Source organism: Brachyhypopomus gauderio, chromosome 2 (assembly GCF_052324685.1).
Source record: "Brachyhypopomus gauderio isolate BG-103 chromosome 2, BGAUD_0.2, whole genome shotgun sequence".
Lineage (NCBI taxonomy): Eukaryota > Metazoa > Chordata > Actinopteri > Gymnotiformes > Hypopomidae > Brachyhypopomus > Brachyhypopomus gauderio.
The window spans coordinates 4,621,428-4,752,078 of NC_135212.1; the positions used below are offsets into that span (position 1 = coordinate 4,621,428).

At 42.5% G+C, this 130,651-nt stretch overlaps 6 protein-coding genes and 2 long non-coding RNA genes across 15 annotated transcripts in view; 3 read left to right on the forward strand and 5 right to left on the reverse strand.

Moving 5' to 3' along the window:
• Positions 1 to 22,922: 22,922 nt before the first annotated feature.
• Positions 22,923 to 24,658, reverse strand: LOC143508745 (uncharacterized). Its single transcript, XR_013129447.1, has 3 exons — positions 24,050 to 24,658; positions 23,823 to 23,920; positions 22,923 to 23,669 (listed from the first exon to the last, which is right to left on the reverse strand). It is a non-coding gene; the product is annotated as an uncharacterized LOC143508745 (long non-coding RNA).
• A 13,407-nt stretch (positions 24,659 to 38,065) lies between these two features.
• LOC143484453 (uncharacterized) lies at positions 38,066 to 100,276 on the reverse strand. Of its 5 annotated transcripts, none has more exons than XM_076983183.1 (4): positions 100,144 to 100,271; positions 96,162 to 96,317; positions 93,939 to 93,980; positions 88,627 to 92,858 (listed from the first exon to the last, which is right to left on the reverse strand). In XM_076983183.1, exon 4 carries the CDS (start codon positions 92,791 to 92,793, stop codon positions 90,586 to 90,588), a length of 2,208 nt encoding a protein of 735 aa, XP_076839298.1. In that variant the 5' UTR covers positions 92,794 to 92,858; positions 93,939 to 93,980; positions 96,162 to 96,317; positions 100,144 to 100,271; the 3' UTR covers positions 88,627 to 90,585. The 5 variants fall into 5 exon arrangements, with proteins under 5 accessions (XP_076839323.1, XP_076839316.1, XP_076839298.1 ...); XM_076983192.1 differs by having other exon boundaries at positions 96,162 to 96,338; positions 100,144 to 100,211; XM_076983208.1 differs by lacking the exons at positions 88,627 to 92,858; positions 93,939 to 93,980; positions 96,162 to 96,317 and adding exons at positions 38,066 to 42,321; positions 49,828 to 49,870 and having other exon boundaries at positions 100,144 to 100,234.
• LOC143484480 (uncharacterized) lies at positions 67,266 to 71,805 on the forward strand. The gene is made up of 2 exons (XR_013122647.1): positions 67,266 to 67,387; positions 68,779 to 71,805. It is a non-coding gene; the product is annotated as an uncharacterized LOC143484480 (long non-coding RNA).
• An 8,371-nt stretch (positions 100,277 to 108,647) lies between the features above and the next one.
• LOC143484486 (beta-galactoside-binding lectin-like) lies at positions 108,648 to 112,122 on the reverse strand. 2 transcript variants are annotated; one of them, XM_076983227.1, is made up of 4 exons: positions 111,966 to 112,122; positions 110,136 to 110,215; positions 109,859 to 110,030; positions 108,648 to 109,213 (listed from the first exon to the last, which is right to left on the reverse strand). In XM_076983227.1, the coding sequence occupies exons 1-4, from the start codon at positions 111,969 to 111,971 to the stop codon at positions 109,067 to 109,069; spliced, it is 405 nt and encodes a 134-aa protein (XP_076839342.1). In that variant the 5' UTR covers positions 111,972 to 112,122; the 3' UTR covers positions 108,648 to 109,066. The 2 variants fall into 2 exon arrangements, with proteins under 2 accessions (XP_076839342.1, XP_076839352.1); XM_076983237.1 differs by lacking the exon at positions 111,966 to 112,122 and adding an exon at positions 110,917 to 111,135.
• A 1,247-nt stretch (positions 112,123 to 113,369) lies between these two features.
• On the forward strand, positions 113,370 to 115,809 carry eef2kmt (eukaryotic elongation factor 2 lysine methyltransferase). Its single transcript, XM_076983261.1, has 8 exons — positions 113,370 to 113,590; positions 113,679 to 113,738; positions 113,834 to 113,914; positions 114,267 to 114,368; positions 114,539 to 114,672; positions 115,047 to 115,297; positions 115,402 to 115,551; positions 115,669 to 115,809. The coding sequence occupies exons 1-8, from the start codon at positions 113,462 to 113,464 to the stop codon at positions 115,767 to 115,769; spliced, it is 1,008 nt and encodes a 335-aa protein (XP_076839376.1). The 5' UTR covers positions 113,370 to 113,461; the 3' UTR covers positions 115,770 to 115,809.
• alg1 (ALG1 chitobiosyldiphosphodolichol beta-mannosyltransferase) lies at positions 115,784 to 121,431 on the reverse strand. Its single transcript, XM_076983248.1, has 13 exons — positions 121,129 to 121,431; positions 120,768 to 120,845; positions 120,549 to 120,652; positions 120,313 to 120,461; positions 120,144 to 120,233; positions 119,854 to 119,964; positions 119,498 to 119,619; positions 119,372 to 119,410; positions 119,156 to 119,215; positions 118,916 to 119,026; positions 117,907 to 118,021; positions 116,389 to 116,464; positions 115,784 to 116,126 (listed from the first exon to the last, which is right to left on the reverse strand). Exons 1-13 carry the CDS (start codon positions 121,400 to 121,402, stop codon positions 115,989 to 115,991), a joined length of 1,467 nt encoding a protein of 488 aa, XP_076839363.1. The 5' UTR covers positions 121,403 to 121,431; the 3' UTR covers positions 115,784 to 115,988.
• Positions 121,432 to 122,229: 798 nt separating this feature from the next.
• c2h16orf89 (chromosome 2 C16orf89 homolog) lies at positions 122,230 to 124,714 on the forward strand. Of its 2 annotated transcripts, XM_076983300.1 has the most exons (8): positions 122,230 to 122,558; positions 122,815 to 122,967; positions 123,407 to 123,557; positions 123,633 to 123,750; positions 123,856 to 124,018; positions 124,114 to 124,218; positions 124,347 to 124,424; positions 124,530 to 124,714. In XM_076983300.1, the coding sequence occupies exons 1-8, from the start codon at positions 122,390 to 122,392 to the stop codon at positions 124,631 to 124,633; spliced, it is 1,041 nt and encodes a 346-aa protein (XP_076839415.1). In that variant the 5' UTR covers positions 122,230 to 122,389; the 3' UTR covers positions 124,634 to 124,714. The 2 variants fall into 2 exon arrangements, with proteins under 2 accessions (XP_076839415.1, XP_076839422.1); XM_076983307.1 differs by lacking the exon at positions 124,347 to 124,424.
• A 549-nt stretch (positions 124,715 to 125,263) lies between these two features.
• ift70 (intraflagellar transport 70) overlaps positions 125,264 to 130,651 on the reverse strand; it is a 10,658-nt gene continuing 5,270 nt past the window's right edge. The window contains exons 8-19 of one of the 2 annotated variants that reach the window (XM_076983287.1): positions 130,590 to 130,639; positions 129,371 to 129,523; positions 129,169 to 129,234; positions 128,797 to 128,850; positions 128,268 to 128,321; positions 127,871 to 127,947; positions 127,556 to 127,766; positions 127,054 to 127,125; positions 126,855 to 126,958; positions 126,664 to 126,742; positions 125,782 to 125,911; positions 125,264 to 125,401 (exon numbers count right to left, since the gene is read on the reverse strand). In XM_076983287.1, coding sequence (XP_076839402.1) covers positions 125,265 to 125,401; positions 125,782 to 125,911; positions 126,664 to 126,742; positions 126,855 to 126,958; positions 127,054 to 127,125; positions 127,556 to 127,766; positions 127,871 to 127,947; positions 128,268 to 128,321; positions 128,797 to 128,850; positions 129,169 to 129,234; positions 129,371 to 129,523; positions 130,590 to 130,639 — 1,187 coding nt within the window. In that variant the 3' untranslated portion in view covers position 125,264. Of the gene's footprint in view, positions 125,402 to 125,781; positions 125,912 to 126,663; positions 126,743 to 126,854; positions 126,959 to 127,053; positions 127,126 to 127,555; positions 127,767 to 127,870; positions 127,948 to 128,255; positions 128,322 to 128,796; positions 128,851 to 129,168; positions 129,235 to 129,370; positions 129,524 to 130,589; positions 130,640 to 130,651 lie in introns of both variants that reach the window. The other variant, XM_076983277.1, reaches the window with a different exon arrangement.

The window sequence follows — 130,651 nt, forward strand, 5'->3', positions numbered from 1 at the left end:
GCGTTTTTAGATGATATCAGTGTCTATTTCACTTCTGTGATGCTACATTTGTGGCCACAAAGTTGCCGTGCTGTTGTGGTCTTTACCCCCAGATCAGGAATAGTGTTTCTTCCTCATATGAATATACACATAACTGTGTTTGTGTATATGCATATGTATGTGTGAGTGAGAGTGTGTGTGCTTGTGAGAGTTTGAAAGAGAGGATGTGGTTTTTGAGCCACACTTAGCCTTTTCTCTGAACCCTCCACTTTATTTTTGTTTCTCTTTACGTTAAACTGTATTTAAACCATAGATTAAGATGAAGAGAACAAAACAGGTGTACTAAGGTGTACTGAGTGATTTACGAATTCTTCAGTGAATCAACTTCATAAAATGAACATATTGAAATACTGTCATGCCTTACTTTAATCATCCAGCAGAAAATCACTCTCAGTTAAAATGTCCATGTCTTTTCTGCAATGGTTGGCTCGAGAATCTGCAGAACTACAAGAATCTCACTGCTGCAGCACCCCAGCTCCAACTTCCACAGGGCTCAGGGTGTGAAGAAGCAGATTGACTGGAAGTTTTGAGTGAGTGCCAGGTGGAGCATCTTAACCCAGGTCAAGTGTCTTAATCCAGGTGGGGTATCTTTACCCAGGTCAAGTGTCCTAACCAGAGGTGGGTAGAGTATTCAACAATTTTACTCAAGTAAAAGTACTGTTACTTGAACCAAATGTTACTCAAGTAAAAGTAAAAGTATGCATCCAAACAATTTACTTGAGTAAAAGTAAAAAAGTACTTTGATTAAAAGCTACTCAAGTAGTGAGTAAATGCATGAGTACTGTCTCGTGTCAATAAATTACATCATGGGAAATTTAATTACTGGAAACAATGACTTTTAATGATAACTAAAATAATTTATTATAAATAAATATAATATATAAAAATTATTATAAATAATATGTATTTTTGTTTGTTCCTAATTATTAGGCCTGTGAAACTTTAATGTGTTCCACAAAGGCACTATGAGACTGTCAGCCAATACGTGTAGCTATAATGACGCCAACTGAATCAATTCATAGCAAACTTAATCATCATATATTGCTAGTGTGTACACTCGGAGTGTGAACTAGTTTTTAGTATTGCACTGCATTACATTTAATAATTACATCATACAAACGTTATGCCTCTGATATATAGCATTACACAAAATTATACATACAGCAAACTTATCGCATCGTGTTTCCTCAAATTTGATGTCGAGTTCTTATAGGCTGAAACGTCCACACGTTTGGCAGACACAACTGACAGCGCATTATATAACTGTCTTCAGTGCTTAATTTGTAAATCAAACGATGCCGGAACACAAAGAGCGGCATGAGACAAGGGGTCACTGAGGCCAACAATGTCACCGGATCGCACACAAAACGCAACAAGGCGCACAAATGTCAAACAAGCCAATTCGTTTATATAAATTACTTTTAAATGATTTATGTGTGTTTTATGTGCACCCTTCAAAATGAAAGAGTTCCTGGATCCTGTTCCGGCAGGATCCGGCTCAAATTAAGCCCTGACTGTCCTTTTTACACGTTTGTAATAAACATTGGCTGTATGTGAGGTCAGGGATGCTCGGTAGCACTGTTGCCAACTCCTCAGTAAGGAAAGTCACTATTGGTTGTCCTAAAAGTCGCTAGAAGTTGCTAAATGACATCATCACCTAATTTGCATAATACGTTTTTGAAGCTGTAAAAGAATAACGTTGGGAGAGATAAAAAATGAGTAAAAACACCCTAAATATGTTAGAACTACAAATGAACAACATCTGTTGCCTTTGAAATAGGCAGTCACTTCTCAAAAGAACTACATGACTTTAATGCTTTGTATAAATAATTTTTACGTAAATTACATAAATAGTTTTTTTTGCTGTGTTGTTAAATGTTAGTATCTGAGTAGCAGTTAGCAGGAACTAGTTGGCATAGAAATCAACCTTACAATACAGGCAATATGCCCATATATTATCTCCAGTACAAAACCCAAAACCAGAAAAGTTGGCACGTTGTGTAAATCGTAAATAAAAACAGAATACAATGACTTGCAAATCATTTTCAACCTATATGCAATTGAACACACTGCAAAGACCACATACTTAACGTTCGAACTGGTAAACTTTGTTATTTTTTGCAATTATTAGCTCATTTGGAATTTGATGCCTGCAACATGTTTCAAAAAAGCTGGCACAAGTGACAAAGAAGACAGAGAAATTTGAGGAATGCTCATCAAACACTTATTTGGAATATCCCACAGGTGAACATGCTAATTGGGAACAGGTGGGTGCCATGATTGGGTATAAAAGCAGCTTCCTTGACATGCTCAGTCATTCACATAGAAGGATGGGGAGAGGGTCACCACTTTGTGAACAAATGCGTGGGCAAATTTTCGAACAGTTCAAGAACAACTTTTCTCAACGAGCTATTGCAAGGAATTTAGGAATTTCACCATCTATGGTCCGTAATATCAAAAGGTTCCGAGGATCTGGAGAAATCACTACACGTAAGGGGCAAGGCCGAAAACCAACATTGAATGCCCGTGACCTTCGATCCCTCAGGCGGTACTGCATCAAAAACCAACATCAGTGTGTAAAGGATATCACCACATGGGCTCAGGAATACTTCAGAAAACCACTGTCAGTAACTACAGTTCGTCGCTACATCTGTAAGTGCAAGTTAAAGCTCTACTATGCAAAGCAAAAGCCATTTATCAACAAGATCCAGAAACGCCGCCGGCTTTGCTGGGCCCGAGCTCATCTGAGATGGACTGATGCAAAGTGGAAAAGTGTTCTGTGGTCTGATGAGTCCACATTTCAAATAGTCTTTGGAAACTGTGGACGTCGTGTCTTACGGACCAAAGAGAAAAAGAACCATCCGAACTGTTATAGGCGCAAAGTTCAAAAGCCAGCATCTGTGATGGTATGGGGGTGCATTAGTGACCAAGGCATGGGTAACTTACACATCTGTGAAGGCACCATTAATGCTGAAAGGTACATACAGGTTTTGGAGCAACATATGCTGCCATCCAAGCGACGTCTTTTTCATGGACGCCCCTGCTTATTTCAGCAAGACAATGCCAAGCCACATTCTGCACGTGTTACAACAGCGTGGCTTCGTAGCAAAAGAGTGCGGGTCCTCCCCTGGCCTGCCTGCAGTCCAGACCTGTCCCCCATTGAAAATGTGTGGCGCATTATGAAGCGTAAAATACGACAACGGAGACCCCGGACTGTTGAACAACTTAAGCTGTACATCAAGCAAGAATGGGGAAGAATTCCACCTGAAAAGCTTCAAAAATTGGTCTCCTCAGTTCCCAAACGTTTACTGAGTGTTGTTAAAAGGAAAGGCGATGTAACACAGTGGTAAAAATGTCCCTGTGCCAACTTTTTTGCAATGTGTTGCTGCCATTGAATTCTAAGTTAATGGTTATTTGCGAAACAAAATAAAGTTTCTCCGTTCGAACATTAAATATATTGTCTTTGCATTCTATTCAGCTGAATATGGATTGAAAAAGATTTGCAAGTCATTGTATTCTGTTTTTATTTACGATTTACACAACATGCCAACTTTTCTGGTTTTGGGGTTGTACATTGCTTCAGCCAGCCTTTAAATTCAGGATTTGATTCCCACTCTTTCCTGTATTTTTGAGAATAGAGTTTAGAGTGAGACATGATGAGCAAGTTAGCTAGATGTTAAGGTTTCACAGAGACGCACTGTGGACGAGTCGAGTGACCGGCTACGTGGTGAATGAGGTCAAGAATGACTGAGACTGTGTGAGTTAAATTCAGTGATTTCTTTTCGTGTCTCACATATTTACATCCCCCGTCAGTGGCAGCTTTGGGCATGCGCAGTTCATTTGCAGTGTGGACGTGGAGCGGTGAGGGTCTGCTCTGAGTGTTGTGGGCGGGGCTCACGGCCCAGAGGACAGCAACTAAAGAGCTTGTTTGTTCAGAGTCGCCAAAAGTCTCCAATAGCACTACAAAAAGTCGCTAGATTTGTCGCCAGGTGGAGTACCCTAATCCCGGGTGGAGTATCTTACTCCAGGTGTAGTATCTTAATCCAGGTTAAGTATCCTACCCCAGGGACAGAAGGCAGTGTGTCCAGTACTGGTGTTCCCTAAGGGGCAAGAGAAGGTCTCTTCTGCCCTGAGTGTCTTGTCCTGTTATGATTTGGATAGAAACACTGCCATCTCCTGGCAGCAACTGCTTTTTAAGTGCACTGTGCTTTGAGTATTCCATTACATCTTATTATTCATCTTTAAATCTTTAATATCTCAAAATAGTTGATTTATTTTGCATTTAGGAGTGTGTCCTACTCATTGATCTATACTACAGGACAAGACTGCTAATGATGTAGCAATCAGAAATCACTGACCGACAATATCTATATAGCCCAACAATTAATAATAACAGAAGTGAGTTACTGTGTAGACATATTGTCACGCTACAGCCCCAAACACCTTCCTTCCCTTTCACACGGTGCTTGTTAGGTTACGTGTATATCGTGTGTGTGTGTATCGTTTGGTGCTCGTCTTTAATGTGATCTGTGTGGTAATGTTACTGATTGATGTTAGCGAAACACGCCGTGAACGTGTCCTGTCAAAGTTGGGTTTGACTGCTGTTCCAGCACGCTGTGAGCATGTCCTGTGTCCAGCTCAATAAACTTAGCCTTTGTTTGAACGCACCTCGTCTTTTTATCCTCGACTCCCTCGCGCCTGTTACAGAAAGACGAGCCGTAAGGATGCCAGGATTCCATCAGGAAAAAGGTCAAGTAAGCATGGGACAAAGAGGGGGAAGCACCAATGTGCTCCCTCTCCCAGGTCCCATCGCACGCCCTCATCCGGCGCGCATTGCGAAGTTCCGCAGACTAGCGGACGAAGCCTGGTCGAACTGTGCCTGTCAGTTGGCGAGGGACTCCTCCCCCCTGGCAAGAGAGGTGCACATAGGCACGGAACGAGACGTAATGCTCGCCACTGGAGAGGTGGTGCTTGCGCCGTCAGAGGTCGAGTTCGGGGATGAAGACTCCGAGGAGAAGGACTATTCTCCCTCAGTGTGCTCGGAAAGCACCGTTTATTACGAGGGGGATGACGTCAGCCCCCCTCCGTCGGAGTACACAGCTGACCCAGAGGAGTATGGTGAGAGTGTCAGCCCTCCTCCGTCAGAGTACGAGGAAGCCAGTTTCCCTTGGCCAGAAGGCTCGGAGGAAGGAGCGAGCTCTGGAGAGGAGGTGGAGAGTCGGCCCCCTTCAAAGTGCTCTGAGGTGACGGTGTAGTCATGGGGGAGGGGCCACCGGGCCAAGGATGCTCCGCGGTCTTCCTCAGAGGAGAAGAGTGTCCGGAGGGCAGCACACCTGAGGCCACCAGCATGAGGAGCTGCTACTCCTCAGAGGAGGAGATGGAGTTTGAGGAAGGAAGGCGAGAGAGAGTCGCTGCATAAATCTCCCCCTCCAGGAGCGTGGCTCGGGTATGACCCTGCAGAGCGCCCTCACGAGGCGTTTCACAGGACCCCCAGTACTCCTAGGCAGCCTCGCATCGAAAAGCGCCCTCTAGTGTCTGCCAGAGTGACCACACACTGTCCCAGGGCCTGAAATTGATTTTTCAAAATGAGTGGGAATTCCCCCCTTAAATGTGTCACATAAGGGGGATTTCTACATTTTGGGGGGGGATACTACTGGTGAACCTAAATACAGGTCTTACTGTGCTTCAACAAGATATACATTGATATATATATATACATATATACACTGCTCAAAAAAATAAAGGGAACACTCAAATAACACATCCTAGATCTGAATGAATGAAATATTCTCATTGAATACTTTGTTCTGTACAAAGTGGAATGTGCCAACAACAAAATCACACAAAAATCATCAATGGAAATCAAATTTATTAACCAATGGAGGCCTGGATTTGGAGCCACACAAAATTAAAGTGGAAAAACACACTACAGGCTGATCCAACTTCATGTAATGATGTAATGTCCTTAAAACAAGTCAAAATGAGGCTCAGTATTGTGTGTGGCCTCACCGTGCCTGTATGACCTCCCTACAATGCCTGGGCATGCTCCTGATGAGGTGGCGGATGGTCTCCTGAGGGATCTCCTCCCAGACCTGGACTAAAGCATCCGCCAACTCCTGGACAGTCTGTGGTGCAACGTGACGTTGGTGGATGGAGCGAGACATGAGGTCCCAGATGTGCTCAATCGGATTCAGGTCTGGGGAATGGGCGGGCCAATCCATAGCTTCAATGCATCTTGCAGGAACTGCTGACACACTCCAGCCACATGAGGTCTAGCATTGTCCAGCATTGTCCTGCATTAGGAGGAACCCAGGGGCAACCGCGCACCAGTCCCACAAGGGGTCTTAGGATCTCATCTCGGTACCTAATGGCAGTCAGGCTATCTCTGGTGAGCACATGGAGGGCTGTGCGGCCCTCCAAAGAAATGCCACCCCACACCATTACTGACCCACTGCCAAACCGCTCATGCTGAAGGATGTTGCAGGCAGCAGATCGCTCTCCATGGTGTCTCCAGACTCTGTCACGTCTGTCACGTGCTCAGTGTGAACCTGCTTTCATCTGTGAAGAGCACAAGGCGCCAGTGGCTAATTTGCCAATCCTGGTGTTCTCTGGCAAATGCCAAGCATCCTGCACGGTGTTGGGCTGTGAGCACAACCCCCATCTGTGGACGTCGGGCCCTCATACCATCCTCATGGAGTCGGTTTCTAACCGTTTGTGCAAACACGTGCACATTTGTGGCCTGCTGGAGGTCATTTTGCAGGGCTCTGGCAGTGCTCCTCCTGTTCCTTCTTGCACAAAGGCGGAGGTAGCGGTCCTGCTGCTGGGTTGTTGCCCTTCTACGGCCTCCTCCACATCTCTTGGTGTACTGGCCTGTCTCCTGGTAGCACCTCCAGCCTCTGGACACTACACTGACAGACACAGCAAACCTTCTTGCCACAGCTCACATTGATGTGCCATCCTGGATGAGCTGCACTGCCTGAGCCACTTGTGTGGGTTGTAGAGTCCGTCTCATGCTACCAAGAGTGTGAAAGGACCACCAACATTCAAAAGTGACCAAAACATCAGCCAGAAAGCATAGGTACTGAGAAGTGGTCTGTGGTCCCCACCTGCAGAACCACTCCTTTATAGGGGAGGTCTTGCTAATTGCCTCTCATTTCTACCTGTTGTCTATTCCATTTGCACAACAGTAGGTGAAATTGATTAACAATAAGTGTTGCTTCCTAACTGAACAGGTTGGTTTCACAGAAGTATGGTTGACTTGGAGTTATATTGTGTTGTTTAAGTGTTCCCTTTATTTTTTTGAACAGTGTATATACACATTATATACATACATTATACCACTCAAGTGTTGCTTTAGCAATATGCTTTGGGTCATTGTCCTGTTAGAAGGTAAATCTCCGCCCTAGTCTCAAATCACTGACAGACGTGAACAGGTTTGGCTCAAGAATATCCCTGTATTTAGCACCATCCATCTTCCCCTCGACTCGGACCAGTTTTCCAGTCCCTGCTGCTGAAAAACATCCCCACAGCATGATGCTTCCACCACCATGTTTCACTGTGGGGATGGTGTTCTTGGGGTGATGAGATGTGTTGGGTTTGCGCCAGACATAGCGTTTTCCTTGGTGGCCAAAAAGTTCAATTTTGGTCTCATCTGACCACAGTACCTTCCTCCATACAGTTTGGGAGTCTCCCACATGCCTTTTTGCAAACTCGAAACGAGCCTTCCTATTTTTGCCTGTAAGTAAAGGTAAAGCCCATAAAGCCCAGCTCTATGGAGTGTACGGCTTATTGTGGTCATATGGACAGATACTCCAGTCTCTGCTTGGGAACTCTGCAGCTCCTTCAGGGTTACCTTTGGTCTCTGTGCTGCCTCTCTGATTAATGTCCTCCTTGACCGGGCTGAGAGTTTTGGTGGGTGGCCCTCTCTTGGCAGGTTTGTTGTGGTACCATGTTCTTTCCATTTGATGATGATGGATTTGATGGTGCTCCGGGGGATCATCAGAGATTTGGATATTTTTTTATAACCCAACCCTGACTTATACTTCTCTACAACTTTATCCCTGACTTGCTTGGAGAGCTCCTTGGTCTTCATGGTGTTGTTTGGTTAGCTTAATGGTGTTGCAGCCTCTGGGGCCTTTCAGAAAAGGTGTGTATATACTGACAGATCATGTGACACTTAGATTGCACACAGGTGGCCTTCATTTCACTAAGCATGTGACTTCTGAAGGTAATTGGTTGCACCAGAACTGTTTTGGGGCTTCATAACAAAGGGGGTGAATACATATGCACATGCCAATTTTCAGTTTTTTATTTTCATAATCTTTATATACATATATTTTTTTCTCATTTCACTTCTAAAACATAGACCAGTGGTTCCCAAAGTGGGGGGTGCATCCCCTAGGTGGGGCATGGAGCTATTGCAGGGGGTGCGCGGAGCTTGGAAGTAAAACGTTAAGCCTGGTTTATACATTCGCGAGTGACCGTAGTGTGTGACTCCCTGCACAAACGGTGGAAACATTTATACTTTCGCGAGCTTCACTGCAGTGTTCTCCGAAACTATAGGTGGCAGGGGAGAATTAAAAAACCCTGCAAAGCCGGTGAAAGAACATTTTTAGTATAAAGAAACACCCCTCAAAAACAGGGGAATGAACATTTACCTGCCGAATTTTAATGTTGCTTTGTGTTTCAGGTTTGAAAAGTGCTGGAATTTAGGCTAAAGTACTTTCAAATGTTGAAATTGTAACTACTTCGTTTCACAACAAATATCTGTCTGACTGAACAGTTCTCTTGTATTACGTTAACAAATACGAGCCTGAGAGAACATGAGAGAACGTGAAGACGTTAAGATTGAGCGTTTTGAAAATAAACCAACATTAAATAATGTGATTAAAAGTGAATTATTTTGAATCATTTCGAGTATATGTATTAATATTTAACTTAATTAAGTTTATCGTGCTGGGAAATATTGCACTGGACCTTGAAAGTGACGTACAAGTGCTTTAATTCCACCTTGTAAAGGTGTATAAACCCTGCAAACATAACTTTGTTCATTGCGCTGCGGCGCAGCACACGCAAAGTTACAAAATTCGAGAGGCGCACGACCTCGCGAATCGACAGCCATGCGGAGCCACCGCGATTACGTCATTTTCGCTGTGCGGACCCTCGCGCCGCTCGCGACACGTCAAGTATAAAGCCTGGTTTATACTTTCGCGAGCGACCGTAGCGCGCGACTCCGCCCACCTCGCGCGAGCGGTGTAGGCGTTTATACTTTCGCGAGCGTCGCTGCAGTGTTCTCCGAAACGATAGGTGGCAATAGGTGGCAGTGGAGAATAAAAAACCTCTGCAAAACTGGGGAAAGAACATTTTACCTGACCAGAGACCGTATATATACACCAGGCATCAAACATAAATATGGCTTTGCAATGTTGTCCGAAATGATATGTGGTAGTATAAAGAAACACCCCTCAAAAAAAGGGGAATGAACATTTACCTGACGCATTTTGATGTTGCTTTGTGTTTCAGGTTTGAAAAGTGCTGGAATTTAGGCTAAAGTACATTAAAATGTTGAAATTACGTTAACAAATACGAGCCTCTTGTAATTCCAGGAGGAAACATGAGAGAACGTGAAGACGTTAAGATTGGGCGTTTTGAAAATAAACAACCATTAAATAATGTGATAAAAAGCGAATTATTTCGAATTATTTCGAATTATTTCGAGTATATGTATTAATATTTAACTTAATTATGTTTATCATGCTGTAAAATATTGAAATGGACCTTGAAAGTGCCGTACAAGTACTTTAATTCCACCTTGTAAAGGTGTATGAACCCTGCAAACATGACTTTGTTCATTGCGCGCGGTTACAAAATTCGAGAGGTGCACGACCTCGCACAGCGACAGCGCGCGAGGCCCTCGCGCACGGGCGGAGCCTCAGTGATTACGTCATTTTCGCCGCGCGGTCAAGTATAAACCAGGCTTTAACCAGGCTTTAGGTGAGGGCGCGCGCATACAACCACGTAGAATGCGGCGGTACGCGAACGCTAATACACGACGGAGGTTGAACTAAACCCAAACGCCAAAACAAAAACCACAAAACTGAAACCTCCGCCAAAACGTTTGCGGGAAAAGAGAAAAAGAAAACGTCTTCGTGAAAGGCAGCACGAAGGAAAAGACAACAGAAGAAAGACCAAAACAAGGACGCGGAATATACTCAACGCGAAGAACAGTAGCTGGCAAAACACAGCGCGCAAAATAAAGAAAAAGGAGAAAGCAACGCGGGGTAAGTAGGCTACCCAAAAACACAGCGTGCAAAATGAAAGAACACGGAATTACCTCAACGCGAAAAAGGAAATAAACAAAACGGTAACGAAAACCGCCGGAGGAAGGACTGGCTACCCAAAACTGGAAGGCAAAAAATAAAACACTTCCCAAAAACAATAAGAGAAAGATCAGAGAAAATACAGCGGGGGGAAAACTGGAGATGGACCCAAAGGGCGCAGAAGCATAAACACTTGAAAAACACAGCTCGAGAGAGAGAGGCAAAAGACAACGGGAGAATACCAAGGGAAAATGTTACCGGCTGGCTGCTCGAGAAAGAACAAACAACACAGCAAAGATGAGAAGTCAAGGGCCTCCCTAAGTAGGGTGCGAATCAGCTGATTCTCATCTTCGCTGATCACATCTGATAGACGTAGACCTTGAGCGCCCTCTGGTGGTCATAGGCGGGGCAGTGCTGGGGCCTGCCCTGACATAAAACATGTGCACATCAGTAGCGAACCGTGACCATTAAACCTCTGTAAACGAACAGCGGGCATCACAGTCCTGATAGGGGGAGACACAGGCTCACAGGCTTCCACTTAACCCCTCACCTTCCAACACAGATTGAATAGACATGGGTGAATAATTTATTTGCTTATATTTCTGTAATTGTTTAGATGTCGATTGTCAAACTGTAAGTAGATAAAAAAATTTTAATAAATTATATATATTTATATTTTAAGAATATTTTAGGCCCTCTGAGAGGGCGTAGAGGGCCCTGACGGTTCCCCACTGGTGCACATGTGTCAATATGGGGGGGCGTGTGTAGGGGGGGGCGCAAAAATATTCTCATCTACTAAAGGGGAGCAAGGCAGAAAAAGTTTGGGAACCACTGACGTAGACTATTTTGTGCAGATGCATCACATTCAATTCAGATTAAAAAAAAAACATACAGGTTGTAATGTAGTAAAATAGGGAAAAATCCAAGGGGGTGAATACTTTTGCAAGGCACTGTAGCTCAAGAAGCCAGCACCAAACGAAACGCATATTGTCGGCGGGGTGGGCTTGGTGTTTATAGGACTCAACTGAGACCAAACATCGATTAAATTGCCCCACAAACACAGGCTCCACTGTTCAGCTCTCACATAACCCTAGAGTTATGATTACACTGTGCCACTGAAGTAAGTGCTTAGTTTCCCCTCAGTTTCCATAGATCAGGGATGCACAACTTGAAGGAGGAGCCGGGCCAAAAATAAATGTAAAGCTGCTTGAAGGGCACGAGTTTAAATTAAATTGTCGAGTGGGGGGTGGGTCTGGGGAGTTTATATTGTTGAGGTGGGGGGGGGTGGGTGGCGAGTAGTGTAAAATGGAGACAAATTATGTCGCGATCAATTCTTAATGTTTATTTACTCCCGTGGGAGCCCAACTAAAAAGTAGCCCAAAAAACAACACTGTTGGTTCGTCGTTCAAATTCAGCCACAAACCCAGAAGGTGGGCCAAATTATTTATCAACCGGCGGGCCACAACGGAGGTGCCCGCGGGCCGTATGTTGTGCACCCCTGCCATAGATTGTACTGATGCAATGAGCACGGAATCAGCATGGACACGAAACCCTGCAGCTAAACAGCAAATGTGTAATTTTCTTCCTGGGGTTCTAAATGGAAAATAAAATTGGAGCTTGAATTATGAGTGAAATCTGATCTCCAGGTCCACCGCACGACTACACGTGAGCGGCAAAGCACCAGGGCCGACCTCCACGCTGCACATGTGGCACTGTTGATCTGCTAGGAACATCTGAGCACACACAGAGTGTCTCCCAACAGCCTATGTGAGGGGGCTGATAGAAACTGCTCATGGGAGGAGTCACAATGAGCAAAGGTGGCATATGGACATGCACTAGCATGCACCACAAATAACCACGCTCACCCAAAATTTAAAACCATACTCACACAAAATTTTTGTTTACGATGTTTAGTATGTGCACAAAATACAGGGAGATAACAAAACGAGACATGCACCCGGAGGACTTTCTAAACTGACTCAGGAAACAGGACTATACTGGGTGAAATGCGTGTCTCTGGTATTGTGGCAGAGCCGCACTCGCCCCCAGACATGCACAGGCTTATCAGCCTTTGAGATAGTGTTTGAACGGCCTCCAAACACGGGAGTGGGGCCATCTAAATGGGACACACACTTCGTGAAGGAGCCACTGCTGCAGTAATATGATTATCCTGCACACGTCTCTCTGTTGTGTCTGAACAGGTCAAGGCAGTGTTGCCTGAGGTGTCCGAGAATCAACTGCACGGATTCCAACCTGGAGACAGGGTTGTGCCACACGGCTCAAACATAAAGAGAAACATAAATTCGGGGGGTTGGAGAGGAAGTGTACCATATTTTGAATATTTAATAATTAATCTTTAAATCAATTAATAATAAATAAGTCAGGTATCATTACCTATCATTTATTCATTACTGTTAGTAAATTATAGGATACCAGACAACTCAAAGAAATTATGCAAATAAAGTTTAAAAGAATTACAAGTATTATGATTATAGTTAGTTTTAATATATAAAATATTTAATAAATATTTTGTGTTGGATTATTAGGACATACATTTTGTGCTTTTGTTCATGTATTACACCTTACGCCGTAAGGCGGCCATGATGAACCAGATCGTCTGACCACCTGTACCGGCTCAAAAAAAAAAACACTTTCTTATATTTCTGATAAAAAATAAACTTCATCAGAATAAAGATAAAATACTGAATTTATCTTGTATCTACCTCTGAAGCTCTTCCAATGTCTGAAATACAGTTGGTCCCCGGGTTATGACGTCGATCCGTCGTAAATCGATTTTCGGTGTAAATCGGAACATACACACATACTGTACGTAAATAACGTACTATACCCAGTTATCCTATCCTAAAGCTAGCCTTTTGGCAAATACCTTTATCCATAGCTGCGTTTAACTAAGGATAAAGGCCTATCCTGACGCCACGCACACTAAACACCAAATTCCGTTTACGACGCAGAACCACTTAGGTCCAAACAAGGCTTAATACAGTAAATGGGAGATGTGTCAAACCACGAAAAATCGTAACTCGGGAACCTCGTAACCCGGGGACCGCCTGTATGATGTTTATGTCGATTGAATCGGAGTATTAATGTCTTCAGCACGACCAATCAAGTTGAAAACATTAACTGACCAAAACAAACTGGACTTAAGGCAGGAGGGAGGTAGCTTTTTACGTAATGTCCGAAACCGCAAGTCAATCAAGTGACATCGCAGTCATCCATCCAGCACTGATGATCCAGTGAGAGGATCATATTTAAGTCTCAAAACAGATAGCACGCGTGCGAGTGTGGTTTATTATAATGATTTGACGGTTTTTTCCCCCCAAAAAATTCAAATGACGGAAATCCGTCGTGGTGACGGAGAACTTTAAACTTTAACCCATGCATTAGGCGAACATTTTTTTCCTCGCGGACACGTCGGTACGCCGGAATTCCGGCGTGGCGCCTGAAAACTATCAGGCCTGCGATCTTCAAAAGTTGGCAACCCTGTTTCTTGCCTCTCGTGCCTGTGAGACATTTATCTAACGTGTTTGAAATTTTCTGGCATGCGAGGCCATTACTGCGTCTTCATGCATGTGGCACAAAGCCACGGCTCACTCACTGAAGGTGCCTAAGTGAGTCTTCGAGATTCTGCCTAGGATTCGAGTCTGTTTTCTTGGTTTTCTTGTGCAAGATGGCTGTATCTCAGTTAAAGGCTCAGCATGGGGGGCTGTAGAAGCTGCCCGGGTATAGTAACAAGCTACAAGCTCCGGTAAAGACACCTTGGAAAAAAACGTTTTCTAACTTTGCCAAAGCTGTCGTCCAGAAGGACATATCGGGTAAGATCCGAACAACAACACAGTCTTTCTGTGACCACGCTACAAAGTCACAAAACTGTGACCCAGTCACAAATATCTGTGTTTGTACTTGGCAGTAGTACTGGTGTGTCTGCTTCAGGTTTAATTTCCCATCAATTATCTGGAGACTAAAAATGCTGTCACATGCACAGGCCTCCAAAATGAAATTGTTCTGGTACTTAAATGTGCATTTGATTTCCAGACACCCTTTCCCCACAACATCTGCAGTTGATGAACCCATCAGGAGAAGCCCCAACTTCTGGAAAGGATGGCTTTATTATAAACCCACATTTGGGTTTTTTTCATGCTGGGTTGCTGCCAGCTTGACCTAGGCTTGCCTTGCTTCTTCCTCATGATCTACTCCCCATTTTATGGCAGCTGTGGTTGCTGTTTTTTGGGGGTAGCACACGTTTCTCACAATCGACATGGCTTGTCTGATGACACTGGTAGAGATAACAGCTTTGAAATTTGAAGCTGTTAATCTTCCTGCTCTTGATGTGTAGCAGACAGGGGATCAATGCTGCTGTTTTGTCTGAACTTCCACCGCCGCTGCCTGAGCCTCTGTTAGCGCTACCAGATTTGTAAGATTCTCACAGTGCTGCTGCAGAACAGACAATTCACATCCACCCTTTACGTGGTCACGAAGATGCAATAATGACTTCGGCACTACCACTGGCTTTACAGGGTCTGCATAATGATGGCAGTAGTCCTCCATCCCAGAAAGACAAACAACTTTGCTATGAGTGTGCAAAAGCTGAAGCAAGGGAGACCAGTCAGAGAGTGTGGGTTTATGCTCACACAGATTTCTGGAACCGACACGAGTACGTATACCCGGCTTAATTTTCTCTCCTCTGATGCACTTGTCAAGTGCCTTCCTCTTAGCTGCACCAGTGGAGAAGTCAATCTTGTGAGCCACCTCTGCTTGAACCTTGTCAACAGTAGCAGGCATCATCCAGTAGGCTGGAACATCTGTGACCGTTTTGGTCACCCGTATCCGCTGCTACTGCTACTTCAATTTTTCAACTTCAACACTTCAACACTTCAACACTGCACATGCATGGCGATGCCAGCCATGCATGTGCAGTGTGCGCAGTCCACCTGGGCACTAGGACTGATGATCACCCATGGTTTGAGCGGAGGTTCCCTGAGGCGCTGAGAGTGCAAAAAATACTACTACTACTATAAGAATACATATATTCACTCTGAAAATCTGAAGGTCCTGCACCCATCCATTTGTGAACTGTAGATGAGCTTCCAGAGATTTATAATTTTTGAACTGCTCAAACATGTAGGCATTCACGTCACAAATGAGGTAGCTAAACACGTCTGGAAACGTTAATTGTGGAAGCTCATTGTAATAATTTGTCCATACTACATGTTCATATGGATCAAGCCCATTAATGCACATTATTTTGTCAATATACCGTTTTTTTGATTCTGTATTTAACTTGTCGCGGTAAGTGATATCGCCACAGAAGACAGGACAATGTGGCAGTGATGACAGTGGATTCCTCAAGGGGGGCAAACAGAACTGGAATGGGGCATAAAAAAAAAAAACCAACCTGCACACACACGTGCAAAGCGACAAAGTTAAATTTTAAAATCTCAGCACTTTATCCATTGTTACAGTCAAGTAATCTTTCATATATATATATATATATAATATTAGTATATTATATTATATTATATAGTATAATATATTAGCTATTTTAAATATTGTACAAGCTTTCTGTGCTTCGCTATGTGTCATTAGCAAGCCAAAGTGCGCTAAGCGCTCCACAGCTGGGAAGTGGACGTAGAATTCAGTGCAGCAGTGGTACTGTCCAAGCAGATCCAGATAATTTATTAACCCATAACAAAATGCTTTTACTCAGACACAGCAGGAGAGACAGCAGCACCAGGTTAAGGAGATGGAGAAGGAGGATGTGGCCAGGGAGCTGCTCCCAAAATGCAGAGACCAACTCCACCTGGAGGACATGAAGGAATCGCATTCATCACTGAGTAGCACCGGATCCTCTGTAGTGCTGACTTCCACTGCAGTGTCTAATGAGTAAGTGGTTTAGTAATTCCAAAATGTTGGCAGATTCATATAATGAAAGTGCTATGTCAGAGTCAAAGGTGACAGATATGGGTATGCTGTGCTTTCCTGTTTTAGGAGTACAAGTTTGTCAACCGAGGGTGCTGACAGTTCTGTGGTGAGTTTTCTCATCCCATTTATGACTCTATGACAGCGACACATCAGCATATTCAGTAATCATCACAGCTTTAAAATACATTATTCTAGATGTTGTCATTCTAATATTAAATATCATTAATATTAAATATATCATTGGAGTATCGAAGCAATTAAAATTCAGTTTGTCCATTATAGCTTATTGGTTTAAAATCCTGCTTTAACTGTTTTATTGATTTACCCTTCACAATTCCCTGACTTGTGCAGATGTCAGTTCAAAATGTTGGTTACATTAGTGGAGTTTCCACTGTGGCTGAACAAATAAGGACTGTCCAGTTCCTGTCCTGGTGGCGACCAGGTTTGACAAATATACTTCACTGCCCAGCAGCACAGAGAACTACAGTGACAAGAGCTCGGATGTAAGGAGTTCTCACATTGCCAGCCTTGACAGCAAACTGGAGGAGACAGTTTTTGACCTTCCTAGTCTCCAGTGCTCTGCAACAGTAATCAGCAAGGAAGTACAAGACAATCCAGTTCTTGTCCTGATGGAGAAGGTGTACCATCTCTCACTATCCAGCAGTACAGAGCTTTCAAGTTATTTCCTCACACTGTGTTCATCATCATGTGAAGATATGGTATAGACAACTGGAGAGCTCATCATCAAAGTGCTGTACTGTGTAGACACTCCTGTCATCTTCAGCACATCCAGTGAAGTGTCCTTCATTATTGTTGACTTTGCTCTGGCAAGATCAGGGTCACCCATGTCACCTACAGAGCATTCATCAGATGACTCAGTTGACTCTTACTCCCCAGATTCTGAGTCAGATATTGAGAGCCTTGATTGGTCACTCTATGTGGCCCATAGGTGTGAGTGCGTGCGTGTGTGTTGGCCATGCGGTGGACTGGCAACCTGCCCGTGGTGTACCCTGCCTTCGCCCGGAGATGCTGGGATTGGCTCCAGCCCCCCCCCCCCCCCCCCCCCCGTGATCCCGGCTAACGAGATTAAGCGGTTCGGATAATAGATGGATGGATATTGAGAGCCCACGCTGTAGGTCTGATCCAAATGGGAGTCAGAATAAACCAGACTCCTCTTGTAAGCTTGTTGGAGGGTACAGTGGAAAGACGTCAGTAGAACTGGAGGCATTCATGGATGAGGTGAATGAGTCAGTGGTTCACTTACTCACAGAGAATGGACGTCTCACTCCATGTCCAAGCTCACACTCCATACGAGAGCAGAGCTCAGAAGCAAAGAAGGTCCTCAGCCAAACCCTAACAGGAAACCTGGGGAAAGTATCAGGTGGGAGCATCTCATCTTCATGATGGAACTGCTAAGTGACAAATGCACATTAATGCATCTCCAAGCTTGGGCTCCAACAAGCCTGAGTCATCCTCTGATGAGAGTCTAGTTCACCAGTTTGAAAGGTTTACAGCACTGGATCCCAATTGTGTTATATCACTGCACAATTATTAAGTATTAAACACAACATACATACAGGAGGAACAAAACTGTGGTTCTTTGGACCACAGAGTCTATAAAATGTGCAGACAGTCCTGTGTAAACATAGCTTTCCATTAATTAAGAACACACAGCAGGCTGTGATCAATGTGCAGTTTAAATATTTTTTTATTTATGTTTTAATAATGTACAATTATATATTGTATTTTTATTGCTTTAAAAAAACAATTTGTAAATACAACAGAGGATATGACAGATAATAATAATAATAATAATAATAATCTTTATTTGTATAGCACCTTTCATACATACATGCAACTCAAAGTGCTTTACAGTATAAATAAAATAAACATTAAAAGGAGATAAGACAATAAGAAAATGTTAAAAGAAATTAAAGATAAAAATATTAAAATAACATAAAAATTAAAAAAGTAAAGTAAATAGATAATAAAAAATAAAGTAAATAAGATAAAACTATTAAGATAATTGGATTTAGAAAATAATAGACAACATAATGTAATAAAGTAAATAAGATTGAGAATTTCTTAACTAAAAGCGGATCTAAACAGGAATGTTTTGAGACTGTTCTTAAAACTATGCAGGGATGAAATGCCTCTGAGCTCTTCAGGAAGAGAATTCCAGAGCTTTGGGCCATAGTGGCTAAAAGCACCCTCGCCAATCTTTAATCGGCTTTTAGGAATCACCAGTAGATTACTGTTTGCAGATCTGAGAGACCTGACTGGAACATATCTAACCATCATTTCACTGAGGTAAAGAGGGGCAAGACCATGAAGACATTTAAAAACCATGACTAGAACCTTAAAAACTATTCTAAAGCTGACAGGTAACCAGTGCAGTGAGTGGAGTGCTTAGATGATAACTAATACCATGTTTATTAATGATGTGTGGTAACGGAAGCATATATAGGTTGAATAGTAACGGCCCAAGAATTGATCCTTGGGGGACGCCACAAGTTATTTTTTGACGTGTGGAGGAAGAGGTACCTAATGCTACATAGTAATCACGCCCAGTTAGGTATGATCTAAACCAGTCTAAGACTAAGCCACTAAGGCCTACCCAGCTCTGTAGTCGATCAAGAAGTATTTCATGATCAACGGTGTCAAAAGCGGCGCTTAAATCTAGCAGACAAAGGACTGAGAGTTTGCCTGCATCCTTATTCAATCTCAAGTCATTTACTACCTTAACTATGTGGAGAGCTCTGAAACCAGATTGAAAAGTGTCATTTATTTGATTTACTTTGACTGGATTGACACTACTTTTTCAATTATTTTGCTAAGAAAGGAAAGGTTAGATATAGGTCGATAATTATTAGATGACAGTGTTGAGGAGCAGTCCTGCAAATCCTGTCAGTACTCTCAAAGGAGCAAAGTCAGAGATGTCACCAGGGCTGCAGAGACCACAGACACTCGTACGAAGAGGCATCAGAAGTCGAACACATACCAGCTGGTGAGTAACAGCCAAGTACCACATTAGTAACTAGTGTTGACATGCATACATTACATGTATACCATTTCATAAATCCTACTTTTATTTCCAAATATAAAGGCTCAACACCACAGAAGATGAAGAGAGTTCGGGCCTTCTTCAGACGAGCTTGGCAGGCTGTTAAAAGGACTCTATGTATTGGAGTGTTGAGCTCAATCTTCACAGATACTGAGCCTCACTTATTTAAAGATCAATATACAATAAAGCCTAAGTCACAACCAAACGGCTCTCACTCATTTTTGTGAATAGTTCACGATGTACCGTTTGTCCAGGGATGCTGGAGGAGGGTACTTAGGCTGATTCCAAAGGCCTTTTGTTACGCGTTGGTATGCGAACCCGCACACAACGCGTGGAATGTTGAACCGGGAAAACCCAAATGCCAATCACAAAATTAAACAGTGAACTGAAACCTCCGCCAAAAGCAATGCAGGAAAAGCTCCAAAAGAACAAACCTCCGTGAAAGGGAATTATGAAGGAAACCCAAAACAGAAAGAGAAACCAAAAGATCGTGGAATACTCAACGCGAGAAAACCAAAACAAAACAAACAAACTGAAGACGCCAAGGGAAGTAGCTGGCTATCAAACCACAATGGGGAGCAAACAAAAAAACCCTTCCCAAAATAACAAACAAAACTGGATAGAGAAATAACAGGGCTGGAAAACTTGAGAAGGGCCAGAAGTGGCGAAGAGGTGAGCGAACTCAGAAAATGACAGAGAAAACAGCGAATAAGGTAAGTACAACGAGGAAACATGGAATGCAAGAAGAGGCTGGCTGAAAGCGCGTAAGTAAGTAAGTAAAATTTTATTTATATAGCACATTTAAAACAAAGTGCTGCACAATAGAAAAAGACATTCCCACCCCCTAATCACCCTGTCTGACATCACCCAGCGACGCCAGTGGAGATCTGCTAATCCAAGGAAAATGAACAAAACAAGAAAATGGGTGAACGCTGTGATGGCTAACTTTGTGTCAGAAGTTGAGGGGATTATAGTACATCATCCTCACATTTTATTCAACAGTCCTGGACTCTTTTTAAATTATGAAGTTCATCTGACCCCTATGGGAACTGATATATTTTTTTATGCATTTGCTTACTGTTTGATTGCCTTAATTCAGACAAATGTCTAGCTATTTTAGTGTAAATTTCAAATTGGGGTGTTTTTATTATACTATTTTTTTTATTCATTCATTAGTTTCTTATCCTCTTAATTACTTGGTTATGATGATTCATTTTAATTACTTTCATTGATTGTTGCATACCACACTTTTATCATTATCAAAATTGTCAGATACGAATCATACTAGAAATTGGATACTGTGACGCCGGGGGCGTCAAGACAGAGGCAGCCGGAGGCGCAGGTTGAAGTAAAGGGAGTTTATTCTCCATGATAACGGAAATTAAAACAGACAACAAAAACTGGATTTAGCGAAAAAACAATGGACATTGGTAGCTTGCAGTGCAGAGCTCGAGAGATCCAGAGTGGCTTCCAGAGGCAATGTGCAGCACTGGACCGAATGACCTGCGGGCTTTAAAAAAGAGCAACATAATTGTGTACAGGTGTTATTACTCGGGTGAAAGGGATGGTGGGAGTGGTTGCGTGCTCAGGGGTGTGTGCTGGGATCGGCTGCTGGCCGGGACATGCGCCCTCCGGTGGCGACCCGGCCCCCTCTCCGTGACAGATTCGATACATTAAAGTTAGTAGTCTTGCTTTCACTGACTTGAGTCTTATTTTATTTTCAGTATTTCTACATGTGCATTTTAAAACTTGCTTATAATCCTCCCATCACTTTTGATGTTACTGTTATTTGTAACAAACCTTAACACTTATCAGTTTTGCAATAACTGGCCCGGCTTAGTTCAAAGCCCACTCACGTCAAGGTGCAGGCCAAGAGTGGGGCACAAGACAAGACATACTTCAACACACACCAGAGGTGGTTAGCAACTACTCACTGCCCCCACCTCTGACAATCCAATGCCACACACACACATATATCAACAGAGATAGCAAGACCCACAGACATACACTACCGTTCAAAAGTTTGGGGTCACCTAGACAATTTTGTGTTTTCCCTGAAGTCTCATACTTTTATTTATCAAATGAGTTGCAAAATGAATAGAAATATAGTCCAGACATTGACAAGGTAGAAATTTTTTTTAAATTTTTTTTATAATTTTCTACTTTGCTTTCGTCAAAGAATGCTCCCTTAGCAGCAATTACAGCATTGCAGACCTTTGGCATTCTAGCTGTTAATTTGTTGAGGTAATCTGGAGAAATTTCACCCCATGCTTCCAGAAGCCGCTCCCACAAGTTTGATTGGGTTGATGGGCACTTTTTTCGTACCATACGTTCAAGCTGCTCCCACAACAGCTCAATGGGGTTGAGATCTGGTGACTGCGCTGGCCGCTCAATGGGGTTGAGATCTGGTGACTGCGTTGGCCACTCCATTACCGATAAAACACCAGCTGCTTGCTTCTTCTCTAAATAGTTTGTGCATATTTTGGAGGTGTGCTTTGGGTCATTGTCCTGTTGCAGGATGAAATTGGCTCCAATCAAGCGCTGTCCACAGGGTATGGCATGGTGCTACAAAATGAAGTGATAGCCTTCCTTATTCAAAATCCCTTTTACCTTGTACAAATCTCCCACTTTACCAGCACCAACGCAACCCTAGACCATCACATTACCGCCACCATGTTTGACAGATGGTGTCAGGCACTCATCCAGCATCTTTTCAGTTGTTCTGCGTCTCACAAATGTTCGTCTGTGTGATCCAAACACCTCAAACTTTGATTCGTCTGTCCATAACACTTTTTTCCAATCTTGCTCTGTCCAATGTCCGTGTTCTTTTGCCCATATTAATCTTTTTCTTTTATTAGCCAGTCTCAGATATGGCTTTTTCTTTGCCACTCTACTCTGGTTAGAGCCTGTCTGTGCTCTCCTCTGAAGGGAGTAGTACACACCATTGTAGGACATCTTCAGTTTCTTGGCAATGTCTCGCATGGAATAGCCTTAATTTCTCAGAACAAGAATAGACTGTCGAGTTTCAGTTGAAAGTTGTCTTTTTCTGGCCATTTTGTGAGTTTAATCGAACCAACAATTGTAATGCTCCAGATTCTCGACTAGCTTAAAGGAAGGTCAGTTTTATAGCTTCTCTAATCAGCAAAACTGTTTTCAGCTGTGCTAACCTACTTGCACAATGGTTTTCAAGGGTTTTCTAAATATCCAATAGCCTTCTTACACAGTTAGCAAACACAATGTACCATTAGAACACTGGAGGGATGGTTGTTGGAAATGGGTCTCCATACATCTATAGTCATTTACCACATTGATAATATATAGAGTGTATTTTTGATGCATTTAATGTTAGCTAAATTGAAAAAAAAACCGCTTTTCTTTCAAAAATAAGAACATTTCTAAGTGACCCCAAACTTTTGGACGGTAGTGTATATATATATTGCATGACATGTAAAGTGTAATAACATAAAAAAAAAAAAAACATATTTTTTAATATACAGATTTTTAATATAAAGATATATTAAAAAGCAAGATATTAAAGATATATTAAAAAGCAAGGTAAACAGGTTTTTGATTAATTCAACAGTAACATTTTAAAGTAACAATAACAGTAACAGTTTAATGTTGAAAATCCTGAGGTAAAGTGGAACTATTAAACATTTTCAGAATCACAAGACTTGCAGGCACATACAAGTTTCGCAGGAGGAAATGACATGTACAGACATCTTTTCTCAAGTCATGCTCCATTTAGGTGTGTTTTAAATAGACATCTGCAATGGACTACAATCAGTACCAAACAGCCTACCTGGTGACTAAGGTTGTAACTAACCCCACTGGCACCGTTAATGCATGCTCAGTGCCACTGGTTCTGTATTGGTTTTCTCAAAACTCAATAAAATCAAATGATGTCTACTTAAAACCACCTTATATACCCACACATCACATGGCACAGACATCCACACGACTGTCCATAAAAATGTATCAGCTTACTCAGTTGTCTGCGAACCCTCTTGCTATTTTTAACCATTTCAGTTTCTCTTCTTGCGAAAAGACTAAATCTGATTTACAAAACCACGAAGATGCCATGTTCTATCCACTTCTGGGAGGTCAGGAATTGTATATTCAAGCAAATTCAATTCTATAGGCTGCACTTCTGTTCTTCATGCTATGTTGATAACTGCAGGTGTGGAGTCAAGAACATCAGTGTGGTGTCGAAGGAGACAATTGCCTGTGCCTGTTCTCACTTGGAGGTTGTTGAGTGATTGAATGTACTCCCACTTAATTTTCTTTCCATCTTCTGTCTCAAATATCTTAGAAGAAGCAAAGGCATTACGAATCTCTGTCATTTGCAGCAGAGATCACATTGGCATCGATGCTCTCTGTACATCCATATTAAACTCATTTCCTCCTGGTGCACTGTATGCAGAAAGTGAGGAATCACTTATCTCTGCATCACTACTTACCAGAGTCCTGCACTTTTCTAGTGGTTTCTCACACAGCCTCACAAAACAATCCGGAAAGAAACTGTTGGTATTGCTGTGCTTTTCAATCGACGGTTACCCTTATAAATGAACCCCAATGGGGAGTAAGAGGGAGATCTTTTAATATTTTATATATATAAAAAACAATTAATTAATTACAATTAATTATTAATTTATTAATTAATTACTATGCAAACTCCCATGATTACCTTGGAATCAGTGGTGAAGGAGTGCTCTTCAAAGTGAAGTCTGCAAAGACAGGATGTGGATGTGGGTTTCCAGTTGTGCCTTCTCATGTTCACCAACCACTGCTTAAGTCTCACTTGATCCTGGTCACCTAAAGGAAAGCTATATATGGAAATGTAAGTAAATATAAGAAAATACTATGATATATATTATAATTCAGCTACATGTCTACAAACTAGTTTGCTAATATCAGATAATGTATCATTAGCAGCTAGCCAAATATCAAAATAAGGCACTTGGCTGGGTTAGTCAAGTTACAGAACAAAATCCAAACTCAACCAGATGGTCTGTTAGAAATAAGCCACCTAGTGTTCACCTACTGAACAAAGATATTGTTTCACTTAAAAAATGTAAAAGTGAAAAAAGCTATTGGCTAACAGAGCCAAACATAAAAAGCACGGTTCGTTTGATGAGGTTTAATGTGAATGACTTCAACTATATATACATAATTAATATTGTATGTTTATACCGTATATATATACTGAGAAAATTTAAAGTTAACATCTGGCTAGCTAGTCAAATATCTAACTGAGCTACTTACCGAAAGAACTGTGACCCTAATAGTACTGCAGAACAAGACATTGAGGTGTGGTATAAAGACACTTTTGATGTTTTACAAAATAAACAAAGGTAAAAGGTTTTAATACTGTTAACCTACACCAGGGTTGCCAGGTCCTACAAAAATATCCCGCACAAAATCTGTGTAAAACCCGCCCTTCAGAAGCTTAAACTAGCCCAAAGCCCAAAGTTGTTGACGGGGGGGTGGTGGCGACGAGTGAAATCTGTCGACCGGGGGGAAGGGGGGGGGGGGGGGGGGGGGTTGCGAGTGTGAAGCGGGTTCGGGAAACGAGGCAGAAACTGCTTAAACCAGAAAATCCAGAGGAGGGAAACTTTATTTTCCACGCAACTCAAACAATAGCACTGTTTTCTCAGGCACCGTTCCCCCAGTGTTACTTAAAGGGCTAAAACTCCCTGAGTGGCCAAGTGCCTGTCTGTTAGGGAATTCGCTGCGAGGAGTAGTAGTCGCTACACACGCCTCCCCAGAATACACAAAAACAAACATGTCCATCCGGCGAGGGGGACGAATCAACCGCCCAGACCGGCTCACACCACCGGCCGGCAGGGCAGATGCACAGGCCGGTTGACCAGCAGGGCGGGCAGGATCATTGACCGGGGACCGCCCACGGCTCGCTGGATGTGCCGTCACCACAGCACCATCCAAGTCCAAGTGGGCCGGCTTCAGATGAAACGCTCTCGGGGACTCTTTGGGGGACGACCTGAGACCTGACACGTCACAGAGGAGCGTCACACCTGCATCACTGAAGGGAACATCCGCCAACTGCAGGCCGGTCATTGCCGTCCTGTAGGCCTGGACCTCCGGGTCCGACGCCTGGTCTGCTGCCATACGGGAGTAGTCGATGCCGAGGTGATGCTGTGGTGATGGCGATGGGCGCATCAGGAGAGGAGTGCACCAACAAAGTGGCATCCGCCAACGTGCACTTAGCTGCGTCAAAAGCCAGGAGCCGCTCACTACTCCAATCCACCATGTGCTTGGCGGCCTTGCCTTTGAGGGCCGTGGAGAGAGGGTGCATGAGGCCGGCTGCTCATGGGATGAAACAGTGATAGAAGTTCACCATTCCCAGGAACTCCTGCAGGGCCTTAATTGTAAGCGGACGGGTGAAACGCTGGATAGCTTCCACCTTAGTAGGAAGTGGAACAACACCGGCTCTGGAGATGCGGTGGCCGAGAAAATCAATAAGGTGAAGTCCGAACTAGCACTTCAACGGGTTGATGAACAGGTCGTGCTGGCTGAGACGCTCAAACAGGAGCCTGAGGTGCCGCAGGTGCTCCGACCTTGAGGCGCTGGCCACCAAAATGTCATCCAGGTAGACAAAAAGGAAAGGCAAATCATGCAGGACACTGTCCATGAGACACTGGAATGTCTAGGCAGCATTCTTGAGGCCAAAAGGCATGCGGAGGAACTCAAACAGGCTGAAAGGAGTGATCACTGCCGTCTTCGGAATGTCCACGGGATGCACGGGGACCTGGTGGTAGCTACGGACTAAGTCCACCTTTGAAAATATGACTTTTCCGGCCAGACAGGTAGAACAATCTTGCACATGAGGAACAGGATAGCGATCAGGAGTGGTGGCATTGAGCCGTTGAGCCGGCGATAGTCACCGCAAGGGCGCCAGCCACCGCCTGGTTTCTTGACAATGTGCAGCGGCGAGGCCCAGGGGCTGTCAGACCTACGCACAATACCCAGGCGCTCCATCGTCCCAAACTCAGCTCTCGCTATTGCGAGCTTGGCGGGGTCCAAACGTCTAGCGTGAGCATGAACAGGTGGGCCCGAGGTCGCGATGTGATGCTCAACCCCATGCCTGCTGCTGTCCGAAGAAAACGTGGGTTCCGTCAGACCAGGAAACTCCGCGAGGAGACGTGAGAAATCGTCCGAGACGGAGAACGCACCCGACAGGTCAGAGGAGCTTAAACAACTGAGCGAGCATGGGAGAGAGCTGAAAGTCTCTGTATTCACGAGGCATCTGTTCCTAATATCAACCAGCAAGCTGTTGGCACACAGGAAATCGGCACCTAAGAGGGGAGTGGAAACCTTCGCCAGCACAAAAGGCCATGTGAACCGCTGACCACCGAAGCACAGTGGCACTGACCGTTGGCCGTACGTGGGAATAGAGCTCCCGTTGGCGGCCTCAAGGGTGGGGCCAGCGTGGCCTAACCTCATGTCCATCTCAGGGGCGGGCAGAACACTCAACTGTGCACCTGTGTCGCAGAGGAAACGACGCCCCGAGACCGCGTCCATCAGGAAATGCAGGCTACTGGAACGGCCGACGCCTGTAGCCGCTAGCAGGCGTCGGCCCTCACTTTTGCCGGCTTCCTGAAACCGCATGGCAGGCGGCAGCTTCTGGCCTTGGCTCCGAAACGCGCGTGGTAAAAACATAGAGCCGGGGAGGGCGTAGGCATGGACGCGCAGACGGCAGCGCCAGAGGTGAGCGGAGGTGTACAGACCTGCGTGGCTGCAATATACTGCTTGGCCAAGAAAATCTTGTCGGCCTCCCTAGCTAATGCACAATAATCCCTGAGGGTAGAACCCGCCAAGGTTGCGCGGGGTAACTGCTGAAGGAAAATCTCCCTGAACAGTAGGGACAGCATGTGATCCATCAGCTCTGAAGGTTTGGAATCACCTAAACCAGACAGCGAAAGAAGCCTGCGGGCACGCTCCGACTCCGACAGCTCGAAAATTTGTAGGAGCAGCAACTTAAGGGCTTCATACTTATCGTCCTCCGGAGGGTCTTGAAGAAAACTCACCACTCTGGAGGCGGTGCCGTTGTTCAGTGCCGCGACAACATAATAATAAATCGTGTCGTCCTCCGTGATTTTCCAGATGGCGAACTGAGCCTCGGCTTGAGCAAACCAAACGGCGGCATGCTGCTCCCAAAACTCTGGTAATTTAAGCGCTACTGCGTTCGCCGACATGACGCGAATACTTCGGAATCGTCCGAATAGACGTCAGGGTCACCACTGAAGCGGGTTCCGGAAACGAGGCAGAAACTGCTTAATCCAGAAAATCCAGAGGTGGGAAACTATATTTTCCATGCAACTCAAACAATAGCACTGTTTTCTCCCCCTCCCCTGGCGCTCGCAGGCGCCGCTCCCCCAGTGTCACTTAAAGGGCTAAAACTCCCTGAGTGGCCAAGTGCCTGTCTGTTAGGGAATTCGCTGCGAGGAGTAGTAGCCGCTACAAGTGTTGTCGGGGGGGTTGGCGAGTGTGTAAAATGGAGACAAATTAAGTATTATATCGCGATCGATTCTTAGTGTTGACTTGTAACTTCCGCAGTAGCCCAACTCAAAAGTAGCCCAAAAAACCGCACCCGCGACCCCAGAATTTTTACCCGCGGCAGGATTTTCAAACAAGCCCAATTTGGCGTGAAAACTGCGAACCTGGTAACTCTGACCAACGCAGCTATTCACTGTCAATCACCTTATCGCCACACCCCTTTAAATAACACTTAATAACACAAAAAAATCTGTTTATCGTAGAGAAAAACACTGGAAGAGATACTAACGCAATGGGGTCTTATAGAATTGACAAAAATTAATTGCTCAAAAAACTTTATGTGTAATAAAAATTCAAAGTTTCTCGTACAGCACGTTCACTTACATGGGAATAAAAGTTGTACTGCTGTCAGGAATAGCCGATAACACAATTACGTTCACCTGTCTCCCCACCATGCCCACATTCCGGGCATACTTAAGCACCTAGACTTCACTTCCTGGTTGCGAAGTATTGCCTCATGTCGTTGCATACCAAGCCGTTATTCCTGACTGTCTCTCTGTGTGCCGAACTCTGCTTGTCCCCTAGACCACGTCTCCTGCCTGATCCCTGGATACCTCCCGGACTCTGCCCTCGCCTCTCGACCCTGGACCGCACTGACCACCGCTCCCACGCTACTGCTCTGCACCTGCCATACGTCACTTTGCTCATCTTGTGGCTAGTTGTACAGAGTTATTCAAATAAAGAACGTGTTATTCCGCATCAGGATCCCTCTCAGCGTGTTCTATACGTTACAGAATACTTCGCCTATCCCATGGATCCTGCGGAAACACAGGCTCACCTGGCTCGCCAAGAGGCGACTATCGCAGCCCTGACGGAGCGTATACAACAGCTCACCGAGACAGCTTGTAACCAAGAAACTGCGCTCCGTGCCCTCACCGAATCTGCACGCCAGAACGTCCAAGGTGCCAGCCCCGTGTCTTCTGCCCCCCTGACCGTTGCGATGCATCCCGCCAATATGCCAGTTGCCTTACCTGAACGATATGACGGGTCTCCGGAGCGTTGCAAGAACTTCCTGATGCAGTGCTCCATGTACTTCACCTATCACCCGGCCCTGTTCCAGACGGATCGTCAAAAGGTAGACTTTATGCTGACATTCCTGACGGGAGAGGCAGGAGCTTGGGCTACTGCTCTTTGGAGTAGCGGAGACGACTCCCTGAATACGGAGCACCACTTCTCCGAACTGCTCCGATCCGTCTTCGATCACCCCGCCGCCGGGCGCGATGTCGGCACCCAGTTATATGAAATCAAGCAGGGGAGACGCAGCGCGGCAGACTACGCCCGAGAATTCCGTACATTGGCTGCTGGCAGTGGCTGGAGTGGAACTGCCCTCAAGACGGTGTTCCGCCGCGGTCTCAGAACCGATCTGCAGATTGAGTTGGCCTGTAAAGATGAAGATTTAACTCTTTCCGAGTTCATACAAGCAGCGGTGAACGTGGATAAGCTGCTCACCACTCACCGTCCCAACACAGCAGGTGTACGCACTTCCACTCTTTCCCACCAGTCGTCTCGTCTCCCCGGAGAGGGCAATCGAGAGTACTCCGAAGCGATGCAGCTGGGCCGGTCTCCACTCACTCCCCGGGAGAGGGCGCGTCGCATGCGCGAAGGACTCTGCCTCTACTGTGGCGAGGAAGGTCATTTCCGAGACCGATGTTCCACACGACCACCTCGTCCCCGTGGGAATTCCCCCTCTCAAGCAAAAGTAAGCCCTCCATTACTTTCTCTTTGTGGTAATTCCCAATTTAACCTACCTATACAGCTCACCTGGGGAGGTGTAACTCGCAGCTACTCAGCGTTAGTTGACTCAGGCGCAGGAGGGGACTTTCTCGACAGCGAACTAGCCAGATCGTTAAACGTTCCCGTTGAGGAAGTAAACCCCCCTTTCCGAGTTAGCTCAGTAAGCGGACAACCCATAGGTACCGGATTGGTTGACCGACGTACCAAGCCCTTGCTCCTCCGTGTCGGGCTGTTCCATACCGAGATGAGGCAGTTCTTCCTGGTCTCCGCTCCTCGCGATTCTGTCATCCTCGGTTTCCCCTGGCTAAGAGAACATGACCCTGTCATTTCGTGGCAAAGACGCGAATTAGTTGCGTGGAGATCGCATTGCCAGCAGGATTGTATGCATTTACCCCTTCGCTCCTCGATGGTTGAGAGTCCTCACACGCCTCTCTCCGATGCGGTCCCTGAGCAGTACAGAGAATTCGCTGACGTATTCAGTAAAGAGCGTGCCAGTTTACTCCCTCCACACAGAACCTGCGACTGTGCCATCGACCTCCTTCCCGGGGTAACCTTGCCCAGGAGAACTAAGCCGTACCCGCTCTCCCGCCCAGAAGATGCCGCTATGGAATCTTATGTCAGTGAGGCCCTACAGAAGGGGTTTATTCGCCCGTCGACATCTCCCGTCGCGGCTGGGTTTTTCTTCGTAGAGAAGAAGGACGGGGGGTTACGTCCCTGTATTGATTATCGAGCCCTGAACGCTGTCACATCTAAATATGCTTACCCTCTACCCTTCATCTCTGCCTCACAAGAACGACTAATGGGGGCTGCAGTGTTCACGAAGCTTGATCTCAGGAGTGCCTACAACCTGATTAGAATTCGCGCTGGTGACGAGTGGAAGACAGCCTTCGTCACCGCCAGGGGGCACTATGAGTATCTAGTAATGCCATACGGGCTGTCTAATAGCCCGTCAGTGTTCCAGGCTTTTATGGACAACATATTCCGAGACATGATTGATAAATACGTATTCGTTTACATAGACGATATCTTGATCTATTCCCCCTCTATCCAGGAACACGTAACACATGTCTCTTCGGTCCTCCAGCGTCTGCGAGAGAACGGCTTGTACGTGAAGGCGGAGAAATGCGAGTTTCATGCACCTGTCATCTCCTTCCTTGGCTGTACCCTATCGCCGGGTTGCATCAGTATGGACGACAACAAGGTAGACGCAGTCACAAACTGGCCTGTTCCCCGTTCCGTTAAGGATCTCCAGCGCTTCCTCGGATTCGCCAACTTCTGCCGTCGGTTCATCAGGGGTTTCGGTTCGGTGGCGGCCCCCCTTACTGATCTCCTGAAAGGGGGAAAGAAGCGCCACTTCATGTGGACACCCAAAGCGGAACAGGCGTTTAAAGCGCTGAAAACCGCGTTCACCAGTGCTCCCATATTGCATCTCCCGGACCCTTCGTTACCTTTCATCGTTGAGGTCGATGCATCCGACGTTGGCGTGGGGGCAGTACTTTCACAAAGACAAGGCAATCCACCCAAACTGTTCCCGTGTGCCTATCTTTCCAAAAAATTACAACCGGCCGAGGTGAACTATGGCGTGGGCGACCGCGAACTCCTGGCCATGAAACTGGCTCTCGAACACTGGCGACACTGGTTAGAGGGAGCAGAGCACCCCTTCCAGGTATATACAGACCATAAGAACCTGGAGTATCTCAAGTCCGCTAGGCGACTCAATCCCCGGCAGGCCAGATGGGCGCTGTTTTTCACCCGCTTCAGATTCACAGTACATTACCGACCTGGATCCAAGAACACCAAGGCCGATGCATTATCCTGGATTCACGAGAAGACGCCGAGCGGCGAGATGCCTGACCATATCCTCAGAGAATCCTGTTTCGTTGACCTCATCCGGTGGGATGTTCAGGACGAACTGGAGGAAGCCCTCCGCGCCGACCCAGGCCCTGCAGATAGTCCCGATGGCAAACAATACGTCCCGGTCCCGCTCCGGGGGCGCCTCCTCCAACTCGCACACGACACGCCGGGCACGGGTCATCCCGGTATAACTTGCACCAAACACCTGATCGCCCAGAAATACTGGTGGCCGTCACCCCGAGCACTACCCACTGGTCAGCTCCTCCCCTTGCCGATACCCCGCCGTCCGTGGTCTCATCTGGCCATCGACTTTGTTACGGATCTGCCTGTCTCGGGCGGTAACACGGTGATAATCGTGATGGTGGATAGGTTCTCCAAGATGTGTCGTCTGATCCCTCGCTCGAAACTGCCCACTGCTATGGAGACGGCCTCTGACGTGTTCCACTACGTCTTCCGGATATATGGGTTACCCGAGGATATCGTGTCGGATAGAGGCGTGCAATTCACCTCCCGTGTCTGGACCCAATTCTGCAAGTTACTCGGAATAACCGCCAGTCTAACCTCCGGATACCACCCCCAATCCAACGGAGAAGTGGAGCGCTACAATCAAGAGCTAGGTCGCTTTCTCCGCCAATACTGCTCTTCCCAGAAAGACTGGCACAAGTACGTCCCCTGGGCTGAATACGCACGCAATTCCATCATACATTCATCCACCAAACTGACTCCTTTCCAGTGTGTGTACGGCTACCAGCCGCCGTTCTTCCCCTGGGATAAAACCCCCTCTGACATCCCCGCTCTGGATGACTGGTTGAAGAACAGTGCCCGCACCTGGGAGCTCGCACACGTTCAGCTGCGGCGCGCGCTCCACACCCGTCGTATGAACGCTGACCGCCGTCGTCTCCCCGCGCTCATATATCACCCCGGTCAGCGAGTATGGCTCTCCACTCGCAACTTGAACCTTCGCCAGCCTTGCCATAAGCTCAAGTCTAGATACATCGGGCCGTTCAAGATTACCCGCAGGATAAACGCTGTTTCCTACGAACTGCTGCTGCCCCCTCAATACCGCGTCCATCCCGTCTTCCACGTATCCCTCCTAAAGCCTGTTCACTACAGTCCCATGTCTGTAGCCCCGGTTCTGGATCGCCCCCCCCCCCGAGCCCCTGGACATTGACGGCCGACCTGCGTATATAGTACGGGAGCTGCTGGAATCACGTCGACGGCGTGGGGGTCTCCAGTATCTCGTCGACTGGGAGGGCTATGGTCCCGAGGAACGAGCCTGGGTGGCCGCTCGCGATGTCCTCTGCCCGTCGCTCATCGCCGACTTTCACGCTGCACACCCACATTTCCCCGCCCCCCGGGGCCGTGGCCGGCCGCCTTCGCGGCGTGGAGCGTCAGGAGACGCTCCGTTGCGGGGGGGTACTGTCAGGAATAGCCGATAACACAATTACGTTCACCTGTCTCCCCACCACGCCCACATTCCGGGCATACTTAAGCACCTAGACTTCACTTCCTGGTTGCGAAGTATTGCCTCATGTCGTTGCATACCAAGCCGTTATTCCTGACTGTCTCTCTGTGTGCCGAACTCTGCTTGTCCCCTAGACCACGTCTCCTGCCTGATCCCTGGATACCTCCTGGACTCTGCCCTCGCCTCTCGACCCTGGACCGCACTGACCACCGCTCCCACGCTACTGCTCTGCACCTGCCATACGTCACTTTGCTCATCTTGTGGCTAGTTGTACAGAGTTATTCAAATAAAGAACGTGTTATTCCGCATCAGGATCCCTCTCAGCGTGTTCTATACGTTACAACTGCAGCCAGCCACTAGAGGGCAGCTGACACACGGAGGCTTCACTTTTCACTCGTGTCGTCCAGTCCACTTATATATACAGTCTCTGGTCGCGACCGGCTCCATTCGTGCACCTCTCGAATTTTGTAACTTCGCGCACACCATGCTTCAGCGCAATGAACAAAGTTCATGTTTGCAGGGTTCATACACCTTTACAATGTGGAATTCAAGCACTTGTACGTCACTTTCAAGGTCCATTTCAAAATTTCCCTGCACCTTAAGCATAATTAGGTTACATATTTATACATATACATTTTAATCACATTATTAGCGCTACGGTCACTCGCGAAAATATAACTGAGCCGGGGTTCTACTGTATATACCAGGGCTACTCAACTACATTTTTCTGTGGGCCAGATTTGGCAGAGAGCTCTGACCTGTGGGCCAGACATTTTTCAGACCTATACTAATACTGTCATAGTTTGAGACAAACACTACAACATTTAATTTTTCTCCATTTTATTAATCAGGAGATCATCTTCAACACCAGTCACAACAGTAACATCTGTTTTTTATGGGGAGATGGGCCGCCAGTTGAATAGCCCTGGTATATAATATTTTATATCCAGTGATCCTTCGCCAATTTGCCCTTCAGCTTTTGCAGCTTCAAACTTTCACGGGTTTTTAGAAGATATTTATGGTAAAATAATTTGTGGATCTTCGTTTTTTTGCCGGTTTTCTGCAGAATTCGATTGGCGGGAAATTATATATTTTATGATTTTTTACATGACAAAATCCCAAAATGTATAAACAATATATTACAAATATTAATTATAACAATGAATGAATGTTTTAAATAATAAAATAGCAGGAATGACAGTAAATAGTGCATATTTACTCTGGAAAACAGAAGCAGCATTGCTTGTCTGAGACGCTACTTGCCTACATGAGATTGTAACCAACACGACTGGTTGCTCGCTGGACAAGAACAAGCACAGAACAGTTTGGGAATGCTTATAAAGGGAATGGGAAAGGTTTATGTAACGTAAAAGTGTGGGTAGTGTTTCTAAAGCCTTTATATAGTGTATAAATACTTAAATAAATCTACAATTTCTCCTGAAAACGAGGGATTACTGTACTTGTCTTCCTCTCAGACATTTAATACTCCCGTAATTGTGTTGACAATCACTTCTTATCTGTTAATTTTATTCCACATTTAATGCCACAATTTATTGAATCAATAATGTCAATTGTTTTACCAGTAACAAAAAGTAGACCTATAAACGATTAAAAACACGTGACGTTTAAAGGACACGTAAGATGAAAACACACAGCAGTGGACGAATAGGGAAAAGTAGCATGTGTTACTTGTAGTGCGCTACATTGTGAAGGCTCGTGTAAAAAATGTAAACGGCGTTCTTCAAGTTTGCCATGTTTTGTCTAAATGTCTTGCGGTAGTGCAGAGCAGGTGACTTTGAAGTGTTGAAAGTTCGGCTGCAGTGCCGTGCACAGACATTTTGGGGGGCAAGTGCTCAGGGGGGAAAAGGGCACTTTATAGCGCACGTGGAACACTTCATTATAAAAAAATTACACGCATGTTGAATGAAATTTGACTTTTATTTGTAACATTCTCTAAACGTGAGTTTTCAACGAAAAAAAGTTACACCACCAACTGATAAAATCCATATCCAATATTAACTAAGTCATTATTCAATCCAGAGGTGGTCTTTGCATAGAGGCGTGGCTAGGCAACTGCCTTGGGCCCCTCCCACTGCAACCCACTGTAGGGGGCCCCTGATTAAGCCAGGTTCACACTACACGACTTTTCAGTCGTCAGGTTTTGTGCCGTTCGCACTACATGACTGGTTGTGCTGTAATCGCGAGTCTTTCAGTTGTTGTGGCTTTCACATGAGAATTACACGACTGGGGAATCGCCGGCTCATCTGGCTGCCGTCCAAAAACACGAACACGAAAACGAAACTCTCACGAGAACCAGCAACACCATGTAGAAGAAAAAACAATGTACATGTACTCCACATTTTCGTTATTATTATTATTTTTTTTACTGTTTAAACACTCCATAGTCCCAAGTTGCCAGAATTATTTCATCTCTCCGTTGCAGTGAACATAGATATAATCAATCGCACTATTTCCCCAGTGCTGTCACAATAACTTAAACACAGTGTTGTAGTAAAGTTGTAAGAAAGGTGAGGATTTTGTGTGTTTGCTGGGTTACTGTTTTGAAAGCATTCTTGAAAGTTTTTTACATTCTTCAGAGATATCTTTAGCGGTGCCGTGGTTCTCTCTCCGCATTCCCATTGGCTGTAGCTAGACGCTGCTGCCGACTCAGTCGCAGACTGCTAGATATTAGGGGTGGGTGATACTCGGAATTTTGGTATCGATACGATACCGATACGATACTGGTCAGTATCGCCGATACCGATACTTCCAAACCGTGGGGGGGGGCAATACTTTTTACTTGAAATTATGGAAACAATGAAACCCCATTCCATGAAGCTCTCTGCGCACTGTACTTGAGCTAATCTGAAGATCACATGATATGATAATATAGTGTAAATATAATGTGTATATATATATATATATATATATATATATATATATATATATACCGATACTTCCAAACCGTTGGGGGGGGGGGGGGGGGGGGGGGTTTGATACTTTTTACTTGAAATTATGGAAACAATGGAAACCCATTCCATGAAGCTCTCTGCGCACTGTTCTTGAGCTAATCTGAAGATTATAATTCATTAATATAATATTTTATATTAAATTATATCTATTTTTGCTGATGCTGGTCCGTGCCAGTGATTATGCCTCGTGCCAATGGTGGCACGCATGCCATAGGTTGCCGACCCCTGCTGTAGACTGTCAACCAGTTTCAGCTGTGGAAAATTCAATTAAAACAGGCGAATACACCACAATTAAGCCAACTACAGGAAAGCCTGATGTATGGAAGTCATATTCCATTGTAATTAATGGAGAGGGAAATCGGCTTGTTGTGATTGATATCAGAAAGTGTTGGTGTACGTCACCTGACGGCATGTGTTTGGACTGTGGTAAGAAATGGGACAGCGCGATCCATCGCTATATTGCTGTTTTAATAAATACATAAGAAAATTTCAAGTACTAAATCTAATTAATTCAATTCATATTAGGATTGCGGGTGGAGGCGACAGAAATGTGTATGTGGCGGGCGGGTGCGGGATTAAAACAAGCGATTTTTTGGCCGGTGCGGGCGGGAGCGGGACTAAAACAAGCAGGTGCGGGCGGGGAGCGGGATTAAAACAAGCAATTTTTTTGGCGGGAACGGGCGGGAGCAGGATTAAAACAAGCGGGAGCGGGCGGGAGCGGGATTATAAAAGCAGTCCCGTGCAGACTTCTAAACTGCAGCAAAAGAATCGATATTTTCGTTGTGGTATCGTTCCGATACCGATCCTCACCTTTGTATCGATACTATCGATATAAATATCGATCCACCCACCCCTACTAGACATTAAACATGCTAGATATCTGCCGGTCGTCTGCGATGAGTCGGCGACGGCTCGGCGAGCGTCTTTCAGCAGTTCACACTACACGACTGAGCGAGCGCTGAGTGATCGCCGATTTGCCTCCGACCACAGTTTCTGTCGGCGATCTACAAAAAACAGTCGGCGATTGAAAAACCAGCCTAAAATCGTGTAGTGTGAACCGGGCATTAGCTAACTTATTTTTCGCATATTACTGTTGATGAACCCCCTTGCTAAATTCGCCTTGAGCCCCCAAATTGCTAAGTCCGCCACTGATTAAATCCTTCAGTTAACTTCTGTTTACCCTCCACCATAGGCGTGCAGACATAGACATCAGGTGGTGCTAAAGCACCACCAACTCTGCCCTTTATCAACGAAAGTGCCCTTTGAAACTTAGGTTTAAAAAAAAAATTTTATTATTAACATTTTACTGAGGTCGGTTTGAATTGATATTTTGAAAAGCTGAGCGATTAAAAACAATGCCCTGAAATGTGCCACCACCTTGCACACCCGACTCTTCCACTCTTCCAGTTCAGTGAGTGGAAGGAAGCGTCTTCAGCACAGCATGCACGGTCACAGATAGGCTTCTTCTCCCGTGCCCCACCAGCCAGGTAACATACTGTGAGAGAAATTATTGATTATTGACTAATCATCATTGATTAGATCATGTTTAGTTATTATAAGAGATCATTATGAACTTTATGATTTAGTACATGCCATTCTGATTAAGCAGAAGGACTACAATAATGAAGTAGTGTGATTCAGTGTAACCATGTTTAGTTCATATTATGCATGTGTGCTATACGTGACCCAGGTCAGGGAGAGTGCTGAGGGTAAGAACACTCTGTTAACTGGTAGTCACTAGGCTACTAGTCTTGGGTCATTTAGCTTTCTCTGTGTTCACCTGATACATCAGTTGCTTCCGCTAACTCTAGGGAAGTCCATATTAGGAGATACACACGTGTGAGACAAAGTAGCCTGCTGGACGCCTATGTTTTGGAACATGCTGTGCTAAAGATAACCTGCTGTTAGAACTGCTGAATTGTGTTTAAGATTGTATATAAGCAGGGGGAGCGCCCCCCTGCCTTCAGAGTTGTCATGCTTGAATGAGACTCTCATGTCTGTGTCTGTCTTGTATCTGTCTTTGTCCTATTTATATATATTTATATTTTTGTAATAAATTAATCATTTAACCACGTCTGAGTCCTCATCCATTTATTAGAAAATTTCCACGACAATACACATCAAGTCAAATCATACCGTTTGTGTAATAATTGTGAAACCAATGTGAAATCATTTTGTTGTGCAGTAAAATGTCTCGTACAGCACCAAACTACTAAGCATTTTTAGCCGACTGGTCACCTGATAAACTAGTCGCTCTAGCCCAAATCAATGATAGATAATGTGAGGACAACCACATACAAATAATTAAGGTAGAGTTTGCAAATCTATGTGTTAAGCTGAACGTTTTCTGTTGTATAGGTTTTGTTAGACAACATAAAGTAACACATTCATTCGAACCCATGACCCTTGTGTTAGAAATTCTGAAACCCTTAAATGGTGAGCACAATAAAAATCAGAAGCAGTTGGGTTAGATAATAGAAAAGTACAATGATTTATTTTAACAAAGCATGGATTAACCCCTGAGATCTCCGATACAAACACGCCAGGTGTCTGTCACAGAGAGAGCTAAATCCCCATTCCGAACTCTCATCTTTTATACGTTTAATCATCAATACACACGGTGTCCACGAGGTGAACACAAGGTGATCAACCAAATGTGATTGGACAATACATGAAATAATTAACGTTGATTTGACAGATGCATATGACGCATGTCCCCTCCACGCTCAGCATCCTCGTGATGTCATGACAGACTGAGTGTCGCCGTAGTCCCTTCCAAGTAAAGATTTGGCGTCTCCAGCGAGGTCAGTTTTGGAACACCAGAGGAACATCAGATTAGGTCTCAGCCGAGGCCAGGGAACACACGCACACACATCTGAGGCCTACTGAAGTCACGAGAATGGCTTCAGTGCCATGATTAACACACGTATATGTAAGAAGATCTCTAACACCTATCTCTAATGTGTTTAATGTATACTAAGAAAGCCTGACATAAATGGAAATCACCAAATTTCCACCACACCCTCCGGTCACAAGACCAGTTCCCTACCACCAGGCCATGACTGCCCCAACCTGACCGGTTCCCCCCTGAGTCTTGGTTCCTCTCAAGGTTTCTTCCTCATGCAAAAAAACTAGGGAGTTTTTCCTTGCCACTGTCACCCTTGGCTTGCTCACTGGAGGCTTGGACTCAGACACTTGTAAAGTGAAACTGTTGTAAAAAGCGCTATATAAATAAAATTTGATTGATTGATTTCAATACAGGGAGGATCAAACAAGCAGAAGTAAATCAAGAAGGTGAAGGGGAAAAAAACGCAGAATATTTTTCAGCATCTCCATCCAAGTAGCAAAATTGAATGTATTGTCCAACAATGAAAAATGTGTTAGCAGTATAATTCTCATGCAAAAATAAATTGTGACAAAGAAAAACAACTCATTTTTGAAATTATGTAAATATGTAATCAATATTCTAACACAAACATCAGCAGTTTCACTCTGGCCTTCCTGTTGTAACACCACAGGTGTCATGGAGCGATGAGGCGGCTGTAAATGCTGAGAGGAGTGAGATGTACTGAAGGGTAAAATCCAAAATCAGGGTCAAATAGGCAGGCTGGGGTCAAATCAGATAAAGAGTTAAATACTGACATATTTCTAACATTACACAACAGGTCAGACATAGTTTCTGAGGCTTCACTTGCCCATCATTTATTTTCTTACAATGACACCAACAGTTGTCTCCTCACCCAACGTCTTACAAATGGTTTTGTAGCCAATTACAGCCTTGTGCAGGTCTAGAAACTTGTCCCTGACATCCTCAGAAAGCTCTGGTTTTGCCTACGTTAGCGTGGTTAAGAGTCTGACAATTTGAGACAGGTGACAATTTGAGACAGCTCTCTATAATGCAGGTAACGAGTTGATTAGGAGCATTTGACTGGTCTGTTTGCTAGAGGGACACTTCTCTCTGCAGAATGCAAATGTATATATTTGATCAAATGTAATTTTCTGGATTTCCATTTAGATATTGTCTCTCACTGTTAAAATAAACATACCCTTAAAATTAGACTGTTCATATGTTAGTCTGTGGGTAAACTTACAAAATCAGCAAGGGATCAAATAATTATTTGCTCCACTGTATATTATAAGTCACAAGGCCTGTAATGCACTACTACACTTCCCAAAGAAAACATTTTTATAAAAGCTATAATGTTATTGTAAAATGTCAATGTTGAAAAATAAGGGATGCACTAGGCTACCTGTTTCAGCTGCATATATGCCCATTGAGAAGGAAAACATTTCAGGACAATGCAAATTTATTAAAACCATATTTTCCCAGTGGCAAGGTGAGGGCAGAGAGGGAGTGGTGCACGACACAACATTTATTAACATGACAAATACACAGATCACAAGACAAATAAAAATTCAAAAACCTACCACATCGTCATACTAAGCTACATGTCTGCTATGTCATTGCTGGAGTGTGACTGGACATGTGTGATGGATCATCACAGGGTGTTGGAATGGTACATGTTTATACTTCTCATCCCACCACAGTCAGATCACAGTCTATCTGGATGGCACAATCTATCTGGATAGTTTTTTTTACGTGTCCTGCCAGATTGAAAAACAAGCCAAAATAAAATAGGATTACCAAGGTAGAAAGTACAGATAATTGGATAAAAATGTAAGAAGTTCTTTTTCCAGAAATGTATCAATACCCAAAATTTCTACTCAAGTAAGGGAGCAAAGTATTTGTATTTTGTTACTTGACACCTCTGCCTGTGTGAATGCGCTGGTGCTGCTTAAGATTACAGAGATTAGTAAAACGCTTCCCACACTCCGAGCAGTGACACGGCTTCTCTCCTGTGTGAATGCGCTGGTGTTTGTGGAGCTTGCTCTGAAAAATAAAACTCTTCCCACACTCTGAGCATTGATATGGCTTCACTCCTGTGTGAATGTGCTGGTGACTGTGGAGTCCACTCTGTTGAGTAAAACTCTTCCCACACTCTGAGCATTGATATGGCTTCACTCCTGTGTGAATGCGCTGGTGTTTGTGGAGTCCATTCTGTTGAGTAAAACTCTTCCCACACTCTGAGCAGTGATACGGCTTCAGTCCTGTGTGAATGCGCTGGTGGTTGTGGAGATTACTCTTATGAGTAAAACTCCTCCCACACTCTGAGCAGTGATACGGCTTCTCTCCTGTGTGAATGCGCTGGTGTTTGTGGAAACTACTGTCATGATTAAAACTCATCCCACACTCTGAGCAGTGATACGGCTTCTCTCCTGTGTGAATGCGCTGGTGTCGTTGAAGATTTTTCTGTGTAGTAAAACTCTTCCCACACTCTGAGCAGTGATATGGATTATCTCCTGTGTGAATGTGCTGGTGTTCATTGAGATGACTCTGTCTAGTAAAACTCTTCCCACACTCTGAGCAGTGATATGGCTTCACTCCTGTGTGAATGCGCTGGTGTTGGTTGAGACTACTCTGTCTAGTAAAACTCTTCTCACACTCTGAGCAGTGATATGGCTTCACTCCTGTGTGAATGCGCTGGTGTCGTTGGAGATGACTCTGATTAGTAAAACTCTTCCCACACTCTGAGCAGTGATACGGCTTCTCTCCTGTGTGAATGCGCTGGTGATTGAGGAGACTACTCTTATGATTAAAACTCTTCCCACACTTCGAGCAGTGATACGGCTTCTCTCCTGTGTGAATGCGCTGGTGTCGCTGGAGATTACTCTGATAAGTAAAACTCTTCCCACACTCTGAGCAGTGATACGGCTTCTCTCCTGTGTGAATGTGCTGGTGTTCGTTGAGATAACACTGTGTAGTAAAACTCTTCCCACACTCTGAGCAGTGATAAGGCTTCTCTCCTGTGTGAATGTGCTGGTGTTGGTTGAGACCACTCTGTGTAGTAAAACTCTTCCCACACTCTGAGCAGTGATATGGCTTCTCTCCTGTGTGAATGCGCTGGTGTCGCTGGAGATTACTCTGATAAGTAAAACTCTTCCCACACTCTGAGCAGTGATACGGCTTCTCTCCTGTGTGAATGTGCTGGTGTTCGTTGAGATAACACTGTGTAGTAAAACTCTTCCCACACTCTGAGCAGTGATAAGGCTTCTCTCCTGTGTGAATGTGCTGGTGTTGGTTGAGACCACTCTGTGTAGTAAAACTCTTCCCACACTCTGAGCAGTGATATGGCTTCTCTCCTGTGTGAATGCGCTGGTGCCGTTGAAGTTTACTCTGATAAGTAAAACTCTTCCCACACTCTGAGCAGTGGTAGCTTTTCTCCTTTTTCATGCTTCCTGATTTCAGCTGTACGTAGCTGTATTTTACTTGTTTAGGAAAGTGGACAGCATTAATTCCTAGAGGAAAAAAGACATTGAAGATGAAACAATCATGACCAAGAAGCAATTGGGCTCTGCACAATACTAAAGACATTCATGCTAAAGACATTCATATTCACAACCATCAGGAGACAGTCCTAAGCTTCATTTCTTCTCTAAAATGAAAACACGTGTCCATGTTGTGATGTGTCCCTCTCTGTTTGGTCCAGTGCCCCTGTTCACAGTCTATAGAGACTTTTATTTTGTAGGGCTCATCGACTTTATTTTCAAAGTTGTTCTTTTTCTTCCTTTCTCTTTCATGGTGCTGCTTTGGTCTGTTGACACTCCTTATATCAGAGTTCCAGCAGTGTGATTTGATCTATTAAATTGTTGTGCCTCTTTGCATCAATTAAGGCAAGACACTACAGCTGAATAGGGTAAAAATTCACCATGAAACTTACCATATTGATTAAGAGATTGAGATTAAGAGAATAACTTTTTATATTACAAGTTTTCTGAAATGTTATGTTTAAATATGCAAATTATGCATTATCTAAATATATGCAAATTTGCATATAATTCAAGAACAGTAATCTGAACAATGCATAAAGTCAGGTTCAAAATTCTTGTTTCATTTTGTTAACACATTAGAATCAAATGTTTTTACAGAAGGAATTCTGAATCTCTTTTTATTACTTTATAAATCAGAAAATACTGTCATAAGTAAAAAATAATTAACTTTTGCCATGTTTTTAGGCATAAATTGTTAGATAATTCAGGCTATAATTGATATATGAAGAATTCCTTCTGTAAAAACCTTCTGAATTTAGATATGAATAAAAGTGGAAAGTTTCATATATGTAAGTACAAGTGAACTGGAGATTTCTGCCTCAGAGTATAAGAAAAAACTCATTTTGAGAAAACGACCTTTAAAGATATACATTTTGAAATTTCATGGATTTGTATTGGAAACCATTGTTTACTTACTCAAAATCTAATCATATCATTAGCAGCAGTGATATAGAGCACCCCCAACAATAAAAGGACAAACAACAGCAAATCAGAACAATGTAATGACTTCAATAAAACGGAAACACAGCACACATACTGCAGCCTGTAGAACTCTCACCCTAGATTGTTGTATGTCTGTCCTGCACAATAGTCACCCAGTCCTGTTTACAACCTAGTCAACCATCCCTGCTCCATATGTAGGTCCCTCACACATTTATGATGTCTTTTCAGCTTTTTAGCTGTGCTCAGGTTTGCACTTGTGTTTCATGCTGGCAGACGTGTCAGATGTGACAACCTCTGCTTTTGATACTCTGATCATATCAGCTTCATTACATTGACAGTAAGATTGTGCTCTGCAGCCACAACCTCTCCATATCAGTCATCATAGCAGAGGCACCTTCACTAAAGGTAGAAATGGCCATACCTGCTGCTGCCTCAACCCTGCATTTACCAATACAATTAAATGTGGAGGATATCACTACCTGTTCTTCATCTCAGGATTAATTGGTGCATTAATTTTTTACTTTTACATAAAATAGGTATGTGTTTGAAACTTTTATTCATAAAACATTGTATTCATTCGCTTTTATTCATAATTTGTATTCTGCCACTAAATAGAAAATCTGTAGGGTAAAAGTAAAACTGAAAACAAATAGAAAGACAGGGCACTTTATTAGTCTGTGGACCAGCTTCTTGTCTCTATCTCTATCAACCCTGTCCCATACCTGTATTATTTTTGTAAACCTGCATGCCCCAACCCTAACTCATGTGCTAAGAGCATCATCCGCATGTTTACTTCAAATGCCACATCTTCCCTAGTTACACCTTGAAGACGCATAGATGTATATACAGTTTTGCGGTATCCATCTCTCACACAGATTGCACTCAAATCAAACTGCTGCAAAACCCGTGGTTTGATATTAATTTTAAGCCCTGTACCTACACAATTAGGACAAATTAATCCACTAATTAGTGCAAACGTGCTTAAATATGTCGATTTGCAAAAACGTGCGTCGACGCGCCACAAAGATGGCCACGCCCACTAAAAACATGGCTTTCTCTGGGGAGCATGCAGCGGTTAAAAAAACTAGCACACGAGCATCTAACGTTTGGGAGTATTTTGGACAGAGACCGAACAACGTGGTGCTATGTAAGCTTTGCAAAATGGAGATGGCTTATCACAGCAGCACGACTGCTATGCACGAGCACCTGAAGCGCAAGCATCCCGGAGCACTTCATCAAGATAGCAGCAAAACACCACCGTAAGTTCTGTTTTTAGGTAATAGTAAATTAGCACATTCACATTCACACATTGTAGTATTCACTATAGGGGTGAAACGATTACTCGAGTAATTCGAGTTACTCGATTACAAAAAGTGATCAAGTAATTTTCTGTGCCTCGAAGAATCGTTTATTTTAAAACGGTATTTCGCACTGACTAATTTTAATGTAGCGCAACACGCTTACGTCACCCACGCGGCGGAGGTTTTTTAGTTGAGAAGCGGGAATATGGAAGCAGCGAGGGAAAAGAGCGACAACGTACGCGAAGAAAAGGGCTATAGGAAAAGACAGAAAATGTCGAAAGTATGGAAGCATTTTAGGTTTGACAGCAAGAACAATACAGTGACATGTATTCGGTGCAACATAGTCCTTGCCTACCATAACAGCACATCTTCAGTGCTGCACCATCTTGACCGAAAACACCTGGAATGGAGCGGTGGAGCCGGGACAATGTAAATTTTATTTACAACAAATTAATGAGATTAACATTAATGTACCATATAACATAACGACAGCTCTGTGGAGTTCCGATTTTTAGCAATACTGTCGAATGTGTGGCTAGTTTAGGACAACGGTGACAAGTTTTTAATAACTTAATACAGGCATTATGTAACAGCGCTGTGGAGTTAAGATGATAAACTATAAATAGATTAAATATAAATTGAAGAAAGAATATGATACTGATATATTTTTGCTACAAGAAATTCTAATTTGAAAGTAATTGAATTTAATTTATTTACTTGTGGTATTTATTTCTATTTTGTGTTTTATTTATTTCTATTTGCATTTACAATTTGGAAATGTATGTTGTGAATTTAAAAATATACACTACTGTTCAAAAGTTTGGGGTCACTTAGAAATGTTCTTATTTTTGAAAGAAAAGCAGTTTTTTTTTCAATTTAGCTAACATTAAATGCATCAAAAATACACTCTATACATTATTAATGTGGTAAATGACTATTCTAGCTGTAAACTACGGAGCCCGGGAGGGGACATGGGTAAAAAATAAAAATTAAACGAGGGAACCTTTTACCATTCGAGCGCACGTTTTCTGTAAATCGTGCTCACGATTTATTCATTCGTGCGCACGTTTTGTTTTAATCGTGCGCACGTTTTAATTAAACTCGTGCTCACGATTTAGTAATTCGTACGCACGATTAACAATTCGTGCGCACGTTTTGTTTTAATCGTGTGCACGTTTTCATTCATTCATTTGCAAACCCTACTGGCCTAAGCGCATACATTGCAGATACAAGGAGAGAGGCAGTAACAGTTCCCTGAAACTGTGTAACGTGGCTTGCGCCACGGAGCGAGGGGACGAACACAAATGCTGAGAAGAGCGAGATTTTTCACAGGGCAAACCATAATCAGAGTCCAAGAAGCAGTCTGGGGTCATAACAAGAGGGCAGTCCGAATAACACAGGTACACAGGCATGACGAAAACACGACGGGGAAACACAGAGCAACTTACGAACAGGATCAAACAGCGAACAGCAAACACCAACCAATAGCATGAACATAGAGAACAAAATAACCGATCGCCAGAACTGGGGAAGTGCAGGGATATTATACATGACACTAAACTACGAACAGGTGAAGACAATGACACAGGGGCGTGGCAATAAACAAGGGATTCATCAAAACCAACGAGCAGGGCGGGACAAACGGGCAAGAACACAGACACGAGGGAACCCAGAGTGACAGCTAGGAGAGGGGGCGTAGCCCCACGTGACAAACTGTATATACTTTGATTGTTTAGATTTATGCCACAATGAACAGAGATACGTTTATTAGGTCTTATTTGCTTATGCGTCATGAGAACATTGTAGCTTCCCTTGCACAGCGGGGAATCACAATCAGTAAATGGCATCTGAAGCGAATTCTAAGCCTTTTAATGAACATTTATGACGAATTTTAATGTTTAATTTAATGTCAGGGAACCGTTACTGCCTCTCTCCTTGTATCTGCAATGTATGCGCTTAGGCCAGTAGGGTTTGCAAGTGAATGAATGAAAACGTGCGCATGATTAAAACAAAACGTGCGCACGAATTGTTAATCGTGCGCACTAATTAATAAATCGTGAGCACGAATTACAGAAAACGTGCGCTCGTTTAATTTTTATTTTTTACCCATGTCCCCTCCCGGGCTCGGTAGTAAACATCTGGTTTTTAATGCAATATCTACATAGATGTATGGAGACCCATTTCCAACAACCATCACTCCAGTGTTCTAATGGTACATTGTGTTTGCTAACTCTGTAAGAAGGCTATTGGATATTTTGAAAACCCTTGAAAACACATGTGCAAGTAGGTTAGCACAGCTGAAAACAGTTTTGCTGATTAGAGAAGCTATAAAACTGACCTTCCTTTGAGCTAGTTGAGAATCTGGAGCATTACAATTGTTGGTTCGATTAAACTCACAAATTGGCCAGAAAAAAAACAACTTTCAATTGAAACTCGACAGTATATTCTTGTTCTGAGAAATGAAGTCTATTCCATGCGAGACATTGCCAAGAAACTGAAGATTTCCTACAATGGTGTGTACTACTCCCTTCAGAGGAGAGCACAGACAGGCTCTAACCAGAATAGAAGGAGAAGTGGAAGGCCCCGCTGCACAACTGAGCAAGAAGACATGTACATTAGAGTCTCCAGTTTGAGAAATCGACATCTCACAGGTCCTCAACTGGCAGCTTCATTAAATAGTACCCGCAAAACGCCAGTGTCAACATCTACAGTGAAGAGGCAACTCCGGGATGCTGGCCTTCAGGGCAGAGTGGCAAAGAAAAAGCCATATCTGGCTAATAAAATAAAAAAATTAATATGAGCAAAAGAACACAAACATTGGACAGAGCAAGATTGGAAAAAAGTGTTATGGACAGATGAATCAAAGTTTGAGGTGTTTGGATCACACAGACGAACATGGTGGAGGTAATGTGATGGTCTGGGGTTGCTTTGGTGCTGGTAAAGTGGGAGATTTGAACAAGGTAAAAGAGATTTTGAATAAGGAAGGCTATCACTCCATTTTGCAACACGCCATACCCTGTGGACAGCGCTTGATTGGTGCCAATTTCATCCTGCAACAGAACAATGACCCAAAGCACACCTCCAAATTATGCACAAACTATTTAGAGAAGAAGCAGGCAGCTGGTGTTTTATCGGTAATGGAGTGGCCAGCGCAGTCACCAGATCTCAACCCCATTGAGCTGTTGTGGGAGCAGCTTGACCGTATGGTACAAAAAAAGTGCCCATTAACCCAATCAAACTTGTGGGAGCGGCTTCTGGAAGCATGGGGTGAAATTTCTCCAGATTACCTCAGCAAATTAACAGCTAGAATGCCAAAGGTCTCCAATGCTGTAATTGCTGCTAAGGGAGCATTCTTTGACGAAAGCAAAGTTTAAAGTAGAAAATTAAATAAATTAAAAAAAAAAACATTATTTCTACCTTGTCAATGTCTGGACTATATTTCTATTCATTTTGCAACTCATTTGATAAATAAAAGTATGAGATTTCAGGGAAAACTCAAAATTGTCTACGTGACCCCAAACTTTTGAACGGTAGTGTAACTTATCTAAAAAAGGAAACCGATTGGTCAGTCATTATTAAGTGAAATGTCTTGTTTTCTCTTTTGTATTTTTAATTGCTCCTTAATCAAGCAATTCTGTTTTACTCGATTAATCGAATCGGTTTTTCAGTAGAGTACTTGATTACTGAAATGCTCGATAGCTGCAGCCCTAATTCACTAAAAGTTGTTTTGCTAACTCTCTATATCGGCACGTGTTAAAACGTAATTTCTGCACTGTTGCCGTTATGGTAACATACTATGGTTATGCAAGATTGTTATTCGGTCATTTTATATTTTTCTGTCTACTTTAATGGCCGCGTAGCGGTAAGAGTATAGCTTAAACTAACATTATAGCCTGGCAATGCAGACACGGTTTCGTCTTGTTTATCGTTCTAGTGTAATTGTGGGTAAATCACAACTATTCAATTAATCGATTCATTGAAAAAATAATCGTTAGATTAATCGGCAAGAAAACAATAGTTAGGTGCAGCCTAACAGCCTATTTGCAAAGGACAGCTTACGCATCGATGTACTGCGTGTAAGCATTTCATTATCTAATTGATTTTGCAAGATTTCCTTTGCATCTTCTCGCAAATGACAATTGTTGTCTTTTCTGAGATGCTGTTAAAAGTACTACTTTTGGGATTTTTATATTATAAAGATACTGAAAAGCTAAACCAGGAAGTGTAAGCGCATGTGACTATGTGACGCATCTGAACGAATCACGTTCTCAGAAATCGACACCAGCCAATGAGATGTCAAGCTTGTGTTTAAATCGCCCTCTTTTCTTTCACGATTGGTTGCTGATAGAAAGGAAATGACCATATTTGGACCAGATGTACTTGTGCAGGAGAAAGAGAGCTTTACAACGATACCCATGATGACAGGGTACTGATAACGAGAGCGGCGGTTCATGCTCCGTAAGAATGCTAACTTTTCGTGAATTTAGGAAAAATCTACAGGAGCATCCAGACGATGTGTAGATAAATAAACACCTAAATGTTTCATTTGGACATTTTCTTTCCAATAGTTTGAAAGAATACATGTTACAGAATCAAAATAGCCTCAAAATTGACCAGTGCATGATAAAACAATGTTTTTGCCTGCCATGTCTCACCTTAATTAATCTATGGGCAGCACAAAGATATCACAAAAAATGTCATATTTAATGGGGAAAAGGTTCTTTTCATGGTTCGTGATGTGATTTTCACTGCTGTGAATTTGGCAGGGTCCTATTTCTACTGTTTAAGGATGAACAAAAAATGTTAGCAGTCATAAAAATGTACTGTTTTCATGGTACTTTAAAATGGTGTTACAGATAACTGTGTATAATACAATGATTACTGTGCATAACAGTGTCATCCTTTATCATTTGTCTCAACAGCTTTATAACAAATGCATTACTAGCTAGTTCAGGGGAGTTCAGGGGAAAATAAAACTACCGGTGTAAATATGAGATTCAGAGATACTGTGTTAACACTGTGTAAAAGAATGTATAACCCAGCCTGTGTGTGTAATGAGATTGGGAGTCTGTTCAAAGACCCCAAAACAACCAAGGCCGCATTACGTATCCAAATCCAAAGGGTAAAATTGGGCCTACAGGCTACCTGTAGGTTGTGTGTGTGTGTTTTAAATGGTTGCCGATTTGTCTGGATGCTGAGGAATTTGTCACAGGTTTAAAAAATAACTCACCTCTTCAGATGATCTCATCAACTTCTTCAACATTCACGTAGGACTGCAAATGATTTGAAAAATATTTTTTTACATTGACACTTCATACTTCACTTCCATATTTATAAAAAAATTATATAAAAAAATAAAAAATCCACTTTATTCCAAATGTTCCTCAACATAGATCTCATTTCTTATTAAACGCCATGTCATTTTTACAGCGCATCTGTAAAAGCTGTAAAAGGTGTTTGAGATCTGCAGTATAGGCCAGGTCTACTGCCATCTTCTGGTGAAATATAAAATAGCTTTGAGTACGAGTGTATTAATGATGGGAATTATGGGTCTTTGAAGGGAGCCGGATCTTTTGGCTCCATCCCTTTTAAAGAGCCGTTTACAAAGAGTGATTTACAGACTCAGTGACCACAGCCTGGCCGTAGAGAGAGGCAGATATAAACAGTCCTGGCTGCCCAAAGAGCAGAGGCTGTGTGGTCACTGTACGACAGGTGAGGTCCAGACAGAGATGCACTTTCTTCTGCAATGTGAAAAATTCAGACTAACGCGTGAAATTTATACACACAAATTCATAAAGAAAATCCCAAACTTCCAAACACTAACACAAATTGAACAACTAAAAATCATTCTAGGAGGGGGACACAGCGCTCCCCTCGCTGCTAAATATGTAACTACATGTCACAGCCTGAGACAGTGGGAAACTACCCCCCCTTGTGTGTGTGTGTGTGTGTGTGTGTGTGTGTGTGTGTGTGAGATGTGAGTGTGTGTGAATGAAGGTGTGTATATGGCATGAAAGAAGGTGAGTGTGTGACCATTAACATTTGTATGAAAATATGTACAGTGTGTGTTTGTGTATCTGTTTAGGTGAACAAACCTCCTTAAGTTTGTGCGTGTCTGAGTGATGTTTGTGAGAGTCAGATGTGTGTGTGTGTGTGGGGGGGAGGGGGAGCTGCTGGTTGTGAGAGGGTTAGTGTGTAATGTGTGTAAAGTCTAGTGCTGAACGATTTTGGAAAATAATCGAATTGCAATTTTATATCTATAAATTGCGATTTAAAATCGCGATTTTTTCCCACTGTTTTCAGGAAACTCTGTTTCGGCATTTTTTATACAGCTCAGATACAGGGTTGCCAACTTTTCAAGATCGTTTGGAGTGAGACTTGAACCTGGAGTGGGTGGCGAACGTAATTTGTTGTTATCGGGGACGTGTAAAATGGATAAAATTTAAGTATTATTATTATATCTATATATCGGACATCATGTCTTTCACTATGAACTCCGTTACTGCCAGAGTTATTTCTGCGTGCCGCTTCGAATTATATCCATAAGGAGTTACACTTTCAAACGGTTCGGTCAGTGAACCCTGTTTGCTGGACCGGTCAAGCTATCCGCGCTTTTGCGATTCATCTGTGCTTTAAATCTTATTGCGCCTATATGCGTGATTTTACGGTATTTCGCTGCTCACCGCATACTAAACCTGTATAAGCGCAGAGAAACACTTTGGCGTATTTGAAGATGCAGCACTGGTCGTTGGCATTTTAGCCTTACAAATATCATACGAGGCTTTGTGGTGTTTTTTTAAATGCTGAAGGTTTGTAGTGTTACCTCGCGTCGTAGCGACAGTAGCAAGGCACGTTTTACACAGTACCTGACGTTGAGCAGCATCTTTTTAAAAGCCAAAGTAATTTCACACAACTGATGTGCTGCCCCTCTTTGGTATTAGACTTTCAGTAGTGTCAGCTTCTGTCGAGCCTGAAGCCATTGTGCAACAAGTTAAAGTGCGCTGTGTTAACTTCACTTCTCCACCTCCCTGCCTCCTGCTCGGGTTTGCTCCGTTCGTCCTCGGCTCGGCTCGTTCCCAAGTCACGTGACCAATTTAAATCGCAGCCTGTGCGATTAGAGAATCGCGTTTTAAAATATCGCAAATGCAATTAATCGTTCAGCCCTAGTAGAGTCTAGTGTATATTAAGTTGTTTATGGTGCTTGGGAATATATGTGGTGTGTATGAAGGTGTGTAGTGAGTATGGTGTATATGGTTTGTGTAGTGCATGAAGGTGTATAGTGTGATGTGTATGAAGGTGTGCAGTGTATAGAACTGCAGGTCTAGAACTGCAGTTGGCTCTCCGGCTGTGCAATTGGATGATGTAGAACAAATGCGCATAACTCTAAAACTAATTGATCCAATGATTAGTTATTTCTGGCATGTGTTGTGGGCTTTAAACTTCTATCAACCACTATAGCCCAGCGTGTCCGTTTGATGGGAAAGAGATAGCAGGAACAACCATACCAAAATGATAGCAATACCAAAAAGGCCTTTATTAAAACAGAGATATATCTCAGGGAGAATCTCGGAGACACGAGCAATAACTGCGCATCCGAGAAATCTCAAATAAGTATGGTTATACTCCACCCCTCCAACTCACAGCTCTTCCATACCTTACATGGTATTGTTCTTCAAGCATACGATACTTGTCTTTCTTCTCAGCAACCCCAACATTTCTTACAGATGGACATATGGTTTCTGTCTATGGACTGTCGGGTCAGCGAGAGGTCGCCATACATGAGGATGCTGTAAATCCAGCGTCAGCATAACCGGGCCTCTACCTTCTGCTTTTTGATCTTACTCTTTCCACAGTATGGTTTTTGATCTTACTCTTTCCACAGTATGGTTTTTGATCTTACTCTTTCCACAGTATGGTTTTTGATCTTACTCTTTCCACAGTATGGTTTTTGATCTTACTCTTTCCACAGTATGGTTTTTGATCTTACTCTTTCCACAGTATGGTTTCGCAGCGTCCCTTTTTGGAGTTCATCCCTTGGACACGTTTAAAGCAGTAGTTACATTTTAATTCCTATATTATGTTAAAAGAATAAGCAAAATATATTGTAGCGAATGCTATTGCTAAGCAAAAATAAACCCAAAATCACAACACATGCCAGAAAGGACAAGTTTCTCTACCATGTAAAATTTTAATGGATTTTCTAGGCAAAGGTTTAAGGATTTTACTGCAGTTTATCCAGGAGATGTTTGATAATTTTTCATGACAGCACACACAGCAGTTTGAACGGAGTCTGTACGTTAAGCGGTTCAGGATAAACGCACAAATATGGAAAACGAGGAAGCAGAAGAGGAACCAGTTGAATTATGTTGAGAAAATTTTTTTTTTTGCTTAGCAATAACATTAGCAACAGTATATTTTGCTCATCAGTAAAAGTGATATTAACATTAGATATAATTGCTGCCTTAAATACTTTAAGCTATAAATCTTAAGAAGGGCCTCACAAGGCCCATACAGCCTATTGTTGCAACAGAAGGCGGTTTGGTCTACAGGAAATGTCAGACTCTTGTGAAGTATGTTCTATACTGATGAGCTCCACAGAAGGTGACTTGCAACAACTGCCTGTAACAACATCCTGTAAGTTTGACACACCGTGAACATAAAATAGGACTTGTCGCGCTTTTGATCTTCTTTCACCATAGCACAGCATGTTCGTTGATTGCAAGAGAAAACATTACCAGTCTTGTCTTTAACCTTTTATTAAAAGTAAATAAAATACAGATTTCTCTGGAGAGAAACTACTCTACCCTGTAGCTTTGTGTGCTGGTCTCTGCCCGAGACACTTTTCCTCCTGTACTATATAATGTGGCCTGGGTATAAGCGCCCCTCTTTGTTGGACATAAGAGTTGCACGTACATTCCATACGTTACACCTACAGCTGTTTCCTCTCCTAATTTGGGAGCGAGGTCTTCGCTTGCTGACCTTGTCAAATTGACTTACAGAGGCTCATCTTACACATCCAGTTTTTAGAAAACTGCAGGCACTTAAGAGTATGGGAAAGCATTATTCTCAGACACTCTTGATAATCAGCAATTTGATTAATACTATAATGAAAGGAAAATATAAAGTAATTAATATAAGAAATTTGGTTAATACTTTAAGACTAGTCAAATTATATAAGGATTATGATAAACTGCTTGATTAATACTGTAATGTAAACAAAATATGAAGGAATTAAAATATAATTCCCAACAGACTGTAGGGGTGGAACAGTAGCATATAAAACCAGCCTGTTACCAGTAACTTTCGGATCTCTCTGACTACATGATTTGTATGTACGAGATCCCCGGAGATATCTGTTCAAAAATAAATGTTTGGCACTGCAATAATTCTGGTCTGTTGTTCCCGTTATCTCATTTTGCATCAAACGAACGCGGTGGGCTGAAGTGGTTGAGAGACGTACAGATGCCAACAGTAACAATACAGGGATTTGAAACCCTATAATAGCCAAATATAGTAATATTTGTATGATAACAAATAAGACATCTGGCTGGGTTAGTTAGCGGTAGCACATCCATTATAAAAACAGTTTGCAACATTTAATTTTCGCACGAGATTCAATCGTGAGGAACACCGGAACGAACAAAATTATCTAAAACAAAATAAACTTTACGTGTTAGTGTTACGTACTACTAAGTTAAGTACTTACAGAAGGTCAATCAGTAGTCCAACACGTCCAGACACCAACACTGTAGACTAATAGACGCAACACAAATAAACGATCGATGCTGATATTTAGGTTAAGAAACCTGTGGTCTGAAATACCCGATGGTGACGGTAGGGCAGTGGACCAAACCACTGTGGGGCTTATAAAGGGGGAGCACGTAATCCTTCAAAACTTAAAAACAAATATTAAGCATCTATAATCAGTAGACATTAGTTTCATGCATATTACTATATAAAATTAAAAATAACAAAGTACATAAACTAATTTTAAAAAGAAATGTAATATGACCTCAGTACATTCAGCACTGCCCACTCAGTCCGTACACTGACCTGCGTGAAGTATAGCTCTTGTATTTCTTTCTGTTCCTCCGGGTAAGCGGTTTCTCACTTAGTTTGTGAAATAGATCCATATAAACTCGTTACTTAAAAGCATAAGAATGTTGTTATAACAGGTTTTAATATTCAAGATGAGCTAGATTTCGTTTCGTTTTCCACTCCGTATATCCAAAGTGTTTCATTGAGGTCTAATCTTTTATAGCGTTTATATAAAGCTATGTTACTCTGTTCAGACTCCAGTGAGGATGGTGTATTGGGCATGAATTGTTGCTGATATATGAATAAACTACATTATATGGTACAGTAATGAGTCTGTAGTATTATTTCATATACATTCGCTGTTATAATTGCATCTTGGAATCGGTTTCACAGTTCAGCTAGCGTGGATATTCAGCTGCATTAATCATGCTGATAAACTATATATCTGTTACCCTTTCACACAGTAACTTTACTGTATATATATTTACATCATTTACACTGAAAAAAGAGGGAACACATTTAACCAGAACCTGACAAAAGTGATTCCCCCTCTGTTTATTACAGGTGGAGTAGATTTGATATAAATTAATCATGCTGATAAACTATATCTCTTTTACCATTTCACACAGTAACATTTGAACTATCGGTACCTCCTTTAACACAGAGAACACAGGGGGAACATATTTAACCAGAGACTGGGAAAAGTGGTTTCCCTTGTAGAATAACTGCTGGAGTGTATTTAAGGTACATTATTGATGCTGATAAACTATATATAGATTACCATTTCCCTCAGTAACTTTAATACTATCTGCATCACATTTACATTGATAATACAAGGGGGGACACATTTTACCAGAGCCCCAGAAAAAAGGTGTATTCTTTATTCTTGGTTCATTCCGTTCTTTTTTTTGTTGTTGCACTGATCCTTCTTGAAGTATGTATTCAACCCGAGCAAAATTATAAGCAATGTCCACTGTAATAGATTACACTTGTTATAAACTGAATGCACTGTTATGTAAGTTCATCAGTTCAGCCATTTTACTCTACCAACTTCCTTGTTTTAACATTAAATATGAGAGTGTACGGAGGAACAGATTTGCTCTGTGTCCAAATATTTTGGACCAGAAGGATCAGTTTTGCCAACACAGACGAAGACATACATGTCATAAGGAAAGACATTGGAAAGTACTTTATGCAGGAATCAGGTAAATCTGATAAACTTAAACCTAAAACCTAATAAAGGGTTTATTTTAAAATAAAGTTTTTCTGAACATGGCAGTTTAAGCCCTTTGGTGAGAGTTATTTTATATGCTTTAGGTTTAAGATCAGGGATTTTTTTTACTGTGACTATTTCAACTAATGATTCAGATAAGATGAGATAAGATAATCCTTTATTAATCCCTCAGTGGGGAAATTTGCATTGTTACAGCAGCAGAGAATAGTGTCAGGAAATACACATATATAAGATTCAGATATACAAGAGAAATAAATAAAGAGTATAAATATATATGCAATGTATGTAGTTGTAAACAGTTATGGTTATTGCACATGGTAGATTAAATATTGCACGTGGTAGATTTAGATATTGCACATGCAAGAACAGTAAGAGCAGTAAAGTACAGTGAGCAGTCTGTTGTACAGTACAGGTGAACTATGGAGAGCAGTGGCTGTTGTACAGTACAGGTGAGCTATGGAGAGCAGTGACTGTTGTACAGTCTGACAGCGGCTGGAAGGAAGGACCTGCAGTATCTCTCCTTCACACAGCGTGGGTGCAGCAGCCGGGCACTGAAGGAGCTGCTCAGTGCTGACAGGGAGTGGTGCATGAGGTGGTACAGGTTCTTCAACATGTGCTCGAATTTTGTCCTCGTCCTCCTGTCTACCACCACCTCCGCCGGGTCAAGATGCCCCCCCAGGACAGAGCTGGACTTCTTGATGATTTTGTTCAGTCTCTTCCTGTCAGCGGTGGAGATACTGCTGATTCTCACAATGCTCCCAGCATTCTCCAGGTGAGAGAGAGATCTGTGTAGAAGGTGGATGATGGCATTCTCCACTCCAATGCCAGGTTGGTAGGCAAACTGAAGTGGGTCCATTGCTGGACTCACCAGGGGGCGGAGGTGGACAAGAAGCAGTCTCTCCAGGGTCTTCATCAGGTGTGAGGTTACCTGATAGGCCTGTAGCTATTAAAGTCTTTCGGGTGTGGGGTCTTTGGCACTGGTACCACGCAAGATGTTTTCCACAGCTGTGGAACTCTCCCTAATCTCAGACTGAGATTAAAGATGTGTCCGTCCACACCACACAACTCGTCGCCACAGGTCTTGAGAAGCCTTGAGCTGATTCCATCTGGGCCTGCAGCCTTTCTGATCTTGATCTTCCTGAGCTCACCTCTCACCTGGGACATGGTAAATGCCAGACTGAAGTGGGGGGGCTGACTGCTGGAGTGTGTGTCAGCAGGAGAGCCGTTTGGTGGGGGGGGGTTGAGTGGGGGGGGGGGGGGGGGCAGGCTGCTGGAGTGTGTGTCAGCAGGAGAGCCATTTGGTGGAGGCTGTGAGTTGAAAGGGAGGGGGTTGGGTGTAAAAGAGAGTGTGGGGCAGTATGCTGATGGTGCCAGACAGGGAGATCCCAGCAGTGGTGTCTGTGAAGTGGAGGAGGCAGGTGAGTGATCAAACCTAGCTGGCCTTCCCCTCTCGGCTCTTTCTCCTCAGTTCCCTCTGTACACCCTTCATCTCCTCTTTGTCACCTGATCTAAAAGCTCTCTTTTTCTCCTTCAGGAGAGCCTTTATATCAGGGTTAATCCAGGGTTTGTTGTTGGAGAAACACCGAACAGTCTTGGTGGGTACGGTGTTCTCCACACAGAAGTTCACATATGCAGTGTGTGAGACCATCAATATCCTCCCCATGTGGATCACACAGTTCCTCCCACAGTGTTGTGCTGAAACGGTCTTTCAAAGCCTCTTCAGACTCCACAGTCCATTTCTTCACTGTGTGGGTGACGGCTGGTTCTCTGTGTACAAGAGGTTTGTACACAGGGAGAAGATGAACCAGGTTGTGATCAGATCTTCCCAGGGGAGGGAGGGGTGATGAGTTTTATGGTCCTTTTGTGTTGGCATAAAACAGATCCAGTATCTTATTGTCTCTGGTTTTGCAGGTAACGTACTGGGTGAACATAGACAGGGTCGATGGTGGAGAACAGTTGTTAAAATTTCCAGAAATCAGAAGGAGGGCTTGGGGGTGCTGGGTCTGAATCCTGCTCACAGCTGAGTGCAGGACGTCACAGGCAGTGTCGGCGTTAGCAGACGGGTAAACATACGCAGCTATCGTGATAGCGTGTGAGAACTCCCGCGGTACCTCTGACTCATGTGCTTGGTGTATTCATCAAAAAAAAAATGATAAGCACTTTGCAGAAGTGCAGATTCCTGCATGAGGGTTCTGTCTTTGTGTTTTTGCATCCCCACAGAAACAATGATTCACACAAAGATTCCTGTCAGTCAATTTCATTATTGACTGACTTTTTAACTTTCACTTTTCACTCATATGTTTACAATTATTGGCAGCTTGAACTAGTATGAAAATGTAAGCCATTGCTCAACTGTTTTAGTGAAGTTAGTAAATAATGAAGGCGTTTGGATTCAGTTCAATGTTTTTGTGTCAGTAATACAGTATTTGTCTTAAGCAAGACATTATACAAAGAGTGGTTCCATGTGCAAAAGAACAGGAGCCTCATGCACGAACGGTGCGTACGCACAAAAACATTGCGTACACTATGTTTCACGCAAACGGTCAGATGTACGAAATGTGATTTGAACGTGAGAAAGTGCGTACACCCACGACACTTTCACTTCAGGCGTACGCATGTTTCTAATGTGTTTTCGTCAATTAGCGACACTTAGAGGTGATACATTGAAATTACAACTATTAAATATCATTTACGCACACATTGTAGTAAGCCCTTATTGTGTAAAATAAAGTAAATAAAAAAATAAAAAAAATTAAATAGTAAATTAATCAGACAATTTCACTGCCTTACTGAAATAATCATTCAACGTGTTTTCACTTAGCCTAGATTATATAAACATGCATTAAATGTTGCGCTGGAGTTCTTGGGAGATGGCAGCATTGGCATTACTGGAAGATATTGATAATGGCCGAATTCGCTGAGAGCGAGTTTTCTGTGACCATTATGATTTTTTGGCCCATGATGATGAGTGGCTTATAAGTCGTTTTCAGATTTCCAAGAACTGTCCTCTTGTGCTGAGTTGGGTCCAGTTTTGGAGAGAGAAACGCAAGGAGACGCGCATTGCCACTTGCTTTACAGGTGCTGACAACCAGAGGCAATCTTTGCATAGAGGCGTGGCTAGGCAACTGCCTTGGGCCCCTCCCACTGCAGCCCACCGTAGGGGCCCCTGATCAGCTCACTTATTTCTCGCATATTAATGTTGATGGGCCCCCTAGCTAAATTCACCTTGAGCCCCCAAACTGCTAAGTCTGCCACTGCTGACAACGCTCTGCTTCCTGGCGACTGGCTCATTTCAAAGAGAACTGGCAGACCGGTTGGGGATATCCCAGTCATCTCTGAGCTAGGCCATGCCAGCTGTTTTGGGATCATCTGCATGTCAGCTATATAAAGTTCCCATATGAAGTGGTTGACCAGGCAAACATTAAAGTGCAACTTGCAGCGATAGCCGGTTTCCCTAAAGTAATCGGAGCGATCGACTGCACACACATTTCTATAAAGGCACCATCTGAGGAGAAATTTGCTTATATGAATAGAAAGCATTGTGGACATTGTACCAGAACGTTGTAGTGAAGACAGAATATGTATTTTTTCATAATGTAGGACATTTTGGGGACTTGTCATAGGGCTTTTCTGCTTACAAACTTTTCTACTTACAAACTTGGCTCTGGAACTAATTAAATTCGTAACTTGAGGTACCACTGTACTGTGAAACATATCAATCCACTTTTTTAAAGTATGTGTTTTCAGTTAACATATGCTTGCTGACTAACATCATAACATAACCAACCACTGGCTCACACACCTATGTAGGAGGGGTGAGATGTGTTCCTGTGGGGGATGCAGGATCTGGTGTTCCTCCATAAAACCATTGGGGGCAACAAATGGTGGTTTACCTCAAGAGGTTCCCATAGCAATGGGATGAAACTGACCATTTGTATTTTAGTTATATCAGTGTGTTTGTGTGGCATGTTTAGTCTCATTTTGCAGCTTGTTGTGTGCTGGGAACGGTTATGCTAACAGGGTAAGAGGTCCATCACTCCCTGACATTGTTTGTCTTTACCAGCAACCTGATTCCCATTGGTTAACCTGGTTTTTATGACTGCTGTCCCTTTGAGATGTTGGGGGAAGGGGGGGGGTATGCTAGATACTTTAATCTGGTATGGTTATGTTATTGTTTTATATTTTGTTGGTTATTGAATAAATCTGGTTAATTGTGTAGCCATGGTCTTCCTTGGTTATAGCTATACTGAGACAGATGAGCTCATTATTAGTATCAGTTAAAAGGTAAATCAATGCTAATACCAATTCCCTCTAAAGTATCCCATCTGCTACGCATGTTTATGATAAACCTCTGACAAAGCAGGCTCTTGTTTATAGCAAGATACTTTATAAAGTTGGTTAGGTATATTGTATAACCTGCACTGATCTATTTGAGAAGTGAGTTCTTTTAGATTCTTACCAACTATAATTAGGAGTCAGATATTTTATAAGATTTATGCACGTCAATTCTTCTTCTGCACCTATTTATATCCTTAGTTGTAGGCAAGCAGGTAGGTTAGTTAAATCTCATAACTAAAACCCCTACACCTACCACATCACATTTTATTTTATTTGAGCTGTAACGGCGGGTGCAGAAGGTAGACACCACGACGTTTACGGTGCACATGTAACATTTATTGACACTGAAACAAGTAAGCTCTGTGCGGAGTTAACACATCATGCATGGGGGGAAAAACCATCAAATACCAGATGTGTGGACTCGAGTCACATGACTTGGACTCGAGTGCGACTCGAGTCACTAAACTGATGACTTGTGACTTGACTGGACAACATCACTGAAGACTTGCGACTTGACTTAGACTTACTTACCTTTACTGACTTGGACTTGGAATCGGACTTGAGCTTTAAGACTTGAAAAGACTTGAAATCCTTATTTTAACATAATAATTAAGTAATATAGAATCACATACCTGGATCATTTTGTATTAAATGGTGCTGTAAAATGTGAACTGCTCAGCTCAGTTTATCCATAACCTAACTACAGGTTGATACGTCCAGCCCCTCCCTCGTCCCTGGTCCCGCCTAGCTTCCCGCTCCCATTCGTTCCTCCCCCAGTCTGTCACACCCTCGTCGTTTGTCACACACACCTGAGCCTCGTTTCACCGTCTTGTTTCCAGTGTATAAAAACCCCCTAGTGTTTTGCTCCCATGTTGGTCATTGTTTGTTCTGTTTCCCTTTCGCCCTACCCCGCGCTCTCCTTTATCTACTTGCTGTGTGGTTCTGGTTTGTAGTTTGAGTTACCCAGTGTTCTTAGCGTGTGTTGCTGTCCGGTCCAGGTTAGTCTTCGCCTCGTGTTCTACGTCTGTCTTGTTCACATAAGTTCATTTTGTTCTCATCTGCTTTTACTCTCCGTTCTCCCCCTCCCTACGTGTTTAGTAGTGTGTGTCTAGATCGCTGTCTCTCTGTTTAGATTATGGTTTACACGCCTGTGCTGTTAGTGTCGCTGTTGGTTTTCCTGTGTTTGTATTCTTTGGTTGGTTGATGTTTCATTGCCTGTGTATGTGCGTGCTTCGTTGACCCTCTTAATTATTGCTGGTAGTGTATACCCCATGTCACTGTTTGAGTCCTCCTTCCGTTGTTCTGCTTCTGTTTGGTTTTGTTGCGTATCTTTTATTAAATATTCAAAACCCGCTATTGCGTCACCCCTTCCCTGTTAAATCGTTACACAGGTGAAGTTCTGCAGCCGATCGGGGGAGAGGGGGAGGGGAGCAGCAGCGTTGAATTTGTGTAGCGAGGACAAGCAACATGCTCCCAAAAATTATCCTGTTCAATTATTAAGATTATGCTGTTGTGATTAAAAGAAGAACTGCGACATGCAAGACATGTGGAGTCAGGATAAGAGATGGAGATGCAACCACTTCAAACTTTGTTAGACATTTGAGGCTGCACAAACAAAAGTAAGTCTCTGCTATGTATATTTCACATAATGCTATATCGGTTAGCTAGCTAGCTGGGATGTGATAACTCAGGGGTCGGAAATTAACTTTTACAAGGGTCCACATGAGCATCTTGAGTTGTGTCAGCGGTCCGCACCAACGATAATTCAAAAGCGGGGGGTGCGGACGGACGGACGAAAGTCACTGGGGGGTGTGGGTAGGTAACGACGACATTTGCGACGAAATCTCACTCAAGCGAACCGAAACGCCTAGTTAGTCTGACTAACTTAATATACTACTAATCAACTGCATCAATTGTGTTAAATATTGAAATTACATCTGGTTACTTGTTACTTGCAACTTAGTGACTTGTTCACATGTCTGTCAAATACCGATATAGTAAAAAAAAAAAAAAGTGATATAGAATTTTGGTCATCCCGCCTGATGACCAAAAAAAGGGCTGATGCTAAACCTGACAGGCTGCATTCCAGTTGTAGTGAGAGTTGAACACTCACAGCAGAGTGTCCAATGAAGAAAAGAAAGGAGAAATGGAGAGAAGAGGGGAGAAAGGGAGCAGGCCAACATGCTCCCACTATATCCAGCAGGTTCTTCGGCTTCGTATGCGTAAGCACGCCAAGCAATGGAATGTGCCACCTTTCCACCGCCACCCTAGTTTCACAACTATTGGAGGCCGTGCAACTGCCGTCACAAATTGCAATCATCAAAAGTACTGCACACACAGAAACAGGGAAGTCGTGTCTCCAATAGGCTTGTCACGATACTAAGAATTACAACTTCGATACGATACTTAAAAAAATATTGAAATTCGATACCATTTTCGATACCAAAGTCAGATACGGTGCTAATTTCCGTTTTAAAGCCTTTTTTTTTTTTTTTTATAAACAAACAAATGAATGTTGCTTTGTGTTTGAAAATGCTTGAAATTGTAACTTCATTTCACAACAAATATCTGTCTGACTGAACAGTTCTTTTGTGTTAAATACCAGCATCTTGTAATTCCAGGATGAAACATGAGAGAACGTGAAGACGTTACGATTGGGCGTTTTGAAAATAAACAACCATTAAATAATGTGATAAAAAAGCGAATAATTTCGAGTATATGTATAAATATTTAACTTATCCCAACAAACATGCGACGTCAGAAAGATGTTAAAATCAAGTCTGTATCACGTCGGTCAGTCCAGACCCATTTTTGCATGTCTGGTGGACGTTCAAAACTGGTTCAAAATCTGACAGTGTGACTAGGACCTTAACCTTTTAACTTAACATGAACGTCTATGACGAGTTTTCTATCTGAACGTCTGACTAGGACCTTTATTGGATGTCAGGACGTGCAAAAACTGCAACTGAACGGCAGTAATAGACGTTTAAAAAAGACGTCGCTAAAACTTTCATTCTGGCTTTTCAGTGGACGTCTTTTGAACGTCTGACAAAGTGTCTTTGCTCGTGCTGGCAAATATTGAAATGGACCTTGAAAGTGACATACAAGTGTTTGAATTCCACAAGGTGTATGAACCCTGCAAACATGACTTTGTTCATCGCGCTGAAGCGCGGCGCACGCGAGGTCGTGCACCTCTCGAATTTTGTAACTTCGCGCGCCTCAGCGCAATGAACAAAGTCATGTTTGCAGGGTTCAATTCAAGCGCTTGTACCAATATTTCCCAGCACGTTAAACTTAATTAGGGTTCACACACATAGTGTGGGAACCCTATTGTAATTGCTCGAGTTTTTCTTCTTATTATTATTATTTTTCAGGCTGTAAAACGCATACTGCAGCCTAGACCGTAAGGCCCAGAAACACCAAACTTGTCAGACAGGTGCACCAGAGGTGCAATGAGGGAAACCCAGACAATGACCCACATTGGCCTGATGGTGGCGCTATAGCGCAGCATTTTGCGTTTTGGTCCATATCTCCTACACCGTAGGTCATAGAAACGAAATTCCACTTCTGATGGATTCCTTGGCTCAAACCAAACAAAAAAGCCTCTAGGACCCTTTAGCTCCGCCCACTTAGATTTCGAGTTAATTTGCATAATGTGCAAAATCACACACATCTTTGAGCGCGAACTAGTCCCTGGATTTTTCACATACATGCACATATGTGGTATCAAAACGTTCAGAAGAGTCTGAACTTTAAAACGTATCCAACAAAAATGCTAATTTCTTCACTACCTAGTCAGTATAAGCCAATCAAATGAGGGGGCGTAAATTCAATAGTAAATTTTGCACATATGGAGCTCTAACTTAAGAAAACTTGCATGTAATGAGATGGCACTTCACAGACAGCTTCCCTGTGAGGGTCTGGGGCAGCTCGCAGAGGTTGCCATACCTCACCTGCTAGGGGGCGCTATAACATGCAAAAATTTGCCCCATGCACTCAGATTGGCCGATCCACATGAAACTTGGCAAACATCATCTATGGGCCTCTGGGAACCAGGTCCTAAAGCAGACACGCCATACTTCCAAAATGGCTGACGTAATCGGCCAATCAGTGATCGGCACGCGTTTGACAGGCTTACCATGGGTCGATCTGCACGAAATCTCTTGGGTGTGGACAAGTGCACGCCCCCTATGACATAATCCAGCCGGGTGTCGATTGGCCACTGGGGGGCGCTATTGCAAAAAAAGCAAGTATATCCCCTACATAATTCCACTTGGGAACATGCAATTGCACTCTTTTGATTCCTTGCAGTAGTGCAAACAACTTTCCCATTACATGTCCTATTAAAAAATGCACAGTTTATTTACAGTTAATAATAGTTTGAAATCATCACTTTTCATACTCCTCCTAGGATTTTCATACTATCATGTCAAGCAAAGCCTTATAATACTCTACAGAGTGTGAAATCAAAAAACAATCCAAAGATTTTGGATTTTAGGACACTTATACCTGCTAAATATTTTTTTAATAGACAGCATCGATACATATAATATTCATATTCTTGAAGCTCTTTCATATTTTATCCAATTCTGACCAAAATGCACAAGCACATTCAGAATCCCATCTTGAACAAATTTGTCAAGTTTCATCTAAATCGGTTATCGTATGGCTCTACAGTGCAGTATTATATACAATGCATAAAAATGCATGTGAAGTCCCTCTGTCACCTTCTCCTTCTCACACGCACGCAGCCTGAAACTCACACACTCAGTCTCTCTCACACTCTCACCCACATTCCCCCTCCCATCTCAGTGCCCTAAGTAAACATTGCTCTGGCTACCTAGATCTCTCTGTGTCTATTAACCAGGCACACACACATACAGGCGCAAGCAGGCCTTCCTATAGCATTCACAATGACACTTCCCTAGCCATACCCACCCATATCTCAGTGACTAACACATGCTCATACAAACTGATATTTGGCTTCTTTTTTGTCTCTCTCTCACACAAACACACAGACACACACACCTTTATACCTATATGTATGTAGTTTCTATGTATACTTATGTATGTATGTATTCGTATATGTTGTCATAGTTTGAGTACATACACTACCACACACACACACACACACTTCTACCTAAATGTATGTATAGTTTGTATGCATATCTATAGTATATGTATAGTATATGTCAGTCATGCCAGTGATGTCAGTCATATCAGAAATGCCAGTCATGTCAGTTACATCAGTCATGTCAGTCATGCCAGTCATTTCAGTCCAGTCATATCAGTCATTTCAGTCCAGTCATATCCGTCATGTCAGTCAAATCATCAAATCATTACAGTCATGCCAGTTATGTCAGTCATGCCAGTCATGTCAGTCATGTAATGCCAGGCTTTGCAGACTACATTCATACATTGAATACACGGGCAGTCATGTTAGGCGTGCTAGGTGTACAAGGAGTGAAATAACAAAACATAGTCTCTGGCTCCCTCAATCTCTTTCTGTCAGTAATATACAGGCCCAATCATGTATAGACAAGTACAGGCCTTCCTATACTGTTCACATAGATGCAGCCCTAGCCAGATGTGCTATTTTTGTGTCTCCCTTTCTGACACACGCAGATGTCATCACACTATCTGTAGAGCACACACTGGCCAAACCCAAACAGCTTCTTTTCACTTTTAGGTCTAAAGGACCTTTTGGGCTTCCTTTTGCCTATTGAGGCCAAAATGCCTATTGGTGTGTGAACCCGCCAATCGCCGCTTGCGGCTATATTTAAGTTAAATATTTATACATATACTCGAAATGATTCGAAATATTGCGCTTTTAATCACATTATTTAATGGTTGTTTATTTTCAAAACGCCTAATCTTAACGTCTTCACGTTCTCTCGTGTTTCGTCCTGGAATTACAAGAGTTAACATAATAACGTAACGTGCATTTTTCTTAATGTCTTCACGTTCTCTCATGTTTCATCCTGGAATTACAAGAGGCTCGTATTTGTTAATGTAATACAAGAAAAATGTCCAGTCAGACAGATATTTGTTGTGAAACGAAGTAGTTACAATTTCAACATTTTCAAGTACTTTAGCCTAAATTGCAGCACTTTTCAAACCTGAAACACAAAGCAGCATTAAAATTCGTCAGGTAAGTGTTCATTCCCCTGTTTTGAGGGGTGTTTCTTTTATACTACCACATATAGTTTCGGACAACACTGCAAAGCGGAAAGTATAAAGCCTCCACCGCTCGCGGAGGTTCGCGCGAGATGCACGCGGAGTCGAGCGCTATGGTCACTCAACCAGGCTTTAGCGCCCTTCGTTGAAATGTTCCAAAAGCACCGCTTGCAAACGGGCTTGTTCATATCCTTCGGTTTTCCATCTGTATCTGCTTCGAATCCAACAGCACTGCGTTTGCTTTAGCTGCCATATTAACATTACAAACTGTCCTGTGCATTACGGCAGCTTGGGTGGGTCAAACGAAAGCGCATTTTATGTAAGAAGAATCGATACTTAAGGGAAATGAGTATTGTACCGTTTCAGAATGTTCAGTATCGATACGTATCGATATATCTTTTTTTTTTTTTTTTTTTTTTTTTTTGACAACACTAGTCTCCAAACAGCTTACGTGAGGAGGCTGATAGAAACTGCTCATGGGAGGAGTCACAATGAGCAAAGGGGGCATATGGACATGCACTAGCATGCACCAGAAATAACCACACTCACCCAAAATTTAAAACAATACTCACACAAAATTTTTGTTTACGATGTTTAGTCTGTGCACAAAACACAGGGAGATAACAAAACGAGACATGCACCCGGAGGACTTTCTAAACTGACTCAGGAAACAGGACTATACTGGGTGAAATGCGTGTCTCTGGTATTGTGGCAGAGCCACACTCGCCCCCAGACATGCACAGGCTTATGAGCCTTTGAGAAGGCCTCCAAACACGGGAGTGGGGCCGTCTGAATGGGACACACACTTTGTGAAGGAGCCACAGTAATATGCTGCAGTAATATGATTATCCTGCACACGTCTCTCTGTTGTGTCTGAGCAGGTCAAGGCAGTGTTACCTGAGGTGTTGGAGAATCAACTGCACGGATTCCAACCTGGAGACAGGGTTGTGCCACACGGCCCCAAAAAACATACATTTGGGGGGGGCCCGCCAGCGTGAACCACGTGGGTCTCTTTAAATGTTCCTTTAAAAAGCATGTTTACAACATTTACAACCTAAAATTCATTTACTAACAAGGCTTCAATATCACACTCTAAAACAGTAGAGACATGTTGGTAAATACCTTTATTTGCTTGCTCACTTCGCTGCAGCATATTTTGCGTAATCCTCTCCCTTGCTGAGACGCACAAACAATTCTGTCCATCTCAGCGCCATCGCAGCGTTGTGAAACCTCATTTGTCCTCAAATTACAAAGCTGCAGCTGTTCTGATTTAAAATGTGTCGTTTTTATTGGTCTAGAAGGGGGTAGTGACTTTGAATGACAGCTTTTCAAAAGGGGAGGGGGAGTGGGTCAACCAGATATAACCAGAGGTTTACAGGCGGATCGGTGTGGCGGCCACAGTGTTGTAGACATTGTACCAGAACATGAAGTAGTGAAGACAGAACATGTATTTTTTCACAATGTAAACTCTAAAAAATGATTCGGAGCATTAGTAAATAAAACATAATAAAAAGAGTCCATTCCATATAAAAAATATGTTTGTTACATTTACTTGAAATTGTGAGTTCAGCCAAATTTAAAAAGAATTTTATTTGCATGCAATTTTAAATATTTTTAAATGCATAATTTTGCATCAGCGCAACAATGGACAAATTGTGAGTTGAACTAATGAAAATAATTGAGCTGCTGAAAGGATGAAAAGAAGATCGTGTCTGCGTAGCCATCCCCTACCCACTCAGCATCCACTCCCCCAAAGATTTAGAAACTTTCGGCGGTTTATCGGTCGCATTTTCCACTTGGCTTGCTGATGCAAGGTAGCCTGTTTTCAGTTTCATATTGGTGTTCGATTATTCTGTATGAATTTCACATTTCATATATGTTCCGTCCCGCGCACTTGCAGCGGGATTTATTTGTTTGTTTAATCCCAGTTGGTCAACATTTGAATTCTCTTTTGTGCCACTAGCCTTGCTACATTTGTTGTTCTCCCGCTTTCGTTTAATCACGCCATCTAATGGCTAGTGGCTATAAGCAGCAAGGAGATTAGGGAAGCAGCCATGTTGTGCGCAAGCTTTCGAGCACAAAATAAATCTTCATATCACCTGTGAGCCTTGGCAAATCATAATCTGTAAGTGTAAGAACCACACAATAGCTTGTCGTATGTTAAATAGCTTTTTTGTCTGTTTGATTGTAGTTTCTTTTACAATTCTGTTCACCAGTTTCATAGAGTAAGCGAGAATAGGCTAATGCTACTAGCCTTCAGTTCTGTTTATGCAAGTTTTGGCTAAAGGCCACGTAAATGTTCATTGTGTAATGACTTGTGACAGTATGTTTATGGAAGTGAATTTATTTTATGACAAACATTTATGTACATCGTCGACTCTCTTTTTGTTACAGTTTTACAGTAAAAAAGGGTCTCAGTAAAGAACAGAAGACAACGTTACACCGTCTCATCATTGCTGAATCCTTTAATGTTTAGCTCGCTGTCTAGGTTAATTACACAACAGTTAACTGAGGGCAGAAGAGTAAAAAGATTATCTACACATCAAGTGCAACACCAGAGGTAATTGATTCGGCAACGCAGGATGTCACACCCCAGGAGCACGCCACCTCTCTCCCAGTTTGAAATCAGGTCAGAGTGCCATTCGTCTGCTTCGCGCCGGTCCAGTGGCTCAAATGTGAGGCAGGCTGCAGCACAAACACGGGCTAACGCAGAAGCTGCCCGAATCAGAGCACAGTACGCCAAATGCCAAATAGACATGGAGGTCGACAAGGCACGCATTGAGGCAACACTGAACGCTCTGAAGGAGGAGGGTGAGGCTGAAGCAGCCCTTGCTGCAGCTCAAGTATGGGAGGCTGTAGCTGAAGAAACACTTCAATCTACCAAGGTTGTGAACCCGGGCATTCCTGTTACTACACCTCCTTCCATAAGACGAACGCAGGAATATGTTAACACTCACTTTCACAACAGTCATGATGTTAAAGGCAAAGAAAACATTGACACGGAACAACAGGTTGACTCAAGCAACAATCGCAATCCGCAATCATTTTCAGCCTCTCCACACCCATATGAATGCTCTACAGATACCACCAGAGGACAGCCAAATTCGACATCCAACCACATCAGGTCAGTCAAACCACCCTTCCAGCACAGACCACCACAGGCCTCACGAACTAAAATCTCAGACTTAGCAGCCTACATGGCATGCCGTGATCTGCTCACAGCAGGTTTCAAAGTTTTTGACAACAAGCCAGAAACCTACCTGTCCTGGAAGTCTATGTTCTTTAATGCCACTGAAGGTCTCAACCTCAAAGCAAGCGAAGAGCTCGATTTACTCACCAAGTGGCATCTTTGTTTAAAACGCCTAGAGAATTTCCCAAGGATTTCCAACAAGGACAATTACCTGTTGCATTGGGGTGTGCGATATGACAATATAAAATTGTGAATGGCGATGACGAGTGGAGAATCGCAGGCAATCTAGCAAATTAGAGAAATCGTATATATCGCCTTTGTCAATCAGCGCAATTACTTTTTTTAATGCTGGTTCCCGCCAATGTGGCCGACGTAGGGCGTAGGACTGACGAATCACAGCAAACTGTGCGTCTTCCACACCTCCATGTTGTGTTTGTAAAAACTAAAAGTGGACAACCATGGCTGAAAGCCAAACCGAGGAGCTGGTAACGAAGAGGAAATTTACCTCTGTAATATGGTAAAATTGGTAAAATGTAAAAACGTCCGATGCCAGTACAACAAACTTAATCAATCACTCGAGATGTAGGCATCCCAAGGAATATGCCGAAAGTGAAACAATGCGGGCAGCGGGGGCAGCCACCTCACAAGCTGTGGCCTTGGAGATTTATACTTTCCATAGCGCGCGACTCCGCACACCTCGCGCGAACCCCCGCGAATGGCGGAAGCGTTTATACAGGTACTTAAACTTGCAGTGTCACTCTGCGTTCTTTGCAGTGTTGTCCGAAATGATATGTGGTACTATAAAGAAAGACCCCTTGAAAACAGGAAGCAGGAAGGAACATTTACCTGACGAATTTTAATATTGTTTTGTGTTTCAGGTTTGGTAAGTGCTGGAATTTAGGCTAAAGTACTTGAAAATGATTGAAATTGTAATGTGTAACTTCATTTCACAACAAATGGCATTCTGACTGAACAGTTTTCTTGTATTACGTTACTCTTGTAATTCCAGGACGAAACATGAGAGAATGTGAAGACGTTAAGATTGGGCGTTTTGAAAATAAACAACCATTAAATAATGTGATAAAAAAGTGAATTATTTCGAATCATTTCGACTATATGTATAAATATTTAACTTAATTAAGTTTAAAGTGCTGGGAAATATTGTATATTTAGTGCAATAGTGGGCGGCATGGTGGTGTGGTGGTTAGCCACAGCAAGGCGGTCTGGGTTCGATTCTCGGTCTGGGCTGCTCTATGTGGAGTTTGTATGTTCTCCCTGTGCCTGTGTGGGTTTTCTCCGAGTACTCCGGTTTCCTCCCGCGGTCCAAAGACATGCGTGTTAGGTTGATTGATCACTCTAAATTGCCCGTAGGTGTGCGTGCGTGTGTGTTGGCCATGCGGTGGACTGGCGACCTGCCCATGGTGTACCCTGCCTTCGCCTGGAATTGCTGGGATTGGCTCCAGCCCCCCCGTGACCCCAACTAGCGGGATTAAGCGGTTTGGATGATGGATGGATAGTGCAATAGTGCACTATCAGTGTCACTCATTAAAATCTGCTTAGAAAGAAAGCGTTGTAGCCCCCCCTTCCCCTTTTTTGGATGGAATATTGTGATAAAAAATCGAAATTGTGATTTTATGCAAAAAAAATCGTACTAAAACTTTTTTCCCATATCGCCCACTCCTACTGTTGCAGGAGCTAGCAGATCTCCTCCTTGAGTTACAATATGCAAAAAACGAAGGCTGCTTGACAGGCTTTAGCTTCCTTGACACTTCAAAGGGAATAAACCCAGTAGTTGAAAAGCTTCCTTACAGTGTCCAAGAGTCATGGGTCAGACAGGGGTCAAAATACAAAAAAGACAATGACACTGTCTATCCACCTTTTTCCTACTTCGTCCAGTTTGTCAATGACCATGCCGAAATGAAAACGGATCCAAGCTTCATGTTGCAAGCTCACAGCACACTATCCCCAAAAGTTGAAAAGACAGCAAGAGGACAAGCTCAATTCAGAGTTCCTGTTGCAGTAAGTAAAACAGACATTAACAAAACTGACAAGGATGCTGTATTGCTTCCTCTCAGTCCAGACAAGCAATGTCCCATACATCGGAAGCCAAATGCACTAGCAAAATGCAGGGGCTTCAGACTGAAAACATTAGATGACAGGAAGAGGTTACTTACACTGTAAAAAAAAAAAAAAAGTTCAGCAAACTAAAAAAAATTGTCAACTTATTACAAGTGAGTAAATTGAACTTTTCACTCAAAAGTCTGCCCAACTCAAAATATAAAGTTATATTACGAGTTCACTTAAAATATTTTGTCCATAGATGTAACGAATGGAACACGCTGAGAGAGATCCTGATGCGGAACAGTGCGATCTTTATTGCATCAACTCTGTACAGCGATCCACAAAGAAAGCACAGTGGTGTCGGGCAAGTGCAGGGCTGTAGCGTAGAAGCGGTGGTCTGAACGGTCCAGGGTCGAGAGGCGAGGGCAGAGTCCAGGAGGTAGCCAGGGATCAGACAGGAGACGTGGTCTAGGGGACAAGCAGAGTTCGATACACAGGAAGACAGTCAGGAATTACAGCTTGGTACGCGACAACATGGAGGCAATACTTCGCAACCAGGAAGTGTAGTTCTGGTGCTTAAGTACGCATGGAATGTGGGCGTGGTGGTGTAACAGGTGAACTTGATTGTCATCGGCTATTCCTGACATTAGAATTAATTACAGGACAAAGCAGTGCTAGTTGGGAGAACAAAATTTATCACAACTTATAAAAATGAGTCCAGTCAACTTAATATTTTAAGACAAAGGCAATATAGTATTTTTATAGCAATAAAGAACACAATCCAACAAGATGAACATTAATAAAACATTTATTAAAGAGTATTACAAAATTTTACATTTCATTACAACATTAAAATGTACATAAAAGCAGCATCTATTAACATTTACGGCATTTAGCAGACGCTCTTATCCAGAGCGATTTACAAAAGTGCATCCGATCACAGAATTCATCCTAGGTAATAGTACAGATAGGACAGAATTCAAGATACCATTGAGTCAGACTACTACTACACTACAGGAGTCAGTCATTACCTAGTGTTTTGCTAGTTAGACATTTGCCAAGAAGCACAAATAACCATAGACAGACATACAATATTAAAAATATCAATGATGAGAGAACTGCTTAAATATTTACATATTACAGTGTCACGGAAACGTTCATATCGAAACACACAGCAGGACACTAAAGCCTAAAGTGAAGAACATTCACTCAGAATTCATTATATGTGGTAATTTAAGCGGCACGGGGCGGGAGGCCTCTTTTCCACTGCCGGTGGTTGCTAGCTAGCCTGCTAGCTAAAGTCGCAAATGTGAGGACCCGTTAAACTGTCTACGGTTTATTTTTCCATTTGCTTTGTTGCTACATCAGAATTAGGACGTTTACAACATCTCTAAATGATTGTTTGACAATAATGTCCTTTACTTATACACTACCAGGCTAATGTAAGAATGTCTGCATACATTTAGAACTATGCTAACACTGCTACACCTTAACTGCATTGGTCTTTAGTGGAAACGAGACCATTAACACACATTAAAACTTTGTTGAAAGTGACTTATTTGAAAATAACATTTCCTATACTTGTTTGTACAAGACAGCTGGGCATATAGTCATATATAAGTGTTTTTTGGCTTATTATATTGAAACATTTGATTTTAACCTCAAGAATTACTTTGACCCTTTAAGTATACAATCAGAGCCGGCCCTGACCAATGTGGTGCCCTAGGCGAGATTTTGGTTGGCGCCCCCTGCATCATCAATCATCGGGTTTTGACAGTCACACAGACACCGCAAAGCTTTATGTTTTTGATAAATATTTTTTTAATTTTAGAACGAAAACAGTAAAATCAGTATTAAAGAAACAAATAAAAACCAAATGAATTATAAATATGACAGTATAACAATAAATCTATTGCTCAAAAAATATTTGAAAACTATTTTAGATAAAGAGAACAACTTTTAACGAAACGTAATTTGTTGACGGGGGAGGAGTCTTAGAGGGGAACCGGCTTGGTCTTAGAGGGGAACCAGCTCTCGTCGTTCACTTAAAAGAGCCGGCTCTTTGAACCGGTTCGTTCGCGACCGACACATCACTAATAATGACGACGAGTGCTAGTTATGAGTCAAGCGAACTAGTTTCAAAGAAAAACACCACTGCTACAGATTGGCAGCATTTTGGATTTGTTTCAAATTAAAAGGGAGAGCCAGCAATCCCTATATGAGTCAGTGTGTAAGATCTGCTTATAAAAATTCTCCGCCAAAGATGGAAACACATCAACATGCATTCTCATATTAAAACGAAGCACCATTCAAGTACACCATACAGTATAGTGTAATTCACCATATTATATTACCTTTGGCTTCTTCCTCCTGTTTTCTCATTTTTCTCCCCTGGGCACCAGAGAACTTCGGTCTTTTTGGCATCTTTCCGGAGAGATGACACTCATTCTGTGGCGTTGTTTTTTTTTCCCCACAGAGAAACAGTAACGAGGTGCGCAGAACAAGTGGGGGGAGGGGGCTGATGGGTATCGTGTGCTATTATAATTATTAATTTGACTAATATTATTAAACAATGAAGTTGTGATTATGTGGACTTTGCTTGTTTTCATATTTATGATTTGTTCATTTGGAAATAAAAAAAATAAATAGATAAAAATAAATAAATAAATAACGCATTCACGCAGGCGCCCCCCTGGACAGCCGGCGCCCCTAGCATTTGCCTATATCGCCTAATGGAAGGGCCGGCCCTGTATACAATCTTGAGAAATGTGAAAATAAAGTAAATTTATCTGCAACATGATTTACTACAGAAAACATACTCCATACCTCATGCAGTTGCGGTAGCTAAAGGACTTGCAAACGTGCATAAGCTCCTGCACAGCCGGGAAACCCTGTAGCAAACGCTACTCAGTGGTGCAAAAAGGGGGTATGCAGCGTATGCGACGCATAGGGGCGCTGCACTAGAGGGGGCGCCAAATCGATGAGATATAATACTGAATTTGTGTCCATCTTACGTTCGCTACCACTCCACCCCCCGGTCAACAACTTTCGTTTGGGGGGCGCCGATAGTATGTTTGCATACACCTCAGAAAGTAATTGCAACCCTGACGCTATTAACTTGAAGTGTGCATGCGTTCATTAAACAAGTTAGTACAGTGGACAAGAAACGTAAAATAGTAAGTTACATCAACAAAGGAAAATAAGTTAAGAATACGTTGGAGCTGAATTTGTTGAAATTACTTAAGATTATATGTGAACCTCACCAACTTTTTCTTTTTAGTTCAAATTACATTCTGTAATCCACGTTACTTGGAGGCTGAGGTTGGAGGAGCGCGTGAGCTTGGGGCTTCTAGGCTGCACCGCACTGTGTTGATAGGTTGTCCGCACTATGGTCGATGTCGATATGGTGTCCCTGAGGGAGCTTCGGGCCACCAGGTCGCCTGAGGAGGGGTGAACCGGCCCAGGTCGGTTATTATGTAACGCAGCTCATGCTGCGGAGCGAGGGGACGGACACAAATACTGAGAAGAGTGAGATTTATTACAGGGCATACCATCATCGGAGTCAGAGAAGCAGTTCGGGGTCATAACAGAAGGGCAGTCCGAGAAACAGGCATAAACAGGCATGATGAACACAAGGAAACACAACCAGGCAGGGAAACACAGAAAGCAAGAATAAACGGGCGATAAACAAACAAACGAGGAAGTACAACGAACAAACCATGAACGGCCAAGACAACCAAAGCAACCAAAATAACTGACGAAGGACAAGGGAGACTCAGGGGCTAATATACACAGGACTGAAACAAGGAACAGGTGGTGACAATGACACAGGGGCGTGGTAATAAATAGGGAATCACGGAGACAAACGAGCAGGGCGGGATGAACGGGCAAGGAATACAGACACGAGGGAACCCGGAGTGACAGCTAAGGGAGGGGGGTGCGGCCATACGTGACATCATGTAATTAAACTGGGGAGTAGTGATCATTTTAATGACATTAATTTTACCCCATAGTGTTAGTCTAATCTTTTCCCACTTTTCAAAATTTGTTTTAATTGTTGACAATAATGGGTCGACATTTAATGTTAATACTTCCTCCGCTACTCTGCTAAGTTTAATCCCTAGATATTTCATGGCCTTAGGTGTCCATTTAAAATTAAAATTTTGTATCATATGTGACTGACATGAGGCAGACAGTGGCATGGCTTCAGATTTGGTCCAGTTTATTGTGTAACCCGAAATTTTTGAATAGGTCTTGTTGGAAAATTATACTTTAATCACAATGCTTTTGTAATCTTATATATTATAACCAAAGACTTTATTCTAATCTTTTTATATTTTGCTAACATTACTGTTTAAGATCAATATTATAATCCTTTTATATTTTGCTTACATTACAGTATTGATCAAATTACTTACTTATTTATCAAAAGTGTCTGAGAATATGCTTGTCTGCCCTTTTAAGTACATGCAGGAGAAAGCTTGCTAAAAACAGGAAGCTTCAAAATAGCCTCTGTAGGTCCACTTGACATTTGCAAAACCACGAAGTGAAAACTTGTAGAGAGGAAACAACTGTGTGTTTGACGTCTGTAACTTAGGTGAAACCCCAAGTAGTGAAAGTTAAGTGGATTACAACCCCAAGACGTGGGGCCTCTTTCACCTTTGTGATCGCTAAGTTGTCAAAACATGTTGTAGGATTTAGGGAACTAAGATGGGCTCATCTAATTCTGAAAGTCTTAGACAAACAACTTTTGGAGAACATGCAAAAACAGTTTCTGGAAAACAGGTAGAGTCCGGTAAATTCCAACAGAGCCGGGGGGGGGGGGGGGGGGGTCTCACCCATATTCATTATAAAATAGAGACAGAAGCAGACTGGTTTTAGAGCTACACACTGAGCGACACAAATAGGCTGAGGCTTTTCACTCTTGTGTACTCTCAGAGATCTCTTAAAATATTTCTTGATTGTATTAGCTTTAATAAAAGATTAAAAGACACAAGACTGGTGACATTCTTTTTTGCATCAAACGGACACGCTGCGCTAGAACGGGAGGAGAGGAAGCGCAACAGTCTGTATGATGTTCATCAGATGTGGCAGATTCTCATATGGATGAGTAATAAATGCTAAAATGTCATCTGCATAAAGGAGTAGCTTGTGTTCTTGTTTTCCTAAAAGTATACCTTTAATCCCCCCATCTGCCCTGATACTGACTGCCAGAGTCTCTATAAAAATATTGAATAGCAGGGGGCTGAGGGAACATCCCTGACGGGTCCCACGTGTTAAATCAAAAAAAGACGGTATGATGCCATTCGTTATGACTGCTGCTTTTGGTTCCTTGTACAATATTTTAACCCATTTAGTAAATACTAAATACTCCTTATAATATTCAGATGGAAAACCATCAGATCCAGGGGATTTCCCTGCCTTCATTTTTGTAATTGCTTTTCTAATTTCCCCTGTTAGTATTACCTGTCCTGTCATATCTCCCAACACTTTGTTTATATTATGAAAAAAATGAGGGCCCTCCTTGTTTGGCGCATATATGTTGCAAAGAATAATCTTTACTCCCTCTATTATTGCCTGGACACAAATCATTCGCCCTTCTGTATCTTTGACTTGTTTTAATAATGAAAACTGAACCTTTTTCCTTACCAAAATAATTACTCCAATATGAGCACTTGACGACCGCGGTGCTGCTCCTCTCCTCTTCTTGACAACAGGCAGGCGGACCCCCCCTCCCGGTCGTCCACTTTTGACACAACGTCCCCTGAGGGCTTCTGTTGCCTCTTTATTCAGTTATGTCGACATTACTCCTAGTGCTTACATTTAAAACACTCGCTGGTGCGGCACCCTTATATCTGGCCAACCTCCTCCACCATTATGTCCCACCACGTAGACTGCGTTCTTCTGACACCGGTCTCCTTGTTGTTCCTAGATATAAGTTAAGCACTATGGGGGGTCGATCATTCAGTGTGGCTGCCCCAACACTTTGGAACTCTCTCCCGCCATCACTCTGTCTCTCTTCATCTCTCAATTCATTCAAAACACAGCTAAAAACTCAACTGTTTTCTCAATATTTTCACCTAAACTCTTCATCCTAGACCGGCTTCAATTTATTTAATCTGTTTGTATTGGTGTTGCCTGTTTTGTATTTTTTGTATTGTTTGTTAGTTTGCGTATTTTTGTTTTTGCATCTGGAAAGCGTCCTTGAGCATCTTGAAAGGTGCTATACAAATGGAACTTATTATTATTATTATTATTATTACTCTTCTCCTCCTCGTCAAAGAATCTCTCTGCCGCTTTCACCGAGCCGAAACTCAGGTTTCTCCCCTTCCACTTCACCCTCAGCGTTGCCGGGAACACCAGAGTGTATTTAGCATTTTGTTGATGTAACCTTCTCTTGATTCCTGCAAACTCCTTCAGCTTCTCCGCAAGTTCTTTCGTCATGTCTGGGAACACCGACAACCGGCATCCTCACCATTCGAAACCCAGCTTTTTCTTTGCCGCGTCAATAATATTCTCCCTCGCTGATTGCCTCAAAAAACGCACGAGCACTGGTCTCGGTGGTTTTCCGGGGTCCGGTAGCGAAACAAACGCTCGATGGGCCCGCTCAATCTCGTACTCATCGCTCTCCGACAACCCGAGGCCTTCCACAAACATTCCCCAAACCAAATCAAGCAATGTTCCTTCTGTACCAACAGTCTCCTTCAGGCCAATCACTCTCACATTATTTCTCCTGCTATGACTCTCCAGGGCTTGAACGCGGCTCTTGTCCACTTTCTTGCCTCTCTCGACATCTTTAGCTATTAGCTTCTCATTTTCGTCCTCCAGACACGACACACGAGTCTCGGCTTCCGTGATTCTTTCTCCCATATTAGCCACAGTTTCTTTAATTGTTTTTTGAAGTACGCGCTACTTTGAAGTTATTCAACTATATCGATATTCATTTGACAGGTACCATTCCTGACTGAGGCATGTGTGTGCACGCTGTTCTGTGTGACTAGGGGGGTGTGTGTCGCGGGGCGGATAGTGAAAGGGAGGTTTCCCTATAGCGTTGGTGAAGGTCGATCGTAAAGCATTTTTGACGGGGTACCGCAGGAAAATGTATGTGCGCGCCAGTATGTGTGACCAGGGTGTGTGTGTGTGTGTGTGTGTGTCGCAGGTGGCTAGGGTAGACGGTCCGCTAGAGCCAAAGTCAAAATCAAAGAAGAATATCAAAATTAAAAAAAAAGTTTTAATTAATACGCTTTGATGTTATAGAGTTCTGCACTCTGCGATAGCCATGATCAAATCATTGCTTAATTCACTTTGACGTTAATTGATGTGATGATGTCACATGGTGGGGTGGGGTGGGGTTCAAATGTCAAAGTCGTAAATCATTCTTTTAGAAGCAGACCCCTACTTTCTCTCTCCTGGCATTCGGTAAAAACTAAAATGAACCCATATTTTTGCCTTAAACGAAGACAGGACAGGTTGAATATCTATTTTCCACGCATGCATGTGTCCCAGAGCCTGGTGCGTAAAGTCTCACGTAATTTTGTAATTATGTAACGCGAGACTTCACCACGACTTAGATGAATCGTAGTAAATAAGAATCGATTTTCGATATGTGAATCGATTTTTTGGCATACCTCTACTGAATAGAACATCAAATCACTGATGACTCAAACACTTTTTACAAACATTTAGTGCAGCTTTCGACACAATAGATCATAGGACCTTGCTAAAACAGTTAGAATGCTGGGTTGGAGTCTCAGGCACAGCCCTTTCATGGTTTTACTCTTACTCAGGTCCGGCGCCACGGGGGGGGCGAATGGGGGCGTCGCCCCCTCAGGCGAGGTGTCCCGCCCCCTCAATGTAAAAAATAAGACCCATTTATTTTACAACAATCGCTACATGGTGCCCCCTCGGCCGCTCGACAATCGTTACACGCACCCCGCTCAACAACTTTCGTTCGCCCCCCCGAAATTTTCTGACGCCCCCTCACTGTATATGTTCTGGCGCCGGCCCTGCTCTTACTTAACTAATCACTATCAGTTTGTAAAGCTCAATAATATTCCATCCAAACGTACAAAAGTGAAATATGGGGTCCCGCAAGGCTCCATTTTAGGACCACTATTAATCACATTATATATGCTACCATTGGGCAGTTATAAACAAACATGGTGTCAATTTTACCTGCTATGCATATGACACTCAACTTTACATATCAGCCAAACCTGATGACAAACTCAGTTTAGGAAAAATTGAGGCCTGTGTAAGAGTTATTAAATGCTGGATGTCTCTAAACTTCCTCCAACTTAATGAGGACAAAACAGAAGTTCTCCTGGGGCCTAAGGCTGCAAGACAGAAAATTCCAGATCTAATGCTTAATCTCACAGACTACCCCATTACACCTGACACAGTAGCCAAAAACCTAGGCGTCATACTTGACTCCGACCTATCATATTGATAAATACATAGATAATACTACTAGGATAGCTTTTCTACATCTCCGCAACATTGCCAAGTTAAGAAATGCATCATCACAGGATGATGCAGAAAAATTGGTGCACGCCTTTGTTAGCTCCAGATTAGACTACTGTAACTCACTACTGTCAGGATGCTCAAATAGGAAACTAAATAAACTTCAAATAGTTCAAAATGCCGCAGCCAGAATTCTTACTAGAACTAGAAAATTTCATCATATCAGACCAGTCCTATCAGCCCTGCATTGGCTCCCAGTTAAATTCCGTATTGATTTTAAAATTCTTTTATTGACTTATAAAGCACTGCAAGGGCTTGCTCCTGAATACCTCCAGGAACTTATTTCCTATCACAGGGTGCTGGCCTTTTATTATTTCCAAAAATTAATAAGGTAAGAGCAGGGGAAAGAGCCTTTTCTTGTAAGGCCCCCCAGCTTTGGAACAACCTTCCAAAATGTGTCTGGCATTCTAAGACAGTCACAATCTTTAAGTCTAGGTTGAAAACCCACTTATTTAGTTTAGCGTTTGATAATTAATATGCCCCCTTAGCAGTGGCGTGCACAGACATTTTGGGGGGCAAGTGCTCAGGGGGGAAAAAAGGGCACTTTTTAGCACACGTTGAACACTTCATTATAGAAAATATTACATGCACATGTTGAATGAAATCTGACTTTTATTTATAACATTCTCTAAATGTGAGTTATCAATGGAAAAAAGTCACCAACTGATAAAATCCATATCCAATATTAACTATATACAGTCATTGTTAAGTCCTTCAGTTAACTTCTGTTTACCCTCCACTGTCTGCTTGTTGCATATATTTTGCTATTAGTAAATCAATATAGGCCTACAAGGCCTATTAAGACAGTAAAAAGACCAAAAAGTTCGAGAAGGAGTTATAGGCTACTGAGTGTTGTCATTACATGAATGCAGATGGGCATTTTTCACAGGTAATGGGGAACTTCTCGTTTCTTCTTTCACAAATGAATGTGTTAATTTATGTTGTCTAACAAAACCTATACAACAGAAAACGTTCAACTTAACACATAGATTTGCAAACTCTACCTTAATTATTTGTATGTGGTCGTCCTCACATTATCCATCATTGATTTGGGCTAGAGCGACTAGTTTATCAGGTGACCAGTCGGCTAAAAATGCTTAGTAGTTTGGTGCTGTATGAGACATTTTACTGCACATGAAAATGATTTCACATTGGGCTTAAAGGGCAAACGGTACGATTTTACTTGATGTGTATGTTACCTGGCTGGTGGGGCATGGGAGAAGAAGTCTATCTGTGACTCGCTGAACTGAACTGCTGCTGCAGCGCATCTGGTGTGACAAAGGAAGAGAGAGGTCGGGTGTGTGCGAGGTGGTGGCTCATTTCAGGGCATTGTTTTTAATCGCTCAGGTTTTCAAAAGATCAGTTAAAACCAACCTCAGTAAAATGTTAAAAATTATAATAAATTTTTTTTAAACCGAAGATTCAAAAGGGCACTTTCGTTGATAAAGGGCAGTTGGTGGTGCTTTAGCACCACCTGATGTCTATGTCTGCACGCCTATACCCCTTAGATAAAGGTACAGATCCAGGGGTTCATAGGCGAAGGGTTTTATGGTAGACTGGGGTGCTGGTGCTGTCATCCTGTCACTACTCATGCACACTCAAGTTTGTTGACAGTGCAGTGGATGGATGCCAATATCTCAGATTGCTCCCAAGTCTGTTACCTTCTGGGTCTGCCTTTTTAGCTAGGCTGTAATAATTTAACTTAATGCCGGAGTTGCTGCCACACTCCAGAAATGTTTATACTCTCATCTGTCCTATTTATGTCCTTATACAGAGCTAATGTTCCCTGTTTTATTTTCTCCACATGGCTGCCCGCCTACTTGAGGAACACTGAGATGAGGAGAGACAAGCCTTTCCATCCTGGGCCGGCCACCTCCTGCCTAACTAGATATGCCAACACAAAGATGGACATTATCCCTTACACCTTTTCCTTTTCTTTTTTTCCTTTGTCTAAATTGTTGTAGTTGTCATGGTGACCAGTGTCGGCCAGACGAGGATGGGTAAAACGTAAACGTGCCATATTTTGTCAATTGTGATTTTTACACCACAACTCAGTCATGGCCTCATGTCTGGGAATCGAACCCATGACCCTCCAGTCACAAGACCAGTTCCCTACCACCAGGCCATGACTGCCCCAACCTGACCGGTTTCCCCCTGAGTGTTGGTTCCTCTCAAGGTTTTTTCCTCATGCAAAAAAAAAAAACTAGGGAGTTTTTCCTTGCCACTGTCGCCCTTGGCTTGCTCACTGGAGGCTTGGACTCAGACACTTGTAATGTGAAACTGTTGTAAAAAGCGCTATATAAATAAAATTTGATTGATTGATTTCAATACAGGGAGGATCAAACAAGCAGAAGTAAATCAAGAAGGTGAAGGGGGTAAAAATGCCGAATATTTTTCAGCATCTTCATCCAAGTAGCAAAACTACCAAGCCCGGGAGGGGACATGGGTAAAAAAAAAAGATTAAACGAGGGAACGTTTTACCATTCGAGCGCACGTTTTCTGTAATTCGTGCTCACGATTTATTAATTCGTGCGCACGATTAACAATTCGTGCGCACGTTTTGTTTTAATCGTGCGCACGTTTTCATTCATTCACTTGCAAACCCTACTGGCCTAAGCGCATACATTGCAGATACAAGGAGAGAGGCAGTAACAGTTCCCTGAAACTGTATATACTTTGATTGTTTAGATTTATGCCACAATGAACAGAGATACGTTTATTAGGTCTTATTTGCTTATGCTGTGGCTCTGCCCGTGCGCGAGGGTCTAGCGCGCTGTCGATTCACGAGATCGTGCACCTCTCGAATTTTGTAACTTCGCGCGCCGCGCCTCAGCGCAATGAACAAAGTCATGTTTGCAGGGTTCATACACATTTACAAGGTGGAATTAAAGCACTTGTATGGTGTGATTTTTGTTTCAATAGTTCCACAAAAGCAAAAGTAAATCCAAGAGCAGAAAGTATATGTTATGAATGCAAAACAGAAAAAAAGATATCAAAAGTATATTTTTTTAATATAATTGGTTATTTGAAACTTATTTTCGTTTGCATTTTGACAAGTTTTTGGTTCCATTGTTTTTGTTTTTTTGGATTTTCCCAGTAAGGTCTTTTGCTTCTGGAATCTCTCTTTGCTTCTGCTTCGTTTTTTGCTTCTGACTTTTGGAACACATTTCACGTGTGGGAGGGTCTTAGATGAAGGCGTTCCTCTGCAATCTCCATTGGTCACTGATTCCGGACTGACACAGAGCTCTGAGACCGCCTCTGGGACCAAGCCACGCCCACCCCACCAGCTTCCCAGCGTTTTCAAACATGGTAGAACGCGGGGGTTCTGTTTCACAGTAGCATGTAAACTGAGTTTTACCATTAAAGTTTATACAAAGGTTTTATTTAATTGCTAAATGGTCTGTAGATATTGCAAATGTACATAATAACTACATTAAGCATGCTCACCAGCGCGAGCTTTTTAAAATTTTAGTGAACTGAATGGAGAGAACATTGATGTGTGGAAGAAATATGAGTATTTGCAATATCTGGTATGGGGACAGGTGTAGGATATATAGTAAATTTACAAATATAGTAAAATCCATAATAGTAAAAAATGCCAAAATTAAAGCAATACTGAAAAGTGGCCACCCTATATACAACCAGCTTTGTTCACTCACACTGTTTTTCAGTGTTCTGCAGATGCCAAACACAAACACACATCAGATGCATCTTGTGCTGTCCATATTTTATTAAGAAGTGAACAATATTCATTGAACCATTGAACATAGCGATACTAAACATAATACATGTCAGACATGACATTCAAACACTGTCTGACTCAGAGATTTAAAAAAAAGATTTTAACTTGGAGGGGTGCGAGTAAGAGGAGTAGTCCATTGAAACGCAGAGTGCGGATTAGTTTCCTTCTCACTTTAGACCCGCGGGGACGCGAGCGAACGTTACTGGAGGAGCGAGTAACTAGTCGCTACTATTGTGAATGTAGCAAAACGGTGACAGAAGCTACAGCAGCAATTAAATTAAAAGTAATTTAAAGGCTAGCTTTAAACACGCTCTTCCCTGTCGTCTTCTCTCATAATATCGCACTGAAAAATATTGACCTGTCTTGTCAATGTATGGAGCCAGATCCGTAAATGCGAGAAGCCGCTTTCGCCATTCCAGATGGCTCAGTCAAAACCATTAGCCTACATCTTAATGAACCAATAAATAACAATAGCGGCGAAAATGAGTGTAAAAATACCAGGGTTCACCATTTAGAACTACAAAAAAAATCTTGTTTCTTATTTTACCGTTAACTATCTACCTATTTTTCATAAGAGTTTGTTTTACCGCAAAATATGAAAACTTCAAAACGGCGAATTTCGCCGCAAGGTGACAGATTTTCATGCCTGCATCCAGTTCACTAAAATTTTAAAAAGCTTGCGCTGGTGAAGTGTGCTAAATATTAACCGCCATGCTTAATGTAGTTATTATACAGTGTACATTTGCAATATCTACAGACCATTTAGCAATTAACTAAAACCTTTGTATAAACTTTAATGGTAAAACTTAGTTTACATGCTACTGTGAAACAGAACCCCCGCGTTCCGCCATGTTTGAAAACGCTGGGAAGCTGGTGGGGTGGGCGTGGCTTGGTCCCAGAGGCGGTCTCAGAGCTCTGTGTCAGTCCGGAATCAGTGACCAATGGAGATTGCAGAGGAACGCCTTCATCTAAGCCCCTCCCACACGTGAAATGTGTTCCAAAAGTCAGAAGCAAAAAACGAAGCAGAAGCAAAGAGAGATTCCAGAAGCAAAAGACCTTACTGGGAAAATCCAAAAAAACAAAAAAAATGGAACCAAAAACTTGTCAAAATGCAAACAAAAATAAGTTTCAAATAACCAATTATATTAAAAAATATACTTTTGATATATATTTTTCTGTTTTGCATTCATGACATATACTTTCTGCTCTTGGATTTACTTTTGCTTTTGTGGAACTATTGAAACAAAAATCACTCCATACACTTGTACTTCACTTTAAAGGTCCAGTTCAATATTTCCCAGCACGATAAACTTAAATAAAGTTAAACATTTATACATATACTCGAAATTATTTGAAATAATTCGCTTTTAATCACATTGTTTAATGGTTGTTTAATGGTTTATTTTCAAAACGCCCAATCTGAACGTCTTCACATTCTCTCATGTTCCGTCCTAGAATTACAAGAGGCTCGTATTTGTTAACCTAATACAAGAGAACTGTTCAGTTAGACAGATATTTGTTGTGAAACGAAGTAATTACAATTTCAAGCATTTAAAGTAGCCTATTCAAACCTGAAACACAAAGCAACATTAAAATTCGTCATAAATGTTCATTAAAAGGCTTAGAATTCGCTTTAGATGCAGTTTACTGATTGTGATTCCCCGCTGTGCAAGGGAAGCTACAATGTTCTCATGACGCATAAGCAAATAAGACCTAATAAACGTATCTCTGTTCATTGTGGCATAAATCTAAACAATCAAAGTATATACAGTTTCAGGGAACTGTTACTGACTCTCTCCTTGTATCTGCAATGTATGCGCTTAGGCCAGTAGGGTTTGCAAATGAATGAATGAAAACGTGCGCACGATTAAAACAAAACGTGCGCACGAATTAATAAATCGTGAGCACGAATTACAGAAAACGTGCGCTCGAATGGTAAAACGTTCCCTCATTTAATTTATTTTTTACCCTTGTCCCCTCCCGGGCTCCGTACAAAACTGAATGTATTGTCCAACAATGAAAAATGTGTTAGCAGTATAATACTCATGCAAAAAAAACAACTCATTTTTGAAATTATGTAAATATGTAATCATTGTAGATTCTAACACAAACATCAGCAGTTTCACTCTGGCCTTCCTGTTGTAACACCACAGGTGTCATGGAGCGATGAGGCGGCTGTAAATGCTGAGAGGAGTGAGATGTACTGAAGGGTAAAATCCAAAATCAGGGTCAAATCAGGCAGGCTGGGGTCAAATCAGATAAAGAGTTAAATACTGACATATTTCTAACATTACACAACAGGTCAGACATAGTTTCTGAGGCTTCACTTGCCCATCATTTATTTTCTTACAATGACACCAACAGTTGTCTCCTCACCCAACGTGGTTTTGTAGCCAAAATGGTTTTGTAGCCAATTACAGCCTTGTGCAGGTCTAGAAACTTGTCCCTGACATCCTCAGAAAGCTCTGGTTTTGCCTACGTTAGCGTGGTTAAGAGTCTGTGGACAGGTGTCTTTTATACAGGTGACAATTTGAGACAGCTCTCTGTAATGCAGGTAACGAGTTGATTAGGAGCATTTGACTGGTCTGTTTGCTAGAGGGATCAAATACTTACTTCTCTCTGCAGAATGCAAATGTATATATTTTATCAAATGTAAATTTCTGGATTTCCATTTAGATATTGTCTCTCACTGTTAAAATAAACATACCCTTAAAATTAGACTGTTCATATTAGGGTTGCAGCGGTAACCGGTTTCACGGTATACCACGGTATTAAAATGCACGGTTATCATACCGTGTGCGTTTGCTTATTACCGGTAAAAAGCAAGCCAGCGGAGAAACTGACCCGCGCATGCGCAACTCCGCTCCGGTTCAGCTACTAAGCACACAGCAGTGAGAATGGCAGAAAGTGCATTAGACTTAACAAATTTTTTAACAAAAAAAAAAGCTTAACTAAAATCAGCGGCGAAAATGACGTAATCGCGGTGGCTCCGCCGGTGAGCGCGGGTCTCGCGCGCTGTCGATTCGCGAGGTCGTGCACGTCTCGAATTTTGTAACTTTGCGCGCGTCGCGCCTCAGCGCAATGAACAAAGTCATGTTTGCAGGGTTCATACACCTTTATAAGGTGGAATTAAAGCACTTGTACGTAACTTTAAAGGTCCGTTTCAATATTTCCCAGCACCTTAAACTTAATTAAGTTAAATATTTATACATATACTCAAAATAATTCGCTTTTTATTAAATTATTTAATGGTTGTTTATTTTCAAAACGCCCAGTCTTAACGTCTTCACGTTCTCTCGTGTTTCGTCCTGGAATTACAAGAGGCTCGTATTTGTTAACGTAATACAAAAGAACTGTGCCGAGTCGCGCGCTACGGTCACTAGTGAAAGTGTAAATCCATAGATTTTTAAGGTCCTTGCTTTCACTGGATGTGAAAGATGCCATTAATTTACATGCGTTCATTTTCAAAATTTTACGTGCCTGTTTTTCATATGTTAAAACCAGACTCGGTGTGAAAGCCTTAAAATAGAAATCTCTATTGTGAGGGTCATGTCAGAAATAAATCCTCTCTTTCTGCAGTATCTGGTTATATTCTAACTTGGCAGTACAACGGACGTTTACAACAGTTGTTGATCAGACACTGACCCAGGTTGAGTTTATCAGATATTAAATAATTTAAACTTAAATAATTGTACTGAAATCCATGATTTAGGTTTATCTAATTTTGCAGTATTTATTTAAACATGTGTACAGCTTATTTTTTTAAAGGAGACATTTTGTATACAATAGTTCCAGGTTTCTACAATAAATAGTTAATTGAACAAAAAAAACTTGTAATTTCTTTAAGGGTCAGTGTATCTTTTAATAATATACAAACTAACTGTGATACCGTGATAACCGTGATACCGCGGTATTTTCTGAGACGGTTATCATACCGTGAAAATCTCATACCGTTGCAACCCTAATTATAACACAACTGCAGTAGCTCCTGTTATACTATAACACAACTGCAGTAGCTCCTGTTATATTATAACACAACTGCAGTAGCTCCTGTTATACTATAACACAACTGCAGTAGCTCCTGTTATATTATAACACAACTGCAGTAGCTCCTATTATATTATAACACAACTGCAGTAGCTCCTATTATATTATAACACAACTGCAGTAGCTCCTGTTATATTATAACACAACTGCAGTAGCTCCTGTTATATTATAACACAACTGCAGTAGCTCCTGTTATATTATAACACAACTGCAGTAGCTCCTGTTATATTATAACACAACTGCAGTAGCTCCTGTTATATTATAACACAACTGCAGTAGCTCCTGTTATATTATAACACAACTGCAGTAGCTCCTATTATATTATAACACAACTGCAGTAGCTCCTGTTATACTATAACACAACTGCAGTAGCTCCTGTTATATTATAACACAACTGCAGTAGCTCCTGTTATATTATAACACAACTGCAGTAGCTCCTGTTATATTATAACACAACTGCAGTAGCTCCTGTTATACTATAACACAACTGCAGTAGCTCCTGTTATATTATAACACAACTGCAGTAGCTCCTGTTATATTATAACACAACTGCAGTAGCTCCTATTATATTATAACACAACTGCAGTAGCTCCTGTTATATTATAAGACAACTGCAGTAGCTCCTATTATATTATAACACAACTGCAGTAGCTCCTGTTATATTATAACACAACTGCAGTAGCTCCTGTTATATTATAACTAGGGTTGCAGCGGTAACCGGTTTCACGGTATACCACGGTATTAAAATGCACGGTTATCATACCGTGTGCGTTTGCTTATTACCGGTAAAAAGCAAGCCAGCGGAGAAACTGACCCGCGCATGCGCAACTCCGCTCCGGTTCAGCTACTAAGCACACAGCAGTGAGAATGGCAGAAAGTGCATTAGACTTAACAAATTTTTTAACAAAAAAAAAAGCTTAACTAAAATCAGCGGCGAAAATGACGTAATCGCGGTGGCTCCGCCGGTGAGCGCGGGTCTCGCGCGCTGTCGATTCGCGAGGTCGTGCACGTCTCGAATTTTGTAACTTTGCGCGCGTCGCGCCTCAGCGCAATGAACAAAGTCATGTTTGCAGGGTTCATACACCTTTATAAGGTGGAATTAAAGCACTTGTACGTAACTTTAAAGGTCCGTTTCAATATTTCCCAGCACCTTAAACTTAATTAAGTTAAATATTTATACATATACTCAAAATAATTCGCTTTTTATTAAATTATTTAATGGTTGTTTATTTTCAAAACGCCCAGTCTTAACGTCTTCACTTTCTCTCGTGTTTCGTCCTGGAATTACAAGAGGCTCGTATTTGTTAACGTAATACAAAAGAACTGTGCCGAGTCGCGCGCTACGGTCACTAGTGAAAGTGTAAATCCATAGATTTTTAAGGTCCTTGCTTTCACTGGATGTGAAAGATGCCATTAATTTACATGCGTTCATTTTCAAAATTTTACGTGCCTGTTTTTCATATGTTAAAACCAGACTCGGTGTGAAAGCCTTAAAATAGAAATCTCTATTGTGAGGGTCATGTCAGAAATAAATCCTCTCTTTCTGCAGTATCTGGTTATATTCTAACTTGGCAGTACAACGGACGTTTACAACAGTTGTTGATCAGACACTGACCCAGGTTGAGTTTATCAGATATTAAATAATTTAAACTTAAATAATTGTACTGAAATCCATGATTTAGGTTTATCTAATTTTGCAGTATTTATTTAAACATGTGTACAGCTTATTTTTTTAAAGGAGACATTTTGTATACAATAGTTCCAGGTTTCTACAATAAATAGTTAATTGAACAAAAAAAACTTGTAATTTCTTTAAGGGTCAGTGTATCTTTTAATAATATACAAACTAACTGTGATACCGTGATAACCGTGATACCGCGGTATTTTCTGAGACGGTTATCATACCGTGAAAATCTCATACCGTTGCAACCCTAGTTCATATGTTAGTCTGTGGGTAAACTTACAAAATCAGCAAGGGATCAAATAATTATTTGCTCCACTGTATATTATAAGTCACAAGGCCTGTAGTGCACTACTACACTTCCCAAAGAAAACATTTTTATAAAAGCCATAATGGCTATAATGTTATTGTAAAATGTTAATGTTGAAAAATAAGGGATGCACTAGGCTACCTGTTTCAGCTGCATATATGCCCATTGAGAAGGAAAACATTTCAGTACAATGCAAATTTATTAAAACCATATTGTCCCAGTGGCAAGGTGAGGGCAGAGAGGGAGTGGTGCACGACACAACATTTATTAACATGACAAATACACAGATGACAAGACAAATAAAAATTCAAAAACCTACCACATCGTCATACTAAGCTACATGTCTGCTGTGTCATTTCTGGAGTGTGACTGGACATGTGTGATGGATCATCACAGGGTGTTGGAATGATACATGTTTATACTTCTCATCCCACCACAGTCAGATCACAGTCTATCTGGATGGCACAATCTATCTGGATAGTTTTTTTTATGTGTCCTGCCAGATTGAAAAACAAGTCAAAATAAAATAGGATTAACAAGGTAGAAAGTACAGATAATTGGATAAAAATGTAAGAAGTTTTTTTTCCAGAAATGTATCAATACCCAAAATTTCAACTCAAGTAAGGGAGCAAAGTATTTGTATTTTGTTACTTGACACCTCTGCCTGTGTGAATGCGCTGGTGTTGGTTGAGATTACTCTGTTGAGTAAAACTCTTCCCACACTCTGAGCAGTGATACGGCTTCTCTCCTGTGTGAATGCGCTGGTGTTGGGTGAGATTACTCTGTTGAGTAAAACGCTTCCCACACTCTGAGCAGTGATACGGCTTCTCTCCTGTGTGAATGCGCTGGTGTTCGTGGAGCCTACTCTTACAATTAAAACTCTTCCCACACACTAAGCAGTGATACGGCTTCTCTCCTGTGTGAATGCGCTGGTGTTTGAGGAAACTACTCTTATGAGTAAAACTCTTCCCACACTCTGAGCATTGATACGGCTTCAGTCCTGTGTGAATGTGCTGGTGTTCATGGAGCTTGCTCTGAAAAATAAAACTCTTCCCACACTCTGAGCACTGATATGGCTTCACTCCTTTGTGAATGCGCTGGTGATTGCAGAGTCCACTCTGTTGAGTAAAACTCTTCCCACAGTCTGAGCAGTGATACGGCTTTAGTCCTGTGTGAATGTGCTGGTGGTTGCGGAGACTACTCTTATGAGTAAAACTCATCCCACACTCTGAGCAGTGATACGGCTTCTCTCCTGTGTGAATGCGCTGGTGCTCGTGGAGACTACGGTCATGATTAAAACTCATCCCACACTCTGAGCAGTGATACGGCTTCTCTCCTGTGTGAATGCGCTGGTGTTGCTGGAGATTTCTCTGTGTAGTAAAATTCTTCCCACACTCTGAGCAGTGATATGGATTATCTCCTGTGTGAATGTGCTGGTGTTCATTGAGATAACTCTGTTTAGTAAAACTCTTCCCACACTCTGAGCAGTGATACGGCTTCTCTCCTGTGTGAATGCGCTGGTGTTGGTTGAGAGTACTCTGTCTAGTAAAACTCTTCCCACACTCTGAGCAGTGATATGGCTTCACTCCTGTGTGAATGCGCTGGTGTCGCTGGAGATGACTCTGATTTGTAAAACTCTTCCCACACTCTGAGCAGTGATACGGCTTCTCTCCTGTGTGAATGTGCTGGTGGTTGCGGAGACTACTCTTATGAGTAAAACTCATCCCACACTCTGAGCAGTTATACGGCTTCTCTCCTGTGTGAATGCGCTGGTGTTTGAGGAGATTACCCTTAAGATTAAAACTCTTCCCACACTCTGAGCATTGATACAGCTTCTCTCCTGTGTGAATGCGCTGGTGCCGTTGAAGTTTACTCTGTGTAGTAAAACTCTTCCCACACTCTGAGCAGTGATAAGGCATCTCTCCTGTGTGAATGCTCTGATGTTCGTTGAGACTATGGTCATCCCCAAAACTCTTCCCACACTCTGAGCAGTGATATGGCTTCTCTCCTGTGTGAATGCGCTGGTGCCGTTGAAGTTTACTCTGATAAGTAAAACTCTTTCCACACTCTGAGCAGTGATAAGGCTTTACTGCTGTATGAATGCGCTGGTGTTCATTGAGACTATTCTTACAATTAAAACTCTTCCCACACTCTGAGCAGTGATAAGGCTTCACTCCTGTGTGAATGCGCTGGTGTTTGTGGAGACTACTCTTACAATTAAAACTCTTTCCACACTCTGAGCAGTGATACGGCTTCAGTCCTGTGTGAATGTGCTGGTGGTTGCGGAGACTACTCTTATGAGTAAAACTCATCCCACACTCTGAGCAGTGATGAGGCTTCTCTCCTGTGTGAATGCGCTGGTGTTCGTTGAGACCACTCCGTGTAGTAAAACTCTTCCCACACAATGAGCAGAGATATGGCTTCTCTCCAGTGTGAATGCGCCAGTGCTTATGGAGACTACCGCCATCCCTAAAACTCTTCCCACACTCTGAGCAGTGATATGGCTTCTCTCCTGTGTGAATGCGCTGGTGCAGTTGAAGACCACTCTGTGTAGTAAAACTCTTCCCACACACTGAGCAATGATAAGGCTTCTCTCCTGTGTGAATGCGCTGGTGTTCATTGAGACTACGGTCATACCTAAAACTCTTCCCACACTCTGAGCAGTGATACGGCTTCTCTCCTGTGTGAATGAGCTGGTGTCGCTGGAGATTACTCTGATAAGTAAAACTCTTCCCACACTCTGAGCAGTGATACGGCTTCTCTCCTGTGTGAATGAGCTGGTGCTGTTTAAGTTTACTCTGATAAGTAAAACTCTTCCCACACTCTGAGCAGTGGTAGCTTTTCTCCTTTTTCATGCTTCCTGATTTCAGCTGTATGTAGCTGTATTTGACTTGTTTAGGAAAGTGGACAGCATTAATTCCTAGAGGAAAAAAGACATTGAAGATGAAACATAATCATGACCAAGAAGCGATTGGGCTCTGCACAATACTAAAGACATTCATGCTAAAGACATTCATATTATAAACCATCAGGAGACAGTCCTAAGCTTCATTTCTTCACTAAAATGAAAACACGTGTCCATGTTGTGATGTGTCCCTCTCTGTTTGGTCCAGTGCCACTGTTCACAGTCTATAGGGACTTTTATTTTGTAGGGCTCATCGACTTTGAAAATAAAGTTGTTCTTTTCCTTCCTTTCTCTCTCATGGTGCTGCAGAGCTGCTTTGGTCTGTTGAAACTCCTTATATCGGAGTTCCAGCAGTGTGATTTGATCTATTCAATTATTGTGCCTCTTTGCATCAATTAATTAATCTATGGGCAGCACAAAGATATCACAAATAATGTCATATTTAATGGGGAAAAGGTTCTTTTCATGGTTCGTGATTTTCACTGCTGTGAATTATGGCAGGGTCCTATTTCTACTGTTTAAGGATGAACAAAAAAATGTTAGCAGTCATAAAAATGTACTCTTTTCATGGTACTTTAAAATGGTGTTACAGATAACTGTGTATAATACAATGATTACTGTGCATAACAGTGTCACCCTTTATCATTTGTCTCAACAGCTATATAACAAATGCATTACTAGCTAGTTCAGGGGAGTTAGAAAATAAAACTACCTGTGTGTATATATAATGAGATTCAGAGATACTGTGTCAACACTGTGTAAAAGGATGTATAACCCAGCCTGTGTGTGTAATGAGATTCAGAGATACTGTGTTAACACTGTGTAAAAGGATGTATAACCCAGCCTGTGTGTGTAATGAGATTCAGAGATACTGTGTTAACACTGTGTAAAAGGATGTATAACCCAGCCTGTGTGTGTAATGAGATTGGGAGTCTGTTCAAAGACCCCAAAACAACCAAGGCCGCATTACGTATCCAAATCCAAAGGGTAAAATTGGGCCTACAGGCTACCTGTAGGTTGTGTGTGTGTGTTTTAAATGGTTGCCGATTTGTCTGGATGCTGAGGAATTTGTCACAGGTTTAAAAAATAACTCACCTCTTCAGATGATCTCATCAGATGATCAACATTCACGTAGGACTGCAAATGATTTGAAAAATATTTTTTTACATTTTGACACTTCATACTTCACACTTCCATATTTATAAAAAAAATTATATAAAAAATAAAAAATCCACTTTATTCCAAATGTTCCTCAACATAGATCTCATTTCTTATTAAACGCCATGTCATTTTTACAGCGCATCTGTAAGGGCGTACTCACACTAGGCACGGTTTGCTGGTTCCGTGCTGGGGCCCAGTTATCCAACCTCCCCACTCCCCCTCTGGGCTGCACTCACACTGGCTTTATCAAGCCGGCCCGAGCACGCTTACGTCATCACAACGTGACTATTTGGAAAAAAAGCACGCTCGCACAACACGATTCTCTTTTTATTGTATTTTTGGAGTCGTTTTGGGAGTGCAGAAACATGGTGCAAGCACAGATTTATCGATAATTTAACACAACGATTGTCTGCTAATCGCTTTGTCGCTATGACTGTTTAACGTGAGCGTCGCACAGAGTTGTATAGTAACGAAGTAGAACTACTTCACTACTCTACTTAAGTACTAAAATGCTGTATCTGTACTTTACTGGAGTATTATTTTTTTCTCATACTTCCACTTTTACTTCACTACATATTTTCCATCAGTTTAATACTTTTACTCCAATACATTTTTTACGTGCTGTATAGTTACTCGTTACAATTATAAACATGTTAGCTGGCGCTGTCACCGGGTCAAGCGATCAGGCTGTCTTATGAGACCACTGCGCATGCTCCGGTCGCGTCTCGTTTACTCTACTGCTGCCTTCGCTGAACACTTGATCTTCGTAATCTAGGTTCACTTGACACGTCGTGACTGCCGCAAGGGTCCGCGCGGCAAAAATGACGCAATCGCGGTGGCTCCAACAATGCACGTTGGCCACGCGCGGTTGCATCGCGAGGTCGTGCGCCTCTCGATTTTTGTGCGTGCGAAGTTACAAGGTGGAATTCATGCACTTGTACGGCACTTTGAAGGTCCATTTCAGTATTTTCCAGCACCTTCAGCTTGATTTACATATTAATACAAATACACATATATTCGAAATTATTCCAAATAATTCGCTTTTTAGTCTATCTCATTAAAAGAGATGGTACCGTGTTTGGTAACAGCAGAAGAGCGCAGTAAGCACTAGTTAGGTTAGATATCTTAGCTAACTAACGTAATTATGTTCATGGCGTGCTGCAGAATTCACTTAACATTAGCTGGCAATAAAGGCGACGTGCTGACTAATCATGTGTCTATTTTTATAGTGTAGTGTTTTTATAGGGTAAGGGCATTTTTTGAGGGTAAACGCAGGGCAGTAGGCTCACCCTTAGAATCCGACGGACGGATTTTACGTCCAAAATACACCTTGTTTTCTCAGCTAAATGAAGGCGAATTTGTACTTCTGCGTCAAACCTACGACGTAGCGGGACATAGGTTATCTGTTTTTTGTGTACAAAGTGTTAACCCCAGTTTTTTAAGTACATACAGAACACTTGTATTTGTGATCTTTGACATCTTTGATTTGTAAGTGATATATAAAAACAATTGATAATCAAATTTTGATGGCTTTCTTTAATTAATTCAAAACACAATACTTGTACTTTTTACTTTCAGTACTTGAGTAATACATTTTAGACTAAACTACTTGCAATACTTAAATACAAAAAATGGTGAATACTTCTGTACTTCTACTTAAGTAAAGTTTTTAAAGAACACTTCAACTTCTACTCAAGTCAATTTTTTGATAGAGTACTTGTACTTTTACTCAAGTATGGGTCTCGAATACTTTATACAACACTGGCGTTGCATCACTGACGTCATGTTTGAGTTCCAGCGAAATGAACCAATCAGACAAGGCACCAAGCGAGCCCGGGCACGGATAGTCCACGCGAATCGTGCCCTGGCCCACCTCTTCAAGCGGGCCCGAGCACGGTTAACTGGGCCGGGCCTGGGCACGGTTGCAGCGCTCACACTAGCCAAACGAACCGTGCTTCGGCAGGGAACCGTGCCCGGGCCCGGATCACAGAGCCTAGTGTGAGTACGCCCTAAAAGCTGTAAAAGGTGTTTGAGATCTGCAGTATAGGCCAGGTCTACTGCCATCTTCTGGTGAAATATAAAATAGCTTTGAGTACGAGTGTATTAATGATGGGAATTATGGGTCTTTGAAGGGAGCCGGATCTTTTGGCTCCATCCCTTTTAAAGAGCCGTTTACAGAGAGTGATTTACAGACTCAGTGACCACAGCCTGGCCATAGAGAGAGGCAGATATAAACAGTCCTGGCTGCCCAGAGAGCAGAGGCTGTGTGGTCACTATACGACAGGTGAGGTCCAGACAGAGATGCACTTTCTTCTGCAATGTGAAAAATTCAGACTAACACGTGAAATTTACACACACAAATTCATAAAGAAAATCCCAAACTTCCAAACACTAACACAAATTGAACAACTAAAAATCATTCTAGGAGGGGGACACAGCGCCCCCCTCGCTGCTAAATATGTATCTACATGTCACAGCCTGAGAGACAGTGGGAAACTACCCCCCCTTGTGTGTGTGTGTGTGTGTGTGAGATGTGAGAGTGTGTGTGAATGAAGGTGTGTATATGGCATGAACGAAGGTGAGTGTGTGACCACTAACATTTGTATGAAAATATGTACAGTGTGTGTTTGTGTATCTGTTTAGGTGAACAACACCTCCTTAAGTTTGTGCATGTCTGAGTGATGTTTGTGAGAGACATGTATGTGTCGGGGGGGGGGGGGGGTGTGGTATGAAGGTGTGTAGTGAGTATGGTGTATATGGTTTGTGTAGTGCATGAAGGTGTATAGTGTGATGTGTATGAAGATGTGCAGTGTGTATGACAACACCTCCTTAAGTAAGTGTGTGTGTGTGTGTGTGTGGGGAATGGATATGAGAGATGTACATGTGTGTGTGTGGGGGGGAGCTACAGTTTGTGAGAGGATTAGAGTGCAATGTTTGTAGAGTCTAGTGTGTGTTATGGTGCATGGGACTGTCTGTGGTGTGTATGAAGGTGTAGTGTGTATGGCATATATGATGCATATGTTGTGTGTATGTAATGCTGTGGTGTGCAGTGTGCATTGTGTGTATGACAACACCTCCTTGGGTATGTACGTGTCTTTGTGGTGTGTGAGAGTTACATGTATGCGCATGTGTGTCTAAAACTACGGCCCGTCTAGAACTGCAGGTCCAGAACTGCAGTTGGCTCTCCGGCTGTGCAATTGGATGATGTAGAACAAATGCGCATAACTCTAAAACGAATTGATCCAATGATTAGTTATTTCCGGCATGCCAGAAAGGACAAGTTTCTCTACCATGTAATATTTTAATGGATTTCTAGGTGAAGGATAAACTGCAGTTTATCCAGGAGATGTTTGATAATTTTTCATGACAGCACACACAGCAGTTTGAACGGAGTCTGTACGTTAAGCGGTTCGGGATAAATGCACAAATATGGAAAACGAGGAAGCAGAATGAATAATGCAGTTGAATAATGTTGAGAAAATGTTTTTTTTTTGCTTAGCAATAACATTAGCAACAGTATATTTTGCTCATCAGTAAAAGTGATATTAACATTAGATATAATTGCTGCCTTAAATACTTTAAGCTATAAATCTTAAGAAGGGCCTCACAAGGCCCATACAGCCTATTGTTGCAACAGAAGATGGTTTGGTCTACAGGAAGTGTCAGACTCTTGTGAAGTATGTTCTATACTGATGAGCTCCACAGAAGGTGACTTGCAACAACTGCCTGTAACGACATCCAGTCAGGTTGAGACACCGTAAACATGAAATAGGACTTGTCGCGCTTTTGATCCTCTTTCACCTTAGCACAGCATGTTCGTTGATTGCAAGAGAAAACATTACCAGTCTTGTCTTTAACCTTTTATTAAAAGTAAATAAAATACAGATTTCTCTGGAGAGAAACTACTCTACCCTGTAGCTTTGTGTGCCGGTCTCTGCCTGAGACACTTTTCCTCCTGTACTATTCACCGTATTTCGCCACGCCCACTTTCAAGTGTGCGTTTCTTCCGCCTTTGTGTTAGAACTTCCGGTCAGCTATTTTCGCATTAGTGTACACTACTACATTTTAATGATTTTTTTCATAAAATAGGCATTCTTGTCTATTTACTTCTTTACTTAATTACTTAAAATTACAAAATGAATGCAAGGAAAAGATGTGGCCACTGATTATAATATAGTTACTTATCTGATAGCCTCACAAGCACCCGATGCGTTTGCTTAATCGGAGCTTCATAGCCGAGCCATTTCTCGGGATAAGGATGATCTGGTGTTGGTTTCCCCTCCACAAAATGATAAGAGCAGACTAATGGACGTTTGGGTGGATGTTTTAAATTTAGCGCCTTCAGCCTTAGACGCAGGTTCTCTTCTTTGGAAGGCGGTGGATACAAGTTATAAGGTGCCCCACAACACTCAGATCTTTTCGAGCTGTGTTCGTAACACTGTTGGTCAAGCCAAGTTTTCCTCTTCTTCCATTTATTGTGACACCCTCTAACTCAGGAGTGGCCAACCTGCGGCTCTTTGCCTGTTTTCATGGGTCTCCCCAGCCGGTCCGCTCTCACCTGGACTAACGGTGTGTGCCGTGGCCCGGTTACCTCATCAGCTCTGAGGGCGACACACTACTACACCTTCGTGGTGCGCGGTTTGTTTACAAGCCTAGCGACCCGCTAATACTTTTAAAACCTGCGTAGTGGAAAACGGGAGACTAGCGGCATGAAGTATCTGTGATATTGTGATTGTGATTTGAGTCTCGTTGGTGAGACGCGGTTCTTCTGTCACACGTTTTGGAATAAACCACATACGAGGTGCAGCAAAGGCACCGCACACGACTGAGGGAGCTTCAAAACTACTGATGCTGTCTGTTCTCTTCTTCCTAAAGATGAGTGCAGGTCAGTGGCGTTGTAACGAGTGTTGATAAGAGTTTATCCACTTTTTACCTAGAAAACAACAGTTGCGTACATAACAGAGCTCGTAGTGTGCTCCAAACGTGACAAAGTCCTGAAGCACATCACGCCTTGTGTTTATATCGAAGTTTGTGTTCGTTTTTTTACTTAATTTGTGTCCATTTTATATCCCCCCCGCTAATAATTTACACTCGCCACCCCTCTTGGTCTCTGACGGGTTGGTCACCTCTGCTCTAACTGAACATATTATGCTAGTCATTTTGTGTTTGTTGTCGTTTTGCTTGTAATCGTTATCAGCGTATCCGTAGCACCGGAAGTTCTAACACAAAGCCAACCAAGATGGCCCTGCCCAGCGTTGTCATGGAAAATAGCGTGAATATAGTGTGGCCTGGGTATAAGCGCCCCTCTCTGTTGGACATAAGAGTTGCACGTACATTCCATACGTTAAACCTACAGCTGTTTCCTCTCCTAATTTGGGAGCGAGGTCTTCGCTTGCTGACCTTGTCAAATTGACTTACAGAGGCTCATCTTACACATCCAGTTTTTAGAAAACTGCAGGCACTTAAGAGTATGGGAAAGAGCAGACAAGCATTATTCTCAGACACTCTTGACAATCAGCAATTTGATTAATACTATAATGAAAGGAAAATATAAAGTAATTAATATAAGAAATTTGGTTAATACTTTAAGACTAGTCAAATTATATAAGGATTATGATAAACTGCTTGATTAATACTGTAATGTAAACAAAATATGAAGGAATTAAAATATAATTCCCAACAGACTGTAGGGGTGGAACAGTAGCATATAAAACCAGCCTGTTGCCAGTAACTTTCGGATCTCTCTGACTACATGATTTGTATGTACGAGATCCCCGGAGATATCTCTGTTCAAAAATAAATGTTTGGCATTGCAATAATTCTGGTCTGTTGTTCCCGTTATCTCATTTTGCATCAAACGAACGCGGTGGGCTGAAGTGGTTGAGAGACGTACAGAGGCCAACAGTAACAATACAGGGATTTGAAACCCTATAATAGCCAAATATAGTAATATTTGTATGATAACAAATAAGACATCTGGCTGGGTTAGTTAGCGGTAGCACATCCATTATAAAAACAGTTTGCAACATTTAATTTTCGCACGAGATTCAATCGTGAGGAACACCGGAACGAACAAAATTATCTAAAACAAAATAAACTTTACGTGTTAGTGTTACGTACTACTAAGTTAAGTACTTACAGAAGGTCAATCAGTAGTCCAACACGTCCAGACACCAACACAGTAGACTAATAGACGCAACACAAATAAACGATCGATGCTGATATTTAGGTTAAGAAACCTGTGGTCTGAAATACCCGATGGTGACGGTAGGGCAGTGGAACAAACCACTGTGGGGCTTATAAAGGGGGAGCACGTAATCCTTCAAAACTTAAAAACAAATATTAAGCATCTATAATCAGTAGACATTAGTTTCATGCATATTACTATATAAAATTAAAAATAACAAAGTACATAAACTAATTTTAAAAAGAAATGTAATATGACCTCAGTACATTCAGCACTGCCCACTCAGTCCGTACACTAACCTGCGTGAAGTATAGCTCTTGTATTTCTTTCTGTTCCTCCGGGTAAGCGGTTTCTCACTTAGTTTGTGAAATAGATCCATATAAACTCGTTACTTAAAAGCATAAGAATGTTGTTATAACAGGTTTTAATATTCAAGATGAGCTAGATTTCGTTTCGTTTTCCACTCCGTATATCCAAAGTGTTTCATTGAGGTCTAATCTTTTAGATTAAGAGCGTGGCTTTATATTAGAGCGTTTCTATAAAGCTATGTTACTCTGTTCAGATTCCAGTTACGATGGTGTATTGGGCATGAATTGTTGCTGATATATGAATAAACTACATTATATGGTACAGTAATGAGTCTGTAGTATTATTTCATATACATTCGCTGTTATAATTGCATCTTGGAATCGGTTTCACAGTTCAGCTAGCGTGGATATTCAGCTGCATTAATCATGCTGATAAACTATATATCTGTTACCCTTTCACACAGTAACTTTACTGTATATATATTTACATCATTTACACTGAAAAAAGAGGGAACACATTTAACCAGAACCTGACAAAAGTGATTCCCCCTCTGTTTATTACAGGTGGAGCAGATTTGATATAAATTAATCATGCTGATAAACTATATCTCTTTTACCATTTCACACAGTAACATTTGAACTATCGGTACCTCCTTTAACACTGAGAACACAGGGGGAACATATTTAACCAGAGACTGGGAAATTTGGGTTCTTGTAGAATAAAGCTGGAGTATATTTAAGGTACATTATTGATGCTGATAAACTATATATAGATTACCATTTCCCTCAGTAACTTTAATACTATCTGCATCACATTTACATTGATAATACAAGGGGGGACACATTTTACCAGAGCCCCAGAAAAAAGGTGTATTCTTTATTCTTGGTTCATTCCGTTCTTTTTTTGTTGTTGCACTGATCCTTCTTGAAGTATGTATTCAACCCGAGCAAAATTATAAGCAATGTCCACTGTAATAGATTACACTTCTTATAAACTGAATGCACTGTTATGTAAGTTCATCAGTTCAGCCATTTTACTCTACCAACTTCCTTGTTTTAACATTAAATATGAGAGTGTACGGAGGAACAGATTTGCTCTGTGTCCAAATATTTTGGACCAGAAGGATCAGTTTCGCCAACACAGACGAAGACATACATGTCATAAGGAAAGACATTGGAAAGTACCTTATGCAGGAATCAGGTAAATCTGATAAACTTAAACCTAAAACCTAATAAAGGGTTTATTTTAAAATAAAGTTTTTCTGAACATGGCAGTTTAAGCCCTTTGGTGAGAGTTATTTTATATGCTTTAGGTTTAAGATGAGGGATTTTTTTACTGTGACTATTTCAACTAATGATTCAGATAAGATAAGATGAGATAAGATAATCCTTTATTAATCCCTCAGCGGGGAAATTTGCATTGTTACAGCAGCAGAGAATAGTGTCAGGAAATACACATATATAAGATTCAGATATACAAGAGAAATAAATAAAGAGAATAAATATATATGCAATGTATGTAGTTGTAAACAGTTATGGTTATTGCACATGGTAGATTAAATATTGCACATGGTAGATTTAGATATTGCACATGCAAGAACAGTAAGAGCAGTAAAGTACAGTGAGCAGTCTGTTGTACAGTACAGCTATGGAGAGCAGTGGCTGTTGTACAGTACAGGTGAACTATGGAGAGCAGTGACTGTTGTACAGTCTGACAGCGTCTGGAAGGAAGGACCTGCGATATCTCTCCTTCACACAGCATGGGTGCAGCAGCCGGGCACTAAAGGAGCTGCTCAGTGCTGACAGGGAGTGGTGCATGAGGTTGGACAGGTTCTTCAACATGTGCTCGAATTTTCTCCTCGTCCTCCTGTCTACCACCACCTCCGCCGGGTCAAGATGCCCCCCCAGGACAGAGCTGGACTTCTTGATGATTTTGTTCAGTCTCTTCCTGTCAGCGGTGGAGATACTGCTGATTCTCACAATGCTCCCAGCATTCTCCAGGTGAGAGAGAGATCTGTGTAGAAGGTGGATGATGGCATCCTCCACTCCAATGCCAGGTTGGAAGGCAAACTGAAGTGGGTCCATTGCTGGACTCACCAGGGGGCGGAGGTGGACAAGAAGCAGTCTCTCCAGGGTCTTCATCAGGTGTGAGGTTACCTGATAGGCCTGTAGCTATTAAAGTATTTCGGGTGTGGGGTCTTTGGCACTGGTACCACGCAAGATGTTTTCCACAGCTGTGGAACTCTCCCTAATCTCAGACTGAGATTAAAGATGTGTCCGTCCACACCACACAACTGCACAGGACTTGAGAAGCCATGAGCTGATTCCATCTGGGCCTGCAGCCTTTCTGATCTTGATCTTCCTGAGCTCACCTCTCACCTGGGACATGGTAAATGCCAGACTGAAGTGGGGGGGCTGACTGCTGGAGTGTGTGTCAGCAGGAGAGCCGTTTGGTGGGGGGGGTTGAGTGGGGGGCAGGCTGCTGGAGTGTGTGTCAGTAGGAGAGCCGTTTGGTGGGGGGGGTTGAGTGGGGGGGGGGGCTGACTGCTGGAGTGTGTGTCAGTAGGAGAGCCGTTTGGTGGGGGGGGTTGAGTGGGGGGCAGGCTGCTGGAGTGTGTGTCAGCAGGAGAGCCGTTTGGTGGGGGCTGTGAGTTGAAAGGGAGGGGGTTGGGTGTAATGGCGCATTTCCACTAGGGCCTGCTTGGCGCGGTACGGTTCGGGTCGATTCGCAACGGAACGGTACGGTCGCGTTGTGTTTCCATTACACCCCAATGTGGGTGGAGTCGCTGTTGGCGCGCGGGTTGTAGTGTCGTGACATCATTTGTATACGACCACAACACCGGTCGACGCCCCTTAACACATAGCATTATTGTATCTTATTTATCTTTATCTTCATTATTGTATGTGGTTGCTCTAATTATTGATAATAATTTGGTATTACTCAAACAGGCTGAACACACCCTGCATAAAAAGCATCAGTCATACAATCAAATGAAATCAAACTTTATTATGAAATATAGATATTTAAAGTACAACATATGTAAATAATATAGTTATAGTTTAAAAAAGTGCAAAAAGCAAATATATACGTATAGCTTTATATGAAATAAATATTTATAGTACTACAAGCAACATTTTGTGTGCTTTTACTGGCGTCTGTCTCGCATGGTGTTCACAAGTTCGCCAAGCACCCCGAGGAAAGCCCGGTTGAAGGAAACATTTTCCGCCAACTCCGCTCGCCTCGTCAGTGGAAGGGGAATCTTGAACGTAAAAAATAACAAATATTAAATACAAGCATTCCCGTGAAAGCAACAACAATATAGCGTAACTGCACAAAATGTGTAGCACGTCATCGCTGCTCGTGCTGTGTTTATGGCTACAGCTAACTAGCAACTAGCAAGGCTAAGAGCTAGCTATTGTACAGTAGTGACTGTGGTGGTAACATTAACTACAAACACAGCTCTAAATTCCTGCGTTTACAATAGATGCGTTCATATTACGTTCATATTACATCTTTTACGAGCCTAGTAGTAAAACTGTGAAATCACAATACACTCACCATTCTCCGTGGCCTCCAGCACCGACAATGTCCAGCACGTTTTCTCTTCCGTTACTGGCTGGCCGGTGACCGTATATGACATCCATTTGCTGGAACCATTTCCAGTCTTTGCGGTTTGCTCCGCTGCGTCCGTTATGGTCCTTCACCGCCCGGTAATCGCGTTAAGCTTTTTTAGCTTGGACCGACCGGCACTGCTGAATGGACCGCTGGTAGCCATGAGCGGCCATTAGCGCGAAAACCTCGCTAAAAACCTTTACATTTCTAGTGGCCCCGTCCAGTTCGCCCTGGATTTTTTGATCGCTGATTATTAACAGAAAGGTTTGTACCTCGGTGTTTGACCAGGGAACAGACTTCGCTCCTTGGGTTTTAAAAATGGCTGAGGAGTCCATAGCATAGCGGAGGAGTCGCTCTCCTGACGCAACCTGTGACGACACTCCCTGGCCAATCAGTGTCATGCTGTTCCTCCACGTCACAGAACTGTACCGCTTCGGAACGGTTAGAACCTCGAGCGAGTCGGTACGAAAATAGTACCCGAAGGGGCCGGCTCACTGGGAACTGGTACTAATGGAAACACTCACAAACCGTCGCGAATCGAACCGTACCGCGCCAAGCAGGCCCTAGTGGAAATGCGCCATTATGCAGTGTGTGAGACCATCAATATCCTCCCCATGTGGATCACACAGTTCCTCCCACAGTGTTGTGCTGAAACGGTCTTTCAAAGCCTCTTCGGACTCCACAGTCCATTTCTTCACTGTGCGGGTGACGGCTGGTTCTCTGTGTACAAGAGGTTTGTACACAGGGAGAAGATGAACCAGGTTGTGATCAGATCTTCCCAGGGGAGGGAGGGGTGATGAGTTATATGGTCCTTTTGTGTTGGCATAAAACAGATCCAGTATCTTATTGTCTCTGGTTTTGCAGATAACGTACTGGGTGAACATAGACAGGGTCGATGGTGGAGAACAGTTGTTAAAATCTCCAGAAATCAGAAGGAGGGCTTGGGGGTGCTGGGTCTGAATCCTGCTCACAGCTGAGTGCAGGACGCCACAGGCAGTGTCGGCGTTAGCAGACGGGTAAACATACGCAGCTATCGCGATAGCGTGTGAGAACTCCCGCGGTACCTCTGACTCATGTGCTTGGTGTATTCATCAAAAAAAATTATAAGCACTTTTGCTTTGGCGTTTGGATTCAGTTCAATGTTTTTGTGTCAGTAATACAGTATTTGTCTTAAGCAAGACATTATACAAAGAGTGGTTCCATATGCAAAAGAACAGGAGCCTCATGCACAAACGGTGCGTATGCACAAAAACATTGCGTACGCTATGTTTCATGCACACGGTCAGATGTACGAAATGTGATTTGAACGTGAGAAAGTGCGTACACCCACGACACTTTCACTTCAGGCGTACGCATGTTTCTAATGTGTTTTCGTCAATTAGCGACACTTAGAGGTGATACATTGAAATTACAACTATTAAGATATAATTTACGCACACATTGTAGTAAGCCTTTATTGTGTAAAATAAAGTAAATTAATCAAAAAATTAAACAATAAATTAATCAGACAATTTCACTGCCTTACTGAAATAATCATTCAACGTGTTTCCACTTAGCCTAGATTATATAAACATGCATTAAATGTTGTGCTGGAGTTCTTGGGAGATGGCAGCGTTGACTGGAAGATATTGCTAATGGCCTAATTCGCCAAGAGCACATTTTCCGTGACCATTAAGATTTTTTGGCCCATGATGATGGCTTTTTAGCCGTTTCAGATTTCCAAGAACTGTCCTCTTGTGCTGAGTTGGGTCCAGTTTTGGAGAGAGAAACGCATTGCTGACAACCAGAGGCAGTCTTTGCATAGAGGTGTGGCTAGGCAACTGCCTGGGGCCCCTCCCACTGCAGCCCACTGTAGGGGCCCCTGATTAGCTAACTTATTTCTCGCATATTAATGTTGATGGGCCCCCTAGCTAAATTCACCTTGAGCCCCCAAATTGCTAAGTCCGCCACTGCTGACAACACTCGGCTTCCTGGCGACTGGCTCGTTTCAAAGAGAACTGGCAGACCGGTCGGGGATATCCCAGTCATCTTTGAACCAGGCCATGCCAGCTGTTTTGGATGGGATCATCTGCATGTCAGCTAGTTAAGTTCCTATACGAAGCGGTTGACCAGGCAAACATTAAAGCGCAATTTGCAGCGATAGCCGGTTTCCCTAATGTAATCAGAGCGATCGACTGTGCACACATTTTTATAAAGGCACCATCTAAGGGGGAATTTGCTTATGTGAATAGAAAGCACTTTAATTCCATAAACGTGCAAATAATCTGTGAAGCAAAAATGTGCCTTACTAATGTAGTGGCATGTTGGCCTGGATCAACCCAATGATTCGTACATTTTTACAAACTGCATGGTTGGGATAAGATTACAAGCTAGCAGAGTGCGTGACGGGAGGCTTCTTGGTAAGCAACAACTTTAAAGCATTTAAATAAAATCATTTGATATTTCAAGCTTAGAATAATTAATTAAAAACATATGGTAATTGTTAAATTACAGTAGCTATGCGCTCAAGATGTGGCTGATGACCCTTTGTAATCCACAGACTGACCGGGAGCGGAGATACAATTTTCTCCATTCTTGCACCCTGTCAGTCATAGAGAGGGCAATTGGGCAGGTGAAAAGCCGGTGGCGCTGCCTGGAAAGGACCGGGGGATGCTCGTGTATCGGCCAGAGAAGGTGTGTCGTATTGTGAGGGCATGTGGGGTCCTGCACAATGTTGCGCACAGGTATGCCGTGCCATTGTTAGAGGTGGTGGAGCAACCAGTGGACCCAGAGCCAGGACAAATTAATGCACAGCCTAACCCAGGTTCCATTCAAGCAAGGCAACAAATCATAGCTAAAATATAAAAAGGTAAGAGACAGCAATCAAATTTTAACCAATTTGTTTATTGAGTTGCTGATGCTAGTGAGCGCATCACTGATATTTTTAGATACATTATATTATTCTGCCAGTGTGCATTGTTCTGACCCCACAACATTTAAAGCTTCACACATGCTGACCCACTCAGACCTTTTGCGCTTTTCCGTAATGCCACAAAGTGCCAAAGAAATAGTTTTTTCCCGCACCTCTACCTCATTCAGGAGCGTCTCCACTTCACATTCTGTGAAGTTCCTCTTCTTTCCCCGTTTAGACATGGCTTGTGATAGATCAGAGAGGAAACTTCTCCGGTGCAGGGCAAATTTAAATTTATTTGCATATTAATAGGGGGGTGTGCCACAGGAGGAGTCAGCCACTCTCTCGTGTGCACTCAATTCCACGTTGACTGGGATTTACAAAAGAAATGTGCGTGGATTCCGGCGTACGCACGGTTTGATACATTTTTTTGCGTACACCATTTTCTGGATGTGTATGTACGCCAATTTTTTGTAAAAACCCACGCAAGTCTTTGTAGATGAGGCCCCAGGGCTGTAGAGATCACAAGACACTCTGGGTGCAGCAGGGGAATCGTACCAGAACGTTGTAGTGAAGACAGAATATGTATTTTTTCATAATGTAGGACATTTTGGGGACTTGTTATAGGGCTTTTCTGCTTACAAACTTTTCTACTTACAAACTTGGCTCTGGAACTAATTAAATTCGTAACTCGAGGTACCACTGTACTGTGAAACATATCAATCCACTTTTTTAAAGTATGTGTTTTCAGTTAACATATGCTTGCTGACTAACATCATAACATAACCAACCACTGACTCACACACCTATGTAGGAGTGGTGAGATGTGTTCCTGTGGGGGATGCAGGATCTGGTGTTCCTCCATAAAACCATGGGGGGCAACAAATGGTGGTTTACCTCAAGAGGTTCCCATAGCAATGGGATGAAACTGACCATTTGTATTTTAGTTATATCAGTTTGTTTGTGTGGCATGTTTAGTCTCATTTTGCAGCTTGTTGTGTGCAGGGAACGGTTATGCTAACAGGGTAAGAGGTTCATCACTCCCTGAGATTCTTTGTCTTTACCAGCAACCTGATTCCCATTGGTTAACCTGGTTTTTGTGACTGCTGTCCCTTTGAGATGTTGGGGGAAGGGGGGGTATGCTAGATACTTTAATCTGGTAGGCTATGGTTATGTTATTGTTTTATATTTTGTTGGTTATTGAATAAATCTGGTTCATTGTGTAGCCATGGTCTTCCTTGGTTATAGCTATACTGAGACAGATGAGCTCATTATTAGAATCAGTTAAAAGGTAAATCAATGCTAATACCAATTCCCTCTAAAGTATACCATCTGCTACGCATGTTTATGATAAACCTCTGACAAAGCAGGCTCTTGTTTATAGCAAGGTACTTTATAAAGTTGGTTAGGTATATTGTATAACCTGCACTGATCTATTTGAGGAGTTCTTTTAGATTACTAACAACTATAATTAGGAGTCAGATATTTTATAAGATTTATGCACGTCAATCCTTCTTCTGCACCTATTTATATTCTTAGTTGTAGGCAAGCAGGTAGGTTAGTTAAATCTCATAACTAAAACCCCTACACCTACCACATCACATTTCATTTTATTTGAGCAAAGACACAAAGCAAAACAAGAAGGTTTGCTGTGACAAGCCTTTTAATATGGTTACATTTACACATAAGAGTTTGCTTATGTTATCGCTTGGTAAGAACTTTGAAATTATTTAATTACGTGATATCAAAAATCTGCAAGAAAAATGCCAAACCTCTTGCTGTAAACAGGACGATCTCAGTTGGGTAATGTATTAATTCTCCTTGCTATCATCAAACCATTCCCACAAAATCATTGGATCAGTATGATGTAGAAGTTCTAGTGGCGAAAATGAGTGATACTATGGCAAATTGCTTAGGCTGAGTCATCACTTGCAGAGGCATGGCAGTGAAAATGTGAAAATACCTGCATAGCTAAGAAAAACAGCTGATTTGGATAAGTATCCAGTTAAGGCAGCAGATAGAATGACAGGAGTACTGAAACCTGCACATTCTGCAATGTCAGAACTACTTGATCTCGAGCCCTTGGATTCGGACCTCACCGTCGAAGTGCATGTACTTGTACTTTTCAGCACCAATGCGATTGGGGAAGTGGATCTCGGAGCCATCCGACAGAGTGATCCTGAACTCTTCACTGTTGAAGGTGATCTGCATCTAAGAGAGCAGGAGACACAAAGAGCCTCATCCCTTTATTCTTTAGCACAATGAAATCCATCATATTCATCTTCAGTGATTTATCTGAAATAAGTACACAACACATTTCACTGCCATATTTAGAAAAATAATTCTTAAGGGGTAAATGTGAAGCATCTGTCCCCTTTAAGTGTGATTTTTTAAATTGTGCAATTTTCATGGTTAAGACCATGATGAACAATTTTGGTCTGCATAGAGTAGATTGAAAGTATTTACACGGGATGCACAGTGGCTCAAGTGGGTAATGATCCGCTGACTGGGCAGATGAAGTGCAGTGTGACAGCCCTTCAAACACAACATCAGTGTGGCTGTGTTGCAGATAAGGGCTTGGCCAATATATCTTTGGGCTGATGGAATTGGCCGGTATTAAAATTCAACAGATTTATTGTATCGGTGGTACTGCTGACAATAAGCCCATGATGGCTATTTAAACATTATATAGTAAATCACACTGAGGAATATGGATTTTAAACAAATGTGCTTTTAAGAAACAACCAAATAGTTGGATGCATAAAGAAAGTGAAAAACTAATAACGGTCAACAGAGAATTTTAAAACGGTACTCGGTTCGAACCAGTGTTGCCTCGTTGTGGTGTGTGGGATCTACCTGAAACTTCTCGCCCTGGTTAAAGGGGAACCCTCCCTCTCGGTGTTCTTGGCACCAGTTACCCCCCTGGTAGGAGTTGCACACCACAGCCCGCTGGTCGCCATGGGCATCGAATCGAGGGTTGATGTGCAGGGCGAGTTCCTCACTGCTGTTCCCGACGTTAATTGCGAAACTGTCAACACCCAAACCAATGCAGAGCAGTTACAGTACTGTTGGCCTGCACGACATTTCCTTATTTCATTTCAGTACTGAGATGCTGTCATGCTGCAACACTCACTTTGTCGAATCGGCACTGGGGACTCCAGTAATGGTCAAGGTCTGACCTGCTTTAAAGGACATGTTATGCACGACCACGCCCTGTCAAAGAAGACAAAGATGCCGTGGAACGTAGCTCAAGAAGCCAGCACCAAACAAAACGCAATTGGGAGGGAGGGGGTGTGTTTAGAGGACTCAACTGAGACCAAACATCGATTGTTTAAATTGCCCCACAAACATAGGCTCCACTGTTCAGCTCTCACATAACCCTAGAGTTATGATTACACTGTGCCACCGAAGTAAGTGGTGGAACATGTGTTTCCACTCAGTTTCCCCTCAGTTTCCATAGATTGTACTGATGCAATGGGCACGGAATCAGCATGGACACAGAATCCTGTAGCTAAACAGCAAATGTGTAATTTTCCTCCGGCGGTTCTAAACGGAAAATAAAATTGGAGCTTGAATGATGAGCCTCCTCCACAAAGTGAACTCTGATCTCCAGGTCCACCGCACGACTACACATGAGCAGTGGAGCACCAGGGCCGACCTCCGCGCTGCACATGTGGCACTGCTCATCTGCTAGGAACATCTGTGCAGCAGAGCACAGCTGTGTGCTAGGCAGCAGAGGTAACTTTGCTGTCTTTTACACACACACACACACACACACACACACACACACACACACACACACACACACACACACACACACACATGGATGTGAAAAGGGGCATTAGCCCCATACATAGGCCATGAAGATGATGGAAGCTGATGGATGCAGGCATGCAGAGATGCAGTGAGACTACATGGGTTTGCAGACAGTATTGTGCTGGCCTAAGAACCCAGGCTGGATTAAGGTTTTAATATCCACATTAATGATTGCTGAGGGCTGATGTTAAACCTGGCAGGCTGCATTCCGGTTGTAGTGAGAGTTGAGCACTCACAGCAGAGTGTCCAATGAAGAAAAGAAAGGAGAAATGGAGAGAAGAGGGGAGAAAGGAAGCAGGCGGGGAGGAGGGACGGGCGATCATGTGAATTCTTTCCACATTAGACCAGCTGACGTGAGCCCACAGCTCACAGCCGCTGCAGAAGTGTTCTCCCGTACGGGTGAGACAAGTCTCACTCTCTGGCCTGCACTCCTGCGCTCTCTCTCTCCCTCCGACCTGACAGCTGAAGGCTGCTGGGGTCGGGGGGGGGGGGGGGGGGGGGCAACTCACCAGCCACACAAACTGTCACTATTATTAACTCAATAGGTCAGCTGGTAAGCAGATTACTAATGTTCCCTGGGCATGTAATGTATATTTGTTCAGATTTTTAAAATGTGCTTCATGCTGAAACTATTTTGGTGTGAAAGGATCGGTATCTCCTACTGAATTCACATTTACACAGCCACAACCACCAAACATTAACTTAGACAGAAAATCAGAAAGTTATTTGGCAGAAATGGCCAAGCACATTAGGACGTCTGTAAATGCAAAAAATCACAACACCACACAGCACTACATGAATAGAGCAGATAGCAGCCAAACAAATTATAACAAAGCTCAAATTTATCATGTTTTTAATTTCATCCTTGAGTTGAGTTCTTAGGCCAGTGTACAAAAGAAAATCCTCTTCAATAAATATGCCATCATAAGCTTGTCTTAAGTGTTGCCAAATAATATAATAAATACAGTTTATGAAGGATAGAAGCAACTTCAAACTGAGATACATCACTGAGGTGCCACTCCCTTTCAAAAATCCGCTTCCTCACTAATAGCGCATTATTCTGAGAGTATAGTTTTCCGCAATGATACGCGCAAAATGTCAAACCAGACAATATGAACCGGAACACACGAGTTAATTGAATACTCACGCTCATCGTGACTTCTGTCCTTAGACCTCAGCAAGCAGATGTGAATGAATGGGAGGAAATAACGCTGCGTTAGAAGCTTTTAAACGCACTGCGGAGCGCAGCGTCCGTGATGAACGTTAAACTGTCCTATCAGACCCTTCGAGCTTTTCGGGCTAGCAGAGGTGGGATCAAATATAGTGTGTAATGACTAACGGTGCCTATGAGAGTGTGTTTTTATAGTCTACAAAAAGACTGTGAATTATTTTAATTATGTAGATAGCTGGATATAATTTTGAGAATATAGATGTGGTAATTTTACACGTTTGTGGACCGATAATGTCATAGATGCTGTTGTAATATTATTAACAAGCATTTGTTACTGAAGTGTCAAAATATTTGGGAATTCTTGGATCTGCGACAGCAAGGATTTAACCGGACAGATGGCTTGATTCGTCCCTGCATATTCCGTCCATGGCATGCATGCTCAGTGATATACATTTAGTGATTCCGTTTATTTTATTTTGCAAAACAGTTTCAGAGCCAAATTACTTAATGTTTTCCTTTAATACCATTCGTGATTTCAATGAAGGGAAATTTGCACTCTTTTACACAGTGTGCGAGCTAGGTCAACGGTTTAGTTGTAGCTTTATATTACAGTTATATAAAAGCTGATATTACATCATATCTTAAGGCCGGAGAAAAGAAAATAAGACAAATGGATTTTCCCTTCAATTTTTAGTTTAATAATAGTTTTAATATTTCGACACACTTCCCCAAAGTTTACAGAACATGGACAACGTGACAGCCAACACACATAATAACGCACATGACAACCAAGTCCAATATCCTCAACAAACTTAAATCAACTGTTCTGAGTGGAGAGACCAAACCAAATGTAAAAACAGTCTTTGCTCTTGCTCTCTTTCATGTACAAAAACAAATAATTTATTCTAGAAATAATAATAATAAAACTGCACTGGGCTTAAAGTTAGAATGATATTTTCTCTATATGGTGTCTCAAACTAGGAACTGATGGCTGCATCAAAATCAAAATCAAATTAATAGACGGAGCATTATATTATTTAAAACAACATGGAAGTTAAATGCTAGCTGAAACCTTAACAAATTACAACATACTATATTCTGTACAAACACTCATAGCAGTCCATGGAGAATGGTAAATAATAATAATATTAATTAGTAACAGCTAGAAAATTAATACTAAAATTAATAGAATGTTGACTAAGTTCCTTATTAAATAAAGTATAAACGTTCATAAATAACGTATAATCACATTTCATAAAATGTTCTAGGCTATAATGTATTATACATATAATACACCAGTTGTATATAGAGTAGGTGATTACACATTACAGCCAGTCCAGTAGTTGGGGCTACAGGAGACTTTTATTTTGTCTGACGAGTAAAATGAGGAAATGCGCACGTGGTGTCGTCACATTAAAAGTCTTTTTCGACGCAGGGACTGACTTAGTATTTGTTCTTATTAAAAAAGAAAAATGGAAAAAACGGAGTACTCCAGGTTCCGTTGTTTTGATGATAAGAACGTAGAAAACGTTCATGATCTCGCATATACTTTCCAGGTGTCATTCTTCGCTATGTGTCGCATTGCTACGTTTCCGTGGGCTGTAAGTGTTCAAGTGTCTCATGACAGCGTCTCTGTTCATCATGCATTCAAGTGATGAGTGAGTCCTTCATCAGTGAAATGTGTTTTAGGCCCTAGAAAAAGCACTGCTGAACTCCTCATCGGATGTCATTTTGGACGTTTTGAGAAAGGTAAGTTAGCTAGCTAGATATGCTAGTGAAAAATTCACTTGTAATTAACGGGAATTTTAGTTTATAGCTTATTTAAGACACATACATTTTTACAGACGTGCCTACATCCTATTTGTCGGGAAAAGCCCCCATCGGTGAAATACAGGAGACTCTTCCTCTCAGAACTAATAAAAAGGGTTGGTTTCTTGCTTCTTCACACACACACACACACACACACACACACACACACACATACACACACACACACACACAACGTTTAATGTGTGTATACATGTGTGTATTGTTGTGGCAAATGTATTTATATGTATGACCCTTACATCATACACTGCACCCGTTGTCCCATATAGTGGAAGTCTGAGATGGGTCTAAGGAAAACTGGCATGTGCCACATGTGTCTTGTTCTTATTAGAGCTAGTTAGTCTAAGGTGCTTTAGAGGTCTCTACAGAATGTCCTCCATAGTCTGTATAAACGTTTAGCTGATCTGCTTATTGATTTACTTAGTGATCTGCTTCGTTTTTCTTTTGTAGCATGAGCTGAATGCTTCAGAACCTTTGGATGAGCTGTATGATGCCCTGGGTGACGTCATTGGTGCCGAGGAAGACGCCTTGTGCTATAAAACCTATCTACTAGTAAAGTTCATTTACGCACATGCATTTCTAGACCACAATTTCTGTTATGGTCATAGTACAATGTTTGAGCAAGCCTTAGAAAAACCTAAAAAAGATTTTTTAGGGAAATGAGACCTTGATCATAGACTGTAATTTCTGCCACCTCAGTAGGTAGAGTAAACTCTCCTCAGCCCTCAGGGGAGGCGGTGAGTATAGAAGAGAACGTGGCGGTCATCTCGGAGGGCACCACAGGACTGGTCACCTGGGAGGCTGCCCTGTACCTGGCTGAGTGGGCCCTGGAACACCCGGACATCTTCACTGGCAGGTATCACAGGACGCACATGGGATGCAGACCAACGTGCTCAAAATAAAATCTACTTTGTAGAATTCGTTCATGAATGAGAACTCGAGCATCTGAGTTTTGTCCTAAGTAGACATAGCTTTTTAAAACAGAGTAAACGGACACCAAATGGATTCACACCGTGTATGGTATTATGGTAATGCTCCAAAAAACACAAATGTTGTGCATATATGGTGCATATCGTACACGTTTGTAACTGTGCATGTAACTATGCCTACGTTCAAAAGATTGTGTAGGCACTCTTATTGAACATAGGACAGTGTCATATCTACAAGCCTCAAAATCATGCCTGTTGCATTATGGGGTTTCATGCGGTCTTGTTGCTGCCCTGACCACAGGACTGTGCTGGAGTTGGGCAGTGGGGCGGGGCTCACTGGTATAGTGGTGTGCCGGACATGCAAGCCCACCAAATATGTCTTTAGCGACTGCCATCGAGCTGTTCTGGAAAGGCTGAAGAACAACGTCGCGCTCAATGGCCTGACCAGACCGGACAGCACAGGTGTGTCTGTGCTCACGCAAGAACTGGACTGGGAGAGCGCGCAGAAGGACCAGCTGGGAAGAATCGGAGCCGACACCATCATAGCGGCAGGTTGGCGGTGTGCGATGAACACGCAGCTCCATGGTTTTGTGACATTTGCTGCGTCAACATTGCCATGTTGGGTCATTTACCTCACTGTTGTGTTTCTTATCCAGATGTGGTTTATGATCCTGATATAATTGGCTGTCTGGTGAGACTGTTAGCAGAACTCCTCACCTGCAAGGGTCAGCAGAGTCGCCCTGAAGCTTACATCTCCTCTACCGTACGAAACCCAGGGACATACAGCTGCTTTAAGAATGAACTGGGTGAGTTTAATGTCATTGCCATTGCATCATGTACACAAAATGTTCCCGTAATAATGTAACAGACATTCATGGAAATTATAAATGAACAAAAAACAAACCCTGTTTCCTCACACACAGAAAAGGCTGGATTGAAACATCTCGTCTTGACTCATCCTGTCACACAAGTCTTCCCATACAACAGAATTACCTCTATAGAAATGATCAAGGTACACTGTTGACCAAGTTGTCAAAGTCCTATTATAATAAAGTATTTATTTACATCATATATACATGGACAGTGTGCTTTTTGCTCTTATATTTCAAGTCTTATCCAATGTAATTGCTGGAATGCAGATGACCCAAAAGAGGGGCATTCGAACATGTAGTGCTTGGTTACCCTGTACAAATCCCTGCCTGCACCCCTCTGTTTGAGGCCAGTTGGTTCGTGCCGCTGCTGCTCAATCGCAGTGCTCCTTGAACAGAGGAAGCACGTTGAGGTCCCAGTTTTCATCCCAGCGCTGCTGTCCTCCCTCTCTCAGGTTCTGTCTGAAGTGCCTCAGCTTCCCGTGTTCCTTAGGGAATTCGCAGAGGAGCATCTGTAGGACCGTGACAAACACAGACCCTGAGTCAGTGTGAGAGTGATGTAGAACAGAAATAAACACTGACCCTGAGTCAGTCTGAGAGTGGTATAGAGGCGTAACAAACACTGACCCTGAGTCAGTATGAGAGTGGTGTAGAACTGTACAAACACTGACCCTGAGTCAGTCTGAGAGTGGTGTAGAACTGTACAAACACTGACCCTGAGTCAGTCTGAGAGTGGTACGGATACATGCTCATCTGTCCACTGAGGTCTTTTACCTTCAGCTGCTCGGCCAGCTCAGACGAGTCTGTGAAGACCAGCCCGTTCTCCTCATGCTTCACCAGCTCATCCAAGCTTAGAAGACAAAAGACTTGAATGCTCAGAATGTGGAATTGATAAATCAGAATTCATCACAGATGCTAATCCATCCCCCCTCCCCCCAAAAAAGGAGACCCTAAATTAAAATAAATATTAAGATACAAGTTTAATATATTAAACACAATATTAGGACTGCATCTCTGGGGTACCAGAATTTTGAGCTTCTTGGCTTGAAAATACTGTACTGAGGTTAAAACCTGTGAACAAGATTCTTTCATCGTTATCGATAGTGAAGCGACAAACATCTTTGGAATCAACACGCTTTTCTTCATAAAATACAGAAATGGGCAGCTGAGATCACATTTTGATTCTGAAGGACTATTACAGCCCATTTAGCTCAATATAAATCTTTCATGGATGTAGAAAACTGGATTTATCTAGTCCAGCACAATGTGTGTGGATTAATTCTGTTTTATCATCACCTAAAGCTTTTGCCATCAACTCCACACAGTTCTATATTTAGACTTAAGTTATTTTGTTTATAGATGAATGATCCACTATCAGGATGTACTGGGGTGCAGAATGAGATGTGTGTTGGTCTCAGGCCTGTCTAGTTCTGGGAATGATGGAACGTGCTGCTGTCAGATGAACACTAACTGGATAAAGTAGCAAGGCAGCTCACTTATTCCAGTTGAACTCAATGTCAGCGTTACTTTGAAATGTTGGTAAACTAAAGATAAAAAAGTTAGGTATTGTTCTAGATCCTAATTGTAGTTTCAAGAAACACAAAAACCTTGAGCCTCACAAAATATGACTTGTATAAATATACAATGCACTTTATACATTATGAACTCAATGGATCTAGGACATTTTAAAATACAAACTGAGAATCAGAACAGGGCAACAAAGTCTTCGGGTTGCAGTCTATTATCCCTGCAGAAGCTACCACTTTCTGCCATTAGGGGGCAGTGTAGTGTTCCTACACAAGCTGACACTTTTGCACAATATGCTTTGTCATTCAGAGCTTTTTAGCAATGGAACGCTGCTCAGTGGTTTGAATTTGTGCAATTTTAGACGTATCTGCCCTCTCATTATGATTATGTATACTGTATGGTGGTTGAAAATCTAGCATGTAATTGGGTGGGTTAGGAGAGAAAGTCATGGGTGTGACCTGGCTTAAATTTTATTGAAGGTTTAATTATAAATTTATTGATGGTTTTTGTAATTATAATATTGTATTTATTCTGTTTAGTATTAATCATATATTTAACCTGATCAGGGACTTCCAGATGGAAATAACTTAATTAGCTAACTGTTGTGCAAATCTCTTACCTTTGTTTTTTTAGCATAGTCATTCACAAAATAATATGCTAAGAAAATAATACAAAAAATATATATATATATATATAAAAAAAATGTGACTATAGGCCAGCATGGGTGAGATTGGGGGGGGGGGGGGGGGAGTCTGTGTGACTCACCACTGGAAGTTTATGGCACAGACAGGAAGACAACAGCCAAACATGTCGACCACCTTCATTGGAAGATCAAGACCACTGGAAGACTTGTGCAGGCAGACCCCGAGATCAGCAGAACCTGTGGACAGAGCACTGCACTATTACCTAAATCACCACACCGAGACTAGCTCACACACAAGTCTCGTTGTTACGCATGGGTAAAGTATGCTAGTTATGTGGTAGTCCTGTCTCACACACGTGTTGGTTATGTCTCACACACGTGTTGGTTATGTTTATGAGCCCTGTCTCACACACGTGTTGGTTATGTTTATGAGCCCTGTCTCACACACATGTTGGTTATGTTTATGAGCCCTGTCTCACACACGTGTTGGTTATGTTTATGAGTCCTGTCTCACACACGTGTTGGGTTATGTGTATGAGCCCTGTCTCACACACGTGTTGGTTATGTGTATGAGCCCTGTCTCACACATGTGTTGGTTATGTTTATGAGTCCTGTCTCACACACGTGTTGGTTATGTGTATGAGCTCTGTCTCACACACATGTTGGTTATGTTTATGAGCCCTGTCTCACACACGTGTTGGTTATGTTTATGAGCCCTGTCTCACACACGTGTTGGTTATGTGTATGAGCCCTGTCTCACACATGTGTTGGTTATGTGTATGAGCCCTGTCTCACACACGTGTTGGTTATGTTTATTAGCCCTGTCTCACACATGTGTTGGTTATGTTTATGAGCCCTGTCTCACACATGTGTTGGTTATGTTTATGAGCCCTGTCTCACACACGTGTTGGTTATGTGTATGAGCCCTGTCTCACACACGTGTTGGTTATGTGTATGAGCCCTGTCTCACACACGTGTTGGTTATGTTTATGAGCCCTGTCTCACACACGTGTTGGTTATGTCTCACACACGTGTTGGTTATGTTTATGAGCCCTGTCTCACACACGTGTTGGTTATGTCTCACACACGTGTTGGTTATGTCTCACACACGTGTTGGTTATGTGCTCATACCCAATAGGACTGGGTAGTCCTCTGCTTCCAGCCATGGAGTGCAGATCTTAACATGCTTAAAGTCCTTGGAGTCAATTAACTTTTTATAATATTCCTTCTGAGGACCTTTGCCTGAAAGCATAAAGGAAATACGGATGTTGAACTATAGACCATGATGTACAATGATGCACAATTAATCAAAAAATAATACTTATATACAACATTGCTACCTAATGTATTATTTCTATCTATAACAAATACCTGTGATCACACAAACTACTGATGGAAGATGTTGGCTCTCTTTCACAAATCCTTCATAATCTGGAAATGTAAATGCAAGATTTGTGAATATTCAGAATTTTTAAATATTTGATGAACTACAAATGCGCTTAAAATATTTGATGCACTATAGTTAATTCCTGCCAATTAAACACAATTGTGCGTCTTAAAGTGAAAACTGTAAAACACAGGAATAACCTTCAAGTGCCTTCAAAAGAATCGAGAAGTCCTCATCCTCTGTTGGAGGGAAAAAAAGAAATGGTGAGAGCTTATAAGAGTGTGACTAGTGGACGTCGACGTGAACTCATGTTTTATAGCACCGACCCGTCCAGCTGGTACTACTGAGGAGTAAAGCGGGGCGTCCAGCACACAGCCTCACTTCTCCTGTTTTGGTGCTGCGCTCCGTAAATGCCGTCAGCTCTGTGTTTTCCTTACTGATCTCAGAACTGTGGAATGACAAAAAAAAAAACATTTATTCCCCTTGGGAAGGGGGGCTATCACTTATCTGTCCATGCCTTGATAAAGACAGACTTTGTGATTAAGTATTGTCTATATATTATTCTTTATCATAAAGTAGTCATGAAGTGTGACTTTGAGGGAAGATGGTAAACTGGCTGTTGTGTGTTATTAGCATGTTGAGCGTGGCTCTATTCTCTCCAAAAACTCCAAATAAAACTCACCAAGCCTTGAATTGTGGGTAAGCACTGGATATTTTAACAAACAGCTCATGCCGAAGCTTCAAAGGCGCTTCTCTAAATATCAAAGGTGGCTTGTCATATATGGTCGTTGCCCTAGAAGAACAACGAGGGAATATCATAACTGGCTCGTCGAAGCAGTTTGGTTTCAGAACTGGAGCAGCAGACTTCAAACAGTCACTGATCAAGCAGCGCCAGATCACTGCGTTGAGCATGAAACATTACTGCTATCACAACACGCCTCTGCTCTAATCGACTTTAATAACAATTCTTACTTTATGTTCCAGTTCTTGAGGAGGTCGTGCCTCATGGCGTTGGTAACGCACAGGTTGTAATCAGACAAACGGCCAAAAACACTCTCGTACCTGCCAAGAAGGACAGTGTGACTATTGTCATGTGTTATCTGATCCTTTCCTCATATCCCCAAGTGCTGGCTATGCTTACCATTTCGCAGCTTTAACGATCGGATGCCTTTCTCCATGACTGAGGGCCATGATGGAGTAACCGTAATTGTGCCAGTCTATCACAAACTGAGCCCCAATGATTCGACTCACCAACCACGTTACAGCAATACCAGGAATCCCAGGAGGGTTCTAGACAAGAACAAACACAAATGTGTTCTTGCAAACAACATAAGGAACCTAAATTACGTTTTCTACACAGTATTGAAGGTGTAATACCTGTAAAAGAATATAAGCCTGGTCCTCTAGCTGCATTAAAACATAAAACAGCTGCAGAGACTGAATTATCACCTTGGAGATATATATCAAGATTTTAGGGCCAACTGAAAGAGAAGAGGCACAGTGGGCTTTAATGGATCTATACAGAAAACAAGTGATTTAATTGTTTTGCTGTACCGAGTACAGTTTGTAACACGTACACCCAAGACACTGCATTACCTTGGAGACTCCTCAGTTCAGAAATGGGAATGATGTCTATTCTGTCATCCTCAAGAATGTCTTGATGGGGTTTGGTACCTATAAGAGTGCAGTATTGCCAGTCAGACACGAATCTGGTAAGCTTTATTTTGTTTTGAGGAACAGAAATTCAAGAAAATCAAGCAAGATGAGCCACTAGTGTGATTAGACAGAGCGGAACGTGCTTGGTGAAACTCAAAAGCTGCAGAAACGGCTGCAGTACGAGGCACTATTCAGCATACTTTTACAATACTCCAGAATGGAAGTGTGTCTCTCTTTACAGCCCACCGCGCAGAAGCATGCGGTGATGGGTGCATGCGATTAGAAGTAAGCAGCTATTTACCGAGGTGTCCTATAAAGGTGACATTGTATCCGTGTTTGCTGAAGGAGAGCGCGTGATACTGCATGCGCGGGCTGCGCCCTATGTCTCCCATCACCAGCACGCAGACGTTCAGGTGAGCAAACTCATCGCGACCCTTCAAGCCACGGGCCAGTATGAAAATAAACACCACCACCGCGACCGGCAGCAGAGCCCACGGCAGGCTCAACCCAGACAACAGTCCCACCAGAACCAGCGAAACTGTCACGAACAGCACCGCCGCGTTGGCCTCCGCCATTGTTGCCGTCCCGCTGCTGACGTGGCTGGAAATTTAAAGGCGCCGCCGACTTTATTCTAAGCTCTTCAAAATCGAAATTCACACTTATTTCAAGTTAAGTAAATGAATTTAAATGAATGCGTACAATCGTTTAATGATTGAGAATGGTATGGAAGCCCATTCCCGCCACCTAAAATAAAAAAACAGCACATATATATATATTTCTCATTATTAAGTAAATTGATATCTCATTATTTCGAGATACTAAGTCATTATTTTTGAGATACTAAGTCATTATTTTGAGATAGTATCTCGAAATAATGACTTAGTATCTCGAAATAACGACTTAGTATCTCAAAATAATGACTTAGTATCTCGAAATAATGAGATATCGATTTACTTAATAATGAGAAAAAAATATATATGTGCTGTTTTTTTATTTTAGGTGGCGGGAATGGGCTTCCATACCTACTTGATCCAGTTGATTCAGTAGCGTTTTATTGCTGGGTCCAGCGATTAGTGTTTAAGCGGGGTTGAAACTAAACTCTGCAGGGCGGTAGATAAACAGGACCTGTGAACCTCTGAGCTAATACAATCAATCTCCATCAGTTTAAACTGTACGTGACTTCAGGACATCTCCGTCCTGGGACGCCACAATGATCCTGTATGATCCAGATATCATAAATTATAAATTAATAATTTTTTTATTATTTTATGACAAGACGAGTGACATCTTCTCAAATGCATTACTTATTCTTCCTCTTAGTGCAGAAATGTGTTTTTTTTATGTCATAGTTTCTTATTACGGACTTAGATGCACATAAACGTGCGCACACTCCTCCACGTGACCAGTCGCTCCCCTACCCTACCGTTACACTAAATCTGTCAAGACGTGAACCAAGTGATGGTTTCCTTACCACACACTGCTTGTTTGCTCATCCACGTTTATTAATAATAAAGAAAAGTCTCTCGGGCCTTGGACCGATTGTTTTGCAATATCTAAAAAAGATGTTGCGCGCGACTTTGATGCTCCTTCTTCTCTCATCATCGGTCCAGTCGTCGCACCAGGAGATTATTGACGACATACTGGAGAGTTTGTCCAAAGGAGTGACTTTCTTTGACAAGCAGTGCAGGAATATCAATCTTGATGGCGTCGTCGGTTATGTAATTCTGAAAGGTAAGATTTGCATTTTTAATGGGACGTCTTTAGAAGTGACAGAAAGATCAAATTTGCGCGTTTAGAAAACTGCAGGTTAATGGTTCGTGTTTTATCAAACATTTAGTGGCAAAGAAAAACGATGTTCTGTTTTCAAAGCCATTGCACAGAAATTGTTTAGGCATCGTGGAACTGCTTTGTGTCCATTACGCACGGGTGACACTATGACATGTAAGCGTGCGCATTTTCACAAGTCTGTATTTGTTTACAAAAACAGCACAGTTGCAGGAAGCCACCCGGTCCTGGCCCAATTCGGACTTCCTCAGTCTCTTTCAGCGTTCCATAGCACTGTCTTTGGTTAAAAAACTGGACAGAAGCTTGTCTCACGCGGTCACCTCTCTTCAAGAGACAGACTCCAAATATTATAAAGGTGATTCACGACACACACACACACACACACACACACACACACACACACACACACACACACACACACACACACACACACGCACACGCATACGCACACACACACGCACGCACGCACGCACGCACGCACACACACACACGCACACACACACACACACGCACACGCACGCACGCACACAGACACACACACACGCACGCACGCATGCACACACACACACACACACCCCCACACCCACACGCACACACACACACACACACACCCACACGCACACACACACACGCACGCACGCACGCGCACACACGCACGCATGCACACACACACACACACACACCCACACACACACACACACCCCCACACCCACACACACACACACACACACACACACCCCCACACCCACACACATCTCCTGCACGCGTCACGATAACCAGTGCGTCTTCCCCAGAGTTTGAGCCCATCTTGGACACGTCGTTTTGGTCTTTGCCTCGTGAATGGAGCTTCACGGACCCCACGCTCGTGTACTCCTCCACGAGGACCACGGAGTGTTACGACGAGCAGCAGGGTGACAAATGCCTAACGCTGCTTCTAGGAACATGGTGAAAACACAGACGACTAAGTATTAACTTAAGCATTTAAGACAACGGGGTGACACAACTATGTTTTGTCTGTAGGAAAGACAACGGAACACCATGCATCGTGACGAAGTCTTGTAGAGACACAATGACACGTTTCGGATGTCCGCACTATTCCCTCTCACACCAGCTGCTGTACTTCATGGTTGGAACCATGGTAAATATGTTTTATTTTGAACTTAAGTTTTGGTTTGGTCTTGGATCAAGGCAAGAAATGGTCATATATCTGTCACTTAACCGGTTAAAACGTTTCTGCTGACAGAAAGGGTGTTCCAGGATGCTGAAGGGAGACCTTAGGCTGTCTCGGGTCAACATTACGGTGGAACACTACCAGAAGATATTCTGCTCAAATATGATGAAGGGCAATCAGGAGATTGTCAGCAGTGGTTTCACTTCTCAAATACAAGATATCTTCATAGAAAACAGTTAGTTGAATGTTTTGTCATGAACTACCATATAGTTTATACTGTATACTCTTATAATATGTTGATGCACAAAAAAAAATCCTCTTCTTTTGCAGTTCTTTTATGTGGTTTGGCTGGTTTTTCTGACTTTTATAAGGCAGACTGGTTACAGCATATTCTGGCATGGCAAGACAAAAAACTGGGTTGCTTTGGGAAAGATGGTAAGAATGTTAATTCATACTATTTGGGTTGTATCAGTAGTGCCACTGGCTCATAGCAGAAGGGTCCCGCCCACATGGCGGTTCGCACTTCTCACTACATCAGTGTCATGTTTCTGTTTTTCTGGCAGAAGACTACTCAGAAATGTTTGAGGAATTTTTGGATACACCTCACAAGCGTGTGAAAAGAAGAGAAAAAACCTTAAAAGGTTGTCGTTATATTTAGTTCACAATGTGATAAAGCTGTGTTGTTATGCTGTGTTATGACAATGTTATATTAAGACGTCATGGCGATACATATATTCTTTTTGCAGATGGATGCTCAAGTCACATGACAGGAGTCGCAATGAGTGCGCTGGGCGGTTATCTCAACTTCTATCTGTCTGAGCAAGACATTACCAAGAGACCCCTCATCTAATATCTCAACAACATGGCGATGGACCGTTTCACAAAACAATAACAAACCAATAACTTCATTAACATGTCTTTTTTTTATTCTGTAGAAAATATAACATAAGCTGCCTGTACATTTTTAAATAGGAGTATATTATATGGAAGTGACATTTTGGTAAAAGGATACCATTTCATAATATACTTAAGAAATAAATGTTTGAATGTAATTCACATAAGGTTGGTACTCAGTTAAACTAGGTTTTTGTTTAGATTAATAAAGACCTCTGGGTGCATAATGTTCCAAAGAGCATTCTTAATAATGAATGAATAAATGACTTCCATTCTTAATAATGAATGAATTAATGTCTGCATTCAAGTAACAGGATGCTCTCCAAGCTGCAGACCCAGGACACGAGTTAAAGTCTTGGCTAATAACCAAATAATCAAGACATTGACCCGTATCTGACTAGCAGAACACTACTCTACTGAGAGGCTCTGCTCCATGTCATCACATCAGATTGCATGACAATCACATATTCTAGAATTTGCAGATTCTAGAAAACACCAATCAGAAACTTTGTCATAATCAGGTGACCTGAACGTATTTTTTTTTAAACCAGTAGTAACATTTCAAAGGTCTCTGAAGACTGCTGGTGCTATTGGTTCCAGCCGATGACCTCATAAAAGAGGGCCTTTATCATGCGTGCCTCGTACGTGACCGTGTTCTTGCCGATGTGCATACGCTCCTCCTCCAGGGGTTGCTCAATGACAGCGGGCACGTCCCTGCCGTACACTTTGGGGAGACAGGAAGACGGTAATTAGCTCCACTGAGGAGAGCAGCCTGAAATTTAATTAGCATGTCGGCACTGAAAACAGAGCGCCACATCCCCAACTGAATCGGATGGTAATCGGATGAATCCGTTGAAATCACTAAATTGACTGTTTTGCTGTGGTGAACACCATCGAATCTGATGCATATACTTATAATGTTACAGTTGTTCTGTTTAAAGATAATACGATGATTCTTTTATCATTTTTTTGCCACCATATTAAACAAACTGATCAAAAATCAACTTTATTTCCATTGAACGACGAGGCAGGGTCGGCTTTGTCTTTCCCACACTGCACAGTATGAACGCTGGCCGGCTCCACAGAGGTGACGGAGGTACTTACACTCGCAGTGCTCCAGAAACTGGATGCAGTCCTGTACCACCGTGTCCCTCAGCATCACCATGTGCTTGGCCATGTTCTCCAGGAGTGACAAGAAACATCTCTTGATGTAGAACCACGTGTCCGTACCGAGCTGAAATCATACTGCGTCAGTGCCGTGACCTCTAACCCCGGTCCTGAACTCTAACCCTACGCAGTGTCAAGTCCTTCACGCGACGAATCAGGAGTTGAACGTAGCACTTGCCCCATCGATAAATGCCACCACCTGATTTCACTAATGAACTCACCTCCTTATCAATGAACGGGATCTAATGCGTCAGAGTGGGCCGTGTAGATAAAGGTTGCGAGCTGAACACACCCATCAACACCACACTCCTCACTGGATTAAATAAGCAGCCCCAGCTATGGTTAACCAGCTTTTCCCATTTATAAAACTTTTAACTGTGATTTTGCTTCCACTTACAGTATTAACGAGGAGCCCAGAGAAAAGGGCCTTGGGATTAATATTCAGCTAATATCTCAGTTGCTAACGGACGACATGTGGCTTAGCTAAAAAGAGAGCAACATGAAAGCAGGAGCAGACAAGCGAGTGCAGTAGCTAAGCTCCTCCCCCACGCGTCCCGGCAACACGGCGCTCGCGGGAGGGCGACAACGCCGGGCTCCCGAGGGGATCATGTTTGCTCAGCTGCAGATGGGGGAGCACACTTCATTTTTAGTACAGTAAAAATAACATCTGTGGTTTATGCCGCCCGATGTGATCGTCGACGAACCAAAGCCCCGTCCTCCACGGACAATGTGTTACTGGGGATTGTGAGACGCCACTAAATGTTCCAGACTCTGGTGTGAACTGCTCAAAGCAGTGTGCGAAGGTACAATATGCAGTACCTTCTTATTGTAGGGCTCCAGGCTTTTAATCACACGGGAGATGCCAAAGTCATAGTTTCCTTTGGCGCAGTACAAGGTCCTGCAAGCACAATGAAAATGTTTTTAAAATGTGAAGCGCTTCAGATCTTTTCGCACAGCAAAGTCAATAGGAGAACACGTCAGAATGATAAGCCTCAGAGTCAAGGACACACCCAATCACAAGGTTGACGATGCACAGATGAAACACTTTCTTGTCTGGGTCGTTGTAGGATATCTGCTCCTCCTCTTTCTCTATCTTCCTCATCAGCTGCTCTGCCTTCAGAGACACACGCGCCCATGAGTCACGCGGGACACAGTCCCGCACTGTAGACCTGCCACGGCCGCGGGATACATGGTGCAGGTCGTTCGTACCTCCTCGTTTTGGCTGGTCATGATGTAGGACACGCACAGGTTGGCCAGGACGATGGCGCTCACGTTGAGGATCTGCAGGGGGAAAGAGAGCTTGCGTGATTGGCTGCAGGGCAGGGATTGAATCACGAGTAGAACGGCCAATTAGCAGGCGTCAAACATCACACAGGAAAGTAACATGCGTTCAGGCAGCACGACTCGGAGGCCGAGAACTCAAAGTGCCACCGTGTGTTTTACCGACGGCTTCTTTTTGCAGGGACACTCTTGAATGTTACACTGTTCCAGCTAGCAAAAAGCAAGACAAACAGACAAAAAACAGACTTTGAGCACTGTGCCTCATCAGGTTCTTGGAGAGCCTTGATTCTTGTTCAGTGTAACCATAAATCATTTGCTGCAAATCAAAAAGGAACAACGTGCTTCGTATAAGGAATGTTAAGGACCGTCGACGAACGGGCCTGTAACCCATTGAGGCCGTTTGAGTCACGCGGGGGCGGGCGGCGCTCACGTTGTCGTAGTGCTTCTTGACGATGGGCTCGTAGAAGCCAATGGCCTCCTTGTACTTGTTCTCCTGCATGAAAAGCACGTGTGCAACGTTGAGCTTCCACGTGTCGTGCTCATTGCAGAACTCCACCGACTTGCGGAAGATCTTCTCCACCACGTTGTAGTTCTCTCTGTTCCAGTAAATCTTCGCCTGCACCATCAGCACGGGGATGTACCTTCAAAAACGAACGAGTGGAGAGAAAAAGAAAATTAAAGGAAACTTCCGCACGTTATTCTGAAACACCAGATGTTTCTCTTCAGGTTTGAAATGTTGACCTACTCCTCCAGAAGCTGATCATAGTCTTCGATGGACTTTTTTAGCCCTTCGTCATCTCGTGTACGCCGTGCCTCTTGTACCTTCAATGTCAAAGATGAAGATTTAGTGATGCTGCATAATCTGCCTAACCTACTCCTCTCTGACTCAGAATTTACGTTAAAATAATAAACTAATACAAATATTCAGGGTGTAATTTTTGCCAGTTAGTTTAGACATACTGCTAGAGGAGCGACATAACCTGCTTGGTAACCTTGTTTAGGAGACATACTGCTAGAAAAGCGACATAACCTGCTTGGTAACCTTGTTTAGGAGACATACTGCTAGAGGAGCGACATAACCTGCTTGGTAACCTTGTTTAGGAGACATACTGCTAGAGGAGCGACATAACCTGCTTGGTAACCTTGCGTAACTGCTCAGTCAGACGTCCAGCCATTTCCTCCAGCTTGCGAAAAGCCTATATGAGAAGAACCAGAATATCCTCATATAAAGAAGTGAAGTACTGCTTCAGCAACAGATACTACCACAAGCTGACTAAGACCGGCAGAAGCTATGAGTATGAATATGAGTATGAATATGGAGTGTGAATATGAGTATGAGCATGAGTATGAATATGAGCATGAACATGAGTATGAATGAGTATGAATATGAGTGTGAATATGAGCACGAATATGAGTATCAATATAAGTATGAATATGAGCATGGACATGAGTATGAATGAGTATGAATATGAATATGAGTGTGAATATGAGTATGAACATGAGTATGAATATGAGTATAAATATGAGTATGAATATGAATATGAGCATGAACATGAGTATGAATACAAGTATGAATATGAGCATGAACATGAGTATGAATATGAGCATGAACATGAGTATGAATATGAGTATGAGAATGAGTATGAGTACGAGTATGCCTAAGCCTGTTACCTCCTCTGGAGCAGTCTGGCTTGTCAGCATAGCATCCAGGAACTCATACAAGTACTGCAGGCAATTAGACACACAATTCAATCTCATACTTTATCAGTTACATAAATCAAACACTGAAGGCTCTTTCAAAGTGAGTTCAACAGCTATATTATGATATTGTGATGTCACTCTGACCTTCGTTTAATTAGGAATGTATTTATTTTCATAAAATAGCAGACGGACTAATAGATAGATTGCACTCATAAGACTTGAGGGCAATAAATCCACCAAGTGAAAGACCCAGGCTAGAAGTGCCTGACACTTTAAATGCCCTTTCAAGTACTCCTGCATGAATTTCACCCATCCAAATGGAACCAGAGGAGCGTGTCTTACTGGAGAAAGGAACTTGTAAGTGAGGTGAGCGTTCTCTGCCATTACATCAGCAGCGAGGTCAAAGTACTGGAAGAAAAACAGAGCAGAGAGCAGCTGAGTTTACTCTAGCGACAAAGCGCTCACTCGAAACTCGGCAGGGAGAGCCTGGGGCTACGGGCTGGAGCCCGGTGCTCATGTTGTTCTTAAGAGCAGAAGAGCTCACCTCAAATTTACAATAGAGGAGGATGAGGTTGCCGAACGTTACAGGAGGGAAAGGGTTCTGCTGGAGGAGGAAAGCCAGCTTCTCGAAGCCCTCTGATGGCTTGGTGTTCATGTTCATCAAGGCCTGGTTGTGTAGGGTGACTGGGTCCAGTTCCTACACACCAGAGGTAACAGTTATTCCGCACAGTCAAGCTACATTTCAAAATAGAACGCAAAATGATAAAACAAAATGCTTTGATGAAATTATTCTGTTTTCCTAAGGAAAATCTGTACTTGTGACTAATAAAATGTATTCACAGAGACGACACCACTGGTTAACACCAGAGGGCAGCATCTACTTTACTTCCCTGGCCAAGCAAGTCAAGGCCAAACAAGAAGCACCTTCGAAAGAAAGAACAAAAATGAACGAATGAAAGAATGAAAAAAGAAAAAGAAAAAAGCTGAAAACCCTGCAGCACAGCTCTGGACTACAAAAGCAACACATTTTATGCCAAGAGATTTTTATTTTTAAAAGCATACGCTAATTATGTGCAGTAATGATCTGATGAGAACCAGGAAGAAAAAACATCAAAACAACGTAAACACTTTGCTTTGGGGCAACAGGAACACCTCAACTTTCTTCTCAAGTGTAAAAATGTGGCACGCGTTTTTGCATCGAACTCAGCTGTGCAGGCTGCAGTACGCCTCTCCTTTCCTGCAGGGTACCACCGGTGTATTTAATGAGGTCTTACATAAGCTGAGGGCACCGTCTGGATACATTTGGTGTCGGTCGGGAAATGGAGTGAAGACATTCTCATCATTCCAGCAGGCAGGTGTAGCCAAACGGAGTCCCATTTTCACAGCAATACTCTAAACCCAGCCAGGGCAGAACTAAAACTCCATCATCCGAGAACTCCTTCAACTGAATAATTAGAGGAAGGGGTCCACTGAGGCTATGAGTCCAGGAGCTCAGCAGTACTCGCATCTGACTTTTCCATCTATGGGCTATGTGTGCCAAAACAACAAAAAACAAGCTAGTCGACAGAGGGCCAAATGGGTTCACGAAAAGATCCCTAACGAGAGGACGCATGCCCGAACCTCGTGGGGAAAAAGGTCTCGCCTGCACGAAAACAAGCTGAGCAGGTGAACGAGTGACGGTAAGCAGGACGCCATGATGCGTTCCTGGAGGGCTCTGTAAAGGGTAAGGGAGTGGTGGCGATTCAGAGCCACCGGTCCAGTACCTCCTCTGACCTCGGGGGCATATCAGTCAGGGCCTCTTGAGCGGCATCGTCTGCGGGAGGGG

Coding starts and splice junctions, on each gene's coding strand:
- alg1 (XM_076983248.1), bottom strand. CDS start 121,402: ATGGCGGAGGCCAACGCGGCGGTGCTGTTCGTGACAGTTTCGCTGGTT. Junction 120,462..120,548: donor AGGCTTATATTCTTTTACAG/GTATTACACCTT, acceptor GTTCTTGTCTAG/AACCCTCCTGGGATTCCTGG. Junction 119,216..119,371: donor TCTTTTGAAGGCACTTGAAG/GTTATTCCTGTG, acceptor TTACATTTCCAG/ATTATGAAGGATTTGTGAAA.
- LOC143484453 (XM_076983175.1), bottom strand. CDS start 92,793: ATGAAAAAGGAGAAAAGCTACCACTGCTCAGAGTGTGGGAAGAGTTTT.
- c2h16orf89 (XM_076983300.1), top strand. CDS start 122,390: ATGTTGCGCGCGACTTTGATGCTCCTTCTTCTCTCATCATCGGTCCAG. Junction 124,019..124,113: donor AGATATCTTCATAGAAAACA/GTTAGTTGAATG, acceptor CTTCTTTTGCAG/TTCTTTTATGTGGTTTGGCT. Junction 124,425..124,529: donor AAGAGAAAAAACCTTAAAAG/GTTGTCGTTATA, acceptor TTCTTTTTGCAG/ATGGATGCTCAAGTCACATG.
- eef2kmt (XM_076983261.1), top strand. CDS start 113,462: ATGGAAAAAACGGAGTACTCCAGGTTCCGTTGTTTTGATGATAAGAAC. Junction 113,915..114,266: donor TCTCAGAACTAATAAAAAGG/GTTGGTTTCTTG, acceptor TTTCTTTTGTAG/CATGAGCTGAATGCTTCAGA. Junction 114,369..114,538: donor GCTATAAAACCTATCTACTA/GTAAAGTTCATT, acceptor AACTCTCCTCAG/CCCTCAGGGGAGGCGGTGAG.
- LOC143484486 (XM_076983227.1), bottom strand. Junction 110,031..110,135: donor CCCAGTGCCGATTCGACAAA/GTGAGTGTTGCA, acceptor GGGTGTTGACAG/TTTCGCAATTAACGTCGGGA. Junction 109,214..109,858: donor ACCAGGGCGAGAAGTTTCAG/GTAGATCCCACA, acceptor CTGCTCTCTTAG/ATGCAGATCACCTTCAACAG.